This window comes from Cibotium barometz, chromosome 1 (assembly GCF_041138505.1).
Source record: "Cibotium barometz isolate CiBa-2024 chromosome 1, ASM4113850v1, whole genome shotgun sequence".
NCBI lineage: Eukaryota > Viridiplantae > Streptophyta > Polypodiopsida > Cyatheales > Cibotiaceae > Cibotium > Cibotium barometz.
Window position 1 is genome coordinate 58,537,817 of NC_141046.1, and position 133,178 is coordinate 58,670,994.

Genomic DNA, 133,178 nt, shown 5'->3' on the forward strand with positions numbered 1-133,178 from the left:
GAGAGTCATATTGCTGATTTTAAGGCTGATTTGAATGCCTCTTTTGAGATGTCAGATTTGGGGCATTTGCATCATTATTTGGGGATACAATTTAAGCAGTGTGATGGAGGTATTGCTTTGTGTCAGACAAAGTATATTGAAACATTGTTGCGGAGATTTGGCCTTGAAGACTGCAAGCCTATTGCTACTCCAATGGAGACAGGTTTGAAGTTGAGTCTTCATGATGCTGGAGATCACTTTGATGTCACACTCTATCAGACAGCTGTTGGTTGCCTCATTTATGTATGCATTACGAGGCCAGACATTCAGTTTGCAGTCTCACAGGTGAGCAGATTTATGCATAGCCCAGGCATTAAGCATTGGCAGGCAGTGAAGCGTATCTTTCGCTATTTGAGTGGTACTCGGCATCTTGGGTTGTTTTATCCCAAGGGGGGATCATTGCCGCCAGATTTACATGCTTTTTCAGATTCTGACTGGGCTGGTTGTTATGACACACGCGTGTCCACGAGTGGTTTTTGCTTCATGCTTGGAAGCTCATGCATATCATGGTTGAGCAAGAAGCAGCCTACTGTGGCCACTTCTAGTTGTGAAGCTGAGTACAGGGCAGCTTTCACAGCTACGGTTGAGTGTGTGTGGCTCAGACGCCTTATGGCTGATTTGGGTGTTGGGCAGCCATCTGCCACCACCATCTTCACTGACAGTCAGAGCGCATTGGCAGTTGCGCGGAACCCAGTGTTCCATGCTCGTACGAAGCACATTGAGGTGCACTACCATTATGTCAGGGAGAGACTCTCTGCAGGAGAGATCAGTTTGGCTTATGTGCCAACACAGGATAACCTTGCAGACCTTTTCACAAAGGCTCTGCCTCGTGAGAAGTTCGAAGCTTTTCGCAAAGCTTTGGGCTTACTCCCTTTTGTGGATTCGTCCACATAGCTAGACACCTCTATACATGAGTGCTAGCTCTTGTTCACCGCATCACTCCAGGGGGGATTTGTTACCATATTATAGTAGTGATGTGTGTGAACACACTTAGGACCGCCGGGGCACTTTTTCCCTCACTAGGAGGTTTTTTCCCCCGTGCATTGTATATACGCCCATTATCTTCTAGGGCTTGTTATCTTTTCATTTTTTGGCACTCATAATACACTACTGTGTTGTGCTCAAACTTCCTCATCTTCTTGAAGTTGTGTGTGCATTCCTGCAACCCTAATTCCAACAATGCATTGGCAACAATCAATGCCCCCATGCCTGATGATGATTTGGTAGACATTACCTTGCGTGGTCTTGGCAAGGAATATAAATCTTTTGATACATCCATCTCGGTTCGGAGTACAGGTTTACCAGACTTTGATGAGTTGGTTTCACTCTTGCTTGTTGAGGAAATCAAACTCAGTGATTCCTTTCAGGATGCATCCACTAGCCATGATGATAATGGCAAAAATCAGGCTTTCTATTCCCAAAGAGGATTTAGAGGCAGGGGGAGATTCGCATCACGTGGCCGTAGTAATGGTCGTGGATGGCAGGACAGGTCACCACAACAGAATTTTCAGCCTTCATATGGTGCTAGAGGTGGTCGTGGTGTGGATATACACCTCAGAGAGGCAGAGGTAATCCTCGTGGTAGAGGACGTTGGCAAGGCCAACAAACATCTATGCAAGATGTGGAGTGCCATTACTGTGAAAAATTTGGTCATATGGCAAGAGATTGTTTCCGCAAACAGAATGATTTGAGAGGGGGTAGAGCACAACATCGTGGACATTATGCACAACATGGTGGTGGAAATTATGCATCAAGCAGTAATGATGGCACCACAAATCACTTGTTTGCCATGAAACATGTTGTGGGATCTATGATGACAAATGCTGAAAATGATGACACTTGGTATATGGACTCTGGAGCATCAAACCATATGACTTGTCATGGTGAATGGTTTGAGCATATGAAGCCTATGGATGTGAAAGGCTATGTGGAAATAGGAGATGATACTCAGCATGCCATTACACATGTTGGAAGTGTACCATTGGTTATGCACAATGGTCAAACAAAGTCTATGTTAGATGTATTGTATGTGCCTTCTATCACAAAAAGCTTGGCCTCAATTGGTCAAATGGTGGAACAGGGATTACAGGTTCGTTTCAACGAGCATGGTTGCTTCGTTGAGGATTTCAAACATGGATGTAGAGTCATTGCTAAAGGCAAGAAAGAAGGCAGGTTGTTTAAGCTGGATGCTGGGATTCTTGAGTTAAAATCAGCCATGTTCTCTAAAAGCAGAAATGTGGTATAGGACATTGATATGTGGCATAAGAGGATTGGACATGTCAATATACAAAGGTTAAAGAACATGCATGCAAGAGGCATTGTTAGTGGGATGCCTAGATTCAAGTATGATGGGAATATGCATGTTTGTGAAGCCTGTCAGTTTGGAGGGCAGGCAAGGTTGCGGTTTCCTAGAGAAGGAAACATGAGTAGCAGGCCACTTGAGATAGTACATAGCGATGTATGGGGTCCTGTACAAAACCCATCTATTAAAGGCAGTTTATATTATGTGACATTCATTGATGATTTCAGCAGAATGACATGGATATACTTTCTTAGAGAGAAAAGTGAAGTGTTGGAAAAGTTTATGGATTTCAAAGCTTTTGCAGAGAAGCAATATGGTTCTTGGATAAAATGTTTGAGGACAGATGGAGGTGGTGAATACACCTCAAATGCTTTTGAGCATTTCTTGAGAAAGCATGGTATAAGAAGGCAATTGACTTGCAGGTATACACCTCAGCAAAATGGTGTGGCTGAGAGAAAGAATAGAGTCATTTGTGAAGTGGCCAGGGCAATGCTCAATGAAAAGAGCATGCCAGATTATTATTGGGTAGAAGCTTGTGCTACTGTGGTGTATATACTGAATAAAACACCTACAGCAGCCATACATGGAAGTACGCCAGAGATGCGGCTTACAGGTTTTCGACCAGACATTGGACACCTCAAAGTATTTGGATGCATAGCTTATGTACATGTGCCTGACGAGAGAAGGAGGAAGTTGGATCCTAAGGCAGAAAAGTGTGTGTTTGTTGGATATGCATAGGATCGTAAGGCATACAAATGTTATAATCCACAAACTAGGCAAGTGGTTATCTCACGAGATGTGGTGTTTGATGAGCTTGCTAGTTGGTACAAAGCAAAGGATGAGGGTGTCATTGAGTCACTTGAAGCTGATGTGCATGTGAACTTGCCACAAGCAAGTTCTAGTTCTACTTCTATGTCTGGGCCAGCAGAGGCTGAGAGTAGCACTGTACGTCCATGGTCAGGACGTTTGAGGCATGAGAGTGTGAGCACTGGGAGTAGTGCTGTGGATAAAGGAAAGAAGAAGGTTGAAGGAATTGGAATTACAGGTTATGAGTCATCAAGTTCAGAGAGTTTGGATGAGGAACTTAGCATACCTGTTTTACGCACACCTGGTGCAAGGCAGGATAGATATGTGCCACCACATGGTAGAGTGACAAGTGTACAAAGAGTGATCTGCATGCATTGCGGAGATCCCAAAGGGTCAGATATCCAGTTGACAGGTTGACATACCGTGATTTTGCTATGCATTATGCATATATGACGTCTTTGGTGAAGCATGTGGAACCTACATGCTATACAGAAGCTATTGGAAAGCATGTATGGGAGAAAGCAATGGATGTTGAGATGGATGCATTGGTCCATAATGACACATGGGATTTGGTTGCATTACCACAGGACAAAAATGTCATTGGTTGTAAATGGGTTTACAAAGTGAAGTGCAAGTCTGATGGTTCCATTGAGCGACATAAAGCAAGATTGGTAGCTAAGGGTTATGCACAAACCCAAGGTTTGGACTATGATGAAACATTTAGTCCAGTGGCAAAGATGGGAACAGTGAGAGCAGTCATTGCTATGGCTACAGCTAATGGTTGGGAAATGCATCAAATGGATGTCAAAAATGCATTTCTAAATGGTGATCTACAAGAGGAAGTGTATATGGCACAGCCAGAAGGTTATGTTCACCCAAAGTATCCCACTCATGTATGTAGATTGAAAAAGGTATTACATGGTTTGAAGCAAGCACCTCGTGCTTGGAGTGATAAGATGAGCAGATATCTTATCTCCCTTGGATTTCAGGTTTCTACCCGCAGATTCTTCACTCTATGTGAAGAAAACAGATCATGGGATTGTTTTACTTATCATCTATGTGGATGACTTGATTATCACAGGTGATCATGGTACAGATGTGATACATGTCAAGAAAGCATTGAGTGGGCAGTTTGACATGAAAGACATGGGTGAGTTGAGATACTTTCTTGGAATCGAGGTGATCAAAGACCATGCAGGTACATGGTTAGTGCAACGCCAATATGCATTGGATATGTTGGCAAAATATGGGATGACAAGGTGTAAGCCTATGAGTACACCTTTGGAGCAGAATGTGAAGTTGCGGGCTGATTTTGGTGAGGAGTTGGCTGATCTATCTATGTACAGGTTGATGGTGGGTAGTCTCATTTACATGACTATCACATGCCCAGATTTGAGTTATGCTGTGGGGCTAGTAAGCCAGTTTATGCAGAGCCCCAGAAAACCTCATTTGGATGCAGTGAGACGCATTATGAGATATGTAAAGGCCACTGCACACTATGGTCTTCTATATGAGAGTGGTAAAGGCTTGCATATACATGGCTACACAGATGCTGATTGGGCAGGTAGCTCATATGACAGGAGGTCTACTAGTGGTTATGCCTTTACACTTGGAAGTGCCGTGATGAGTTGGAGTAGCAAGACGTAACCTACAGTTGCTTTATCTAGTATAGAGGCTGAATACAGAGGTGCATCCATTGCTACTTGTGAAGGAATTTGGTTAAAAAGTCTCTTGGCAGATTTGGGTGAGCCTATTGATGGCAAAGTTGTCATTCATTGTGACAACATGAGCAGTATACAGTTGGCCAAGAATCCAGTGTTTCATGCACGGACTAAACACATAGAGGTCCATTATCACTTTGTCAGAGAGAAAGTGGATGGTATAGTTGATCTACAGTATATGAAGACTAACGAGCAGGTGGCAGGCATCTTTACAAAGCCACTTAGCAGGGAGAAGTTTGAGTACTTCCGTGTACTATGTTGGGAGTACGTGGGATGAGCTTGAGGGGGAGTGTTGAGAGCTTTGATAGCCCAAGCTCATCTACATCTTCATCTATGGCAGTACATCATGAGCTTGAGAGGGGTTGTTGAGATTCAAGCTCGATGTCAGTGTGTGCAAGCATGCTATGTGCTGGCATGTTAGGTAGGAACATGTGTGAGACATAAATGACCGCGTCTAGTTGGTCATAGAGTGTGGACATTAGCTAGGGATAGATGTGTGTGGACCAACTCATAGTGTGTTGTGTGTATTATGGATTATGGCTTTATGCATTGTGAGAGAAGGGAGATGGCTTCCCTCTTTGGTTAGGGTTTGCAATATACATTAGGGTTTGCTCCTGTGTGTGTGTCTCCTCTCCCTCTACCTATTTTTCAACAATGAGAAGATAGGAATAGTACCAATTCTGACAACTAGACTGAGTGAGAGTCACTTTTGCCCAAATTTGAGCGTTCCTTGTCATTTCAAGTTTTTGCCAAATTGAGTTAAAATATACTTGGTTGATTTTAGCCTGCAAAACGGTTGTGGTGGTAGAACTGGTGGTGGTAGAGGTGAAGTGTCTTGTACCCGGAATATCCCCCTAGGTCTGTAGGAAGAGTTGGGTTGTCCTACAGTAGCAGTGATCTATCCAGGTGGCGCAGGTAAAGCCAATGGAGCTCTAAGTGCTAGTAGCTATGTAACATTTTGGAATCTTGGATATCTGCACATTGAAGTGTGAGGATTCCCTAATTTTACATAGTGTGCACAATAGAGTAATGGCCTTGCTCTTAATTGTGGATATTCGGTGGTAGTGTGATTCAATCTGCACGTAGAGCACCACACCAATTCCCTACGGGGGTAATGATGCATGCCCAGATGTTTCTCTTCCCTCCTTTACTTTCAATTTCTCTAGTATAGAGTTACTGAGCTCATCCATAGTCATTTTTTGACTTACTTGCTCTGAGTTCCAATTTCTTGGTGACTCGAGACACGAGAAGTCATAGTTGCTAAAGATGTTCTGACATCTTCCGGTTGCGGCAATTCTAGCATATTATCTTCATATTCAATTGCCAGTTTGCAACATACATCAAGAGTAGCTGGTCGAGCTAGTACCAGATAATCATGCATCTTGTGGTCTTTAACCCCTCTCTGGAAGCAAGGCAATAACTGATCGTCAGTTAACCTCTCTCGTAGTTTGCATCTTGAATTTAAGTGCTTGAGTCGAGACACACAGTCTCTCATCGACTCAACTTCCTTTTGTTTGATATTATGCAATTGTGCCACAGGGCTCTATCTACCACCACTTCTGGAAAAGCTAGGCACAAACACATTTTTAAGTCATGTGAAGTTAACCTTATCCTCGGGCTTGAGGGTTCAGAACCACTGATGCGCTTTCCCTTTCAGGGTGAGTGAGAAAGCATGAATCAGTCACATCACTGATAGGCCCACATGTTTCATATGTGGATTCAAAAATCTCTATATGTTGGATAGGATCTCCGTCCCCAAAGAATTTTTGAACGAGTTTGGAAACGATATGTGGCTTCATCTGGGAGAGTCAGGATTCTAAAGTAGTGCCTAGTTCTCTGATCATTCCTTAGCCCATCTCTGCCCCGCCATATTTAGCAGATCTGTCCTTGTGGCTGCATTAAGGTCAATGGTTGGATCCATCCTTGGTCTTTGAGGAATTTCTCCCCCCCTTCCTAGACCTTGTCCTCTTCCTGTATTAGCTCTTCTAAGTATCTCCGGTCCATGGGATGGTCCTGCCATTGTACCTTGGAGTGGCTCATTATTAGTTGCCTCTGTACCCCTTTGGTTGACGGACCCATGCCCGTAGATTGTGCTTCTTCGTCTCATGACTGGTTTGGAGACCAAAAAATCCCTAGGCAATATCAATGATACCACTGGACCTTGTTAGGAAGGGTGGTTTCTCCTCTTCCCCAAACCCAGAGTACCTCAGTCCTTCTTCCAAGGATTCTTCACTGTACTAATTTCAACGATGGTCAAGTTCCTTAAGACACTCAGGTGTGTGCTTGCTGAATGACCTGAACCCACACGTTTTTTATAGGAAGATCCTAGGTGATTCGATGCACTATCGTTAGGTGTAAGATCGTCTCTGATGAGCTTTCCAGATCTTAAGTGAATGTATGTATGATTTGATAACCTGCTTTGTTGACCCAATTTAATTTTAATCCGATTATGTCACTCTGTTTCTGAGGCCGTGAGATTGTAGAGAATAGATCACGGTGTGAAGTGTCAAAAAACAATTCATGTCGTGAATGTTTTCTGCACTTTCACGTGTTCAAAAATTTTTGCTCTTAGGGTCAGAACCCCTTGTCCTTGTTGTAGGCGTCCCTCCTTTACCAACCTTCGTGTGGCCTTAACTTGACTATGCATTGGATTAGACTAAACCATGAGTTTGTAGGAAAATTTTACGTTGTGAACAAAAAAGGGTTCACGTCATGAATGTCTTATAATTGGCTCACATTGTGAACAATTTGGTTCACGTCGTGAAGAGTTCTGAAAAAGTTCACAGCGTGAACGAATTTCTGAACTTTCACGATTCTAAATCTTGTCAGACTTCGTGGCGTCAGAGGTGTCAGGATAAGGTTACCTATTTTTGATAAGGCAATCCCATGATTTGCGCCATTAATTTACGACGCTGATGTCGGGAGCAATTCCTGGCGTGAAGATGCAGAAAACGGTTCACGGCATGAACGTTTTTCTATAGTTTTACGTGGAAACTTTCCACGTCGAGTATTATGATTTTGGGTGCAAAATACTTATCCAACAGTTCCCAAAATGATTGTGCCACGTTTAAAGAGTGGAATACAAGTTCACGACACAGTCAATGGCTCCTTATGTTTTTTATTTTTGTGAATTTTTGGAAAAGAAGAAAACAGAACACCAACATATTCATTCATGTTGGTGCTTCCAATGATACAAATATCAAAATTTAACTAGAAAAAACAGTGAAGCTCTATTCTAAGACCACTCCACCACACACATACACAACAACTAGAACCAATTTCACACAATTTCTTATTTCCACAAATTTTATCCATTCAATTTCTACACAATGCACTACCAGAGTGCAAGAGCAATCATGAATCTTATGTAAGGGGAGCTAAAACTCCAAGAGAAAGGAAAAAACAAAGGTGTTTCCCCAGCAGTGGTGCCTAAAATGTTATGGGCTACCACACCTCCAAGAGGGAACTCAATGCATTCACCTAAAGGATGGGCAATAGATCACAACTGTCGTAGAGCACTTACCAATGCTTCGAACTTGAGTCCCTTGAGGCCTCCAAGCTCACTTGTTAAGCTCCAAACCTCCAAGCTCCACCTCCACGCTGTCACCGTAGAGTCACTCGCACCATCGCATAAGGCAATCACTCTCCCACACAAGCATGAATCATACAAGCCTAGAAGAGGAACAATGCTAGAATGCTCTCTTTCTCTCAATCTCTCTCACGACGTGAGGAAGAGCTCTCTATACACAAAAGGGGATTGTGTCTATATACACAATCCCTTATTCACACTTGGGCGCCCAAAACCTACTTAACTAGGCCTTGGGTGGCCAATATCTCATAATGTACAACATTTAGAGTGTCGTTTCATGACACTTATTAATGTCCTCAATTGGAGGATCATGTTTGTTAATCCAAAATGGGATTGACACACACCTATATTGTGAGAGTGCAATACTTACTGTGTTTTAGCCCATTGTGTGTGTGTGTGTGTGTGTGTGTGTGTGTGTGTGTGAGAACGATTGAGAGAGAGAGACAACGATGATAACTTTATATTTCAGAATAGAAAGAGAGGGACTCAAGAGTATGCTATGCATTAAGGGGTGGATGTATAATACAACGTGGTGGATTTTTTTTCTTTTTAATACCCTAAGCGCTCTCATCTTTTGTCCAAGTTTATTTTTTACCCTACAATCTCCTTTATATATACATAGATTATTACCACATGTATGCTTTGGTTAACCTTGCACTATTTGTATCAATTTTTAATGGAAGGCTTGTATAAAATTTAATGTAATTACTTATCATAAATTTTATTATTTCACATGAATGCTACAAGTAATTACTTAAACTATAGTTGGTTATGTTTATATAAAGGTAATGTTTCTATAAAGGCTACAAAAATCATTTGAATATGTAAATGCTACATTGAGTATTCCATAGATGCTACAAGTAGTTACATTCTATATATGCTACATAATGCAATTTGTATAATTTGTAGTCACTTTCTATAATCTCAATAATTCCCACATTGATGTCGAGGATCATATCACAATTAATTTTTGATGGTGGTTCACCCAGTTTTGGGACTTTTGCATGTATATGAAGTGCACAAATATGAATTAACCATCAAACTTTATGTTATTATTTGGCAGTTCTAGTATGAATATGGGGCTTACCAGGCAGGGGCACTTTTCTCCCATTGGGTCCCCCCCCTAATATCTGGTGTGAAAGGACACCTTATTTTTTGAGGGTTTTGTACTCTCATATAGATCACATGTTGGGACTATTGAGATATCTCAGTTCAATACAATTCTTCATGTTCAAGCTTCCATGTCTTCTTCTCTATCTCTTCTACTTTTTGTGTGTTGATGTGTTTACTTTCTTAGGTGTGAGTGTGCATCGATCCATTAGTGGTATCAGAGCGTGTCTCTTATGCATTTTTGCGAATCCGTGTGAACACACTTTTCAGGCAGTTTTTTGTGCCAGGAGCTATGAATACACGCTCGTCGATCGAGGAGATGTTTGAGTAGGTGTCATGCGGTTCTATTTGTCTTTTGAAGTTGATTCCTTATAATTTCGTTCTAAAAAGCAACATATTGGAAGCTAGTATTTGGTGGCTCTCGCGGATACATACAGTGTATAGCTTTCTACACAAGGCTAAGGTAAACAAGTTATTTTCTGAAGTAGCAGTTCTTGGCTTTGTGTTGAGAGTTTTACAGAGTTTTGTTACAAGAGATTACTATGAGAATTCCTCTCACTACAACCCATTATGTAGAGTGCAATGCACTAGGAAATGAAGGGGAACTTATAAGTAAGAGATGCAAAAAATTATTTTGGTTTTGACAAACCTTGCCATCAGAATCTACCGTAACAATTGCCTAAGCTCATCAAAATAATTGTAACTATGTCCACTTGAACACGTGTCCTTTCGTAACAAGCAAGTATACCTCACAATTCCATCAACAAAATAGCCTAGCAAAACGGGTACATCTTATAACCCTTGGCCCAAAAGGCCTTTATGTGAACCCCCCTAATTTGAGGGGGGGGAGTTTAAAAAAAGAAGAAGGAAAGGAGAGGTTGTCAACAGCCACTGACCACCCCTCCCTTCATGCACGTGGGGAGGCACCGGCCCAAGTGGAAGCCCCCCTTTATCCATCCACCTCCACCCCCTCTTCCCTCCTTGCGTTGACGAGCAACCCACAAGGCTTTTCTTTCACTTTCCCTCTCGATTGCAACCTATGGGCCTTCTTTCTCTCTCTCCTTGTATTTCTGAAGTTGCCCCACCTCCCTTGGCCGGTTGGCTGGCCCACACACACACACACACACACACACGAGCATGCACACACGCACACACATACCCATACACACTCTCTCTCTCTCTCTCTCTCTCTCTCTCTCTCTCTCTCTCTCTCTCGCCTGCAACCTATGGGCCTTCTTTCTCTCTCTCCTCATATTTCTGAAGTTGCCCCACCTCCCTTTGCCGGTTGGCTAGCCCACACACACACACACACACACACACACACGAGCATGCACACACGCACACACATACCCATACTCTCTCTTTGTCTCCCCTATTTAAACACCCCCCCTCCCCTCTGGTACACAATACCCTTCCCTACTCTCCCTCCCTCCGAGCTGCATAACACACACACACACCCTCCCTCACACCCTCCCCTACTCTCCCTCCTCCCTGCAATTTGCATAATACACACACATATACCCTCTTTCACTCCTTCTCCTATACCGTTCCTCCCTTCAGGCTACTTATATATACACACACACACTCTATCACTCTCCCTCTCCCTCTCTATCTCTCTCTCTATCCCTTCTCTATCTCTCTCTATCTCTAACTCCCGCTCAACCTCTCTATATCTCTATCTCTATCTTTATCCCTTCTCTATCTCTCTCAATTTCTAATTCTCTCTCAACCTCTCTCTCTCTCTCTCTCTCTCTCTTTCTCTCTCTCTCTTTCTCTCTCCTCTATCTCTCTCAATCTCTTTCTATCTCTCTCTCAATCTCTCTCTATCTCTACCTCTCTCTGTATATCTCTGTCACCTGTCTCTCTATCCTTCTAAATCTCTCTCCCTCTCTCATCGGATAGAGTAATGTGGTCTCTTGGGATTATTCCAAGAGCGTAGGAAGATCATTCTTGCTCCCGCAACTCAGAGAGAATTAAAATTGCTTTGCTTGTGTACTCGGTGAGAACTAGGCCCCCTTCACCATCTCATCACATAGCAAGGTTTGAGTCTGGGCAGTCTTGTGATGCCGAGAGCTGGAGCTCGCACAAGATGAGGTCGTCCATGCGTAGTGGAAATTGAGGAGGATGCTGCTCGAGAAGAGGCACCAACGGTCACCAATGCTCCTGCCTCAGCTACAAGCAATAAGACAACCATCCCTCTTCCTACTTCAAAAGGCCTTCCCATCCTGCTCCACAAATTTTGGAAGTCAATAGCGACAACCTTGAATTTTCTCCCACCAAAAATGCTTCTCTCTCTCTCTCTCTCTCTCTCTCTCTCTCTCTCTCTCTCTCTCTCTCTCTCTCTCTCTCTCTAGCCGCTTTCGCTTCTATGACTCCACCGCATCACATAAGTGTCAAAATAAAATTTAGTAAATTTCCCTCACATAATTTTTAATTAAGGCTCAAAAACTTTGATGTCTGTATGCATGTATGAAATAAGGATAAAAATGAATCGTTTTCAATTTATTTACAAACAGCTGTGTGATTGCATGTATGCATGGATGGTCAAACCCTTCAAGATGATAGTGGTAATGGTTTTTATTTTTCCTAATTAACCAACGTCACATTAGGGTACGCCTTGGGGTAACCAACACCGGGTAATGCACTGGGTAACTGGAGATAATCCTCATCCCTCAGGGTAACCAACTTTAGGTCCGAGGATAGGGTTGCTTAGGATTTTGGCCCAACTCTGAGCAAGGTGGGGTCATTTCTAGTAGAGTAAATGTAAGAGTTTAAGAACCTACTCGCGTCTGTGAGTGAGGTGAGAGGACACTGGCAACCGACTAGTAGGATTCTGAGGCTACAACTACATCATTGTCTAGATCGTAGAACTCGGTGCACTAAGGGTAACTAAGCTTGAGTAGTTGAGGGATGATTTTGTAATTTTTCAAGATGAATTCTAAGTACTTTTTTTTGTTGTTGTTATTTGATGTGCGATAAAAGTACGTTTTTTTAAAGCTATTGCACTATCATTAAGAGCCAAAGGAAAACTGTGCTAATCAAAAAGGTGTAAGAAGGAACATTGTTTTGTACCCTTGCATCCGTGCCACCTTGTGATAATCATTAGATAACAAGCATCGCATACCTTTCTCTAAGGAAAGCGGGTGGCCAGGTGGGCTTGATTAGTCAAGTGCTTTCGTTTGTCTATGCACGATACTCGGTTAGGTAGAATCCTACAATTGGGGGTAATTTTGTACATCCTCATGTACTAAGGAGCCAAAGATAAGACGAACCTCCCCTAAGGGAGATCGTAGGGTAAACTACCAAGTGGGATACTCCCTCGGTACTTGACAAGGGTACAGGGTGGTATCAGAGTGACGCATTGCCTACCTACTCACACAAAATCTTATGTGTTGTCTCTCTGCACAGACACATCTTGGTTAGTGCTTGGCATTAGCTTCGATCACCTGGCCACAAACCCCCTCGACTTTTGCAAAGCAGGGACTAACCACTTTGCGGCATTTTATTGCTCATGCGTGCTGCCAATCGATGGTATAGCAACATCCACTACCGCAAGTATATCTTTATCAACCATATTCACCACAACTTAGACTCAAACCTCTTCTTCCTCCAAATATTAGAGAAACTTAGGGTTGTGCGTCACTTTGTATTTTATGGTGCACTAGTATTTGATTAAAAGATGGTAGTAAAAGGGTAGGATTACCGTACTGGAGAATTTGGAAAAATTCCAAGACTTTGGGAATTTTCTTTTCAATCTACTTTTTAGCGTGTCTTAAGCATATGAACTTGAAAGTTGTCAGAGAATGTGCATTTAGAACCTACTCTTTAATTTTTTTCCAATGATATGTCACATGAGGGGGTTTTGACAAAAGCTTTAAAAGGTTCACCATGGTCCCTTTTTTAGAATCTTGCAAAATGGGAATTGGGATTTTTCCAAATTCTCTAATATGGTGTTCAAGAAGTGTATGTGTCTAAATACTACTATAATCGCAACTTAGAATTTATACCAAAGCATACGATTTACTGCCTAGGTCAATTTCACCTCGGGTTTTTGGGTGTCTCTAACCCCAGGAAGATCTACAACGTAAATGTGTATGAAACTCCCCCTCGCTTTGTCAAAGGATCATCTGCATTCCCGAAGCGGAAGTGATCAATCTTGTAAAAATCTTTCATTAATAAGATTTTTTTCACCTTTTTTGCTAGAATTGCAAGGAAGTCTTTCCGTGAAGTAGTTAATGTTTAAGTGCGTCCTTCCCATGATGGGGATGATGAGAGCAGGATCCTTCTTAAGTAGATGAAACCATCTTCTTTCTCTAGAGAAGGGAAAGAAGTTTTGAAGGATACTGAAGCCTAGATAGAAGCACTAGATGATTACTTCTTGCTTGTGAGGACCACCGCAAAAAAAACCAATTGATGTTAGCCCATTACAAGTTAATCGGTGAAGCAAAACTTTGGTGGAAGGAAATGATGCCGCGAGCAAGAAGTCGACGAAGCTTCAGTGACCTGTGAATTGTCAAAGAAGCAGTTAAAGAAAGGTACTTACCTCTAGATCATGAAACCCTAAAGATGAATGAGTTTTACAGGATCCTTGCTTAGCTCTGTCTCTACCAGGCGGTTGTATTCTTGCCATGCTATCTGCAACTCTTCTTCACAATTCTTTGACCATATGACGTAGTGGTTGGTGTAATCTTCTTTTCTTATTTCGCCCATTACTTATAACTGCTTGCATGTATAGTAGGTACAAGTCCTCCTCCGGAGTATAAGTGGTTTCCTCTTCCTTAGTGTGAGGACCCTCGCCACATCTTTCATTTTGGTTAGCGAGAACAATCTCACAGCTTGTAGGGCCATGTCACAATCCTCAGCTTTTTTAGTCGTACTACCAATGCCTTGATAGCTTGCAATTTTAGGGGCTCTTTGTATTCTTCTCGGAGATGATCTATGCCTTCCAAAATTTTCAGCCACCAAACAAAGTTGTCGAAGATCATGGGTTGGGGAAATCTTGTGGTCAATTCATATTCCTATAGATCCACCTACCCCACAAGGACACCTGCACTAATGTTGCTCGCTCTTCTTCTGAGCCCTTCATCTGAATGGTGTTCATTGCAGCGTAATCTAATAGATCGATCATGAACACATCATGTTGCAGCAACATTATCTTCACTTTGGTGGTGTTGTATAAACATTGTTGGATCAGACTTTGGGGCTCTAAGTCAAGATCTAAGAAACCAGCTCCTACCCTCATTACATAGTCCACGTGCTCTTGGTTTCTCTCTTCTTGGCCTAGTTTATCTTCAGACTTACTTGGAGCTCTTTATATGCTTTCTTTTGCTTCTCCAGCTGGTCTAGAGATTCCTTCAATAGTTTTTGGGCCTTGTCATCAGCATATTTTGTCAAGTCCTCCTTTGTGAGGCTCGTTTGTGCACTATTTTATAGCTCTTCCTTCTCTGCAATTAACTTATCAACTGTCTCTTGGAGGGCTGTAGTTGCCTTCTCAAATTGACTCTCTCTTTCTCCTGCTTTCCTATCGATTGCCGTAGGCCCTAGCTCCATCTACATTTTCTTTTGGAGGAGCTCTTCTTTTTCCTTTTTGTGTTGATGGATTTTCACATCAGTCTCTATCTTTTGGTTGCTCAGGGTCTCTGCCTCTTTCCTTCCCTTCACTTCCTCTGCCATAGTCTTAGTGAGATCTATCTCCTCCTTGGCACTCTTCAAGCTCTAAGAATCTTCTTCCGCCTAGGCCATAAATTTTTGGATTTTAACTTATAGATCTTCAATGCCCTTGACGTTGGCAGCCACTCAGCCTCTTTGCTCCTTAGCAAAATGACTCATTTTCTGTAGTTTGTTCTACATACCGCACCTTGAGGATGTGGTGCTCTTTTAGTAGATCTTCCTTGATTCGCTTTGTGGCTTCCGATTCTCCTTCCAAAACTCAAATTTGGCCCTTTAACTTAGCTAGCTCCTGCTCTTTGACACTCAACTCTATTAGAGCAAGGCCACAACTCCCAATTGCATGTTGTTGACTAGCTCCATCTACATTTTCTTTTGGAGGAGCTCTTCTTTTTCCTTTTTGTGTTGATGGATTTTCACATCTGTCTCTATCTTTTGGTTGTTCAGGGTCTCTGCCTCTTTCCTTGCCTTCACTTCCTCTGCCACAGTCTTAGTGGCATCTTCTATCTCCTCCTTGGCACTCTTCAAGCTCTAAGAATCTTCTTCCATCTAGGCCATAAATTTTTGGATTTTAACTTGTAGATCTTCAATGCCCTTGACGTTGACAGCCACTCAGCCTCTTTGCTCCTTAGCAATGACTCATTTTTTGTAGTTTGTTCTACATACCGCACCTTGAGGATGTGGTGCTCTTTTAGTAGATCTTCCTTGATTCGCTTTATGGCTTCCCAATTCTCCTTCCAAAACTCACATTTGGCCCTTTAACTTAGCTAGCTCCTGCTCTTTGACACTCAACTCCCTCATACTTTTGAAGAGCAAGGCCACAACTCCCAATTGCATCGATTAGACCTACCATCACAATGGAACATTCATAATTATTTTCACATGAGTTTATTAAAACCATTAGTATGTGTGGATGTGTGGGTTCACATGTGGGTGAGTGTGGGTGTAAGTATGTGTTGTGTACTCATAGGTACATGTGTGTTTTTAATTTTTGGTCGTTTTTAGTTTTGTTTTGGGTTTCAAGTTTTTTTAATCATTTTCGGGTATATGTGAATGTACAACTAATAGAAAGTGCTACATTACATATGTACAATGAGGTTTTAAGGTTTTGGCTTACCATGTGGCCTCACTGAAAGAAAACGGAGAGTCGCTTGCCTACTTGCCTATTCATGATGAAAACCTTGACGTCACTGCCACCCCACCAGCTTTGCTAGCATGCTTGATTGAGCTTTGTCTTTCCAACTCATGAGTCAGTGTTGTAGCGTAACACATGAATATTATGGGGTAGTGGTGCCTTGGGGTTGCTTGACAGTGAAGAAGTGTGTGCATTGCACTCTTTGGGGTTTGGCACCGTGGGTGGCCCTGCATATGCACAAGGTATTGCCTCTTTCTAGATCATATCTATGGACTCCTCCGACTTCTTTGAAGGTCGTGTCGACACATAAGGCGAGGTGGAACACCCACTATTCCTCATTCATGCTCAAGTTTTGGGATTAGCATCGGAGGCATGTCTTTTTATCTCTCCACTCCATCATTAGTCTAGTGTTTAATGGCATGGTTGCAGAGGCTTGTGGTGTGGGTTTCCCTAACTTTGGAACCTAAATATAGGGGTTCCCTTCCTAGAAGCCTTGTGCTTCTAAGTAGCTTGGTTGGGTTGGCTACTAGGCTCAAATTGGCATTCAAGGCTAATCCATCACCATGGTGCAATCCACAAACTCAAGCTCCAAACAAGTAGAGGCCGCACAAAGCAAACTGTGGTGGCTTTTGTGTAACTTCCAAAGGACTTGGGGTTTCGCAAAACACTTGACCATTAATGCAATTAAACACTAAAATTCGCCACAACCTTAAACATATGCCACTTAATCCACAAAACTGTAAAAGAGAGATGTTGAAACCGATCCCGTCAAGTGGGAATAGACTCCAATGGACACCCACACGCGTAATAGCACAACTTAATATCACAATTTGAAATGGACAACTTAATAACAACTGCAAATTGAAATGAAATAGATGGACACCAGCACTGGGGCCGGAACGGGCTGACCCCCCCTCAATATATGATATATTATTGGGAGTATTTGGTAGACTACTTCTTCCGATGCCTCCCCGTCGAGGGACCAGGCATCTTCGAGGAGACGGTGGCCCCCATTCGTGTCTGTGTGGTTTTGCACCACTAGTTCCACGATGGTATTGGGAGGGGGCCCATCATCAAGGGGTTGCTGAGATAACTGCTGGTGTCACGTGCACACCCATTAGGTGTACAAGTGACATGGCATCATCAAGCATTCATAAGCATTTAGCAGATAACATTCAGGAATATCAAGTATTATTTAGGGCATTTTCAGCATGTGTAGCATGTGAATGGGGCTTATCCAGCCAAATTTCATTTTTGTTCTATATCTCTATCCCACATCAAGTGGTGAGTGCAATGCAAACTCGCATGAAGGGTTCGTAGCAGCACATAAGCTTTCATAGTCTTCATCTCCAAGTACTTGTCGATTAAGCATAGAAGTTTTTGCCATCAAGGCCTCATGGAAATCATTCTAGGTAACACAAAGCAGAACACGCTTGGTGAGTCACCCCAACGAAACAACCATGAATTAGTTTAGTGTCCCGAGCAACTAAACACATACCTTGAAGACCACAACTGGGACATCATGCAAGCTGAGTTGTTATACTGATGCTTGATAGCAGGTGTACTTCTTGTCTCTAGAATCATTTCTCTTTCAATACTTGTTCGAGTCTCTAATGGGAGAGCTACCATTATACTCTCTTTGTTTGCTAATCCAAACTTTTGGAACATATAGATCTCACGCCCAAGAGTGGAAGGTGCATGAGTCCTCGTAATGCTGTATATATAAAATACTATGTGCTCATATATCCAAGAGTGAAAGAAACCTGCATCCTTAAAAATTGGTGTATAGACAAAACTCTACTATTTATTTACCCTATTATACTTGGTGAATAAGCCTTGCACTACAGGAAGAATCACATGTTGGTTGCTCCTACTCTTGGAATTCTACTTCACAAGTCATAGTAAGATAGCTCCAAACCACGATGAGTGCTTACACTTTTACTCCACTAAGTGCAAGTAATAACTCTTCCTCTTGACCATGGGCAACATCTAAAAACTTGTACCTAACTTTAAATCTCCCAAATTTCAAGGTTGTCCCCTCTCTTTAAAAGCTTTCAGACAAATCAAAAAAAGAAAATGGTTCCCTATTACCAACTTTCCCCTTATCACCCATGGATCCACATCAATCTCAAGCTCGATGAGAGAGAGAGAGAGAGAGCAAGAGGGCCTGGAGAGCAAGGGGCACCACCTCCCATGTATGCTACCAAACTCTCCCCCTCACCGTCTCCACCATGGGGTGAGGGAATTTGCTCAAAGAAATTCAATGTTATACAAAATTGAGGATATATAACACCAAGAAATTGTACTCTATAGTTTATAGAGTGAATACCTTAACCGTCACCCTCATTGATACGAGTCAACCAAGATTTTGAGGCAATTACCATCCCCCATACTAAAAAAAAATTGTATCTCAAATCTGACCACTCAATCAAGAAAGCTCTTCTTCAAACATAGTGTCGATATTTTTCCACATTGGACCTACTCCTACACATCATCTCACCGTTCACATGAAAAAACCCCTCCCTAGGCCTTTTCAAACTAGCAAACAGTGCAGTGTTCTCAATATAGTTAGCTCTATCAAATCTATCCACAAGATCCGTCACATCCACTTGTGCCATCCTAATAGCCTCATTCACAACCAAACGACACAATGGAATTAGAGGTGGATCTCTCTCCTTCATAACATAGGACTTTGACAAGGAAGAAGGCCCAATGCCATCTGTGTCCTGAGCCCATGAGGAATGAGAGCTGCTTGCTCTTGGTCTTCGTCTCTTTCATTGTTTGTTGCATTAGTAGCATTTTGTGTTAACTCTAGTGTATCACTTGGCTCACCACATCTTGTTGCACTTGAGAAGTGGTAGGGACTATTGATGACTATTAATGATTCCACTTGTGAAGTGGTAGGGATGATGACTATTGTTGATTCTTCAACCACTAAATGTTGCGTATTACTTACTTCCATCTCATAATCTCCTTATTTATGATGACTATAGGTTGTATCATGATATATACCTAGAAATATGCAATTTGCACACAATTAGTAATCACATATAACCCAATCTTGCATAGATAATTAGCAACAACCTATGCATAAGCAGCTTTGGTAAAACATAACACATAAAACTTTGGTAAGCAACTTTGAGAGATAAAGATATATGTATAGCAAAGAAAGACACAAGCAATCTCACACACCAATGTTAATTAGAAGCACTCACCTTGTCTTCCACCAATTAACTTGTCACGTAGGGAACTTTCCCAAAGAGCCGCAGGTGGTGGGGCAATAATCTGCAATTTCCTCTTGTGGCTAGCCGATCATCCGCATCCTCACTCCATTGTCATACCGCAGAGAGCTCCATAGACAATGCGATGTAAAGAGTGTGCTCAATCTTGCTATGATGGAAGCACTTTGGTAATCTCTCATACTCACTTGAAAAAGAAAAGATTGTACAAATAAAAACCACTAATCATACCCTAATCACAACTATAGTCCATCATACAATGCAATATTACAACAAATCACATGCGAGAGAGAGAGAGAGAGAGAGAGAGAGAGAGAGAGAGAGAGAGAGAGAGAGAGAGAGAGAGAGAGAGAGAGCTCACATACTATCTAAAGGGGAATGATTATGCTTTGCTTACTGAGAAATTGACTTATGTACATGTGACTAGTGTTGTGTCTTTTGAAATACAAAGACGTATTTTTAGTGCAAAAATAAAGTGACTATATCGTAAGTTGGTGGAATGCCCTACAAAAATAGGATGGTCAAGGCCATGTTAATTGGAGTGGTTAACATACCCCCTTCCTAATGGTGACCGCGTCCTCACATAACCTATGCGATCGTGCTAGTGTAGTTGTGAGGCCCAACTCATTGGGACATTGAAACAGAGCTTGTGGACGTATGTCGAAGTTGTTTATAATCTGCATTTTAACATTTTAACCACTAAAGCGTTCTCTAGATATTGAAAATTTTATAGAAGAGTGCAACACGTTAACATGTAATAATGATGATGATATAGTTTTATTTTTTTATTTTTGGCTTTAAAATGACTGGTAGAATTTCTCTAATTATTAGAAAGTGTAATATAAAAGGTGGTCGAAATCTTGCCTCCTTCAACAACATTTAAGTGTATGCCTCTGGTTATACTTTAGTCTTAACACCCTATATCACTTGGAGTTATCACCTAAGCTATGCCGAGATGGCATAGTGATAGCCACTAGTATATGAGTGTGCTAATCACGTAGTCTCCACATTGACTCAAAATGAGAAATGCCACATTGGAGGACTTAGTAGCACCATGGAGAGGCTTGGGAGCCTAGGGTGTTACAAAGATGGATATCCATTAAACTCCTCATCTCTAACTATCGATAACTTCTAAAAGATCGCTATGTGATATATATATATATATATATATATATATATATATAGTCTATTTTCACCTTTGCAAATTACCTAGAAGTCTTTACTTTAGCTAGAGAAGGCACACTAAAGACAAGGAAAGTTCTTATGTTTGTATTGTATAAGGACCTTTTTCTAGGAAGAAATATACTTTTATGTTCATGGAACTAATAACTAGAGGAATATTACCAGTCATAAGATGATATAATGTAGGCACTCAAAAAATGACTAAAACATGAACTTTTAAATTTTGAGGGTTTTAGTTTTGAATGCACTTAGTAGGTCCTGAAGTATTGAATTTTTGATGTAGTCCACTATTGTGGTCTATGCTGATCCTATAAAAAAAACATTGTCACTGCAACAATTTGGGTCTGTCGAGGAATGGTTTTCAGGTCAATGTTGGAGGTAGATTTTGAACCTAGACCCATTGACTAAAGGACGACACTCATTGGACAAGGTGCACAATTGCATTGCACCTTGTGGCCAGATGTCTTGAACCTTGTAGGGGCCTGCCCATGCAGGTACGAGCTTTTTGGCTCCTTAAGGTATCAAACTTGATAAAGGAGCACTAAGACACCTTGAGAAAAATGAGTGTGATGTAAGTGTTGGTCATGACATGCCTTGTGTCGGTGCTATAGCTTCCAAGGTAAGGTTGGCAAGGGTGCGGTTTCTCCCAAGATGGAGAGATAGTTGATGGAGGAGGAATGAGGGGAACCAAAGCATGATACATGGGGAGTGGCCACCTTATAAGAGCTATGGTTGAATTCAAAGGGGGAGATGGCTTCAAGCCAAAAGACCAACTAGAAGGGGTTGTGTTTAGTGGCTTTATAAGCGGTGTGATAGGCCCAGAGTGTGTTGAGAAGAGCATCTGGCCATTTCTTGGGATGCTAATGACAAACCTTCTGAGAAGAGCATCTGGCCATTGCTTGGGATGCTAATGACAAGCCTTCTGAGAAGAGCATCTGGCCATTTCTTGAGATGCTAATGACAAGCCTTCCGAGAAGAGCATATGGCCATTGCTTGGGATGCTAATGACAAGCCTTATGGAGAAGGTGGTGCTCTTGGCCTAGCCATTGGCTCAAGGGTAGCAGGCACAAGATTACGGTGAAATACTTGGTAATTGAAGAGGAGGTTGGTGATGATTTCATTGCCAAAATGGGAGCCCCCCAGAGACTGTAGAGGTAGTGGCATCTTTGGTGGCTGGGGCCTCTGCCCACTGTCCAATTACCTTTTTGCATTTTCACACTATGTCCAACCCATTACCCTTGTTTTAATAGGCCCATTCAGTCATCTACTACTACGACTATTGAGATTGAACACTCTACAAAGCTGCTAAAAAATCTAAGTGATGCGAAGGATGGGAGATTAAGACAAATTAATTGGACGGAAGATCACCGATTGGCGATTGAAATGTTGGGTTGGTGATTGGATAGCGTATTGCCGATTGGACGGTGGATCACCGATTGGTATCTCAGATTGCCAATGGGAGCCGACGATTGGTCGAAAAAGGATAATGTTCAATGATCGTTGGCTCCCATTGTCAGCTCCAATCATTGGCTCCCATTGTCAGCTCCAATCATTGGCTGGTCAGGATCAGTGCTCACACAGAATCTATCGTATACCAATTATTGGACATACTGTAGAGCATCTGAATTGAAAGAGTTGGGGGCCACCTACAACCATCTACTGACTATGAAGAGCTACATTGAATTGAGCCACCTGCTCCACACTGAGCCTATTCCCGGAGTCGATTGTTTGAGATGAGAACTATAATCTGTTTGCACACAGTACAGAACAACAATGTGAAGGCAGATCTCACCACAAAGAAAACGTTCTCGGAAGAAAGCTCCAAGCTTCAATGGGAGAACTTGGTGATGAAACCACAAGCTACAAGCTCCTACAAGCTCTAATATCTTCTCTGATACCATTAGTAGCTTTGATGGAAGAAAAGGTGGGAACACTCAATCACTCAATGTTCACAGATGAAAGGAACACAAGGGAGAGACAAAGAGTCGAATGCTACTTCACTAGGAGCAATAGCTCAAGGTACAATGAAGTACAAAATAAACACCATCCATAAACTCAAGATGAGGTCGCTTATACTAGTTAACCCTAAGGTGCCTATTCACACCTAGATGGCCATGGGAAAAAACCTCGTGGGACAAAAATACCCATGGCATAAGTGCATGACCTCACAGTGTGGTACTACCAAATACCTAACAAATAGCATATCTACATACGGTAATTTTCTTACCATGCTATACTATAGGGGGACAATATCTCTTTCTATCTAGCAGGCGCCTCTCACCAACCAATAGTATGTCACTTTCCCAACAAAAATAGAAGTTGAGAAAGAGCTTTTCTCTTTATCCTAGCATCTAAGGCTCAAAAAATGTGTGTCTAATCAAACATAGCAATCAAGGTCATCGATATAGCACTGCTTTTTCACACTATGGTGAAGTGAAGAACGACTCGGAGTGGGCCGGCGGACCTCTTCCAATGCCCCCTTCTTCCCTTCTCTTTGGTCAAGAAAGGTTTAACCCGAAACATTTTCTAAAAATGCGAAAATCTTATGAAAGTGCATAGCACTTTTGTAACCTTCTTAATGTTTTATGAATGGAACAAATTTTTGTATATAGATGTAAAGAAAAAATAATTCTCTTTTTAGGCCAAATTTGTGGATGAGCTTCTTAAGGCATCGTGGACCCTTAATGTGTAGAGCTTCTCAAGGCATCGTGGACCCTTAATGTGTAGAGCTTCTCAAGGCATCGTGGAACCTAAAGGAGGTAGCCTACCTTCGGAGATGGAAGTTTTCTCTCTATTGCACTCGCTACGCTTGAATGTTAGGGAAGGATAGGTTTGGACACTGCTGTAAGGCCATGTGCCAAGTTCTCCCTCAAAGCGGCACTAAAAGAGGCGCTCCACTGCTGTAAGGCCATGTGCCAAGTTCTCCCTCAAAGCGGCACTAAAAGAGGCGCTCCACTGCCTAACTTTGCTTATAGATCCTACTACTTATGTAGCGATTACTCATCTAGTAGGTAAAGATCTCTTCTAGTTACTTGTAGGTACAGATTGTTCTACTCATCTAGTAGGTAAAGATCTCTTCTGGTGGCTTGCAGGTACTTATAGATCATACTATTCATCTCTTTTAGTGGCTTGCAGGTACTTATAGATCATACTATTCATCTCTTTTAGTGGCTTGCAGGTTTTTTTCTTATAGATCGTACTTCTCATCTAGTAGTAAAGATCTCTTCTAGTGGCTTGCAAGTACTTTTCTTATAGATCGTACTGCTCATCTCTTCAAGTGGCTTGCAGGTACTTTCCTTACAAATTGTACTACTTATCTCTTCTAGTGGCTTGCAGAGCAGGTAGTGGCTATTCCAAACCATTAATCTTATCTATTGTTGACAAATGCATTTGTCAATAATATAAATTGTACTACTCATCTGTTCTAGTGGCTTCTAGGTAGGGGCTAGTCTAAATAATTCATCTTATCTATTGTTGACAAATGCATTTGTGTTAGGGGATAACTCTCCATCAGCGCGCAAGGTAACACATATAGGGATTCACACATGATTGTAGTAGAAAAAGTGGCTTCATAGACATTTATTAGAGACACTATAGTGATGGATATGTGGAATGTGAATTGTCCGGACAAAAGAGGATTCACATTTCAGCATAATGCTAAGTCAGAATATCAAGTGAGGCTTGATATATGCTATATGTTAAATGTGCAAAATGGGGATCAAAGCCCTACGATGGTATGTGTGGATTATGCATCACAATTATTTGGATCATTATCCATTATGGGTGGGGATGGACATAGCTATGGTGCATAGTTAATAGCTCCTACCTCTCACACATGATATATATCGAGAAAAGGTGTACAAAATCATTACATTACTTAGAGAAGATGCCTACTATGACCTAGACTTAGCATGGAGAAACTTTGCAAGAAGGATGCAATCAATCATTATAGAATATGGCAGATGGTATATGGGGCAACCAAGAGTGCAAATACACGGACACAAAGTGGATGTGTAGGCATTGCATGAGGTTGCACAAACAAGGCAATTGATAGTAGGAGGAGGAAGAAAAGCTATTAAATGCAGGATATATGATCGATTGCAATAATTAGAGGAAATTAAAAATTTTATTGGATAAAGGCTGCTTGTCAAAATAATTTTTCAAAAGCTTACATGTTAAGAGACAAAAGCAAAGCATACATTGTGGGCAGATGCTTGATGGTCAGTGGACCAATGATGTAAATGAACTCGAAAGGGAATGTGTGGCACATTTTCAATCAGTCTTTGCTACACTAGGGCACTCCTTGCAAGAAGATTTTAAAGCAAAACCTAGGATGCTTATAAATGTGACAGACACCACAAGAAGTTGCACAGATGGAATCCCCTTTCATGAACATGGAATTGCAAAGTGCTCCTCCTAGACTAGTTAAGTGGAAGTTATCAGGAAAGGATGAATTGGTTTTAGAATTCTTTCAACATTTTCAAGAGGAATTGGCTATTGGTAATGATAAATGTTGCATGGTTACAAGAAGGAGTGATGCCTACTTCCTAGCAAGAGGGCCTTGTGAAATTGGCTCTAAAAAAGGATGTATACCTAAATTTGGCTAATTGGAGACCTGTCACTTTAATGCTAGTGCTATACAAATTGGTGACAGGTGATTTCCTAGAATAGCCAATGTGCTTAACAAAGGGTTGTATCTTGCCCAATATGGGTTCATTCCTTTATGTGGGAATGGAGTATGCCAAATAGGTCAAGAGGTGTTGCTACTATAGGTAGACATTACCAAAGTATTTGATACAGAGTGCACTAGGACTTTAGCCACCATGAAATGTCTGGGGTCTGGTCTAAAAATGACAGAAGTTATCTACTGGCTATATGTAGGCAGCACAGCTAGATATATCATTGAGAAAGGATTACCATCAATAGTCGGTCATGAAAAATGACGACGAGTCATGAGTTGTCATTTGCAATAGGCTATCTTAATTTTTCACTAGTCCTAAATATTGATCAATTTTACAATCTTTTGGAGACATTGAGGAGAAGTGTTTTTAGAAATTTTACAAAATAAGCATAGTTTCAAACTTCTTTTAAAAAATGTACATATATTATTGCTAATTTGAAGGTGAAAAAAATTTCACTTTTCATGTCAAATAACAAAATGGAAAAAACAAGGTCAACTATAAGATCTAATATTCTTAAAACTACTAATGATTCATGCATGTCTATGTTATGTATAATATATTATTTACTTCGAATTACAAAAATGTGTTTTTTTTCTCAAGAAATTAACTATTAAAACAAAAGATAGTCACATTTCACCATGAAATATACACACAACCATCATTACTCATTTTATACTTTAAACTGTACTAAACATGATGATCATGAGACAACATCTTGTGAACAAGATAATAAGACTCAATAGTACAAATGTTTTTGAGAAATATCACCAATGAAAGAAAAAGGCAATAAAAGTCTATTCTATCATTGGATGTTCTCCTTCTTCTTGGTGTGGCTCCCCCTCTTCCTGTGTAGGACCAGCCTCTCAGGAGTACTGATTACCCTTTATTCCTCCTCATTATGAACATATATCTCATAATCAACCAGATCTACAATCTCCCCAAAATCTTGATCACCAATGGGAGGATGAGGCTCTCTAGAAGCATCTAGAAACCTCGGATCAAACTCTATAGATTTCATCCCCACCTCCTAGAACTCATTCGGCAACTCTCTTATTGCCATCACTCTCTGCTCAATGAACTGTACCTGCAAGAGGTCACACTAAACTATAACAACATTTCTCCCCCTCTTTAAAAAGCACTGACAATTGTGGTGTATGTCCCCGCAAAAACAAGTCCATTATCCACTCTCCCTTAATTGAAAGATGGTCGATTAAATCCATCATCAAAAGCTGAGGCTTTTAATAAGGATTAATCATGCTTGTTAATTCACCAATCGTATGCCTGAAATTCTTACAAACGCCTGGTCTCTTAAACACATTTGTACGATTTGGTTTCATGGAAAAATTACATGTTCCTTGAGATCTTAGTCTAAATGGAGAGTGAAAACCAATCGTTTTTCAAACTCACATGCCCAAGAAAAGCCGATCGAGTTTGTACCCATGGATGTTGGGTTTGGTCCTGCAAGTAAGACGTTCAGAAATACCATAAAAGAGTAACAGTGAAAAAAAAAGACAAAAGGAGAACAAAAAGTAGAAGTACTACTGTATAATCATATGATTCACCATGTTTAAATCTGTGAAAGCTTTTTGAGCGGCCGTGATTTGATCATCAGCATGAAAAAATAAGAATGCCCATGATCCACAAGTTATCAATTCATGAAAACTTTGTATGGCTTTTTTATAAGCACTTACTCCATACTTCACATCATCATTAACTGAGCTTAGAGCTTGTGAAACCATATGGAGCATCAGCTAATCTTAAAGTATAAGGACAAGCTGTCAAATGTGTCCATTTCCTGTACTCGTCTCCTTCATGAATTGTCCAAAACAAAGGAGGCTCATTCACATCATCAGAAATGTATTTGTTTAGACCAGGAACATTTTGAATTGTTTGTTCTTGCTCTCTTCTTTTCCTCTCTATCCGACAAAGAGACAAAAATTGTTCAAAGGGTTATGGAATTTCCTTAAACTTAACAGGAGGGTCTCGGTTCTGTATTCCAGAGATATTAAGTAAGACCCAAGATACTTAAAACGTAAAACAAAATCAAAGAGTTCACATTTCAAAATCTAAAGCATAACATATGACAAGAATTGAGAACGTAAAAACCAACATGGATTTTAGAATCTCACATATGACCTTAAGCTAGATTCTAGAAACTAAAGTCAATTTGATGAGACTACAAGGTGGATTCTAGAATCCAAAGAGGACCCATGAGACCTTAAGATGGAAACTAGAAAAAGCAACTTGAAGACTTGAATTAGGATTCTAGAATCCTAATTTTACTTAAAATAGGAAAGGGAGAAAAAACACAGACATTTTTCAGAAAGAAATAAGAATCTCTCAAGCTCCTTCGGGTTACTTGAATCAGGATGGTATTTCCTAACTTCATCCCAATCATTGCAGTTCAGCTTTTCTATCATAATTCTTTGCATGTGCAAATAAGATTTTTGCTTAAAAGACAAAGCTATTTTCATTAAAATTATACAAACAAGTTTTTGAGTGAAAATGAGAGAAAACTAAAGAAATATACCTTTCAAATTTTGGCTCCTATCTCCCTTCACACGTGTAAGAATTCTCATTATTAGAGATGTATCATAAGGCTTGATATTTGGCTTTTGGTCAGCACTACATGAGCTCTTTTTTTGTACTTGTAGACCACATCTCTCACAAAGTGTGACTTGAAAGTTCTCATCAATGTTTTGGCCTTCTTTTTGTTGCTTGCCCCACTCATTATGAAAGAACCCAATTTTTCATTTGTAAGTGATAATCTGAGTTAATGTTGTGATCCATGGATAAAAGTGTACACTCGTCATCACTCAAACCCGCATAAACCCAACAAAGAGCTATCTTGTAACTCTTAATATGGTCGTATTCATGGCAAAGTTCTTTTTTGGCAAGCAATATATGGGTTTCACCTAGAACATAATACTTGTAAGAATCTGCCCTAGATTTTCTCCATGAGTCCTTGGTAGGACATTGATCCTTGTCCACTAAAACAAGTAGCGGTAGCACCATGGTTGTAGGTTTTTCTATCACTTTTAGCTTGAGGTTAGAAACATGTGCTTCATTAAACACTTCGCAATTGAAGTGGTCTTTTTCTTGTTTGGGGATTAATGGGAGGTTGAGCAATACAACTAACAGGTAGCTCACAAGGTAAAGAATCAACCATATTTATCTTATTGCACATCTCTTGGATAGTATTATCTGAAGTCTTATCTCATGAAAGTGGTAAGGGTGCACCCGGACCTGAAGACAATCTTAGCTTCACTTAAGAACTATTTCTCCTTATTTTTCTTTGAGCCTTTCTAACCTTTCTTGCTTGTAGCTTCTACATGAGGTTCAAGCGGAGTAGTTTCTTCTTTAAGTGGCTCCTCTTCACTTTGCATTTCTGTGTCCACATCTTCTTCCATGTCATCTTCATTAAAGCTACTTGTAGAATCCGGATCACCAAAAATACTATCCATGTGCTTCAAAAATACTCGACCAAAACTCTAAAATCCACCAAAATAACAGAAACTTAGAAAAGGAACATGCAAATTACAATTTGAGTAACTAGGAGATGAAGAGGAATTTAGCTTACCAAGCCTCTTGTTCGTATCACATCTTCAAGAAGTTGTGTGCTAAGAGGATTGACCTCTTGTAGCTCAAAGTTCTTTTGAAGAAGGAGAATAACAACTTGGGATGGTACCGATTCACACTCAACAAGAAAATATATCTTCTCTGATCTCTATTCCATTACATTATGATACGTCCACCATGTTGAAATTCATAAGCCTCACTTGACAAAACTTTGTGTTTAGTCCACGATCAAAAAGGGAGCAGTAGGCTCAACTACTTGCTTATAAAGGCCAGACGTTCCTATGGTCAAGGTCCAACCATGCCCATATCTAGATTTTATAGTCTTTCCCTCAAAAGAACCCTTGCTGCCACTAGGTTCCAAAGCCTTGGGGGGTAGACGAGCCTACATCTCACTTGATAAGTGCTTACCTTTATGACCTTTCCATCTTGATGGTGTGGGCTGGCTTTCCTTTGGAAACTGTTTTGCTGCCAAGAAGAGGCTTTCCTTTAAACAACTTGTCCCTTGTTGGCATGATGTGGCGTTCTTCTGGAAACTGTTCAGCTGCAAGTAGCTCTCTCCTCAAAAAACCACTTGGTGAGTTGAGTCGTCTTGTCTCGGCAAATGCTAAACTCATGGATCGTGCTCGCAAGCAAGAAGGAGTCAAGGAACCTGAGTGCCCCAACCTTCCACTTTCATCACCAACTTGAGAAGGTGATGCATGTTTTGAGGTTTTAGACTTCTTCTTGGAGTGAACAAGCTGAGATTGTGATGTCATGGTCTGAAAAACAAATACTAAGGCTCCATAATCTAGACCGAACAAAACATGAAGATAAGAGTAGCTAGTCAAGTTGAAAATAGCATGAAAGTTGAATTCTAGATTCTCGGCTGAAAATTTTAAGATTCTAAATTCAAAAAAATGAATTCTAGAATCTAACTATGAAAGGCAGATAAACAAGAAACCACACTCTTCTCACAATTTAGCAAAAAATGTCTCAAAACTACAAATTTTAGAAAACTTGACAAGATCCCTCAAAATTCACATAAATTCTTAGAATTGGTAGATAATTGCTCTATTATTTTTCCTAAAAGAGCACTTTAATAATTTGAAAGATACAAAAAATGTTGATTCCATTTGTTAAAACAAAACAAAATGATGTAAAACAAAGTTAAATTTATATTGAAAAAACCCAAAAAAAATTTAAAACTTCCAACAATTTATAATCAGAACACTGATGATTCTTCTTGGAAATGCAAAACAAAGATGATTCTTGTTGAAAATTCCCACCTCTTTATAAAGAGCTTTGTTAGATTGAAGTTGACCTCACAAAAGTGCAAGAATTATGTTTGTGAATGAGATTTTTATAAGCTCCAGGTAGAGTCCTTGGATTCACATTGAAAGCCAGAAGTCCACTGATCGAGACTCATGCGAACTCATGCAATCCACTGATTGAGACTCATGCTGATTGAGACTCATGTAGAAGTCCACTCATGAGACTCATGAAGACTCAGTCCATTGATTGAGACTCACGTAGGCACAATGAAATGCAAGAAGCACACACTTGCTGAATTTGGTTGTAATACGGTGCATGCTTAGTTTTCTATTCTTACAAACCACTGCGTGATAGTGTGCATTGGCACGTCTTCTATTGCTCGCCTTTGCATGTAGCTTGCCTTGTCTCTACAACAAACAAAGCGGACCCTGTAGGCATTTTCTTTGGGAAGAGATCATTTGATCACAGCTATTGTCAAAACCACTTTCAATGGTCATCACATCATTGCCCTTTATTGAAACAACTAATCATGCATTACATTTTAGCGTGTTATTTAAGGTTTTGTTCTTTTGGACCTGTGGTTATGGTTCTTTAGCTTTTTCAAGCACTACTGTAGCCTTTGGGACTTCGCCTCTAACGCTCTTTGGTTGCTAGCTTTGAGGTTGAAGCTTGAGTTTTCTAATTCTTTGCTTCCTTGGATGTTTCCTTTTGGAAATTACCCTTGACTTGGTCTAGATCCCTTTGTGATAGCATTGAGGGGGATTGTATATGAATTAGCCCACCTTGTACACTTAACAAGTTAAGGCTCGTTAAAGTGGCTGATGCTCAAGCCACTAGGGTGATTGTCACTCCATTGGGACAATCCTTAAAAGCGTGATCGAATTCACGCTTGTAACATGACATTGGGGTTTGGCACTGGATTCAGGGATGGAGTTCGGTTACTTGGTGCAACGATCACTCTATGAGGACACTCAGCAACATGATGCACGCCATTATAATGGAAACATTGAAGAGGTGGCATATGCATGACATGTTATTGAAGTCTCTCGCCGTTTATTGCACATAGCTTCAAAAAAGGAGACATAGTCAATGGCTACGTGTTACTCTTAATATCCATATAAATTGTATTGCTCATATGATGCATAGCTCCTATTCTAGACTCTCAGAGTCCATTGGCAATGTCACCAACTACTCTTGTACTGGTGTGGTTCCAAGAGAAATCAATTAGGGTGGTAAACTAGAGGTTGGTATAACAATTGTGGCAGTCCATAACCCTATACCTCTCGATATAGGGTTTTGATAAATGGGAATTGGATTATGCACTATTTGAGGGGTATTTGGTATGGGCGGTAGGGCTAGTGGTAGCATAGATTGTGGTGCCAAGTTTGGTGCTGGGTAGCATAGGTTGTGGTGCCAAGTTTCCCTAGTACCAACAATGGCTTGTATCATAGTTCCCATGGAAGTGACAATAAGCACAATATTGTTGTCTAGGTCTTAGCATATCGGACACTCCATACTTATATGATTTTGATGTTAGATTGTGCGCCAAACCCATATCTCTTCATGGGAATAGGTGTGGGTGCCTTGCTTAAGGTGTATGGCTGGGGTTGATCTTGAGGTTATCCCTAGGGCTGATCCTCGCCCATTGTTGGCCTAAACGGTTTAGCAGATTTTCTACTGATGTCCTTGACTAGGATTCTAGTTAGTTTTGGTGGGACATGCTTAGTCATAGGCTTTGGATGATGCATCCCCTATCTCTTGGTTCGGGTGGTATCATTTTCTTGGATATTATCTACTAGGTCTATTGCCTCGCAAAGACAATAATGCTTATCAAAGATATATTGTCTAGAATTGTAGGGATGGTTATGAAGCCTCTTGCTCTTGAGACCAATCATAAATCGATCGATGAGTGATAAGTCATCTAGTCTCTCGTGGGGGCTACATCTCATGTGGAGATACTTGGTTCTAGTAATATAGTCCCAAATTGTTTCACCCTCCTCTTCCTTGAGGTTATAGATCTATGGAATGGGGCTCCATCTCGCTCCATTGGGCAAGAATCCCATAATAAAAGTGAGACTGATCATAAATCGATCCAACGAGTGATAAGTCATCTAGTCTCTCATGGGGGTTGCATCTCATGTGTGGCGATACTTGGTTCTAGAATATAGTCCCACATTGTTTCACCCTCCTCTTGCTTGATGTTATAGATCTGTGAAATGGGGCTCCATCTGGCTCCACTAGCCAAGAATCTGATAGTGAAAGTGAGTCTCAAGACCTTCTAGGCTAGCTTTTCTAGTGGGTTTAGAGATCTAAACTAATAAAAAATTTTCAATTGTTGAAAAGCCACTTGAAAATTAAACTCATTGCTACAACCAAGTAGTATGAACTCTCATGAATTATCTTCACTCTCAAAGCTATCATTTTCTATTTTATTCTCACCCTCACTACTTGAAGATGGAGTGGAGGATGCATCTTCATCTTAAACACACTATATTATTTTGGGGAAAAAAAAACATATATAAGTTAGTGCCACGATGGATGTTTTAACCTTATGAAGTCTAGATCATCATTGTACACCACCATTATCTTTTTTATCCTTTTGTTATGAAGTTTTTGATGTGAAATTGTTCCTCTCTCTCATATTTGAATATTGTCCTTATCCATTAACATGGTCTCCTTATCCCTAAGCTGGGATTTTTCAGGTAGCTAGCATAAAATACTCTAAATAAACCTATCAAATATAGGAGTCTTACCAAACACCAAGCACCCTTTTCCGAGCGAGGTAAAAATTAGAGCAAAACTTGGCAACAAAGCCTAAAAAATTAGAATTAACTTGACAAACTTTTGAAACAGATCATGTCAATTACTAGATTTACACATCATCAAAACACAATATTCACATTCACATGTTAACCATAGAAATTTGAAATACTACACCAACTACATTTTTGCAACTACAAAAAAGAACATGACCCACTCTTAATGGGCTCCAAAAAATGTAGAGTGCACCGGTGCGGCCTTCTCAAGCTGCCATATTTTTTTTTTTTTTGTATAAACACTATCTCTTGGAGTGCAGTAGGACCAAAAGATTAAAAAAATTTTATGGCCTTAGAAGGCCGCGCACCGATGCTGGCCTCCTCAAGCCATAATTTTTTTTTTTGTATAAACACTGTCTCTTGGAGTACACTAGGACCAGAAGTTCTCGAAGTCCAAGAAGAGAGATGTTGGCTGGTGGCTTTCTATAAGGAAAAAGCTCTCTTCTAACTACATCCGCCCACTGCACCATATTTGTAATAAAAGAGAACAGCATGCTGCAAGATCTACAAAAAGCTACAAGCTGAGCAGCACTAATCAGGAAAAGAGTTGCACACACTATATTGCAAAGCCATTACTAATCCAATTCAAGCATTTATAACAGTTTGAGCTATGTGTAGGAGGCTCTCTACAATAGCTATGTATTTGGCAGTCTTGCTCACCTGCAATTAATTCATTACCCATCTTTCCACATGCCCTTTGACTTTATCGAAGAAGTACATTTGATATTTTTCACGTGTGTTAAGTTCAATTTTCCTCCCCGTGGGTTTTGGGGCGAAGTTCAGTTTGCGAATACAATAAAATCTTGATATATTTTTTCACCTTATGTGGTAGGAAAAACAATTGGTTGGGTGGATCGGTACTTCCGTATATAAGATCTAGAGATATGGCAGCAGATTGTTGTCATACATCACTCTCCCTATGGTTACTATGAGAGTCGGGGCTTTCGAACAAATGTGGTGTTGCCATTGTTGATTGGTTCTCTATGTTGAATACAAACTTGTAACATTGTCTTAGATTTGACCATTTTTTGGGTTTATATACTAGCTAGGTAAGAAGGTAAGGAGTTGTATACATCAGTATAGTCTTCTTTGTCTGGACACAGAGAAAGCTAGAGAGCCATGGCCCTACCGGATGCCTTATTGTAGGTGACACCCTCTACAACTCACAACACTCTTCCCATGTCTTCAATTGTGTATTTCTCCTTCTTACGTATTGTGCCACAACTCTCTTTAGATCTAAAAGAGCTTCTCTCTTGCAAACTAAATGTATACCACCTTGTAGCATATCTTATCAATACACCCAATATTAATTTAGAGGCTCAAAATACTTGTAAGGCAAGCTCAAAATACTTGCACATTTTGGCATGGAGGGAGGGGGAGAGAATCAAAACTAGAGGAAAAAATACTTTTTAAGTTATTACCAATTCGGCCTTATGCTAAGTAGGCCATAGCATTCACTTTAATGACTAGGTAGGCCATGGTTTTCGCGAGCCATAATTGACGATTTTATTTTGATCTTATTTAATACAGATATTGTTGAGCTTTACATTTTTTGGAGCCCATTGAGTGTGGATCATGTGAATATTTCAAATTTCTATGGTTAACATGTGAATATTGTGTTTTGATGATGTGCAAATCTAGCGATTGACGTGATCTATTTCAAAAGTTTGTCAAGTTAATTCCAATTTTTTGAGCTTTGTTGCCAAGTTTTGAAATAGGTTGCTTGGTGTTTAGTAAAACTCAAATATAGACATGCTTGCCAATGAGGTGATAGCTCAAGTGGTGAAGGTGTTTCCCTAGACCAAGAGGTCCTAGGTTCAATAAATTTATATATATATATATACATATATATATGTATATATATATATATATATAGACATGCTTATTAGGTTTTATGTATTTTGTGATGTCCAACCTTAAATTTGTATTAAGATGATTAGCCATACCTTGCATCCACAGGTGCGAGCACACATACGCATGCATAGCTTTACTACAAAAACCACCAACAGTCACGTGTAACACTGAGATGCCTTTCAAAGTAATTTCAAATTGAGAGTAAGAATTGCGTTTTAAAAATTTATTAATGCAAATGGTGTAAATATAACACACGGAGCAGAGTTCCTATCCTACTGAAGCACAGGATCATGGATGGCCTTCCCACAGCATGACTACCTGCGCCCCTCAACATCAGGAACAGGAATAGACTTCATAAAAATGGCAATTGGCCAACTAATTAAGCCCAGTAAGACGCTTAGCATCCAATACTGGTAATCCAGCTTGACTGTTGAGATGAATTTAGTTAGAAGCTCCACCATGATTACATGGATTATAAAGGCACTGGCAAGAATTCCAAGAAATGGCCAGTCCTTGAAAAGCCCCTGAAATACATTCTTCTCTTGAACCTTCCTTGCATTGACCAAATTACACAATTGACATAGGAAAAATGTGTTGAACATAACTGTATTCTTGATGTGGCCTGCATCTGCACCCTTCAATCTCAATATGTCCATGCCTCGGAACTGCAGCAACAGCAGCACTCCTGCCTGATACAAAGCCTGCACGAGTATGTTCCTCCACATCGCCTTTGAAATCAAAGGCTCTGATCTTTTGATAGGCCCTTCTTGCACCAGCTCACCAAAGGGAGGCTCAATGGCAAGAGCAAGTGCTCCAAATGTATCAATAAAGAGGTTGACCCATAACACCTGTATTGCACTCAATGGTACTTCTGCAGATATAACAACAGTAAAAATATTAATGATAAGAGCTGCTGTGTTGGCTGTGAGGTGAAATTGAATGAACCTGTGGACGGTACCATGCACACAGCGGCCCCATTTCACCACCTCCATTACAGATGCAAAACTGTTATCCAATATGAGCACATCAGAGCTCTCCATGGCAGTTAGAGTGACCTGATTGTCCATAGCCAGGCCAACATCAGCCTCTGCAAATGCAAGGGCATCATGGCCTATCACAGCAACCGTCTCATCAAGACTTTTTAGGGTGCGTACCATCAGTAACATATCATCTGGTGTAGAGGATGCCAGGACCTCTATATTCCGGAGTTCCTGCTTTCTGATATCAGGAGCATAATTCCGGAATGTGGCTCCTTCAACAGCATTGCCTGCTTGGAGGATACCACAATCCGTAGCTATTGCTTTTGCTGCGGAAAGACTGTCCTCAGTTACCAAATAAACCTTTATGCCTGCCGCTTGATATTGTTGAACAGAGTCGCGAATTCCAGGTTTGCAAGGATCTTTGATTCCTACAATTGCAATCAAAGTTAGATGAGAATCAGGAAGCCTCCAATCTTTCAATTGCTCTCCTGTGGGCACCTCTGCAGCATCCACCTCCCGATAACCAAATGCTATGCACTGCAACATCTGTGAAGACATCCCCTCAATGACATTCATCATACGCTCTCTCTCAGCTGGAGTAATGGGATGAATAGAACCATCTGCGCACATCGTGTCACTCTGATGCAGTATTTGTTCTGCAGATCCTTTCCAATGGGCATGCACCTTTCCGCTTTCTGCAACTTTTACAGCCACCCCCATCCTTGATTCAACTGTTCGAACCTGTAGGATAGTGGATAAAGACCTTAGATTATCAAAGTTCATGCCAATATTTAATCCCCATAACAAAACCGCCTTTTCAATGGCAGAGCCCAATACCTTAATTGGCTCTTCGACACCTGATGATACATTACCATCAGTGTTTTGGGCGATCCCCTCAAGAAGCAAGTTGTGAAAATCTTTCTGCAATCTTCTCTCTAACTCTTGAAATTCAATGTACTCACCTGCAGCATAGACCTGAATTACAGTCATCTGGTTTAGTGTGAGTGTACCTGTTTTGTCACTGCAAATAACGGTGACACAGCCCATGGTTTCACAAGCAGATGGTCGTCTCAAACAAGCCTTCTCAGCCATTTTTTTCATTGCATAGGCAAGCTTCAAGCTAACAATCAGTGGAAGACCCACAGGCATCGCCCCGACTAAAGTTCCAACTGCATCATTTACTTTGGATTGACGAGCCTTAAACTGCTTCAAGCTGTTTGTACTCCCAATGAATGAGATTACAAAAACCAAAACTGCTACACACAGTCCGACTGTGCCTGCCGCAGCTGCCACACCCTCCAAGTGCACTTGCAATGGAGACATTTGGTTTGTTTCTTCTGCAGCCACTGGTGTTCCTCTACCGCATTGTGCCGTCATTCCGACTTTAGTTACAATCATTGAACCACGGCCACTTTTCACCTTTGAACCCGACAATAAAAAGGGCAATTGATCATCTACCCGTCGAACGATTGCATCTTCTCCCGTCACAGTCAAATCATGGCCATTGACAAACAAGCCATCTGCAGGCACTTCATCCCCAATCCTCAGGCACACAATGTCACCTACGACAAGCTGAGCAGCGCATACCTCCTCCCTCTTGCCTCCTCTGATCACCTGAACTTGAATGTTATTGTTCCTCTGATTCAAAGATGAAAACTGTAGAGCTTGTCGGTAGTTTGTGATAACAGTGACCAGAATAAGAATAGTCATATAAAAACCAAAGCCTACTTCATCATCCCCATCACTTTTAATACCCAAACCCATGGCAAGCAGTGCACAAAGCATCAAAATGAAAAGCATAAGATTCTTGCAGGCCTGAAAAGGAATGAAAAAGAAGCCTTTGTGAGCCTCCTGGTAAGTGTTCGTTCCAAAAAGGCATCGATGCCTTTCCAGTTGCTCAGCGTCTCCATCTAAACCTTTCTGCAGGTCGCTTTTGAGCAAGAGAGCAACTCCTTTCACACCACCAAGACAATACAAAGATTCCAAACTATGTTCTCGCACCAACTGCACCAGGTGCTTGGGATCCACTTGGAGATCATCAGGCTGCCTCGTTTGTAAAAGTTGAAATCTGAGAGTAGCATTTACAACACAAGAAGCATTCCGCCACCGTTGGATGGCATTAGTGGTATGGTGCACTGAATGTAACAGCTTCTCGGGTTCAACTTGCAAATCACCTGGGAGCCCTGCTCCTACGATTTGGAATCTATAAGTAGCATTGAGAACCTGAATAACATTCCGCAACCGTTGGATGTTACCAATGGTACTGATTTCTTCTTTTTCACCTTGGCGATCATCATAGAAGAGGGGTGACAGGAACTGGTTATTCATGCTCACCTGATGATGTCTGCACTTCTAAGTGGCTTGTTCACAGTAAATCTCTGTTGCAAGTACGTGGATTAAGGTAACTTGTTAACCACCTAAATATCTTCAAAAGACCATAATAAACTCAAGCTTGAAGATTCCACATTACTTAAAAGAAATCCAATGAAAACACGTTTGAGAAGAGTGTCACCAACTTGACCCCTTGCTTGGACATTACTTGGTATGAGCTTGGAAAGATGGGAGATTGTACTTGACCCTTTGTTTATGCATTCATAGTCTGTCTGCTCGATGAATGGGAAATGATTCACGCATGTGAAACCCAGCACTATATGGCATGGGATCTTTAAGAACCCAGCCAGATAAGATCAATGGCACTAAAACCACGTGCAATCCGCTGCCATTTTTGGCACGCCGGATCAAAAAATAAACTAGGGAGAAATAGTAAACTAGGGACGATGGCCAGCAGCTGCCATTTTTTGCCGTGTTGGATCGACAAAAGTAGTAAACTAGGGATGACGGTTGGCCACCATAATTTTCCGACATGTCGAGTAAACCAAGCCTTGCGCGTGCGAGTAAACTAGGGGGCGACAGTAAACTAGGGAGAGGGTAAACCCAGGAAGAAAACTAGGGAGGAGAGGGTAAACTTGGGAAAACTAGGGAAGAGAGGGTAAACTAGGGAAGTAAACTCCGGGCTTGGGATTTAAACTAGGATGTGTTAAAATAAAAAAAGAGGACTGACAATGTGGTGGTAATAGTGTATTGGTTAGAGCTTAGCTCTTCAAGCTAGTGGTCCCAGCGATCCCAAGCTTCGTCTACCAAAAGTAAACCTTTTGGTTTTTGAGACGTCGGACTCATAAAATTTTTGGGCCCAACTTCTAGGTAAACTAGGGAAAAGAAGTAAACTCAGGTAAAAAAGTAATCTAGAGACATTGAAAAATGGTCACATCCATTTCATATGTATTCCCATTCTCATCCAATCACATCATTTTCATCTCATCACATCTTTCCTAGCCATCCCTAGTTTACTCTTTTTTCCTAGTTTATTTTTTGATCCGAAACAAAAAATGGCAGCAGCCACAGGTGAATTTGCAGCTATTGATCCCATTTGACAGGAGTCTTCAAGACCCCATAACGTGCATGAGCTTGCAGACTCCATGCTAGGGTTCGTCAAAATTGTGAGAACAAGAGGAATGCAACACAATGACCAGCAATCAAATTGAACGAACAAGTTTGAAACTGAATCAGCACTGTTTATATTACTAATCAGATGAGATACAAGAATAATAAATTCTAACTCTAATTTGTGGATGGGCTAATCTCCAAAACCCTATCCTAGTACTAAAGAGCCCAATCAACTCAAATATTACAATCAATACACTCCTCTAAGTGTTAGGCTTAGGCGCCACACTTAGCAGGTAGCTTCTGCTCACTGTCTTGTTCACTTCAGTTCACTATCAGTAGCTGCATACAAGAAAGACTTTTGTAATGATCCAGGTAGCTCATCTCTGATGGTAGATAGACGAGTTGTGATTGCAGCATCATCTCTGTAATCTTGCCGCCGATGTAATCAGGTAGATGTGACCAAAAATTCTGCAACTTCTTGTTAGCTAAATCGTGGCGGTTAGGTCAACTTTGCAGAATTATCTCTTGAGACAACAGCGACCTGCAATTCCTCCTTTGATGGTAGGAATCGCTTTCCACCAAACAGGCAGCACATTTTCAAGGCTTTGGGAACCTTAGAAATGGTGTGAATCTTGTATCTTTTCACACCTTCCCTCAAGATCAGCAACATCTCTAAACCTTTGTTTAGACAATTGATTCCATAGTTCGGAAGCTGATGCAGATTCTGCAGATCTGAGTCTGCAGGCAAAAGTGGCTCATGCTGAATCTGCAACCCAAGTGCAGAATGCCGAATACCATAATGCAAAAGACTGACTTAGCAATTGTGCAATGCTGACGCGGAGCAGAATGGCTGTAGATCTGAGGTAGCATGTGACTGAAGCTGATGTAGATGCTGGTGTGCTTGATCTTAGAGGCTAGGTGGCATCTAGACAGACTCTATACAATGGCAGTAAACTAGGCTCTGATACCATTTCAAAATTGTGAGGGAAATGTGACACAACGACCAACAATTAGATTGAATAAACAAGTTTGCAATTGAATTAGCACTGTTTATATTACTGAATCAGATGAGATACAAGAATAATAAATTCTGACTCTAATCTATGCATAGGCTAGTCCCCAAAACCATATCTTAGTCCTAAGGAGCTCAATCAGCTCAGATATTACAATCAGACTTCAGTATAGTGTTGTGAGTGTCACGCTTAGGCTACACACTCAACAAGCAGTTTTTGCTCAATGTCTTGTTCACTTCAGTTCACTATCAACAACTGCATACAAGACAAACTTTTAAAATGATCCAGGTAGCTCGTCGCTGATGGTAGATAGACGAGTCATGATTGTAGCTTCATCTCCGTAATCTTGCCACCAATATAATCATGTAGATGTCACCAAAAATTTTGCAGCTTTCTATTAGCTAAATCGCTAAGTCATCTTTGTAGAATTCTCCTGAGAAAACGGCTACCTGCAATTCCTCCTTTGATGTAGGGATAGCTTTCCACCAAACAGACGGTGCATTTTCAAGGCTTTGGAAACCTTAGAAATGGTGTGAATCTTGTATTTTTTAACAGGGTTAGGGTTCGCTCTTGCATCACGGCCCTGATAGACACTGGGAAATTCCAAGGGTGACCTTATTTGTGACGAAGTGGTTTCACATGGGTTTTGCAAGTGGTGAGTGTAAACCTAAGTTCTTTTTAACTCAACTGAGTTATTATTATGGTTATTTCTAAGGTGTAGTGAGTAGGCACATTATAAAAAGGACGGACACCTTATACGTGGGCACCCCTCATGAGTGAAATGTGGACACGGCCAAGTGGGTGGGCAGCATGCCAAGTGTTTGGGGCTGCCCACCACTTTGCAAAGTTGCCATGCAAGTTGGTGGTAAGTGTTGAGTCGACCATCATTGGAGGAGCCATTCTTGCTACTGCTACTCTATCCTTCTATTAGTTACCAAGCAAAACAACCATAATGGTTAAGTACAAACTTAGCTCCTCCAACTGGCCGCTCTAGGAGGAGAAGGATATCTCATTGGGGGGAGAGAGAAACAACCACACGGCCTTAGTGGCCCAAGCAACTATGCCCCACATAACTGTACGAGAGGGGGCCCGGTCCATAGTAAGGATGCAGTGAATCTGTTGCCAAACCTGCTGAGCCTTCAGGCAATCCCAAAGACAATGACATTGGGACTCTTGGGGATGGCCACACCTCGAACATATGGTTGGCCTACCTCCTATGGCTAGTGAAGTGTCAACATTAGGCTCCGATGTGCCAATTGCCACACAAAGAGAGTGATCTTTTGCAGTCAAAAATTGTCCACAAAAAGCTCTTGCTTCCCAATCCAATCTTTTCACTAATACAGAAGGAGGTGGTGGTTCTTTAAATCGAAGCAACTTCCCTCCCAAAGAAGGTGGCTGAATGGAAGTGTAGCCAATAGTTGGTGGTGAAGGAGTAAACGGGCAACCAAAAGATGACAGAAAATCCAGCAAACAAGAGGTAAAAGCCTCGGCTTTGGAGCGGCGGAGGTGCCGGCGGCAAGTGGCGAAAAATGGGTTCTGGAGTGGCGGCGGTGGGCGGTTCTGTGTGGCAGCGATGCCGGCGGCGGAGGTGGCTCTGGGCAGTGGCGGGCGGTTCTGTGTGGTGGTGACACCGGCGGCAGGCGTGGCTCTGGGCGGTGGCGGCGCCAACGACGGAGGTGGCTCCAGGCGGTGTCGGCGTGGTGTCCTCAGCTTTTTGGTCAACAAAGTTTGACTTTTGCTTTTTCTTGCTTTTTGACCCAGACAAGTGCTTTTTCCCATTCCAACTTTAGGAACCTTGCTTCCATGTGTTCATCATCCTGTCCATGTGTCCGGGCATGAGTTTTATTATGTGAAAAGAGCATGGAGGACCAAATAGTTACATTCCCTCCCTCTTATATCACAGTTGTCCTATGGTACTAGCCCCATCTGGTGCTTTTGTGCATCTGGTCTCTCCTCATATATATGGTGCCTTCTGCTCTTCTGGCAACATCTTTATGTCTTTCTTTGATCGATGTCCTTGTTCTTGATGGTACATGATCTTCATAGCCTAAAGCAGGGGTTAGAAAATAAATGTATACTCACCTTCTGCAAAAACTTCTGCAAAAACTAGACACAAGCTAGTCAACAAACAAATATGCATCATTCATGTCTACTGGGTATTCCAGGTACTGGCCAGGTAGTCTGGAGCCCAGTGGACTATCACATGCCATAAATCCAAGCATTGTCCACGCATCAAAAACAGCACATAAAGTCAAAGAAATTCAGACATACATCAGTATGTAATGCACAAATATTGATCCTCCTGTTCATGGATTGTCCTATCTGGTTTCATCGAAACCGTGCTAAGCCATCTGGTCACTAGGACCGCTCAGACTTTTCCTCAAGGCCATCTGGTCACTGGGACCGCCCGAGAGTTCATCAATAGTCATCTAGGCCATCTGGTCGCATTGACTGCCCGACTTTGAAATCCAATACAGTCATCTGGGCCATCTGGTCGCAATGACCACCTGACTGCGAAATCCAATATATCTAGCATCGTTGCCTCCCATATACAAATCTTGCTCCTTGGGCTTTCTGGTATCGTTGCCACCCAAACTAGAGCATGTCCAAATAACCATTATAAGCAAAATAATGATCAATTCCAGTTCTATATATACAATGAAGAGGGCTTAGAGATACAATCCCTCCCTCTTAAATCTTTCTTGATAACACAAAGTCACAAAAATATGTTCCATTATAGTTCTAGAGATCCTCATCTAAAACTGTCATAATCTATTACATAGCCTTCATGATACAAAGCTGCTCCAAAAACTTCATGGCAGGATGTCAATCTGATGATCTTCTAGTCTCTTAAGCTTCTTGATCCGTCAAGTTGGGACAATTTGCAGCCAAGTGTCCCTTCTTTCCACATTGGAAACACTTCCCTTCTTTGGTATATTCTTTGAGTTGCTTAAGAGACAATCTTCTTCGAAAGGGTGGAGGTTTGTCCTCACTCCTATTGTTCTTTTCTTGTGACTCAGTTCTTGATGGGGATCGGTCTCTAAACTTCTTCCTTTGAGATGAGTCTCCATTTTGATTCTTTGACTTATACACCATCCAAGGCATATGTAGAGCTTCGGCTTGCAAAGCTTTATCTTGGGCTTCTTCCAAAGTTGTAGGTCCCAACATATAGACTGTTTGATAAAGCTTTGGTTGCAATCCATTGACAAACTTTCGCATTTCCATCAATGGTGGGATAGGAGTATATGAGGTAAACTTCAATGAGACGGCTGAAAAGTTATTAAGATATGTTGCCACACTTTCTACCGCTTTTTGCTTTACCTCGTCCCATTCCTTCTGTACATCTACTTCAAAGGTAGCGGGAGACACTCAGAAAGCTCTATCCTTCATCAAACAGTTTGATGCTGCCTTTTGAGGAGAGGACTTCTCCGAAAAGTCCAAACTACGTAGGATTCGTATGCACTTGAAAGATGCCGCCTTGAATTGGTGGCTAAAGGTGGTCCAAGAAGGGACCGAGCCTACCTCATGGGCTGATTTCAAAACCATGTTCAACAAAAAGTTCCTTAGAAGGTATCAAACTTCACGCTTTTCTCTCCTGGTTTGAAGTCCGCTTTATCGGTTGAAGGCTCCTTTGCCTTCTTCTCTTTTGCTTGATCGGAAGAAGCTATATCTGAGAGAACGGGTCTGGGGGAAGCTTCTCTCTGTCCTCCATAAGTTATAGATCGGGTGCCTCTGGATTCTTCTCTAAAGGAAACCCCTTTACCTCATAAGTATGCTTTAGCGGCTTCCACACCTTCGGCTTCGGTGGTATGGTCTTTGATGAAATCTTCGAACATCTGGGCCCTTCTGTAGTCCTGTTCCTTCTTGGCTCTCCAAGCTAGGAACTCTTCATCTTGAAGATACCTTTTGAACTTTTGAAAATCTCGATATTTAGCTGATGTCACGACTGCGGTCTCATGAGAGATAGACTGGCGGCCTTGGATCTCTTCTGGATGTCCTGGTTTGTCTTCAAAGTTATTCCCTTCTTGAGGCCCTTGGTCTCCCTCAACTCTCAACATGGTTGTGTCACCCCAGAAAAGATTTCTTCAAGAGAAATCCTGCTCTATTACCACTATAAGCCCAACGGAGCCTGCAGTGACAGATGCAACCACGTATACGAAAGATAGAGAAAGAGAAGGGAGAGAGAAAGAAAGACTCACCACGAGGATGACCCACAAGAGGCTTACACCGGGCTAGTACCGATATCCAAAGAATCCAACTGATGTTCTCAAGTATCCACAAAAAGCTCTTGCTTCCCAATCCAATCTTTTCACTTATAAAGAAGGAGGTGGCGGTTCTTCAAATGGAAGCAACTTCCCTCCCAAAGAAGGTGGCTGAATGGAAGTGCTAGCCAATAGTTGGTTGGTGAAGGAGTAAACGGGCAACCAAAAGATGACAAAAAATCCAGCAAACAGGAGGTAAAAACCCCGGCTCTGGAGCGGCAGAGGTGCTGGCGGCAAGTGGCAAAAAACTGGGTTTGGAGTGGTGGCAGGTGGCGGCAACGACGCCAGCGGTGGGCGGTTCTGTGTGACGGCGACGCCAGCGGTAGGCGCAGCAGCAACACCGGCGGCAGGCGGTTCTGTGTGGCGGCGACGCCGGCGGCAGGTGGCGGAGGTGGCTCTGGGCGGTGGCGGCGCCGGCGGCAAGCAGCAGCGGGCGATTCTGTGTGGCGGTGACAGAGGTGGCTCTGGGCGATGACAAAACGCCCCGGCTGAAGGGAGGGTTGTTGGGCTGAGCGCCGGTGGTAGTCTTCCAAGATGGCTATGGAAGTAACACACAAGAAGGTTGATGGTGTTCTTGTTTTTCCCAAGGAGTTCTCCAAGAATTCTTCAATGCTCCACCAAGAGAGTGCTTGGTTCTTTAAATACTTGAGGGGAGGCTTGCTTTTACCATGCTTTGCTTTTGTTTTTACCACTTGGCTTTTGCTTTTATTTTAATAATAAGCAAACTTCTTGGTTTTAACTTCAGGGCCTTGCTTTTTGGCCCTGGAGCTGCTTTTTATAGCTTTTTGACTCAGTTCAACGAGCTCTTTCCAAACGGTGTCCTTAGCTTTTTGGTCAACAAAGTTTGACTTTTTTCTTTTTCTTGCTTTTTGACCCAGACAAGTGCTTTTTCCCATTCCAGCTTTAGGAACCCTGCTTCCATGTGTTCATCATCTTGTCCATGTGTCCGAGCATGAGTTTTATTATGTGAAAAGAGCATGGATGACCAAATAGTTATAGCACTGCTCTCTCAATGGGATTCATTTGTATTCCATCCTTGGACACAATATGCCCAAGATAGTGTATACTACTCACTCTTCTTTTCTTTTCTTTTTTTCTCGAGAAAAAGATCCTTCTATTAGTAACTGAGAAAAACAACCAAAATGACCAAGTACAAACTCATCCTCAAATGGGAAACGAGAGTCAAGATGTACAAAAGGGGAGGATGCTCTTCTCCTCCGACTGGCCACTCTAGGAGGAGAAGGGTATCTCATACAATGGGGAGGGGGAAACAACCACACAAGTGGTCTATAATGCCAAGTGGGCTCGCCACCACTATATGTAAGAAAGAGACCGTGCTGCCAGGTCCTCAAGAAGGCCTCCCGGCGCTTCCACATGCGGTCTGAGCCACCCTAAAGCTGCCCCCACTGACCACGGAGAGTATGAATGATATCGAGCCAGATGCTCCATATAGACTCTGTTAGTTGGGTGAGGGTGCCCTCAATGGCTTCGCTGCATCAAGCTCTCCATATATGCCATGCAGCTATACTGTTGCAAATCTCCCATCTCTGGCTAGAACCTAGCATTGAGCGACCTATAGGAGGAGCTGGAACTGGCACTATAAAAATACTAAGGTGAGAGACCTGAAGGGCTAGTCCCCCACCTTCTTCCTCATATGGCATGATGATTGCGGCCTCAATGGCCCAAGCAACTGTGCCCCACGTAACAATACGGGCGGAGGGCCCGATCCATAGTGAAAATGCGTACAATCCACTGCCAAACCTGCTGCACCTTCGAGCAATCCCAAAGACAATGACGCTAAGACTCCTAGGGACGACCACACCTTTGACATAATGTTGTCTACCCCCACTAGCCAACCAAGTGCCAATTGCTAAGCTCCGATGTGCCAGTTGCCACATGAAGAGAGTGATTTTCCACAGCCGAAAACTATCCCATAGCTGCTTCCAGAAATCTGAGAGAAAATGCGATGGGAAAACCCATCCTGCACATCGTCACCTCCAGAAAGCCCCAATCTACTCTATCACCACCCTCCTTGGGAATCCAATGGATCAAACCTCAGACAACCTCTCCGGCATGGCTCTTATAACCATTATCTCATTGAAGGCAGTGTAAAGCTTTTATAGCTTGATTAAGACTTAATTAATGAACATAAGACAAATGCTGCAGGAAAAGACTGAGTGATTGCATTGAGATGGGGACCTTTCTTAAATAGAGGCCGAAAGGGTACAACTGAAGAGGCACATCCCTGGGAAGGGATGTGGCTCTTGAATCAATGGTTATGTCCTTTGGACTTAGGGGTGTCTTTCAATGAATAGACATGTCCTTTGATAGTGACCCATGTGCAAGGGTGCGACCCTTCACAGGTGTCTTTCCAGTTAATGAGAGATTAAGGAGTAATTAGAGAGAGATTAAGAGAGTTAGTCACAATCGTGACATTCCCTCCCACTTAAAATAAGACTCCGGCTAAGAAGAGATGGTTGTCTTTGAAAGAATTCCCGAAGAAGTTCTGGATATTCCTGTAAGTCTTCATCACTTTGCCAAGTAGAGTCAGAATCATCAAGATCTCTCCATTTAACCAAAAATTTTGTAGTGAGCTTATGTCATGTTTCTTTCTGTCTGACATCAAGAATTGTCTCTAGAATCAAGAGTATGTGTTCATCTTCGATTTTTGGAACATAATCCAAAACATCTAAAACTGGAAAACCACCGTCCACAAACTTCTTGAGCCAAGAAATATGGAAAGTTGGATGAATTGTACGACAAGAAGGCGGTAATTCCAACTTATAATTGAGAGATGAGTTCTTAATAATACGAAAGGGTCCATAATATCTTGGGCGAAGCTTTGGAAAGACTGATTTCACTGTCTTGTATCGATGAGGGGCAACATATAATAATACCAAGTCTCCTTATTGAAATTCAATGTGATGACAATGCTTATTAGCTGTGCGCTGATATTGCTCTTGTACGCTGACCATCTTATCCTTAATCTGTAATAACAGAATATCTTGCATCTCTTGAATGAGTTGGAACATAGTTGGTAGGAACAAGGAGAGTATGGCCAGAAGCTGCTTGAAAAGGAGTCATTCCAATAGCTAAATGATAAGAATTATTATAAGCAAATTCCACCAAAGGTAAATATTCTTCCCATGAAGCTAATTGAGACTGAACATAATGACGCAGCATTTCTTCCAGAATCTGATTAACTCGTTCCGTTTGTCCATCTGTCTGATAAGCAAAGCTAAAAAGTAAATTCGTACCAAGAGACTTGAATATCGAAGTCCAAAAATGTCCTGTAAACTTTGGATCTCGATCAGAAACTATAGATTTTGGCAACCCATGAAGTTTGAAGATATACTGTATGAACAGTATTGCAATATCCGAAGCCTGGGCTGCTTTCTTGCACGGAATGAAATGTGCCATCTTAGAAAATTTGTCAACCACCACAAGAATCTGTGTATTGCCTTTAGAAGAACGTAGCAATGAAGTGATAAAATCCAGACTAATACTTTCCCAGAGTTCATTAGGAACTGGAAGTGGTTGAAGAAGACCAGTTGGAACTTGTCTGCTAGCTTTCATACGTTGGCACGAAAGACATGCTGTGACAAACTTAATAACATCTTGCTTCATTTGAGAATAGTATGTAGCCGTCAAAAGACGATATGTCTTGTTGATGCTTGGGTGTGCAGCATAAGTGACCTCGTGATGTTCTTTCACCAAGACTCTTCGAACATCAGTATCATGAGGTACACAAATACGATCCTAATAATATAGTAAACCATCCACTAATGTATATGTTCCATAAATCTTCAATTCGGAAGGAGTTGCATTCTGAGAATTGAGAATTTGAAATGCATTTCTAAAATCACGATCCTTTGAATAACAATCCTCGAAACTGCCAACTTCTCTCTCTCTCTCTCTCGGCTAGATCTCCCGTTGGCTCGCTGAAGCTCTCGCCTCCCCCCCCCCCCCCCTGCTCGCACCTTCGTCCCGCCTGCTTGCGCCGTCGTCCCCCCCCCCCCCCCCCCGCCGTGCCCGCCCCCCTTTCGCACCCGTCTGTCCCCCCTTTCGCGCCCGCTTGCCCCCCCTTTCGCACCCGTCGGGCCCCCCGCCCCCTTCCGCACCCGTCTGCCCCCCCTTTTGCCCCCTACCCCCCCCCCCCTTGCGCTCGTCTACCCGCGTGCCCCCCTTTCACGCCCGCCTGCTCTACTGCCCCCCCTTCACGCCCGCCTGCCCTCGCCCTTTCCCCGCCCCCCCCCTTCGCGCCCTTCCGCTCCCGCTCCCCCTCGCCTCCCCCCCCTCTATCATCCGCCCCTCCCTCCCGCGCGCGCCTGCTCCTGCCCCCCCTTCGCACCCGCCTGCCCTTGCCCTTTCCCCGCCCCCCCCCCCCCCCCTTCGCGCCCTTCCGCTCCCGCTCCCCCTCGCCTCCCCCCCCTCTATCATCCGCCCCTCCCTCTCGCGCCCGCCTGCTCCTGCCCCCCTTCGCGCCCGCGTGCCCTCGCCCTTTCCCCGCCCCCCCCCCCCCCCCCCCCTCGCGCCCTTCCCGCCCCCCTCTTGCGCCCTTCCCGCCCTGCTCCCTACCCACTCCCCCTCGCCTCCCCCCCCCTCTGTCATCCGTCCCTCCCCCCCTCGCTTTCGGTCTTTCCCTCCCCACTCTGCGCTTCCCCCCGTTCCGCTTCGCCCTCGACTCAGCTCCAGACTCTGATGGAGGCCCCTCCCGCCCCACCTTAGAGGGACTCTTTCGTAGCCCCCTTGCCCGCCCCTGAGGATACCCCCATCAGGCTTTCTCTTTCGCCAGAAGAGGAAGCGAGCCTCGCCACAGAGGTGGAACGCCTCCAGGCACATTCCACCATCCGCCGTACAGTTGGCACCCGCCCCAGCAGAGGGGAGATCTGGGATCTTCTCCAGGCCCGCCTTCTTGCAGATGTGGGCAAGATCCTGGACGTTCAGTTTTACTGGGCCGCGGCCATTACTAGATTGAGTTTGAGATAGCCCAGAGCGTGGCCTAGGTCCTAGCCATGAGTCCCCTTGACATCAGGGGCGCTCGGGCCTTCTTCAGACATTGGCAGCATGGTTTCGACCCAGCAGCGGCCGAACAGGGAGAGCGCCTATTCCATGTCACAGCTCGCTTTCCTAGACTTCACTGCGAGTACCTTCCGCTCCTCTCCAGGATAGGATCATTGGTGGGTTCGGTGCTTGAGACTGGCCCCACAGCAGCTTCAGTGGTGGCTAGAGCAGCGGGCCTGCCTTCGGTCAGAGTTTCGGTTCTTGACATCTCCTCCCTTCCGAAGGTCATTCCGTTACGTAGGATAGGGGGGGGATGGATCGATCAGAGAGTGGAGTTTTCGGGGCTCCTGAACCAGTGTTTTATATGGGCAGGTCGGCCACCTGGCCAAAGCCTGCCCTCGCAGGAGACCCCGACCTTCACCGCAGCAGCAGACCTCCGATGGCCCGTCCACAGATGCGGCTCGGCAGGCAGCCTCCAGGACACCTGCTCACCTCAAAGAGACCTCTGATTGTTGGCAGCCTGGACAGGGGCGCCGTAGAGGGAGACAGCCACAGCAGCATGCCCCGAGACCGACGGAGCAGCAGACACGGCCTCAGCATCATTAGGTTCCAGTGAGGAACAGCTTTGCTCCCCTCCGAGAGGAGACCCCAGCGCAGACTGAGGATCAGGAGATGCCAGCGCCCCCCCCTTCACCTCCACCCCCCCCTCCCCCCTCCCCCGTCCCCCCCTCCTGCCTCGCTTCCACCCTCACCTCCTCCCGTTCCCGCTCCCGCATTTTCAGCGTCTCCTTCCCTATCCCCTTCTCCCCCCCCTCCTCCCCCTCCGCTCGCCTCAGCTCCCCGGGAGGCACTGGCAGTGCCCTGGCGCTCACCTGCAATCCGGCGGGCACTGAGCACCGTCCTTGCTGGTGTACTGCAGAGGAGACCTACCATGCCGATTCGTGCTTCACGGATATCCTCTATCCGGAGTCGGCTGAGTAGTCTCGACACTAGACAGCGCTCGGAGGCTTTCGACTACTCCTTTACATGCCTATTTGGAGCGGAGGGCCCCCATGAGCCAGCACCTATCAGAGTTCATGTGGTGATACTTCCGGCCCGAGGGGAGGAGGCACTTGATTCAGCGGTGGCCTTCTCCTTCCCTTTTTGTGGCACTAGCGACCGAGAGTGGACTCTCGATCTTGCTATTAGTATTTTGCAGACACAGGCAGTTGAGTTTTCTCACCATGTGAGCGATTTGGAGATTACAGACATGGTAGGCCGACTCTGGGAGTTGGCACATTTCTTTGATACCGGGAGTGCGGATGCCTCCAAGAATCGACACTTGGTGGTTCGCATAGTGGCAGACCTGGCGCGAGACCCTGGCTATGTATGCATACATGAGGATTCTCTCCAAGCGGGAGGCAGTCGCTATGGGACACAGCCACTGGCGCCTGGTCCGAGACTCTTGCAACACACCGGGTGGACAGATTCGTAGTCGCTTGGATGGGGATTACTCTCCATCCAAGCCGCTTGCGAAGGCCCGCCGTATGGCTGAGACAGCCTCCACCTCAGCAGGTCATCCATGAGGATCATCTCATGGAATGTACAGGGCCTTGGCGGCGCACAATATGCACGTTATCGTGGTTGCTTGAGGCAGGAGCTTCAGAGATGCCTGGTTGGGGGTAGTATTGATATTTTGATGATGCGGTTGCAGGAGCACCATTTGAGTGAGAGCAGGATTCGGAGATATGATTCGGTGATGCCTGGTAGATGGGACAATTTTTGGTCCGCAGGTTTTGGCCCCTTGGGAGGGCAGGGAGGAGTATGTATGGTAATTGCGGATGCATGGCGGCAGGCCATTGTGGATCGCGGGGTCATTGTGCCTGGTAGAGCACAGTATGTTATTCTGAGGATGCACGATGAGCACATTGGTGTGCTCAATGTCTATGCGCCCAATCATACTAGTGCCAGAGCAGAGTTGTGGACCCTTGTTACAGATGCATTGCCCGAGGCCGCACATTGGTGTGTTGGGGGAGACTTCAACATGCTTGAGGACCCGGCCGATAGGGTGGGAGGCAGTCATGTTACAGTGCACGGCACGGAGCTTGTAGCTTGGGAGCGATTTTGTATGACACTGCGGATCACTGATGCATGGCAGCATGAGACTTTCTCCCATTCTCAGGACAGTCTTAGTTTTTCTCGGTCAGATCGCCGGCAGGGAGGGACTAATTTATCACGGATTGATCGCTTCTATGTGGGCGACAAGGTCGGGGAGCGTGGTGGCTCCGTTGGCATTCTTGCTAGCACCTCTTTCTCAGACCATGCGCCAGTTATTTTGACTCTTGAGGAGAGGACACGGGAGACCAACTTGCAGTTGAGGATCCCAGAGAGGATACTTACAGACCCCAGTCTTTTTGAGGACATTGAGAGGATATGGCAGGATAGCCAGAGCTCTGACCTGGATGCAGCAGGCCAGTGTGCCCAGGGGCTCATTAAGCTCAGCTCTTTTTTGCACGCTACAGCCTTGACACGGCTAGGAGAGACACGAGAGCGGGAACGTCGCTTGAGACGTAGCCTTGCTTCGCTCCAGCGCCTTCAGGAGCAGCAGCCCACATGTGAGTGGGTGGCGTCCCAGCTGAGCCAGGCATGTCAGGAGGTTCAAGAGGCAAAAGAGCAGAGACACGAGTTTTACTATCATCGCCAGGCCTCTCAGTGGACTCAACTTGGTGATAGAGTGACTGGGGAGTTTTTTGAGATCACCGGACCCCGCCATGCTCGAGCAAGAGTACGCCAGCTTAGAAGGCAGGACGGATCGTTAGCCACTGAGCCCGAGGAGATTAGAGCTATTGCCACTAAGTTCTACAGAGACCTACTTTCAGCGGAGCCAGCCACGGAGGCACGTGATGCTTGCAGACAGACTGTGTGGACCCATGTGCAGACGGGGGTCACAGATCGTATGCGCACAGCTTTGGGTGCGCCCCTTTCAGAGGATGAGCTTGTTGAGGCTTTGAGGGCCCTCCCGCGTCATAGTTGCCCTAGGGAGGACGGTTTGACGCCTGCCTTTTTTATGCGCTATTGGGACCTTTTGGGGCCAGGCCTCCGCAGGGGTTTTCAGCATGTTTTGGACACTGGGGTGATGCCATAGAGTTTTTCAGAGGGCTTGATCTTTCTTATCCCCAAGGGGGAGGGAGTGTCAGATGATATTCGACAGTGGAGGCCTATTACGATCCTCAATGCTTAAAGGAAATATAAAAGCAAGAGTAAAACTAGAAATGAAACAAGAACAAAATGAAAGACAAAGAGTTACCTTGAGATGAGTGTAGACAAGACACAAGATTGATGCTTTCATTGATGTGACACCTACAATTTATAGGTGAGAAGTACAAGATTGAGTAGACTCACTTATGGGATAAATGTAGAGGTGCCACATGGCACTAGACTCAAGACACAAAGACTGAACTGAAACTAGACTAGAGAAATAGTACACCTAGTGTGCACTTATTTCCAACACCCTCCTTAAGTGGACACTAGGAGGAAGACAAAAGACAAGACTATGACATGACAAAGGATAAGACCAAGACAGAGAGACTAGACAAGGATTGAGAGACAAGCTAGAAGACAAGATGGACAAGACTAGAAGACAGACATAAAGACTGATAGACTGAGAGACAAAAGATCCTGAGACACCCCTCCTCAAGTGATATCCTCATATGGGTCCACAAGGGTAGGGACAAGATGGATCATAGACAAGACACAGTCAAATTGATAGATAAATAGACAGATAGACAAGACTTGATAGACAGAAGACTGACTATAGAACTGACTGTAGACAAACAGATGGACCTTGAAGACATCCCTCCTCAAGGGCAATCTCTGCCTCTCAAGTAGGGACAAGAGAGAGGTCCTAAAGCAGAATGAGTAAGACATAGAACCCCTTGACCTACATCATCGGTGGTCAAAGTGGTAGACAAGAAAGATGAAGTAATCAGAAAGCCCCCTCATCATAGGAATGAACAGCAAGATCTGCTGATGTAGATGCTGCAGCAACATGGGCTGAGGTAGATGCAGGGGCTGATGTAGAGGTTTTAGAATAGCAGTCCTTCTCCCGGTGATTATCATGGCCACAAATGGTGCATGGATGGGCCTTGAAGCAATCCTTCTCCATATGATTAGTTTTTCCACAATGGGTGCAAGGCTTTCTTACCTTAGAACCTCCTTTCTTTGCTAAAAATGCAGTGTCAGTTACCTTTTGTTGTTTTGTTCTTTCCTCTTCTTGGAGAGCATTGATGATACCTTCAAGAGTAGGATTATTGTGATACTTGAAGGTAGTGACAAGAGTAGCATAGGTGTCAGGTAAGCTTTTGAGAAGCACAGCAATAGCAATATCTTCGGAGATGGGGGACTTCACTGATGCAAGCTGAACCATAAGACTGCGAAAATAATTGACATGAGAGGCTATAGTAGCTCCCTCCTGCATATATAGATCAAAGAATGAGATCATAAGTGCAATCTTAGAGTTTTTAGAGCGGGGTCCAAAAAGGGTATCCAAAGTGATCCATGCTCGAGAAGCAGACTGTATGTCGGAAATGTGATGAATGTAATCATCTCCAAGACCGAGCAAAATAATAGCATAGGCTTTGTCATTCTTGGCAGTGGGAGCATAAGTGATAACTTGCTCAATGTCGGAATCTTCGGGAGCAGCAGGATGAACAACGTCCCAAAGACTTTCTTTCATAAGATGGCACTTGATTTTGATTTGCCAAGTATGAAAGTTGGACCCATTGAATTTGTCGATAGACATGAGAGAATGAGTAGAAGAGGCCATGTGGGAAGGTCTTACCTCTTGCTAAAATGCAAGGGCAGTGTCTATTCCCTTACAAGATTGCAGAAATGAATGAAAGAAGAGATCCAAACTGTTTTTAGAAGCCGGCTCTCTCACCACTTGTCAAGGCCATAGCATGTGACAGCCCATCGAGGTATGAGGAACCAGCAGTTTGCAGATATGAGCATGAACAAAAAAGAGACAATGCACAGTACCTTAGACTTTTCAAGAAGAAGCGATGGCAGAATTGAATAGTTAGGCGGCCTGAAGGGGGGAAATGCGAACTCAAGATCGTGAAGAGCTGTGTGATATACTCAGGATTGTTGTAGGGGGCGGCGGCGACAGCTGTAATCAGGGCGTGAGCAGACTGTTGTAGAGATAGACAGCTGTAGCAGTCGGCTGCAACGTCAAAAACAGGTCGGCCAGGAAGAAAGTGGCCGGACGGCAACTGAACAGCTGAGCGCAGCTTAGGGGGATGAGCGCAGCGTATCCTAACAACTGAGCGCAGCTTAGGGAGATGGTGGGCAACACAGGACAAGAGCAGTCTGCTCTGATACCATAAAGGAAATATAAAAGCAAGAGTAAAACTAGAAATGAAACAAGAACAAAATGAAAGACAAAGAGTTACCTTGAGATGAGTGTAGACAAGACACAAGATTGATGCTTTCATTGATGTGACACCTACAATTTATAGGTGAGAAGTACAAGATTGAGTAGACTCACTTATGGGATAAATGTAGAGGTGCCACATGGCACTAGACTCAAGACACAAAGACTGAACTGAAACTAGACTAGAGAAATAGTACACCTAGTGTGCACTTATTTCCAACAGTTTACAAGGTCCTAGCCAAGGCCTTGAGTTTGAGGATCCAGCCCTTCCTTGGGGATTTGATTCATGCTACCCAGACAGGCTTTGTCAAGAAGCGCAGTATCCTTGACAACAAATTCACCTTCTGGGAGGCGACGGCCCGAGCTAGGTTTCTCGGCGAGGACTTGGTCGTTATGCTTCTTGATTTTGAGAAGGCATACGATAGAGTTGATTGCGTGGGTTTTGAGCCAGACTGGATTCGAGGAGTGGCGGCTCTATATTCCACAGCTCGTAGCCAGGTGTTGATGGCAGGAGGACGGGGGCTGAGTTTTGAGCTAACCAGATCAATCCGTCAGGGATGCCCTCTCGCTCCGTTCCTTTTTCTTTTCTTTGCACAGGCTATGAGCATGTATCTGACAGCAGAGGAGGTTGGCTTGAGAGGACTCCAGCTTCCAGTCCGGGGTGAGGACTTGCTTGATTCTGAGTTTGCTGATGACACGGGATTGTTTTTGCATGGCAAGGAGGCCAATCTATAGAGGGCAGAGCAGTCTCTACAGGCTTTTGGTGTGGCTTCGGGAGCATTGATCAATTGGCGCAAGACAGTGGCTTTTTGGATCAGTAGCGCTCCCGCTCCGGCATGGAGCCCAGACCCGGGTTTTAGATGGATTCCTCCTGGCACAGTAGTGCGGTATCTGGGATGCCAGATTGGACTTGATTTGGCACCTGAGCAGCGATCGCCCCGCTTCTTCTGAGCATTCGGAAGAAGCTTCTATATTGGAGTACAGCTCGGCTTTCCTTGGCTGGGAGAGTGGTGGTGACAAATCAGGTGCTTTTAGGCGACTATGTGGTATATCACGTCTTGCTGGATTTTCTCGAGCTCTTGCATCAGCCAGGTACAGAGGCTGATCAGGAACTTTCTTTGGTCAGGCGGGATGGTCAGCCGGCCCGAGCAAAGGTTGCTTGGGCAGTTATTACTCTTCCGTTGGCCCAGGGGGGCTTGGGCATTATAGATCTTGCTGATCAGAGTAGAGCCTTGTTGGGGAAGCTTATTGTTCGGGGGCTGCTTTCAGGCGCTGAGCCTTGGAAGGAGCTTCTTTTTCAGCGGCTGCAGGCTAGAGCTCCCCTAGTAGGGGGCACTTGGGCACCAGAGATACGGTGGATCTTCATAGAGATAAGGAGGACAGGCCTTAGTAGAGGATGGGAGGACAGATTTGCCTTGAGCATCTTGCGAGCTTGGGAGTTGCTGAGACCGGGGCTTTCTCAGAGACCTCCCACTTGTGATGAGCAGCGGGCCGCTCATCTGGAGCCCCGCGGTACGCACAGAGCAGGGTCATATGCTGGGTTCTCGGCCTCGTCTAGCCTGGGGACCATTGGCGGCAGGCCCAGCACGCAATTTTGGAGATTGGCAGGCCTTTTGCAGTCTCCCAGAGGAGATCCAGGCGGAGAGGCTGAGTCACTTCAGAGGGGGGCTGATTATGAGGGATGACATTCAGGAGGCACTCACTGAGGAGTGGTTCACGCCTTTCCCCACGGTGGATGGGAGCCTTTACGCATCCAGGGCGACTCGGATCGAGCGATCTTGCGACGCCAGGCTTTCCACACCACTTGGCGCAGCGGCCCTTTCTATACTCTACACGCGGGTACCCCCCGCTGGCACTACAGGCCACCTGTTTGGATTTTCCCCCCTCCTATTGTATGATATAGCCTCTCAGTTTATTTGTACTTTTCTGCACCTAGGGAGAGTCTCCCTAGCTGCCTTGATTGGTCTCTGCTCTGCCTTCTTATGAGCAGGAGAGGGTTTGTAGTCCATTGGGCTTTTTTATAACTAATGAAAGGATCTTTTCATGGGAAAAAAAAAAAAGCAATCCTCGAAACTTTGAGATATATCCATTTCAACTGTAGAAATAGCCAAGACCGAAGCTGGCGGCATACGACTGAGGGAATCCGCAACCACATTGGTAAGACCAAGAACATACTCAATTGTCATATGAAAATTGGCAAAGAATTCGACCCAATGCGCTTGCCTAGCATTCATAACTGGTTGCGTGAAGATATATTTCAAAGAATGATGATACGTTTTCACCACTGAATCTGCACCAAGGAGATAATGTTTCCATGCACGATAGGCATGAACAATAGCCAAAAATTCCTTGTCATATACTGGGTATCTTACTTGAATCGCAGAGTGCTTATGACTATCAAATGCAATAGCACGTCCTTTGTCACCAATTGGCCGACCATTTGGTCCATCTCCAGTTTTTGTGTCTCGTTCACTTGAGGCCAGGCCGGTGTCTCATGCGAAGAGGCCAGTATTTTGCTGACATGGACGGGAGCCAGACTGGTGCCACCCGTGTGTTAGCAAGATGGTGTCGTATGGACGGGAGCCAGACTGGTGCCACCCGTGTATGACCTGGACTGTGTTCGACCCATGGGATTGTCACGCCATGGAAGAGCCAGTATTTGTGCCGCGTCTTGCCTATGGGAGTGTCACTCCATAGGGAGGCTCGTGCCTGGAACTGTGTCTTACCTATGGGATTGTCACTCCATAGGAAGACCAGGTTTTTATGTTTTACGTCGTGCCATTTTTGTGCCGACAGATATTTTGTACTTGTTCCATGAACGGGAGATATGTCCATGATACTATTTGCACATGCACTCATGTTTTGCATGTTTGAAACTGTTTTCGCATGATTTGTATTTTTGTGTTTGCCTGCTTGACGTGCCACTTACTGAGCAGGGACGCCTGCCAATGAGTCGTGAAGTCTGCTCTGTCTTCTGACGAGTTTTGGTGCATGTGAACAGGCGGTAAGTATATTGCACATGTTGGTTTAATATTTCATATTTTAACCCTTTGTTTTATAAGGTCATTTGTTCACACTCACTTAAAAGTGGGCACCCACTTAGGGGCCAAGGTGGGGAGCTCCACTTAAGTGTGTATGGGGGGGTGGGTGCATGGTCACCTACCCACACCCCCAAAAAACTGGCCGCCCACATGCAAGCGTGGGAAGCCAGCCAACACAATAGTGCAACTCCACTCTAATTTTTATAAAAAGAAGCCATCACCCTTCGTGGAAGGCATCATCAGCGATCGTTTCCTCCATCGTAGAGCAAGGGCGATCATTTTTACCATCCATCTCTTGCGTCCGTTTTCTGACAGGCGGCTGCCATATTCTATTGTACGGCTGCGCATACTCTCCCAGGCGGTTGCTGAATCATCTACGCTGCTCCTCTCTGCAAGCAACTGGCCGCCACTCCATAGGCTACGCATACCCACCCAGGCTGCAGCCAGGCATCTGTGTACAGCAGCCAGGCGCCCCTTTTCCTCTCACAGGCGGCTGAGCTCTCTATCTGGCGGCTGTTTACCCACAGGCTGCGCTGCCTTGTTCTTTTGCAGGCAGAAGTGGGCCATCTTCAGCAGCATACTACAGCAGCCAGCTGTGTGACCATCACCAGCAGACTGTGGGCGTACTTCTCCAACACGCTGCACTCTGCAGCCGGGCAGTTGTTCCACCACCAGCAGGCCACGCTCCAGCTACTCAGGTGGCTGTACCTTTCATGCGTAGCTGCTTCTGTTGGTAGCTATGTTCCTACAGCGAGGCATTATCACTCCTAAGGCGGCCGCTCCATTTCCTTCTTTGCAAGAGGTTGCACTTCTTTTCCATTGGTGGCTACAAGAGGACTTTACACCTCCTAAGTGGCTACACCTTCTACACGGACACATCCGGGTAATGGAATTCTATCTGTCATCCACAAGTAAGTGAATTTTCAGATTTAAGTAAAGTACTTTGTGATAAATCTGATAAGGAATTCTTTCCACGGCAACACCCGTTCGGTGCCGGGTAGTCCAAGCTATCAGAGAACCACGGTCCAAAGGTGCTGAGATCGGGAGAGCCATGCGTTAGTACGAGAGCGCCTGTTTGTGCGTGGTCTTGGAACACCAGCTGGGCGCTCTCCGCGGAGTCCAGTGAAAGCACAGGACCGTAGAGATTGGACCACGCAAGTGGTCGTTTTGCTTCGAATATCTACTTCGAGCCTATTTGTTTGGTACTGTATTCATATGTACATGGACATCATCTGGTTCCTGGAACCCATGGAGCATTGTATTTGTTAAATACTCCCAATAAATATATCATATATTGAGGGGGGGTCGGCCCGTTCCGGCCCCAATGCTGGTGTCCATTTATCTCATTTTATTTCATTTCAAGTTGAAGTTGTATTAAGTTGTCCATTTCAAATTGTGGTTTTAAAGTTGTGCTATTACGCGTGTGGGTGTCCAACGGAGTCTGTTCCCACTTGACGGATCGGTTTCATTGGTATCAGAGCATAGTTGTTTCCCTCTTCCTAGTGGGGAAACGAACCTGTGTACCGGACACTCCGCTTCTAGCACACTTAACACAATGGACAGCCAAGGCAACCCTTTGGAAGTGCCTAATTCGAGGGGTCCATCTAGTGCTTCTCGTGGTTCTGATGCTCTGCGAGGAAGGCACAAGCCCCTTGAAAGGGTTAATGATAGTGAATCAAAGGGTCAACTGTCTCCAGGAAAGACAGTTATGCTTGAACAAGAGCCTGATGCAATGAGGGCTAAAATGGAACATATGAGAAAAGTTTTGCAGGCACAAGAGCAAGAGTTAAAATTTCTGCATGCAGATCCCCATGTGCAAAGTGCCATTGAAGCTAGGAAAGCTGATGCAATGGTAGATGTAACTTTTGAGTCTATGGCACGGAAAGTGGGCAAGAAGCCAAGGGAGTTGGCACTTGCCTACCTCCTCCGCAAAAGTGACATCAAAGAGGGGGATGACGGAGAGCTGAAATTCAGAAATCCACCTCGCTTGAAGCATGGAGATCCCGCATCTCAAAGGCTGAAGTCTTATATGCAAAAGGAAGAGGTGACAGTCACCTCTCGTCATGCATCTTCTCCACAAGGCACGAAGCCTGACAGGTATATGCATGCTAGTGCTCATGGAGGGCATGAAAGTCACATGCATTCAAGACATGTATCCCATGGTAAGGGTGACAGGTCTGCTGCTAGAAAATTTTTGCCTTCTGAGTTGTCTCATGGAGAGACATTGCCATATGCAGAAAAGTCACTTGCATCTGAGTTTCAAGTTCGTGGAGCACATGCCACCGTGCCTCATGAAACTTCTATGACGGCCCATGGAGCCCATGCAGATAGGGCTGCCCCGTTGGATAAGGGGAAAAGAAAAGGAGAAGACCATGAGTCTCATGCCAGAAAGCTCAAGGAATTTAAAGCAGGTGACAAATCTGTTAAGTTTGATGTTTTTCATGGAGAACATGATGCTCCTAAAGTGTTAGCATTTGTGGCACAGTTTGACATTGCTTTTAGCGATGAGGACTTTACTGAAAAGTCTAAAGTACGCCATGCTAGCATGTTTTTGAAAGGAACCGCTGCTCATTGGTGGATCACTGAAAAGATCACCAAGGATCCCATTTGCACCTAGAAGGAATTTAAGGATAGATTCTATGCTCAGTTTTTGCCACCAAATGCGGAGCAAACTCTCACTCAAAAGTGGGACAGGCTTGAGCAAAGAGATAATGAAAGCGTGCAACAGTATGTTAACAAGTTCTGGAAAGTGTTGCTGGAAGTAACTCCCTTTATGCAAATCACTGAGGATGAAAGAAAGAGGAAGTTTCACTCTAGATTGCAACCAGCTTATCGTTCGGGCATTGAATTGCACCCGAAACATACTTTGCAACAGCTCACAGCTTCTGCTCTTGCTACGGAGCAATTGGTGCTCAAAATTAAGCAGGATCAAGGAGGTTCAAAGGGGAAAGATAAGGCTGTCCCAAATCTGCAAAAGGATGGACAGCCACCTAAGAAGAACTTCCGAGAGACCCACAAGGGTGGTAAAGCTGAAAATACCACATCTAAAGATCAGGGCCCAAGAAAGAACAAATTCGGCTTGAGATATTTGCAGCTGATGAATATGTTCGTGACTTGGATGTAGCCTTTGGTCAAGTGCGGAAAGCCATTGCAAGATCTCAGGATAAGCATAAAATGGCTGCTGACAAGCATAGAAGAGACATGCAAGTCAAAGAAGGTGATTGGGTTTTGCTGAAATTTGAGAAGGCTAGGCTTCGAAAGAGACCAAGACGAGAAGGATCATATCCTAAGCTTTCTCCTCACTATTATGGACCCTTCAAGGTGATTCAGAAGATCAATGAAGTGTCCTACACGCTTGCTTTACCTAGTCATTGGAAGATTCGCAATGCTTTTCATGTGAGTCTATTTCGGAAATATGTGGGGCCAGATCCTGATGAGCCTATCACAGAAGATCCACCAGAGATTGAAGAGCTTGAGGAGATCCTCCGACCAGAACAAATTGTTTTTCACAAGGAGAGGAAGCTACCTACAGGAAAGCTTTCCAGGAGATACCTTGTGAAGTTTAAGAATTATTTGCCTATTGATGCCAAGTGGGTAAATGAGGACTATTTTGTTGATTACCCACAGTTGTTGCAGGCATATCTTGAGGCTTTTCAGTTGAGGACAACTCTTTAGAAGCCCGGGGGGATATCACCAAATGGCCGACCATTTGGTCCATCTCCAGTTTTTGTGTCTCGTTCACTTGAGGCCAGGCCGGTGTCTCATGTGAAGAGGCCAGTATTTTACTGACATGGACGGGAGCCAGACTGGTGCCACCCGTGTGTTAGCAGGATGGTGTCGTATGGACGGGAGCCACACTGGTGCCACCCGTGTATGACCTGGACTGTGTTTAGGGAGGCTCATGCCTAGAACTGTGTCTTACCTATGGGATTGTCACTCCATAGGAAGACCAGGTTTTTATGTTTTACGTCGTGCCATTTTCGTGCCGACAGATATTTTGTACTTGTTCCATGAACGGGAGATATGTCCATGATACTATTTGCACATGCACTCATGTTTTGCATGTTTGAAACTGTTTTCGCATGATTTGTATTTTTGTGTTTGCCTGCTTGACATGCCACTTACTGAGCAGGGACGCCTGCCAGTGAGTCGTGAAGTCTGCTCTGTCTTCTGACGAGTATGGTGCATGTGAACAGGTGGTAAGTATATTGCACATGTTGGTTTAATATTTCATATTCTAACCATTTGTTTTATAAGGTCATTTGTTCACACTCACTTAAAAGTGGGCACCCACTTAGGGGCCAAGGTGGGGAGCCCCACTTAAGTGTGTGTGGGGGGGTGGGTGCATGGTCACCTACCCACACCCCCAAAGAACTGGCCGCCCACATGCAAGCGTGGGGAGCCAGCCAACACAATAGTGCAACTCCACTCTAATTTTTATAAAAAGAAGCCATCACCCTTCGTGGAAGGCATCATCAGCGATCGTTTCCTCCATCGTAGAGCAAGGGTGATCGTTTCCACCATCCATCTCTTGCGTCCGTTTTCTGACAGGCGGCTACCATATTCTACTGTACGGCTGCGCATACTCTCCCAGGCAGTTGCTGAATCATCTACGCTGCTCCTCTCTGCAGGCGACTGGCCGCCACTCCATAGGCTGCGCATACCCACCCAGGCTGCAGCCAGGTGTCTGTGTACAGCAGCCAGGCGCCCCTTTTCCTCTCACAGGCGGCTGAGCTCTCTATCTGGCGGCTGTTTATCCACGGGCTGCGTTGCCTTGTTCTTTTTGCAGGCAGACGTGGGCCGTCTTCAGCAGCATACTACAGCAGCCAGCTGTGTGACCATCACTAGCAGACCGTGGGCGTACTTCTCCAACATGCTGCACTCTGCCGGGCAGTTGTTCCACCACCAGCAGGCCACGCTCCAGCTACTCAGGTGGCTGTACCTTTCATGCGTAGCTACTTCTGTTGGTAGCTGTGTTCCTACAGCAAGGCATTATCACTCCTAAGGCGGCCGCTCCATTTCCTTCTTTGCAAGAGGTTGCACTTCTTTTCCATTGGCGGCTACAAGAGGACTTTACACCTCCTAAGTGGCTACACCTTCTACACAGACACATCCGGATAATGGACTTCCATCTATCATCCACAAGTAAGTGAATTTTCAGATTTAAGTAAAGTACTTTGTGATAAATCTGATAAGGAATCCTTTCCACGGTCACACCCGTTCGGTGCCGGGTAGTCCAAGCTATTGGAGAACCATGGTCCAAAGGTGCCGAGATCGGGAGAGCCAGGCGTTAGTACGAGAGCGCCTGTTTGTGCGTGGTCTTGGAACACCAGTTGGGCGCTCTCCGCGGAGTCCAGTGAAAGCACAGGACCGTAGAGATTGGACCACGCAAGTGGTCGTTCTGCTTCGAATATCTACTTCGAGCCTCTACTTCGAGCCTATTTGTTTAGTACTGTATTCATATGTACATGGACATCATCTGGTTCTTGGAACCCATGGAGCATTGTATTTGTTAAATACTCCCAATAAATATATCATATATTGAGGGGGGGGTCGGCCCGTTCCGACCCCAGTGCTGGTGTCCATTTATCTCATTTTATTTCATTTCAATTTCAAGTTGTATTAAGTTGTCCATTTCAAATTGTGGTTTTAAAGTTGTGCTATTACGCATGTGGGTGTCCAACGGAGTCTATTCCCACTTGACGGGATCGGTTTCATCCTTGTTGCATCAAGACAGCACCAGTGGCAATATTAGAAGCATCCGTATAAACATCAAAGAGGAGAGTAGGGTTAGGAATAGCCATGACAGGAGTTGTTGTCAAAGCTGTCTTTAAACTTTCAAAAGCTTGTGTTGCGGCTTCAGTCCACTTGAATGCAGGAGCAGACTTTAAAAGTTCTGTGAGAGGAGCAGCTATTTCTGAAAATCGATGAACCTTTGTGTGATAGAAGTTGGCAAGTCCTAAGAAAGAACAAACATCATGGATGTTTGTGGGAGTTGGCTAATTGACAATAACTTGTATTTTCTTCGGATCCACAGAAATACCGTCTGCTGAAAGAACATGTCCGAGGTACTCCAAGGATGTTTTGAAGAATTCACTTTTGCCTGGATTAATGTAAAGAGCATTGTCACGAAGCACCTGAAAGATGATCTTAAGATGTGCCTTGTGTTCTTCCATATTACGACTGAACACCAGGATGTCATCAAGATAGATAATAACGAACTTGTCCAGAAAAGGACGAAAAAGATCATTCATCAGGCTCATAAATGTTGCAGGGGCATCGGTTAACCCAAATGGCATGACCAGGTACTCGTAATGACCATATTTTGTGTGAAAAGCTGTCTTATGTTCATCACCTTCACGAATGCGAATCTGATGATATGCAGACTTAAGATCAATTTTAGAGAAGACCTTTGCATGGAGCAATTGATCAAACAATTCATCAATGCGCGGAAGATGATACTTATTCTTGAAAGTCAACTTATTAAGGGCACGATAGTCGATGCAAAGGCGCATAGACTTATAGTTCTTTTTCACTAAAATACTGGAGCTCCAAAAGGGCTTTTGCTTGGTCGAATATGTCCTTTCTCCAAAAGTTCAGTAAGTTGTCGCTGTATCTCCTGAGATTCAGTAAAAGAAACTCGATATGGAGCACGAGTAGGTGGAGCACTGCCAAGAAGGAGATCAATAGCATGGTCGACTGGTCGCCGAGATGGGAGAACCGCAGGAAGCTCCTGAGCAAAAAGATCCAAGTATGGAGCAAAGAAACGTTGCCTGAGGTACATCATCTTCGTATCCATGTCCTCGGGAGAATCATTGGCTGAATAAACCATTAAAAGTGCTGAGGAACAACCACTCTTGCGGACCCACCGTTTTGCTTGAAGAGCTGAAAGGGTTGGTGTAGAAGGTTGGTCTCTGATGCCTTCGAGTGCCACAAGCATATCATTTTGAGCAAATTGTATGGAATGGTTCCGAAAACTGATCAGGGGATCATATTGATACAACCATTCTTGACCAAGAATCATATCATAATGTGCCAAAGACATGACTTGGAAATCCAATTTGTCACGATAGTGTTGAATTCGAAAGGAGATGTGTTTGGCAACGGTGTTACACAAGGATATGGAACCATCGGCAAGCTCTACTTCATAAATAACAGCACTTTGAGAAGTCCGAATCTTCAATCTCTGGGTCAAGGTGGTTCTCACAAAGTTATGAGAACACCCACTGTCGATGAGCACATGAATAGGGTGATTGGAAATAGAACCTTGAAGAACCAAAACCTGAGTGGACTGCTGGGACAACGGTAAAGAGGCAACTTGAGCTGTGGCAGTAGCGGTGATCACCGAAGCATGTGCAATAGCACGGTGATTAACCGCACGCTTTCCTTTGTCAGCAACTCGGGGTTTCTCCTCGGAAGTGGAGGGTTCAGCATTAGAATTCTGTCGATGGGTTGGTCTTTTGGGGCACTCAAACCAACGATGATCCATTGCAAATTGTGCACAATCTTGTCTTTTGTTGATCCCGTCCAGGAGGAACAGTGGAAGAACAAGGATTGCGAGATTGGTCACATCCTTGGTCCCGTCCACGATCCGAACTGCGTGGTTGGAAGGACTAAGGACGTCGAGACTGAAAAGAGGACGATCCTTCTGATCGGCGAGGGTGTTGAGAATTATTCCATTGGGGATTAGGCCGGGAGGTAGAAAAGTGCTAGAAGATTCTCTTCGACTATCTCGGTTCATACGAGACCCATTGGCTTTCTGAAAGACATTAGCTCGACCGGATTTCGAGAATTAATGTCTGCAATGCACTCGGCGTAACGTATGGCATCGGTAAGATCGACAGGACTATATTTCTGAACATTGGCACGCAGTGTGGGGTTAAGACCTTCAACAAAGGCATGAAGTCCGTCCGCTGGGAACAAGGAGTCAATCTCCAATATCAAGTTGGTGAACTGGGAGATATAAGAGGCCAAGAAACTAGTTTGGTCCAAATGGTGTAAGCGAGTACGGGCTTGGAAATCCTCATTGGCAGGTATGAACTGCTTACGAAGGACCCGCTCGAATTTTTCCCAAGTTGTAACCGATTTTCCGGCGTGCTATCGTCGTTGCCACCACAATAAAGCAGTGTCTTTGAGGAGGGATACTGCAAAAATCACCTTTTTGGAACCAGAAAGGGTCATGGTTTCAAAGTATAACCGCAGTTTGTAGAGCCATTGGTCTAAGATGCGCTTATTGCGCTGACCACCATAAGATTCAAGGGGTTTAATTTCCAATTTCTTTGTTTTACTGGCTTGTAAAAGACATGGAATGGGTCTTAGACTAGGATTGTTTTGGTGATTTACACCTTTTCAAGAAGGCAGCCTTTGGCTGTAGATTGTAGGTACCTTTTTGTACAATAAGAATATATTGAAGTTCCAGCATATCTCTCTATCTCTACTCTCCCTTCTGTCTACGTTTTTGCATCAGCATGTTCTAAGTGGTGTTTAGGGCTGAAAGAAGACTCCCAGAGCTTCCGCGTGTTAAAGACAATACAGAGTTTTAAGGTCGTCACCTTCTACCTCGGAAGGAATGACGTCTTCGTCTGCTAGTACTGTTTTTGAAACATCTGCTGGTACGGAACTCGTGTGGGAGTGGCAATCCATGTAGAGCTGCTGAATCTGTGAAGCCAAGGATGCCATGGACTCCTGAAGTTGCTGTTGAATTTGCTGTTGAAGTTGCTGCAAAGCTTGCTGCCATTCTGGACGAGCCAGTGTGTCAACAGGTTCAGCCATGAGAGAAGATGCTGATATAGAGGTTGCAGGGTGACGAGGCTCTTGGGATTTTTGCTGTTGATGATGCCGCTAGGCTCTAGTAAGAACCATCAGCTGGAGGGTGCGGCATCTGTAAATCCCGTGAGGAGACGCTACGTGCTGGTGAAGCAGCTATGGACCATCCAATATAATGAGGACAATCCTCTAGGACTGGGCTCGCACGAGAGTCTGCTACTATTGGAGGAGGAGGTACAGGGGTAGGGGCAACTACTGGTGTCAACGATGTATAATCTAGTGTAGAAGGGCGCACCGTGAACGAAGCTGGATAAACGTTCTCAGAATAGGTGCAATATTCATGAAAAATGATGCTGCACTCGGGAAGAATAACGCCCAGATAAGGATGACGCCTGAGCATAAAACAGTGATGATCCAGATCCTGTGCAGAAGTACGAACACGGATCACCCACACATCGAACTCTCGGAGGTGAGAAGTCAGTGTGGCTATCTGAACACGGTAATGAGTGGGCTGCAAAGGACTCTCACTGGAACAGGGGCAAAGACCGGCGGAGAAACATGGGTAGGAGAGGGCACTATGGACTGTGAGGGTGTATCCTGTAAATAACTAAAATCATAGGTTTCCTCTGCAATAAGCCATCGGAGAAGAGGGTAATGTGTGTCCACGTGATCTGGGAGGTGCTCTTAAACCCGTAAAAAGTGATATTGGCCCCTGAGGAGTGGAGAGCCCGCAAAAGAATGAAGTGGCCGGTTTCTGATATTCTAACTCTCCACATTATGTGAGATTTTAATGTCCAAGAAAATGGAAAAATCACACCTAAAGAAGATTGCCATAATGAATGTTGTTGCTGTAGGAGAAGCACCAAGGAGATGGTGGCCGGCAATCCAACAAAAATCTGCAACTGCAAGCGGCTGGTCCAAGACAGCAGGCAGCAAACGATGAAGGGGGCTGGGGAGTACTGAATCCATGGAGAAGAGAGACGGCTGCAAGCTGGCGCTCGTTGAACCAACCGTGTGCAGGGTGGCTGGAAACTGCAAGAGAACAGCCGTTGGCGCCGATTTGTGAGGAAGGTGGCGACAATTCAATAGGGTTTTGTTTATTATGTTTTTTTTTTTTGTTTGTATACGTGGCAATTAAAGCCTTAGAGTCATATCCTTTGGGTGTGGGTATGATGTGTGTTTGCCTTTTTAAAAAAATAAATAAAAAATCAGCAAATCAACATGCGCTTCCGACTAGAGGAATATCCACGAAGGGATGCGACTACTCATGGGAGAGGTGCTTGTCCATGGAAGGGTGCCGGGGCTGAAGAGGTAAGCCTCTGCATTGAAGGGTTGCTTCTTGTCCCGCCTTTATTCAAGAGTTTCTTGCATATGGCTGGCCCAAAATTAATCAGCAAAAATTGGGAGTTTGGGGCTGAATTTGATGTGGCATTCTTTCCTGCTCTTCCATTCAACACCTGCTATACCCAATTTTAGCGTTTGGGCTGCCTGATTTTAGAGTTAGGGTTAGGGCTGATTTTAGGGTTAGGGTTAGGGTTTGGACATGTCACAGGGCAGAAAAAGTTTGCTCTGATACCACTGTAAAGCTTTTATAGCTTTTTTTTTTTCCATGAAAAGATCCTTTCATTAGTTATAAAAAAGCCCAATGGACTACAAACCCTCTCCTGCTCATAAGAAGGCAGAGCAGAGACCAATCAAGGCAGCTAGGGAGACTCTCGCTAGGTGCAGAAAAGTACAAATAAACTGAGAGGCTATATCATACAATAGGAGGGGGGAAAATCCAAACAGGTGGCCTGTAGTGCCAGCGGGGGGTACCCGCGTGTAGAGTAGAGAAAGGGCCGCTGCGCCAAGTGGTGTGGAAAGCCTGGCGTCGCAAGATCGCTCGATCCGAGTCGCCCCGGATGCAGTCATACTGTCCTCGCAGGGTATGAATCAGCTCTTGCCAGATAGCCCGAACAGTCTCTGCTGGTGGCTCTAGTCTCCCCTCAAAAGCCCTGAAACAACGGGCTCTCCAGGTGAACCATATGGTGAGGCTGCTGAGGAGCTCCCATCGTAAATCCCTCTCCTGTGTCCAGCCGACTGTCGAGAAATCCGGTGAAGGAACGAGGCTGGCCCCCAATGAATCTGATGGCCTGGGTGGCCTGCTCCGTCTCGTATCCCATAGCTAGCCCTGACGAAGTCGACCAAGCAATGGCTCCCCACGTATACATTCCCTCTGGAGAGAGGGGGGCCAAAATGCACAGAATCCTCAGCCAAATCTGTTGCGCCTGTGGACAGTCCCATAGGCAATGTCGCTGTGTCTCCAATGGGTGGCCGCATCGGACGCACGCCGACGGAAGGCCACTGTAGACAAGCCAGGTGCCAACTGCAAAGCCCCTGTGGGCAACCAGCCATTGGAAAGCCGAGATCCTGCGTGCCTGTCTGCTAGACCAGAGCCTGGTCCAAAAATCCTCCAGGAACTCCAGTGAGAGTCCCTGTACATGAATCAAATCCCCAAGGAAGGGCTGGATCCTCAAACTCAAGGCCTTGGCTAGGACCTTGTAAACAGTATTGAGGATCGTAATAGGCCTCCATTGCCGAATATCATCTGACACTCCCTCCCCCTTAGGGATAAGAAAGATCAAGCCCTCTGAAAAACTTTGTGGCATCACCCCAGTGTCCAAAACATGCTGAAAACCCTTGCGGAGGCCTGGCCCCAAAAGGTCCCAATAGCGCATAAAAAAGGCAGGCGTCGAACCGTCCTCCCCAGGGTAACTATGACGCGGGAGGGCCCTCACAGCCTCAACAAGCTCATCCTCTGAAAGGGGCGCACCCAAAGCTGTGCGCATACGATCTGTGACCCTTCTCTGCACATGGGTCCACACAGTCTGTCTGCAAGCATCACCTGCGTCTATGGCTGGCTCCGCTGAAAGTAGGTCTCTGTAGAACTCAGTGGCAATAGCTCTAATCTCCTCGGGCTCAGTGGCTAACGATCCGTCCTGCCTCCTAAGCTGGCGTACTCTTGCTCGAGCATGGCGGGGTCCGGTGATCTCAAAAAACTCCCCAGTCACTCTATCACCAAGCTGAGTCCACTGAGAGGCCTGGCGATGATAGTAAAACTCATGTCTCTGCTTCTCTGCCTCTCGAACCTCCTGACGTGCCTGGCTCAGCTGGGACGCCACCCACTCACATGTGGGCTGCTGCTCCTAAAGGCGTTGGAGCGAAGCAAGGCTACGTCTCAAGCGACGCTCCCGCTCTCGTGTCTCTCCTAGCCGTGTCAAGGCTATAGCGTGCAAAAAAGAGTTGAGCTCAATGAGCCCCTGGGCACACTGGCCTGCTGCATCCAGGTCAGAGCTCTGGCTATCCTGCCATATCCTCTCAATGTCCTCAAAAAGACTGGGGTCTGTAAGTATCCTCTCTGGGATCCTCAACTGCAAGCTGGTCTCCCGTGTCCTCTCCTCAAGAGTCAAAATAACTGGCGCATGGTCTAAGAAAGAGGTGGCAGCGAGAATGCCAACGGAGCCACCACGCTCCCCGACCCTGTCGCCCACATAGAAGCGATCAATCCGTGATAAATTAGTCCCTCCCTGCCGGCGATCCGACCGAGAAAAACTAAGACTGTCCTGAGAACGGGAGAAAGCCTCATGCTGCCATGCATCAGTGATCCGCAGTGTCATACAAAATCGCTCCCAAGCTGCAAGCTCCGTGCCGTGCACTGTAACATGACTGCCTCCCACCCTATCGGCCGGGTCCTCAAGCATGTTGAAGTCTCCCCCAACACACCAATGTGCGGCCTCAGGCAATGCATCTGTAACAAGGGTCCACAACTCTGCTCTGGCACTAGCATGATTGGGCGCATAGACATTGAGCACACCAATGTGCTCATCGTGCATCCTCAAAATAACATACTGCACTCTACCAGGCACAATGACCCTGCGATCCAGAATGGCCTGCCGCCATGCATCCGCAATGACCATACGTACTCCTCCCTGCCCTCCCAAGGGGCCAAAACCTGCAGACCAAAAATTGTCCCATCTACCAGGCATCACCGAACCATATCTCCGAATCCCCTGCTCACTCAAATGGTGCTCCTGCATCATCAAAATATCAATACTACCCCCAACCAGGCATCTCTGAAGCTCCTGCCTCAAGCAACCACGATAACGTACACAGTGTGCGCCGTCAAGGCCTTGTACATTCCATGAGATGATCCTCATGGATGACCTACTGAGGTGGAGGCTGTCTCAGCCATACGGTGGGCCTTCGGAAGCGGCTTGGATGGAGAGTAATCCCCATCCGAGCGACTACGAATCTGCCAGTGCCTCCCGGGGAGCTGAGGCGAGCGGAGGGGGAGGAGGGGGGGGAGAAGGGGGTGGGGAAGGAGACGCTGAAAATGCGGAAGCGGAAACGGGAGGAGGCGAGGGTGGAAGCGAGGCGGGAGGGGGGGAGGGGGGAGGGGGAGGGGGGGGTGGGGGTGGAGGTGAAGGGGGTTGCGCTGGCATCTCCTGATCCTCAGTCTGCGCTGGGGTCTCCTCCTGGAGGGGAGCAAAGCTGTTCCTCACTGGAACCCAATGATGCTGAGGCTATGTCTGTTGCTGCGTTGGTCTTGGGGCATGCTGTTGTGGCTGTCTCCCTCTACGGCGCCCCTGTCCAGGCTGCCAATCAAAGGTCTCTGTGAGCTGAGTAGGTGTCCCGGAGGCTGCCTGCCAAGCCGCATCTGTGGACGGGCCATCGGAGGTCTGCCGCCGCTGCGGTGAAGGTCGGGGTCTCCTGCGAGGGCAAGCTTTGGCCAAGTGGCCGACCTGCCTGCATATAAAACACTGGTTCGAGAGCCCTGAAAACTCCTCTCTCTGATCGATCCATCCCCCCACCCATCCTAGGTAACTGAATGACCTTCGGGAGGGAGGAGATGTCAGGAACCAAAACTCTGACCGAAGGCAGCAGGCCCATTGCTCTAGCCACCACTGAAGTTGCTGTGGGGCCAGTCTCAAGCACCGAACCCACCAATGATCTTATCCTAGAGAGGAGCGGAAGGTACTCGCGGCGAACTCCAGGAAAGCAAACTGTGACATGGAATAGGCGCTCTCCCTGTTCGGCCGCTGCTGGGTCGAAACCATGCTGCCAATGTCTGAAGAAGGCCCGAGCGCCCCTGATGTCAAGGGCACTCATGGCTAGGACTTGGGCCATGCTCTGGGCTGTCTCAAACTCAATCTGGTAATGGCCGCGGCCCAGTAAACTGAACGTCCAAGATCTTGCCCACATCTGCAAGAAGGCGGGCCTGGAGAAGATCCCGGATCTCCCCTCTGCTGGGGCGGGTGCCAACTATACGGCACATGGTAGAATGTGCCTGGAGGCGTTCCACCTCTACGGCGAGGTTCGCTTCCTCTTCTGGCGAAAGAGAAAGCCTGATGGGGGTATCCTCAGGGGCGGGCGAGGGGGCTGCGAAAGAGTCCCTCTGAGGTGGGGCGGGAGGAGCCTCCATCAGAGTCTGAAGCTAAGTCGAGGGCGAAGCGGGACGAGGGGAAGCGCGGAGCGGGGAGGGAAAGACCGAAAGCGAGGGGGGGGGGGGGGGGGGCGGATGACAGAGGGGAGGGAGGCGAGGGGGAGCGGGGAGGGAGCGGGAGCGGAAGGGCGCGAGAGGGGGGCGCGAAGGGCGGGGAAAGGGCGGGCAGGCGGGCAGGCGGGCGCGAAGGGGGGGGGAGGAGCAGGCGGGCAGGCGGGCGCGAAGGGGGGGGGGCAGGCAGGCACGAAAGGGGCAGGCGGATGCGAGAGGGGGGGCAGGCGGGCAGGGGGTGGGACGCGGACGGGGGCAAAAGGGGGGGCAGACGGATGCGGAAGGGGGCGGGGGGGCCGACGGGTGCGAAAGGGGGGGTAGGCGGGCGTGGAAGGGGGGGCAGACGGGCGCGAAAGGGGGGTGGGCACGGCAGGGGGGGGACGACGGCGCGAGCAGGTGGGACGAACGCACGAGCAGGGGGGGAGGCGACAGCTTCAGCGAGCGCGACCTCTTTGGAATGCTATCTCAAGAGAACAAGCTCGCTTTTATAGCTTTATTAACATGATTAAGACTTAATTAATGAACATAAGACAAATATTGCAGGAAAAGACTGAGTGATTGCATTGAGATGGGGACCTTTCTTAAATAGAGGCCGAAAGGGTACAACTGAAGAGGCACATCCCTGGGAAGGAGTGTGGCTCTTGAATCAATGGTTATGTCCTTTGGACTTAGGGGTGTGTCTTTTAATGAATAGACGTGTCCTTTGATAGTGACTCATGTGCAAGGGTGTGACCCTTCACAGGTGTCTTTACAATTGATGAGGGATTAAGGAGTAATTAGGGAGAGATTAAGAGAGTTAGTCACAATCGTGACAGGCAGCCTTGAGGCCGCCTTCCATGAGATCCCAGTGACAGAAATAAGGAGGCTAGAAGTTCGTCCTCTCCTGGGCATTTTCCCCTAGGTAATGCCGACACCTTAGATGTGAAGGGGGTCGGGAGAAAAGTCCTAAGAGCGTGGGACCACCTTTCTCGTATGCTGCCACACCTACTCACGCGCATCCAACACTTGTGGAGAAATGGGGGCACTTGTGAGAAGAGTGCTGAAGAAATCTGTGGGGCGATGGTTCTCACATGAGGGGGGTCTGTAACAATGGATCCATTCGGGCCTCGCCACCTGCGGATACCCTCTCTTTGTCTATGTGGGCCTGCAATCTCAAAGAAATTTCTAGTGACCAGTGACCCTATCTCCCGCCTGTGTCCAAAAAGAGGCTCTAGCATGGAATCTGTACTCCATCCGCCCCTCCTCTATCTCCCGCCTGTGTCCAAAAAGAGGCTCTAGCATGGAATCTATACTCCATCCGCCCCTCCTCTATGGATCTAAGCACTGTACGAGCCGTAGCCAACTGACTCTCAATCCACAGGCAATCTAGTGCACTCTCCTGAAGCCGCGACGCAAGACCCCTGCAAATACTCCTCTCCTGCTCTTGAAAGCCAACTAATCACCTCTTTGCTGCCTCCTCTAAAAGACTCCTAATCTCACCGAGGCTTGCATTCAGGGCGCCTGTGGCTACTCCCAAGTGAAAATCTAGCCTCTCTAAAATCCCATCTATCCTGCTACAGATGAAACCGATCCCCTCTTTGCTGCCTCCTCTAAAAGATTCCTAATCTCACCGAGGCTTGCATTCAGGGCGCCTGTGGCTACTCCCAAGTGAAAATCTAGCCTCTAAAATCCCCTCTATCCTGCTACAGATGAAACCGATCCCGTCAAGTGGGAATAAACTCCGTTGGACACCCACACGCGTAATAGCACAACTTAAATATCACAATTTAAATGGACAACTTAATAACAACTGAAAATTTAAAATGAAATGAAATGTTGATAGATGGACACCAGCACTGGGGCCGGAACGGGCCGACCCCCCCCCCCCTCAATATATGATATATTATTGGGAGTATTTAACAAATACAATGCTCCAAGGGTTCAATGAACCAGATGATGTCCATGTACAACTGAGATGAATAGAGTACCAAACAAGAGACTCGAAGTAGACGTTCGAAGGAGAGCGACCCCTTGAGTGGTCAAGTCTCTACGGTCCTGTGCCTTCACTGGAATCCGCGGAGAGCGCCCCACTAGTGTTCCAGGACCACGCACAAGCAGGCGCTCCCGTACTAACGCCTGGCTCTCCCGATCTCGGCACCCATGGACCGTGGTTCTCCAAAAGCTTGGACTACCCAGCACCGAACGGGTGTTAGCGTTAGAGAGAATCCTTTATCAGATTTACAACAAAATCCTTTACTTAAATCTGAATCCACTTACTTGTAGCTCGCTAATGGAAGACAAATACCCGAGGTGTTTGTGTGCAGCTACTTGAGAGGGACACCTGGGCGCAGCAAGCTGTCGAGGAGGATGAGGAGGAGCTGCCTGTGTAGAAGGTGTAGCCACCTAGGAGGTGCAGAGCCGCTTGTAGCCGCCTATGGAAGGGAGGTGCAACCCCACGCAGCCGCCTGTAGAGGGAATGCAGCCCCACGCAGCTGCCTATAGAAGAGGAGTAGCGGCCTGTTGTGGAGGAGATGCAACCGCCTGCAAAGGATGAAACAGCCGCCTGTTGAAGAGGAGACAGCCGCCTGTTGTAGAGAAGGGGCAGCCGCCTGCAAGGGAGGAGGCGGCGGCGCAGCTGCCCGCTAGGGCCGCCTGCAGAGGAGAGGGCACAGCCTGCTGGAGAGCATGCGTAGCCGCCTGCAAGGGTGGAGGCGCAGCCTGAGGAGAGCAGAAACCCCCTGGCTACAGCCACCTGGTGGTGCAATAGCGCAGCATCTTGGTGTGCAGCTGCCTGAGAAGAGCAGTAACCGCCTGGCTGCAGCCGCCTGGGGATGCAGCCACCTGAGAAGAGCAGAAGCGCAGCACCCTGGTGTGCAGCCGCCTGAGAGCAATCGTGCAGGGGATGATTGCCGGCTGTATCCTTCAACGGGTGGGGTGGTCGCTCTCTTTTGTAGAGGTTGGAGAGGAAGTACACGACCACAGCTGGCCGGCTCCCCAAGCTTGCATGGGGGTGGCCAGTTTCAAGGTGTGGTGTGGGTAGGTGGCCATGCACCCACCCCCCACACACATAAAGGGTTAAGTGTGGGGGTTTCCCTCCCCACCTTGGCCCATATGTGGGTGCCCATAATGGGTGCCCACTTTTAAATGAATGTGAACTTACAACCTTATAAAATTAAAGGTTAGAAATAAAACTATTAAACCAACAAGTGCAATACACTTACCACCTGTTCACACGCAACAAAACTCATCAGAAGACAGAGCAAACTTCACGACTCATTGGCAGGCGTCCCCGCTCAGTAAGTGGCACGTTAAACAGGCAAACACAAGAATGCAAGTCATGCGAAAACAGTTTCAAACATGCAAAACATGAGTGCATGTGCAAATAGTATCATGGACATATCTCCCGTTCATGGAACAAGTACAAAACATCTGTCGGTACAAAAATGGCACGACAAAAAACATAAATCCCGGACTTCCTATGGAGTGACAGTCCCATAGGTAAAACACAGTTCCAGGCACGAGCCTCCCTATGGAGTGACAGTCCCATAGGCAAGACACGGCACAAATACTGGCTCTTCCATGGCGTGACAATCCCATGGATAGAACACAATCCAGGTCATACACGGGTGGCACCAGTCTGGCTCCCGTCCATACGACACCATCCTGCTAACACACGGGTGGCACCAGTCTGGCTCTCGTCCATGTTAAGCAAAAATACTGGCCCCTTCACATGAGACACCGGCCTGGCCTCAAGTGAACGAGACACAAATCTGGAGATGGACCAAATGGTCGGCCAATTGGTGACATCCCCCCGGGTTTCTAAAGAGTTGTCCTCAACTGAAAAGCCTCAAGATATACCTGCAACAACTGTGGGTAGTCAATAAAATAATCCTCATTTACCCACTTTGCATCAATGTGCAAATAATTCTTGAACTTCACAAGGTAAGCTTTCCTGCAGGTAGCTTTCGCTCCTTGTGAAAGACAATATGTTCTGGCTGGAGGATCTCCTCAAGCTCATCAATCTCTGGCGGATCTTCTATGACAGGCTCGTCAGGATCTCTGGCCCCACATATTTCCGAAAAAGACTCATATGAAATGCGTTGTGAATCTTCCAATGACTAGGTAAAGCAAGCCTGTATGACACTTCATTGATCTTTTGAATCACCTTGAAGGGTCCATAATAGCGAGGAGAAAGCTTAGGATATGATCCTTCTCGTCCTGGCCTCTTCCGAAGCCTAGCCTTCTCAAATTTTAGCAAAACCCAATCACCTTCTTTGACTTGCATGTCCCTTCTATGCTTGTCAGCAGCCATTTTATGCTTATCTTGAGACCTTGCAATGGTTGTCCGTACCTGAGCAAAGGCTACATCCAAGTCATGAACATATTCATCAGCTGCAAAAATCTCATCCTTTGTACGAAGGATGGGTGGCAATAGCACTCTGCCACAAATAATCTCAAACGGGGCCTTTCCCGTGGAGGCATGGATCATATTGCTGTAGGCAAACTCAACAAGTGGAAGATACTTCTCCCATGCAGTCTTTTGATCTGCCACATAACACTTCAACAAATCCAACACGGCTGAATTTGCAGCTTCACTTTGGCCATCCGTTTGGGGATGATAAGCTGATGAAAACTCAAGTTTAGTACCCATGTTATCAAATAAAGCCCTCCAAAAGAGGCTCGTAGTCCTGGGATCTCTATCCCCAACAATGGATTTAGGCATACCATGATGCTTGAAGATATTAGCAAGAAAAAGCTTTACCATATGATCAACTTTGATGGTTTTCTTGACGGGCAAGAAATGAGCTTGCTTGCTAAACCTGTCCACAATGGTCCAAAAAGCATCATTCCCAAGCTGGGATCTAGGCAAGTCCATAATAAAATCCATAGTAATACTTTCCCAAGGTTGCGAGGGAATAGGCAATGGCTGAAGCAAACTTGGAGGTTTTTGCCTGTCAAATTTCACCTTTTGGCAAGTAATACATGCACGTACATAAGCCTCAATGTCTTTATGCATGCTTGGCCAAAAGAAATATCTCTCAATCATGTGTGTAGTGGGCATGATACCTCTATGACCAGCATAAGGTGGAGCGTGACATTCCTCCATAACCTTTGGACGCAAATCCTTCACCACACATAGGCAATTATCCTTCATAAGATAACCCTTGTTGATAACATAAGAGGCATGTGAATGACCAGCCATCAAATCAGTCCATATATGGCAAAAATCAGCATCCAAATGATACAAATCTCGCATAGCAGATAAGTCCCCCTGAGAGGCCACTGAGACTGCAGCCACATAAGGCCTCTTGGATAATGCATCTGCCACCACATTTTTCTTTCCCGGAGTATGCACAATCTGAAAATGAAACATGGAAAGAAAGTTTGCCATTCTCATCTGCTTCTCCGAAAGCTTTGTTTGAGATAGAAAGTATCTCAAGCTTTGATGATCTGTCTTGACTATAAATTCAGCCCCAAGAAGATAATGTTTCCATATCTTTAAGGCATGAATTACAGCCAAGAGCTCTTTCTCATAGATATCCATATGAAGCTTAGCATCATGCAAACGACGGCTCTCGTATGCAACTACATGCCCTTCTTGATTTAGGACAGCCCCTATACAATCGCCACAAGCATCACATTCTACTACGAATGACCTTTGCAAGTTAGGAACAATCAATACAAGTCCACATATGATAGCATGCTTGAGTTGCAAGAAAGCATCCTGTTCTTTTGAAGTCCATTTGAAAGTGGTTTTCTTCTTTGTGAGATGATGTAGAGGGGTGGCTATCATAGCAAAATGCCTTATAAAACGCCTATAATATGAATATAATCCCAGAAAACTACGTACTTGATGTACGTTTTGCAACTCTGGCCAATTCCGAATGGTCTCTATCTTTGCAGGATCTATTGTTACTCCATCCTTGGATACAATGTGACCCAGATAATGTATCTCTGAAAGAAAGAACTCACTTTTCTTGGCACTAATGAAAAGTTTATGCTTCCACAACTCTTCGAACACTATGACCAAATGAGTTCTATATTCCTGCTCATTCTTGGAGAAAACCAAGATATCATTTAACGATGGGGTCGAATATCCTATCCATCATACGATTAAACGTGGCAGGAGCATTGGTGAGACCAAAAGGCATTACCAAAAATTCATATAATCCAAAGGCTGTTCTGAATGCAGTTTTATGGACATCTTGTGGCACCATTTTGGTGATAATCACTCTTCAAATCAAGACGGCTGAAACAAGCCGAACCATCAAGCTTATCCAAAATGTCATCAATACGGGGAATTGGGAATCTATTCTTGATGGTAAGCTTATTTAAAGCTCTATAGTCCACACACATGCGGAATGACCCGTCTTTCTTTTGAACAAGAAGCACAGGAGAGCAATAAGGTGAGGAACTAGGCTGAACGAAACCTTTTTCTAAAAGCTCATTTACCTGCTTCATGATCTCTTCTTGTTGTGCGACACTCACTCGGTATGCGGGTTTGTTAGGTGGAGAACTACCTGGCACAAGATCTATGCGATGATCCTCGGGCCTTTGGGGAGGTAATTCACCTGGCAATGCATTAGCAAAACAGTCGTTGAATGCATGAAGAAAATTCAGCCTATCGTAAGTCATAGCATCCACATTTTGATGACTTGGTACAATGCTATCACGAACAAAAACCAAGTACGCAGAAAGACTCTTTTTCATTGCTTTATTAATTTGGATGTGAGATACAAGTGGGATAGAATCCCCTTCTTTGCCAGCATCAATGAAATGCATGCGGCCTCTGTGCATAAAAGAAATCATGTTGGTCTTGTACTCTTTGCGGGGCTCAAGCCTATGATGCCATGGCTTGCCCAACAATACATCACATCCATTTAGTGGTGCAACTAAAGAAATGTTCATTATCAAGGTAGCCTTGGATATGTATGCGCAACTTCCCTATCAATGGGGTAACCTGCGCCTCTTTACCAACAAAAGCAGCTTCGGCTTCAATCTGATGTTCCATGTTCTCAACCTCAATACCCAAGGCAGCTGCCGTTTGTATAGAAATGAAGTTATCGGTTGCACAGTTATCAAACATGAATAAGGCGGCCTGATCCTTGATTTGACCCCAAGCCTTGCATGCCATCCGCTCTTTTGCATCGTGTTTTGTGTTTCCCTGCACATCGGGAACTGCATGTACATTAGCCTTGGTCTGCTTATCCTCATGCTTTGGTTTACAGTTAGGGCATTGTCGAAACATGTGCTCTTTGCTGCCACAAGAAAAACATTTTCCCTCCTTGGCATATTGCTCTCTTTGCCTTGGGGTCAAGCCAAATTTGTTCTTCTTTGGGTCCTGATCTTTAGATGAGGTATTTTCAGCTCTACCTCCCTTCTTGGTCTCCTTGAAATTCTTTTTAGGTGGCTGTCCGCCTTTTTGCAGATTTGGGAAAGTCTTGTCTTTGCCCTTTGAACCGCCTTGATCTTGCTTAATTTTGAGCACCAATTGCTCCGTAGCAAGAGCAGAGGCTGTAAGCTTGCGAAGTATGTTTCGAGTGCAATTCAATGCCTGAACGATAAGCTGGTTGCAATCCCGAGTGAAACTTTCTCTTTCTTTCATCCTCAATGATTTGCATAAAAGGAGTTACCTCAAGCAACACTTCCAAACTTGTTGACATACTGTTGCACACTTTCATATCTCTTTGCTTAAGTCTATCCCACTTTTGGGTGAGAGTTTGCTCCGCATTCGATGGCAAGAACTGAGCATAAAATCTGTCCTTAAACTCTTTCCAGGTGCAAATGGGGTCTTTGGTGATCTTTTCAGTGATCCACCAATGAGCAGCGCTCCCCATCAAAAACATGCTAGCATGGCGTACTTTAGACTTCTCAGTGAAATCTTCATCGCTAAAAGCAATGTCAAATTGTGCCACAAATGCTAACACTTTGAAAGCATCATGCTCTCCATGAAAAACATCAAACTTAATGGACTTGTCACCTGCTTTACATTCCTTGAGCTTTCTGGCATGAGGCTCATGGTCCTCTCTTTTCCTTTTCCCTTTATTCAACGGGGCAGCCCTATCTGCATGGGCTCCATGGGCCATCATGGAAGTTTCATGAAGCACGGTGGCATGTGCTCCACGAACTTGAGAATCAGATTCATGTGACTTTCCTGCATGAGGCAATGTCTCCTCATGAGACAACTCAGTAGGCAAAGCTCTTCTAGTGGCAGACCTGTCACCCCTACCATGGGATACATGTCTTGAATGCATGTGACCATCATGCCCTCCATGAGCACTAGCATACATATACCTGTCAGGCTTTGTGCCTTGTGGAGAAGATGCACGACGAGAGGTGACTGTCACCTCTTCCCTTTGCATAAATGACCTCAACCTTTGAGATGCGGGATCTCCATGCTTCAAGCGAGGTGGATTTCTGAATTTCAGCTCTCCATCTTCCCCCTCTTTGATGTCACCTTTGCTCTCATATGCTCCATTTCAGCCCTCATTGCATCAGGCTCTTCTTCTTGCATGACTGTCTTTCCTCGAGACAGTTGTCCCTTTGAATCACTATCATTTACCCTTTCAAGGAGCTTGTGCCTTCCTCGTAGAGCATCAAAACCACGCGAGGCACTTGATGGGCCCCTCGAATTAGGCACTTCCAAAGGGTGGCCTTGGCTGTCCATTGCGTTTAGTGTGCTAGAAGCGGGGTGTCCAATACACAGGTTCGTTTCCCCACTAAGAAGAGGGAAATAACCGTACTCTAATACCAATGAAACCGATCCCGTCAAGTGGGAATAGACTCCGTTGGACACCCACACGCGTAATAGCACAACTTAAATATCACAATTTAAATGAACAACTTAATAACAACTAAAAATTTAAAATGAAATGAAATGTTGATAGATGGACACCAGCACTGGGGCCGGAACGGGCCAACCCCCCCCCCTCCCCTGCCCTCAATATATGATATATTATTGGGAGTATTTAACAAATACAATGCTCCAAGGGTTCAATGAACCAGATGATGTCCATGTACAACTGAGATGAATACAATACCAAACAAGAGACTCGAAGTAGACGTTCGAAGGAGAGCGACCCACTTGAGTGGTCAAGTCTCTACGGTCCTGTGCCTTCACTGGAATCCGCGGAGAGCGCCCCACTGGTGTTCCAGGACTACGCACAAGCAGGCGCTCCCTTACTAATGCCTGGCTCTCCCGATCTCGGCACCATGGACCGTGGCTCTCCAAAAGCTTGGACTACCCGCCAGCACCGAACGGGTGTTAGCAGAAGAGAGAATCCTTTATCAGATTTACAACAAGATCCTTTACTTAAATCTGAATCCACTTACTTGTAGCTCGCTAATGGAAGACAAATACTGGAGGTGTTTGTGTGCAGCTACTTGAGAGGGACACCTGGGCACAGCAACCTGTCGAGGAGGATGAGGAGGAGCTGCCTGTGTAGAAGGTGTAGCCACCTAGGAGGTGCAGAGCCGCCTGTAGCCGCCTATGGAAGGGAGGTGCAACCCCACGCAGCCACCTGTAGAGGGGAGTGCAGCCCCACGCAACTGTCTATAGAAGAGGAGTAGCGGCCTGTTGTGGAGGAGATGCAGCCGCCTGCAAAGGATGAAACAGCCGCCTGTTGAAGAGGAGACAGCCGCCTATTGTAGAGAAGGGGCAGCCGCCTGCAAGGGAGGAGGAGGAGGCCCAGCCGCTAGCTAAAGAGGAGAAAGTGTAGAGGCCGCCTGGCTGCAGCCGCCTGCTAGGGCCGCCTGCAGAGAGGAGAGGGCACAACCTGCTGGAGAGCATGCGTAGCCGCCTGCAAGGGTGGAGGCGCAGTCTGAGGAGAGCAGTAACCGCCTGAGGGTGAAGGCGCAGCCTGAGGACAGCAGTAACCGCTTGGCTGCAGCCGCCTGAGAAGAGCAGTAGCGCAGCACCCTGGTGTGCAGCCGCTTGAGAAGAGCAGTGACCGCCTGGCTGCAGCCGCTTGGTGATGTAGCCGCCTGAGAATAGCAGAAGCGCAGCACCCTGGTGTGCAGCCGCCTGAGAGCAATGGTGCAGGGGATGATTGCCGGCTGTATCCTTCAACGGGTGGGGTGGTCGCTCTCTTTTGTAGAGGTTGGAGATGAAGTACACGACCACAGCTGGCCGGCTCCCCAAGCTTGCATGGGGGCGGCCACTTTCAAGGTGTGGTGTGGGTAGGTGGCCATGCACCCACCCCCACACACATAAAGGGTTAAGTGTGGGGGTTTCCCTCCCCACCTTGGCCCATATGTGGGTGCCCATAATGGGTGCCCACTTTTAAATGAATGTGAACTTACAACCTTATAAAATTAAAGGTTAGAAATAAAACTATTAAACCAACAAGTGCAATACACTTACCACCTGTTCACATGCAACAAAACTCGTCAGAAGACAGAGCAAACTTCATGACTCACTGGCAGGCGTCCCCGCTCAATAAGTGGCACGTCAAACAGGCAAACACAAGAATACAAGTCATGCGAAAACAGTTTCAAACATGCAAAACATGAGTGCATGTGCAAATAGTATCATGGACATATCTCCCGTTCATGGAACACGTACAAAACATCTGTCGACACAAAAATGGCACGACAAAAAACATAAATCCTGGTCTTCCTATGGAGTGACAGTCCCATAGGTAAAACACAGTTCCAGGCACGAGCCTCCCTATGGAGTGACAGTCCCATAGGCAAGACACGGCAAAAATACTGGCTCTTCCATGGCGTGACAATCCCATGGATAGAACACAATCCAAGTCATACACGGGTGGCACCAGTCTAGCTCCCGTCCATACGACACCATCCTGCTAACACACGGGTGGCACCAGTCTAGCTCCCGTCCATACGACACCATCCTGCTAACACACGGGTGGCACCAGTCTAGTTCCCGTCCATGTTAAGCAAAAATACTGGCCCCTTCACATGAGACACCGGCCTGGCCTCAAGTGAACGAGACACAAATCTGGATATGGACCAAATGGTCAGCCAATTGGTGACAACAGATCTCTAGGTCTTGGATGAGGCTAACTGGAATTCGGGTACTCACACGTCTGTCTTGTCTTCAGGGGTCATCCAAGGAGAGAATAACTGGTGTGTGGTCGGAAAAAGTAGTACCCAAAACCAATCATGCCATCACGCCCACAATCCCACTCATCTACATAGAACCGATCTAGTCTGGATAGGTTAGGGTCCGTACTCCTATCACATCTAGAGAAACTCAACTCCCAAGACTGCGTCCAAACTCTAGAAGATGCCAAGGGTCCTCTCCCCTGAGAGCCAAAATCAACTCCTCCCATGCCGAGTACTCTGTACCTGATACTATAGCCATGTCACCTCTGATATCATCAGCCGACTCTAGCATGTTAAAATCCCCATCTAGACACCAGAAATCTGCCTGCGGCAAGGACTGCGATGGACTGTACTCCAAAAGGTGGCTCTACCTGCTGCAGCGTTCGGCACATATACATTCAAGAAGCGCAAATATAGCCGGCCAGATTCATTAAAAAGGGGCTGGCTCTCTCTCTTTTGAGCATGCGCTCACACCTTCAGCCAACAAACAAACTCTCTCTCTCTTCCGCTGAACTATCCATACAGCAGCCATCGTACAGTTGCCGCCTCCAGAAAAAAAAAACAGCCATACAAGTGTTAGCTTTCTCCCTCTTCTTCTATGCTGCAAGCAAGGGTTGTCGGGATTTGTTCCCTCTAGCCGTACAGCCTGGGCCGAGCAGTTATGCAGATTGTGCCGCGAGGAGGTGGAGACTGAGGATCACTTTGTATGTAGATGTAGAGCCCACCAAGGGGTTAGAGATAGTTATGCAGGATTGTTTGAGGAGCACTCTTCACTACATCAGTTGATGGAGGCCTCGGACCAGCGACGACAGCTTGGCAGACTACTACTAGAGCTTCATGGTTCTCGAGAGAGACTCCTCCAGACACCCGCTCCCACTAGGGGTGGGAGACAGTCCCAGCTCACAGATTTCTTCTAGAGAGCTATGCCAGTGCCAGCTGATGTACCACATGGGGTGACCGCACAGAGAGTAGAGGAATTGAGAGCCAGGAGGAGACCTAGACAAACTAAACACAGAGCACCCCGACTCCGTCACCGAGAGATAGCAGCTATCCGGATGAGACACCAGATGGAGACACAGGAGAGGCTAGCTCGCTTTCATTCAGACTCAGGGTACATGTTCACGCCACTCACAGCCTCGGCCCTCAACATCGGTGATGTATGATATCTTATATCCCTCTTATGGCATTGGATGGAGTTAGACAGATCTGCATAGCATGCTTGTACTACCCCTTCAGCATATAGAGATGCATCTTGCCTTAGCACTCCATCCACATCCCCACCCCCCTTTTTAAGTGGTACAGCTGCCGAGAGAGCCTGTCCGTATAGCCGAACTGGTACAAGTACTGTACTAGTTCACACGTGTGAAGCCCCACCGGGTCGGTTTTAAGGGCAATTTTTGAGGGTTGTTTCTGGACTGTCTTTGGACAGTTTTTGGAAACTCTTTGCCAGTCTTGGACTTGAATTGCCTTGCCAAAGTATTGTGGGAAAGATCCAGTGTTTTCACCCACAACTTGGTTATCTCTGTAAAAGAAAAGCTTCTATCTTAATAAAAGAAGTATCTACAAGGGGCCGGCCGTTCCGGCTCAGTGCATTGTCTATTTATGGTTCTTGTGCCATCTTTTGCTGGGTGTTTTCTGTTTGAAGGCTAGAGGTGTTATGTCTCTTGTTCCAAGTTTTTCGCTATTTATGTAATACTACTGATTAGCAGTGCATCTGCTATACTTGAAGGATATCTCAGTGGTATCAGGTTTATACAGTTGCGGACAACTGCTTTATAAGACGGAGGGGAAGTCACCATTTGGTCCCTTCACCAGTCTTGTCCAGTGTTTCACACACTGAGCGGAGCCAAGGTGTGAACGGGGATTTTCCACATAAGAAAGCTGAAGCATCTATCGGCAAAGTTTAGCCTAAAAGATGGCTACAAGCCAAGTAAAAGCATAAAGTTGATATTTTGGGCAAAAACGAAAAACTGCTACAAATATAGCTAGTCAACTTCATTTAAAAAAAGAGGTGGGGCTTCTCCTTTTCGGCATGCGCATCCCTCTGGAGCCTTCTCTCTCTCCTCTGCTGGCCGACTGCAATTTTTCTCTCTTCTCTACAGCAGTTTCTGGGCTGTTTTCAGCAAATCGACTCCTTCCATAGCTCCCATAGAGCTGGTCGGCTTCTTCCAGAACTCCCACATAGCTGGTCGACTTCTTCCAAGGCAGTCACATGGTTGGTCGCTTTCTTCCAGAGCTTGACAGGGCTGGTCGACTCAATTCTGGGCAGATATGGGACTGTTTTTGGGGCTGATTTGAGACTCAGTTTTTGGGGCTGTTTGGCACGGAATTCGGGACTGTTTTTGGCTCCATACCGGGCTGATTGATGGATTGTTTATGAGCTGATTATGGGACTGTTTTGAGACAGTTTTTTCGGTTGGCTTTTGGTGCTGTGTTTGTATCTGGCACTGGATAGTTATCTGGGCAAGATTTGTGCTGATACTTTGTGGAAAATCCGGTGCTATATGCACCCGCACCTTGGTATCTTGTAAAAGCTTCTCTGTGAATAAAGAAGTTCCTACGGGGGCCGGCCGTTTCAGCTCAGTGCGGTGTCATTGTATTATTTATGGTTCTTCTACTCTGTTTTCATGCTCTGTCTAGTATTTAAAGTGTTGGTCTATTATCGCTCGGGGTGGTCCCTACTTGTGACTGTTGGAAGATTGGCGATTTCGAGCGTGTGATCTATGGCTAGAAGGTGCCTTGGATTATCCCGTAAGTGGAAGCATGGGAAGTTGAAGTGCCATATATAGGCTAGAGTGGCACCTTGTCATAATCATCTCCTCCGGCTGGTGTTTTGGGAGGTAGCTCACCGGGAGATGGGAGCCCGGTGGAGGGATGCGCTACAGTGCCTGTTGGGGGTGTTCGTGGTGCTCGATGGTGATGCGTCTCCTACGTGCGTTAGTCTTCCACTACGCATTCTGACATGGTATCAGAGCCCGGGCGTGTGGTCCTGGGCGGCTCAGGCGTGTGTGGTCCTGGGCAACCCCCTCGTGCCTCGGTGGCTTGCGGAGCTCGAATGGAGGGAGGGTGTTGGAAGGTTGGCAATTTCAAGCGTGTGATCTATGGCTAGAAGGTGCCTTGGATTATCCCATAAGTGGAAGCATGGAAAGTTGAAGAGCCATATATAGGCTAGAGTGGCACCTTGTCATAATCATCTCCTCCGGCCGGTGTTTTGGGAGGTAGCTCACCGGGAGATGGGAGCCCGGGGGAGGGATGCTGCAGTGTCCGTTGGGGGTGTTCGTGGTGCTCAATGGTGATGCGTTTCCTACGTGCGTTAGTCTTCTGCTGCGCATTCTGACAGTGACAACCAATGAGCTTGTGTCATATATCAATATCTGCAATGACACCTGTTCCATGCACAAACATGATTACCTTTACCTCAGGCATGTTCACATCCAAAGTAAACATCCAACCATTTCTGTTACCCTCTGCAACCAAGCGACACTGATTTTTTAAGTCTTCCACAAAACATTCTTGAGGATTAAACCTCACTTGCAACCATGAGAAAGTTGGTTATTCTGAACTTCCAGACATGGAAGTTTTTCTTGTCCAGCTTCTTACTAACAATCTGATTAAGTCTGTCAGACATGTTTACCTGCAACAATCAGAAACCTACAAACAGACAATTTCTATATGTAACCTGTAACACAACAATATCTTCTATAACTACTGCAATGGTACTTCAACACAACCTGTATGTCACCAAATCTGACCAGAGTAACATGTACATACATTCAATATTAATAATACATGTGCAAATCCTATCCGCACTTCTACACTGCAATAACCAGATTTCGACCAGAGACGGTTCTCTACCAGAACTTCTCGAAACTGTCGGCCGCCAACTTTGTAGTACGAAGTACTTCGTACCACACAGGCACCTCTAAGCCTGCGAAGACATCTTCTCAATGGAGATCTGTAGCTACCCGACCTACCGAGAAGGTGTTGTACCTAAAACAAGAAGGAAAAGAGATGATGATACTCTTACCCGTGTACCACTTCCTTCCTTGCTTGTTCTTGCCTCTTACTTGCCTCCTTAGCTCTCATACGAACCAGAGCTCTGATACCATAAAGAGAATGCGGGGGAGAGAGAGAGCAAGACACAAGAGAGAGATGGATAATTGAATTTTCTTGTATCTTCTTCACTTCTCTACAACCATATAATAAAAGATAAGAGTACATACATAAAGAGAAAGTACTCTCCTACAACAACATACAATGATTGGTCTATAGTGTGAACCTCACTACATGAGCTGGCGCTATAACTATGCCATAACTCTAGTACTCCAAAGTGGCTATCACACAACCTGTCATCCACTGGCGGCATATCAACCATAATCTCACTAACCATGCCAGTGGCATAAGTGTGGAAGCTATCACCCAAGCGGGTCATCAATGTCCAAGGTAACACTAGTTGAGCTCGATATCTAAACATTTAGCACATAAGTGGTACACATAACTGCCTCCAACTAAAAAACATGAGGCAAATCCTGGCCTTTAACCATGCAACATGCCATCTTCATGAGAGATCTGTTCTTTCTCTCAGCCACACCATTTCGTTGAGGCCACGTCTTCACAACCACCATCTAGTGAACAACCCCAACCCACTTCTTCACAATCACCATCTAGTGCACAACCCCAATCCACTTCTTCACAAACCACCATCTACTGCACAACCCCAACCTTTTGTTTCATCTCCCGAGCAAGTTCTTGCTATGGCGGTGTGCAAGACCGCAATGTAATCATGAGCTTCAAATGTAGCAACTTTAGCTTCAATTGGAGAGAGAGCACGAGCACCCTCAAAGAAAATCCGACTTGAAGAGGAGACACATCCAAGGATCTTGACGGGTCAACTCTAGGCGGAAGAGAACTGGTGACAACTAATGACAAAGATGTGAAGAGCACGAGGCCTTCCTCATGGCTCTCAACCAAAGGGCCACTCCAAGCCCCGGTGAACCCTTTTCCAAAAAAGGTCACCTTCAATAGGCATGATGGTAAACTCAACCCTCCGCTTTACATTCATGGATTCATCAGTTTGAAGCTTACTTTGCTACAGTACATAGGTTGGATAGGAAAAAGGTTACACTAGCACGTCCAAAGATCTTGAAGGCTCAATTCCAAGCAGAAGAGAACTTGCGAAGACCAATAAAAAGACGATGAATGACAAGGACGTGAAGAGAATTAGACCCTCCTCATGGTCTTCAACCGAGGGGCCACTCCAAGCCCCGAGGAACCCTTTTCCGAAAAATGTCACCTTCAGTAGGTATGATGGTAAACTCAATCCCTCCGCTTTACATTCATGGATTCACCAATTTGAAGCTTACTTTGCTTCAGTACATAGGTCAGATAGGGAAAGGTTGCACTGGCTAACTCTCATCTCAATGCCATTGTGTGGTAGCAATCCTAATCCCAAGCCCACATTGAGGATGGTGTGGCCATTATGAGTGGGACCAGTTTGTAGCTGACTTGAAAAGGTGGTTTCTTCCACCACATTATATCACGCTAGACTTGATGACGCATTTTGAGGGCTAAAACAAAACTCACAACCTATCATATGGTTTGCTAATAAGCTCACTCACCTGGCCTTGTAGATACAGAAATCTGATGACGACAAGAAAGGGGGCTTTTTTGTATGGACTTCATCTGTTGGGATGTGATGTTTTAGCCCACTTCATTTGACCATGCAGTCTTGCTTGCGTAGAATGCATAACTGAAACACAACAATGGGAAACCCAAGACTCCCCAATCCTAGACTCCCAAAGCACACACTTCTGGGAATAAGGAGCAGACTACAACCACCCCGGGGGGGGGGGGGGGGGGGGGGGGCAGTCATCTGGAGCCTCTATCTCCATCTACACCCAAGCTTACTTCAGACCAGAAGGCCAAGGAGGGCACAGTTGTTGGCCACTTGAACCAAACTAAGAAGGCACAAAACCAACAAGAAAGACTTTGCATGTTGCCAAAAAGACCTTGTCGCCCAAACAAAAATGAAGAGGAGCTCTTGGAAGCAAGAAGCCTTTGTGCCTAGACTACAGTGCTTCTTGTTATGAATATTAACCAGGGTCTCGACTCTCTGTAGGTTTCAACAGTACATCCTAAGCTAGCTATGTCCATGATACATCAATCTCTAGAGCCCAATGTGTCAAATCATGACATGCGACTGTCTCTTTAGTGCCAGCTTGGATCAAACCATGTATGCCCTTGTGCATGTCCCTCTTGGCTTTGGGTTGGAGTAGATAAACCTGCTGCTGCCATGATCTGCTTATTTCTTCCACTCCAGGACTGCTGTGGTTGTCCGCTGTATCTATGCTTGCACCATGGATGTCCAAGGGTCCATGTAGCAAATCAAGGCCTTATTACAGAATCACTTGGGCGACTTGAATGTCTTGACCATTGTGAATTGGCACTAGTAGAGTCCTTGCGATATGCAAAATGGAAATAAATCTTTGACCATGCAACCCACCAGTCAGCCCTATTTTCACTGGAACAACTGCAATTGCATATCAAGGCTTCCTCATTGTACGACCAGGCCATGCTCCTCTCCTACGTATGTCCTTCCTCACTGCAGGCCTACCTCTGATTGTAAGGCACACAAACTATGCGCAACTTCCTCTTTTGTTGTACTGCAAATAAACTATACCTTTGATGGACACATGATCTTCTAGCTACTGCTCCACCCCGCTAGTCCACAAATCATTCATGCCTTCAGCACAGGAGAACATAATCCTGGTGCTACAATACTCTCATAATCCTTTATGAGAGTACAGATTTGCTTTTACATTCAAGAGTCTCCCTGAGCTTTCCCAATCAAGCTGACAAACCTCTTTTGGCCTCACATCAACCTCACCACACCAGTGCTAAAACTTAAACTTTCTCAAACAGGCTGTGAGGTTCATTCAAAGTCTTTGCTCCAAAACATGAAGCATCGAGGCATCCTCTCCTGAAGAGGTTTTTGTTCTCTATGCTGCTAATAATGAACCACCACATACATCCTCAACCTTTTTTCGAGAATTGACATTCTGAATATGGCAGCTACCCTTTCTCTTCTAAAAGCCCTAACCAAAGAAGAGCTCCTAAAACTAGAGTCTTCTTTCCAACAATAGAACCCCCCCAACTCAAATAACATCTCCTGAACTGTCTTTGCAAAGGGCTCATCATACGATGTCGTCTGTCTCTAATTAGGCCTTTCATTGACCCTACAACTCCTAATTTGGAAGTGCTCCTAACCAGTATGTAATGGCTGGAAACTACAATCAATCCTTTTTTCCTAACATGGCCAGGGTAAATCTTTGGTCCCAGCGGTTGGCAAAGCATGCTCTTACTCGATGGAACCATAGTTCCATCCACAACAATCTAAAAAGGACAGACTATGGAGGCCAGGTCTCCTTATGTCACATGCAATTCTCCAAATAAACCTTTCAAAATTGAAATGCCTAAGCTGCTAAGAGTGTAGAGAGATGTGTACCTCCTCTCACTGTGCAGGGCTTCGTTGTGGGCGTTTTGTATGGACTCCCCTTGTTGAAAGCCCTAAGATCAGGGAAGCTGGCCGTACATGCATCCGTACAATATTCTTTCTTGTGGTGCACAGCTTCTGCTCACACTCCGCCGTCTTGCAGTTGCAAGGAAGACGTACTTGCTCTGAGATGCGTGTCGTATAGACGCCAAAAACTTTGCATATCAGGAGCTTATCAGCAGAACGACATAGCTGGACCGTTCAGACAGCGGACAATTTCACAGAAGCTTCAGCACGTAAGGTGGGCCTTCACTTGCATGCCACATTAGTGTATACGTAAGGTGACTGTCAAGGAGGCGTACAAGTCAACCATGAAGGAACCACTCCAAAGAGACAAAATCCAGTCACCTGCCTGTTATTTTCAATTTTTTAATGTTTCTAGCTTGCAAATGTTGCATTTTTATCTATATCTCTATGTATTACCTCATGAAGAGTTTCACAAAGCTGCCACTTAGGACAAATTTGGAGGTTCCCCACTTGGTTCTCGAAGAGGAGGAGGAAGTTTGACGAGGTTGGGGTAGAGTTTGAATTTGGACATTGCAAACTTGGGAGCACGAGTCAGCCGACTAGTTTAATTTTTCTTTTTTAATCCTGAAAAAAGTATGTGGGATACCAATGGGCTTCTCTTGCTCTCCACTTTGGTGCGGCAACCTCTATTCGTTCTTTTATGAATTTACATTTTGCAAAAGATCGCACACTTCAATGATCTTCTCATAACTAACGCACCTAACCCCACAATCCTGTTTCATTATATTCAAGATGAAACTCCAAATGATACAATTTCATACTAGATATATCCAAAGGAATTCATTCAAATGGAAAGACCACTTTTAAAACTCAATCTACTAGACACTTCCATGGAAACTACCATTTCAAACTATCAAATACAACCATGGATCTAGAAAAACCATTTGATTGGGCACATAAGTAATATTGTCCCAAATATGGCCATGCTTCTTTTTGCGAATCAACCAACTTTGGTAACGCTATTTGAAATATTAAAAAATGGGTTTGAGAAGGAAAATGAGATTTATCAAACAACCATTTTCTTACGCTCTTATTTGACATTGAGACTTGTCCTCCTGGATGCCAATGGAAATGTCATCACATGTCATGCACACCCACAAAGGTATGCATATACACATTTAAATTAGCTAGAGAAATCAACCTAAATAATACGTATAAATGGTCCAATCTAATTGTTGAAACTTTGGGAGGTTTCATATTCGTCAAGTTTTAGGCTAGAACATTAGTGGCCCAAAGTGGGCATATAAGTATTAGTGTATTCACATCCCATTTCATAATCAAACATCTAGATAGGCACATATTACCTCCATGCTATACATAAAGCAATTTTTTGGCATAATACCATGGCGGTCTTTATTACCTCCACATTATGCGCGTGTAGCACAAGGTAACTTTTTTTTGGCATAATACCATGGCGGTCTTTATTACCTCCACATTATGCGCATGTAGCACAATGTAACTTTTTTCACAAAATTAATCAAACCGACACTTTTGACATCTTGTCTTTTTGAAAAACACCACTTCTATGGGCTAGCTTGTAATACCACCCTATTGTGACTGGGTCGTTTCAGTTGGGTCATAACTCCATATGATAAGGTCACCCTACCTTATCCTCTATAGTTGATTATATTGATCATATTCAACACACTATCATGCATGTTCTTGTCCCTTCGCAACTAGCCTTGCATTTAAGTTGGATTTACTACCCAAAAATGGTGTGTGGGCCTTTTGCATTACATTTATATAGCTCTTGTTTTCTTAAACAACTCTTTTGGTAGTGTCTAATATAAGCATATAATTTGTGATGCTTGTTATGCCTAGTATACTACTTTGCTACTCATGGCTTGAATTTCTTTATATGCCAACTTAGCAATCTATAGTATGAAGTTTCGCGGGTTCTACAAGCCATGGTTATGGAACCTAGTGACTTGGTTTTCTTCACAAAGCTCCAATAATACTATAATAGAAGACTTTCTCTAACTCACTTGTTGAAGTTCATGTGGCTACACTCTGTAAGATATGGTAACTACTGCTTCAACTTCCCCCATCAAACAGTATTAAATGGTTATACTTAGATTTTTATTGGGTTTAAGTATTTCCCTTACTTTAATGCATAAATTTATCGTGTCATTGATGGCTACTACTTCAACTTCCCCCATCATGTGGTATTAAATGGATGTACTTTTAGCTTTTGATTGGGTATAAGTATTTCCCTTACTTCAATGCATACATTTGTCTCCTCATTTGCCAAGTAGGGTATGACTATATTAAGTATAACATTCAAACCTTGCATATGCCTAGTGACTAGTTCAGTTAAGTACACGCTTCAAACCTTGCATATGTAGTGACTAGTTCATTTAAATTTTAATCTATGGATGCTTAGTTGAGCTCTTAAACCTTTGTTTGAATTATTTTTATAGCTTTAATCCCTTGATTTAAGCAAATAAGTACACTCATATGAAGTTATTTATGCCAATTATGTATGATTAGTTTTTTAAAGTGTAAAGTTTTTTTATTTTGATGTGACCACTATTATAGCATGTAGGAAGGTATGTTGACACACTTGATATCCTCACTAAAATGTTCAACATTATCTAACTTTATGTATTGGGGGACGGTGGAAGGTATTGGTATCTTCTCTTCATCAATCTTGAAATTTTGGGTTGCTTAAATGAAGCTGATCACAACAATTGGTGGTTATGGATAACATCAAATATCATGTACATTTCCTTTTTTATACATGTTAAGGAGATCTCACTGTTCTATGTGAAAATCTATTTGCTTGGACCTATTAACCTACCATATGGTTGTGCGAGAGCCCTTTTTATTGGTGGTTAACTCAACCTTCTAAGCTATAGAATTTGAAAGTCTTTATAGAAGCCCTTGTAGTCAAGGCACACTTGCCTTTCAAGGGTTTGTAATCTTGTAGATAGCTCTCAAATTCTTTCATGTTGTCTTTAAGTAAATGTAAGATAAATGTATTTAAGCGTAGAGAGAGAGAGAGAGAGAGAGAGAGGGGGGGGGGGGGCTTCAAAAAGGTGAATTTAATGTTGTGCATTGGATTTTGTTGAGTTTATAACATTGGATTTAATCTTTTTAAACATAAATTTAATGTTCCACGTTGGATTAAGGTTTTGAAACTCCTTTTTTAACCTAGGTCCAATGCATAACATAAAATCTACATTAGAAAAATCTCATCATTATATACAATTTTGGTTCCTCTCTTACTTGGGTCTAAGTCAAAACCTTTTAATTGGGTCTAAGTCTTACTTGGGTCTAAGTCAAAACCTTTTAATTGCTCTTCCAAAGCTTTCCATTAAAATTAAGATATTTTAAAAGCTTAATTAATAGCAAATCAATAGTGACTTATTGAAAGGTACGCGTTTTTCAAGACTAAAAAGATAATTGATGTGTCAAGATATTATATGTGAGATCCTTGTCCCCACCGCGCAACGAATTCCGGGGTGCTAGCAACGGAAGTAGCACTTCTTGCGCGGGGCAGGGCCCCTCACTCGAGGCCTCGCCCACAGATATCCGGACAAGAGACTAATCCATCGGTTCTTCCAAAACCGAACCGGGAAAAACTTCCCTTGCCCGAAAAGTATGGGCGAGTCCTCCAAGATAATTTTTCTCTAACATAGTCAAAAGCCTTAACTAACTGAACTGATCTGACCGAGCCCGTAAGTCCCATAGTCAGATCAGGGAAAAGATTGCACTTGGATCATAGAGACCAATGCTTTTTTCCTCATTGAGAGGCACAGCCGTTGATTCTTTTCTATAGAACAATTTTTATCCGGGATTTACTTCATCTATCGTACCATAACAGAATTGAGTCTCAATTTAGGGATCCATCAGTCTAACCCCATCCAGTCCCGTGGGTTAGCCAACTGCCCAACCACTGTAGTGATGGGATCCAATTAAGAATTTGGTTAGGTTTTGTACCGGGTACCAGGGAAAAGAGTTCCGAGGCCCCCTAGTCGGGTATTCATGCAAACTTAAAATTAGTCACACCACTTACACACCTAATATGAAATTGCCTTTTTCAATAAAATCATAGAGTCACTGATCAATAATCCTCAAAATCTCCGGTTGAATCCTTAATTCCAATCATTCCTTCGTTAGTGTATCTATGGCATCATTGGCCAACCACAACGCTCACCACCTGTCCACTCAAGGGCCTTTTCAATAGTTCCTAGCTCATAGTAACCGGCAATATATTCACATATCAAAATGGAATCTCTGTTGAAGATGTGATAGATCAACCAATGGATCCATATAAAAGAGCCATGGACTCATCCCCGTTGAGGAGACGAGCAAGGTCAATCAACCAGATCCATGCTCGAATTCAGAAAACAACTCTTACTCCTTGTTCCAATATCTTCCTCGACGCACGCGTGGGTATCGTCGACGACCCAGAGCCCGAGCACCGTATGGTCAGTACCCTCTAGGATCCTTCGCAGGTAACCTAACGCTTCACTCATAGGCCGTTTCCTTGGTCCCTCATCCACCGTACCGGAAGCTCACCATTTTAATCGAACCGAGGCTGGTCAAGACCTCGGCTGACCTTGCTACGCGAGACGTCCTCCATTGACTCTCCGTTAGCTGTTACAACTTTATCAGGAATAGGTCTCCATCACGGCCTCATTCACAAGACGGTCAAAATGCTTCTCCAGCATTCTTGACATAAAACAATCATTTAAAAACAGTTCAAAAATACAGTTTCTATAAAAACGAACTCTCGTCTTTCCACATTGCTCCACATCAACCCACATTATTTAATTCCACAACCATTTCATAAGTATTCCTATTCTCATCCAATCATATCATTTTCATCTCATCACATCTTTCCTCAATTTATCCTCATCAGATCTCATCCACTTGTATCTATCCATATCCACATCTCATCACATCACATTCATTCACATCTCATCCATTCAGACCACATCTCATTCATTTTACCTCACATCTCATCTCATTCATTTTACCTCACATCTCATTCATTCACATCTATTCCGATTCACATCCCATCACATCACATTCATTCATATCCATCATATTCACATTCATTCATTCACATCTATTCCGATTCACATCCCATCACATCACATTCATTCATATCCATCGTATTCACATTCATTCATATCCATCATACTCACATCTCATTCATTCACATCAATTCCGATTCACATCCCATCACATCACATTCATTCATATCCATCATATTCACATTCATTCATATCCATCACATTCACAATCATTCATATTCATCACATTCACATTCATTCATATCCATCACGTTCACATCCACATATATTTATGACACATCACATCTCTTTCCATCACATCACATTCTTTCACATACACATCTATATCCATGCTTTCACATACTCATTCACATCAATTCTTTCACATATACATTCACATCCATTCTTCACTTATACATTTACATCCATTTTTATCACATATCATCCACTCATATCCCATATCATTCATTTACATCCTGATTCACATGACATCACATCTCATCCACTCATTTACATTTATCTGATTCACATCACATCTCATCACATCTATTCACCTCACATCTCATCACCTCTATTCAGATCGCATCCATCCATCTATTCACCTCACATCTCATCACCTCTATTCAGATTGCATCCATCGCATCCATCCATTCATTTCCATCTATCTGATTCACACCTTATCTCATCACATCTATTCGCCTCACATCTCATCACCTCTATTCACATCACATTCATCCATCCATTCACATCTATCTGATTCACATCACATCTATTCACCTCACATCTCATCACTTCTATTCACATCACATCCATCCATCCATTCACATCTATCTGATTCACATCACATCTCATCATATCTATTCACCTCACATCTCATCACCTCTATTCATATCACATTCATCCGTCCATTCATTCCCATTTATCTGATTCACACCTTATCTCATCACATCTCATCACCTCTATTCACATCACATCCATCCATCCATTCACATCTATCTGATTCACATCACATCTCATCACATCTATTCACCTCACATCTCATCACCTCTATTAAGATCGCATCCATCCATCCATTCATCCCCATCTGTCTGATTCACACCTTATCTCATCACATCTATTCACCTCACATCTTATCACCTCCATTCACATCACATCCATCCATCCATCCATTCACATCTATCTGATTCACATCACATCTCATCACATCTATTCATAGAATTTAAACATAGAATTTAAGAGAAATCTAATTTTTGATATAAAGATTCTTTACGCATCTATTTATGCATAAAAATCAACTTCAGTGTGGGAATAACTTAAATAAAAATAAACTTCAGTGTGGGAATAACTTAAATAAAAATAAATCTTTTATGCATCTTTCTATGCATAAATTCAATTTTAATGAGAATAACACGTTTGAAATAAAAACAACTCTTTTATGTATCTTTCTATGCATAAATTTAATTTTAATGAGAATAACACGTTTGAAATAAAAACAACTCTTTTATGCATTTTTCTATTCATAAATTCAATTTCAATGAGAATAACACTTTTGAAATAAAAACAATTCTTTCTATGCATAAATTCAATTTCAATGAGAATAACACTTTTGAAATAAAAATAATTCGTTTATGCATCTTTCTATGCATAAATTCAATTTCAATGAGAATAACACTTTTGAAATAAAAACAATCCTTTATGCATCTTTCTATGCATAGAATCAATTTTAATGAGAATAACACTTTTGGAATAAAAATAAATCCTTTATGCATCTTTCTATGCATAGAATCAATTTTAATGAAAATAACACTTTTGCAATAAAAATAAATCCTCTATGCATCTTTCTATGCATAGAATCAATTTTAATGAAAATAACACTTTTGGAATAAAAATAAATCCTTTATGCATCTTTCTATGCATAGAATCAATTTTAATGAAAATAACACTTTTGAAATAAAAATAAATCTTTTATGCATCTTTGTATGTATAGAAATTAAATTCAAGGAAAACAACACTTTTATAATAAAAATTTCCATTATGCATCTTTCTATGCATAGAAATTAAATTTAATGAAAACAACACTTTTATAATAAAAATTTCCATTATGCATCTTTCTATGCATAGAAATTAAATTTAATGAAAACAACACTTTTATAATAAAAATTTTCATTATGCATCTTTCTATGCATAGAAATTAAATTTAATAAAAACAACACTTTTATAATAAAAATTTCCATTATGCATCTTTCTATGCATAGAAATTAAATTCAATGAAAACAACACTTTTATGATAAAAAGATTTCCAATATGCATAGAAATTAATTTCAATTATTAGTACAATAATATCCATGCATATTCATAAGTGAATATGTACATGGAGTAAATAAGAATATTTCTTTTAGAATGCACAAATGGTGGGAATTACTCTTTTAGAATAACATAAAAATAAACTTTATTTTCCACAAAATTCAAGAAAATTTTGCCATAACCTCCTTTATATGGCTGATCATTTCTCAATTTTTACATTCTAATATCACTTTTAAATTGATCCCAAGTTGAAGTAAAGAACTCTAATCTACTTAATTTTCACTTTCTAAAGAGTAAACAATAAGAAAAGTTTAAATCAATTTTCACTTTCTAAAGAGTAAACAATAAGAAAAGTTCAAATCAATTTATTTCTTACTCATTTTAGGATAAAGAAAGGCTGAATTCTTAATGAAGAGAAGGGGGTGGCCTTTTCATCAAGGCATAACATCCATATTCACATTAAAAAAGCAAGAATCATAAAACCATAGATTATAATTTAAAAAAAGTAGAATTTTTTACTTACATGGAGTTTTATGAGCTTTCCTTTGGCTTGAGGGATTGAGGGTTCTACTCTTGTTTGGATCAAGAGTGGCCACCAATTCTTTGTAGAGGATTTAGTCAAAAACAATTGAATTATCAAGTGAATTCAATGTTTTTGGCTCTGGGGAGGAGTAGAGTAATAGTGCATAAACACTATTAACCTTTTACAAAGGGGGAGGCTTCTATTTATAGGAAAAAATGAGCCTCTAACCAAGCAAACTGATTCTAGAATTTTTCAAATCAATTTGGATAATTTTTGACCATTTTTAGGTCAGTGTAGGTTACTTTTTGGATCTAATTGAAACAGGAGAGAGGAAAGATGAAAATATTGCATTATTTATGAGTTTAAAACTCCTCCACACATGTGAAATAGGTGCCTCCTTCATGAGGGGAGATCCCCACACTGAGGTGTCAAAAATGCATCATTTTCTCTAAATATCTCTTCTTTTTTAACTAATAAACCTTGTCCTTAGTCAACCCTTCATCTTATGTGAGCATTTACTCATTTTTGGGAGATTTTCTTTTATTCTACAATTTATCTCCTCCCTACAATTGGATCTTGTTGGTCCATAGGAACTTTAATTGGAGCATAATTCAAAAATTTCTGAAAATTTGGATCCTTAGGCTTAGGTCCTTTATACCTATTTTTAATTAATTCCAATTGCACATTGGAAAGTTCTTTTTGAATTTCTGTTTCAGGGGAAACCATTTTAGACACTAGGAGGATTTTTATATCCAAAAATATCTCAATTTTGAATTACTTCTCTCTAGATATTTTCTTTCTCTAGGCCAAAACAGGGTAAAACAGGATCTTTCTTTTATTTCAGAGAGGGGAATAATTATACGATCAGAAGGGGAGATTCTTACACCTGCACACCTCAAAAGCCGGAGGAAGGAATCTTACATTATATTTTAAAAATTAGATACATTCTATTGACTTATAGAAAGGTAAATGTTTTTCAAAAATAAAAAGATAATTGGTGTCAAGATATTATATGTTAAAAATTAAAAACATAAATATCTATTGGATTTATAAAAGAGAGTGGATCCAATTTAACTTTTAAGAAATCAATTCCCTCCAAATTAACTCCATTTACTAGCACTCTAAAATTAAAGCTATTTTGAATCACCTTTGACTCCATACCTAAACCACCACTACTACAAGGAAATGATGGGTTACCAGCGGCGGCAGGACAGTTACCAGCGGTAGTTACGCCCACTAGTATAAGCAGTGATACGCCATGGGAAAAGGCATATCATGTAACATCCGTATAGGGACCGGCATATGTGCTGATATACACACCGGTAACCAGGTAAAAAAATAAAAAAATCTTACTTTTTTATAGACCTAAAAAAATATTAAAGTATGGTCATATTTATAGTCAGAATTATCATATTTGGCCTTTTTGAGCTCATCTATAATATCAAAAATATTTAATTCAATGTAATTCTATTTTTTCTTGTACTTTGGAGGATCGAATTATTGTAAAACAAAAGATGCTGTGAAAAACTATCAATGATGGGATAGTGGTGAAACCGTGTATATGTATGCTAAATAGTAAATTTTTTCACTTTTACAAAGTTTCAAAGCTAATGGATGTGTTTATAATATATGGCCACTTAATTATGACTCTAGCAGCCGCCACTTAATACTTCTCTCTACATATATTGTAGTAATTCTTAGATCTATTAATCAAGAAAATTATTAAAAATTAATACTTACAAACTCATATATTTTATCATCCTTGGCTAGATCCTCTTCAATGTCACCTAAAGAGGTTTGAACCAACTGGTCAATGGCTTTCTCTTATGTAGGATCAAGGTCATTTATGTGCTCCCCTTTGTTGGATGTACTTGGCTCTCCATCAGAACTTCATGACCTTTCCCTCACGCCTAGGTTTGTCATAGTTAGCTCTTGGATTTCAACATTAACTCTATCATATGGCTCTTAAGTTTCAACATCAACTCTATCATTATGCTCTCTCGTTCTTCTTCTAGTTGATCACCTTTGAAAGAGTGGTTAGTTTAGGCATTACTAGGAAAGAGTGGGTAGTTTAGGCATGTGCTTGAAAAGAGGAGGCAGTTCCAGATGTGTCCATCTTGCACAAAGTTCCATAACTTGCTATGAACGGCACAACTTCCTAGAACAATGCCCCTCCATCACCGCATGGAGTTGATGTGCTGGACAATAACATTGTACGTGTGATTGATAAATTAATTAAAGTGTGTGTGTGTGTGTGACAGAGAGAGAGAGAGAGAGAGAGAGAGAGAGAGAGAGAGGTATTAAAGTGTATTGTGTACCATGACCCCCCACCTCACTAAGGGCGACAGTCACCCTTAGGGTGGGTGGCACACCCCCCTAAGGGTAATCATCGCCCTTAGTTGGTGGGGGGTGTCCCACTCCCCCACTAAGGGCAACCATCATGGGGGGAGCACGTGCCCTCCCCCCCCTTCCATTGACTGCTTGACCTGCAAACGCGGTAGCCACTCCCTCCTCCCCCTACACTTGAATGCGGCAGCCCCCCCCCCCCTAAAGCAAAACACACTCTGTAGCACTCCCTCTCCTGAAAGAAAAACGTCCCTCCTCTCCCTAAAAGCAAAACACTCCCCTCTTCTCCATAAAACTACAGCCCTCTCTCCCTCTCTCTCGTAGATTCTCTCCTTCCCTAAATGCTAAAAAGGGTAGCCCTCTCCCTCTCTCTTTCTCTCCTTCCCTAAACCCTAAAAGGATAGCCCTCTCCCTCCCTCTCTCGCTCTCTCTCTCTCTCTCTCAGAGTCTTTTTCTCTCTTTCACAGAACTCCTCCTCTCTCTCTCTCTCTCTCTCTCTCTCTCTTCCTTTTCCTCTCCTCTCCTTTCTCTTTTCTTCATTGTTTCTTCCCTCTCCTCTCTTCTTCTTTGTTCCTTTTTTCTCTTCTTTCAAAACCCTAATCTTTTTTTAAATTTTAATCTTTTTTCTCTCTATTTATATCCATCCCTCTATTTATATCTATTGCTATTTTGCTTTATTTTTATCTTTTGCTTTCTTATATCTTTTAGGACTCTTTCTTCCTTGTTCAATCTCTTTCCTCTCGTGCTACTTGTTCATACTCATGGTGTCTCCCCAATTCCAAAGAGGGACACAAGTTTCCTTGATGTTCAATGATACCAAGGTAGCTATTGGGACTGTTTTGCATGTAGACCCTACCGTGGATACTATCCATGGAATTGGTTTGCCGCTTGGTCATGTTGTGGGGTGTCAATAGAAGATATTGAAGTGGGAGAAGTTCCTCTTCCTTTTTCCCTCAAAGATGGTGATATTGACAAGTTAAATCAAATTAAGGGATACATCATTGTGTGGCCAGCCAAAGATTGTGTAAGCCTTATTTTATCTCTGTCTACCTTTCTAATTATGCTCTTTTATAGTGGTTTTTTTTAGAGCAATTTGTCTTGTATATGTGGGTGTGTTTAGATTGTTGCAAATACATCAAAGGAAACCCCACATCCAAAGCATGCAAAACGCATAAAGAGCACACCTCCCAAACAAGCAAGACAAGAAGTGACAATAAGTACCAAGAAGAGGAAGATGATGATTGGAGTCCTCCTCGAAGGAATCCAAGTCGAGTTGCTAAATCTTCGAAGAAAGGTGCTTCTTCTTAAAGAAACCAAGGAAATAGGAGAGGTGAACGAGGGAATTGAAAAAGAAGGTAAGAATGAAGACGGTTTCATGGTGACTCATGTAACTCGCTTTTGCGATTAGAACTTCTACAAGACAGTCTTAACAGAGTGAAGGTAATTGTTAACCACTTTTTATCAAATCTTACATAAGGTGTCTTTTGGATTACCAAGCATAACGTGTGTGTGTGTGTGTGTGCATTGCACGTGGTAAAATCCACTTCTTTGTCACCTATCTCCTTGTGCAGACTTGTGCCTAACCCCTCTATATGAAGAGTGCAGTTTAGGTACAAGAAGTTGGTAAGGAAATTTTATACGAATGGCTATGTTGCCGATAGATGTAGGTTCATTTGCTCTATCTCCTCATCCCATAATCCTGTTAGAGAAGTGACTCAAGATGAGGTTATTGCATGGGATGACATCTTGGGTGGCGATTGAAAAACGAGGAGTTAGAGAATATGATTAAAGGCACGGAGTGAGAATTCATGAGCAACAAGCTGTTGTATGTGTGGGACAGCAATCATTGAGTTGTGGCATGGATGGAAGAGATTAATAAATGTGAGTCTACTTAAATTGCCTACTGTTTTTAATGTGGTCTTTTGTTTTATAAAATAGTTTTGGGACTAGCTAGATTTGCACTATCTAACTGTAGCATTAAAGAATGTCCCATCAAGACATCCTAATGTTGATGTTATCCTTATTGAATCGAGAGGGAGGTTCTCACAGTGATAGCTCGCTTAAATAGGTAAGAGAATATATGTCTTAAGTCTTCTTAAATTAAGAATATTCGACGTACTATGTTTTAATCTTTCATCATAACCATAAATTTTGTTGCCATAGGATGAATGCAGTGGGCTATGTTTCTTTTTCCCTTGTTGTGGACAAAGTGTGTCTCATTATTAAGACGCTTGGCTGGCAAACAAAGAAACAATCATGAAGCACACTAGGGAGATGAATAAGGCATGGATGCATGCCTCCGCACCACACAAAAAAAAAAAGGAACCGCCCATCCTAGTATAACTGCGAGCTTTCGAAACTTTTCTAAATAGTATTCCAAGTAAACCTTCAATCTTTAGACACTTGCAATGTATGATTAACATTTGCATATTTTCCACTAATGTTCCTTGAAAATACAAAAACATGTAATATCCTTTGTAAGAATTTGAGAGACAAAAATTCACTTATAATCAAAATGGCAACAGCATCTCTTGCAAATCCTAATAAGTAAATCAAATCTTTACTTAAACCGTCTCTAAATAACAATTGCATTGTCAATTGCATGCTATTTAGAAAAGCCTTGGCAATAGTATTGCTTGTTTCTAGTATGTAGGAGCTATTTAGAAAAGCCTTGGTAGAAGTATTCATTGTTTCATTTACTTAGGAGACAATGGGAGCATGCACATAGCTAGCTAGCCACCACACTCTAGACAAAAGAACCTAAGTCAAATCTAATAAAAATGCCCATTTCCTTTCCATTGTGCTCATGACATTATAAAATCTTATACCTTGTAGTCACTAAATTTCAAAATCATCAAGTGGGACAAGTGACTTACCTAAGACCTAGAGTTGCACATGTGCAAGTGCAATTGCGTGTGCAGTCACAACACAAATGCTTCACTAGAATGAAGAAACAGAAAAAAACTAATAAAGTCCTACAAATCTTAGCCCTCCAAGTCTAGCAATAGCGAAAAAAAGGAGGAAAAATGATCTGAAAAAATAAAATGATTATGAAGCATGCTCTCAAGAAAATCAAGCATGTACATGTGCATATTTGTGTGTTTCATGTGAGCTTGAACATGAACATGTAAAAGCAATTGGACCATTTCACAAAAAGCATTTTTCTCAACACAACATGTGCATATTTGTTTGTTTCATGTGAGCTTGAACATGAACATGTAAAAGCAACTGGACCATTTCACAAACAAAAAGCATTTTTCTCAACCGATCATGAAGCTTATGACTAAGGGTAATCTTGAGAATTAAAATTATAAGTAAAATGTACCGAAATTATAACTAAAATGTCTTCTGAACTTTTGGATATTTATCAAAACTTTCAAAAAAAATAATTGTTGCATCAAAAAATGAGGATCTTCCAGGTCCCTGTATATATATAGTAGTGCAAGTTTTTTTTTTTGGGAAAATAACCTTTTTTTTTAATTTGTTTGTTTTGTAGTGGGTTATGGGGCATGAAAAAAAAATGATGGTAGGAAAATGATCAAACTCGACTGCTTGTTTCTCCTTGTTGTTGAACCTCCCTTCTTCGGTGGCGCCGTCTCCTAAGCCGCCGCATCTTTGTATACAATATTGGCTTCTTCGGCACAGGAATGAACTTTACAAAGAAAGCAATGGGCCAGCTTAGCGAGCCAATCACTATACTTATCACCCAATACTGCCAATCCAGCTTCACTGTTGAGGCAAACTTGTTTAAAAACTCAACTATAATAACCTGCAGTACTACAGTGGTGCCCACAATCCCAAGGAACAGCCAGTTCGTAAACAGCCCTCGGAACACATTCCTCTCCTCAAGCTTGCGTGCATTCACTTCATTGAAAAGCTGGCAAAAAACAAATGCATTGAATATGACTGTACTATTTATCCTTCCTGCATTCGAACCTGACAACCTCATCACATCCTTGCCTCTGAATTGCAACACAAGCAGCACTGCTACTTGATAAAAAGCCTGTGAGAAAATGTTCCTCCACATCACATTGGATATTAAAGGCTCTTTGCGCCCAATGGGGGGTATGTCCAGCAGCTTATCTGTTGGGGGCTCCGTCGCAAGTGCAAGTGCACCCAGTGTATCCATGATTAGATTAACCCATAGTAACTGTACGGCAGTCAAAGGCACATCACCCGATGACACTGCAGCAACAAAGTTGATTGTAAGAGCTGCCACATTCACCGTCAATTGGAACTGGATAAATTTCTGTATGTTGAGGTACACAGATCGGCCCCACCGTACCACTTTTACCACTGACGCGAAATTGTCATCCATGATGATGATATCAGAACTCTCCTTGGCAACTTCCGTGCCCTGAATGCCCATAGCTAGACCTATGTCGGCTTCACGAATCGCAGGCACATCATTGGTCCCATCACCTGTCACAGCAACCACCTCACCCAACTCTCTCAGTGTGCTCACCATAAGTAGTTTATCCGATGGCGAAGACCGTGCCATCACCACAATCTTAGGTAGCTCCTGTGCTCTAATTTCAGGAGTGTAGTTGCGGAATTCAGCCCCTTCAACTGCAAGATCCCCTTCCTTAAGAATCCCACACTCAGCAGCTATTGCTCTGGCTGTCATGATGTTATCCCCCGTGACCATCCGTACCTTTATACCGGCTGCCTGACACCGCTGCACAGCTTCGAGAACCTCAGGTCTGCAAGGATCTTTGATTCCAACTATTGCGAGAAGGGTTAAAGGACCTTCCGGAATCTTCCACTCTACTAACTGCTCACCAGTTGGGACCTCTCCAGCATCCACCTCCATATATCCAAATGCTATACAGCGCAAGCTTTCAGCACCCATACCCTCAATCACATTTAACAAATGGTTTCTCTCATCCGTAGTGATGGGCATTGTGGCATTATCTGGGCAGCACAAGAGCTTGTCACTCTCGCCCAGTATTATTTCTGCAGCTCCTTTCCAATGCACGTGCACATTGCCACTTTCAGCAGCCCTCACAGCCACACCCGCTCGCTTCTTTATGGAGTTAAATGACTCAACTTGCAAGATAGTAGACTGAGATCTCACAAAAGAATAGTCCATGCCCATTTTCAAACCCCATAGCAATGCTGCCTTCTCTGTTGCTGACCCCATCACTTCTGGGTCTCCGCCTTCTGCAGGAACAAAGACACTGCCGTTGCTATTCTGTGCAATGCCCTCAATGAGCAGATTGTAGTAGTTCTTGTGAAGGCTTTGAAGCTCTGAAACAGGATTTATCATACTGCCCGCCACCCACGCTTTCACTACGGTCATCTGGTTCAATGTCAGTGTGCCCGTTTTATCACTACAGATAGTAGTAGCACTGCCCATGGTCTCACAAGCCGACAACCTTCTTACAAGGGCCTTATCTGCAATCATTTTCTTCATTGCATAGGCTAGAGAGAGGGTAACAGCTAGTGGGAGACCCTCTGGCACTGCCACAACTACTATCGTCACAGCAATAGCGAAAATTTTCACCACACTATCAAAAGCGTCAGTTCCAGACGTTCGCCCTTTCTTGAACTTCCCTGAATCGTTTGACCCTTCAGTGTGACCCACAAAGTAGAAAATTAACAGTATCCCAAATACACAAACTGCCACAGTCAGCCCAATTTTACCGACAAGAGTTGCTACGCCATTCAGACGTACCTGCAAAGGGGTCTCTTCTCCAGTATCTTCACCAATTGCAGCCATTAGTTGGCCCCACTCAGTCAACATTCCAACACCAGTTACCACCATCACACCATGCCCATCGTCCACCTTGCCACCAGATAGAAGAAATGGTATCCTATGGTGCACATGGATTGGCTCACTCTCTCCAGTCAGACTCGATTGGTTTATGTATAGAGAATGCCCATCAACAAACAGGCCATCTGCAGGCACTTGATCTCCGATGTTAAGAACCACAATGTCACCCACCACTACCTGAAAGATTGATATCTCTTTCCTCCTCCCACCTCTGATGACCTCAACCTGAATATTCCTTTTTTCTTCATTCAAAGCTGAAAACTGAAGAGACTGCCTGTAGTCACTGACAGATGTGACAAGAATGACAAGGATTACCGCAAAACCAATGCTGACGCCATCATACCAGCCCTCTTGGATGCCTTCAGTCTTGATACCCAAGACCAAAGACAGCACAGCGCAAAGCATCAGGATAATGAGCGTAAGGTCTTTGCATGCATCAAAAGCAAAAACCCAGAAGCTTTTAGGAGGTTGTCTTGGGTACGTGTTGGATCCAAAAACCTTCCTCCGGGCCTCTAGTTCTTGGAGGTCATCAGTTACACCCTTGTCAGGACTGGTTCTGAGCAGGCGGGTGACCCCTTCGACGCCACCAAGCTCCTGTATAGACTCTGTCTGATGCTCTTGCACCAGATGCACGAGTTTGTCAGGCTCCACTTTGAAGTCATCCGAAGCATGCAGTGCTGCTGCCCCGGCTTTAAGGAAGAGGTTGATAGCTCTCAATGCCTGTGCACTTGCTCGGAGCCGCCTCAGCCGTTCAAATTTGAGCTCTTCTTCAGTGAAATCGGCCGTATAACGGAACCTACGGGCGGCATTGAGCACGAGGGTGGCCCTCTTCCAGCGCTGAAGGCTCTCTGTAGTAGGGCGCTTGGACGGAATATCAAAGACATCATCTTCTGCACTCTCGTAGTCATCTCGCCATGTGCTCCTGGCAGATGCTTCCTGGAAAAAGCTTCGTGATGACAAAAAGTCCTTGTGTGCTGATGAGAAATGATCATCCGAGAGGGAGCTCTTTGAAGTGGACATTACCAAGGACCTTCGCACAATCGGCTCCACGGGAACCTGCGATATAAGAAGCGCAGAGGCCTTGTACACATGCAGAAGGCCGAGACCAGAGGGTTGGCCAACCTAAACCTTTGCTACTGCAGCCAGTTCTGGACGAAAAGAAACTTCTGTACATACAACACAATGAGCTTTTGGCACCTAGATATACTAAAAAACGAGCTTTTAGCACCTAGATATACATACACACATGCACGCATACATAAATGTGCACATCCACACATAAAATTTTTACAGACTTGACAATTTCCTTGATAGGGAAAAACATGATTAACTTGATCCACATTGTACCCAAATGCCTTGCATGCAAAATCACATGTAAATATACCTTTTTTAATGATTTAGAGATTAAAAACATAACCGCTCGGCCTACCCTTGTGGATCCCCCTCTCCTTTCCTACCTCGATCCAGTTATCACTCTTGCATCTTCTTTTCTTTCCTCTCATTCTTGAGGTTCTGGCATAGCTATTTCTGATCCCCCCATGATCCAAGTCTATTCATTCTGTGGGTGCCAAGAACACGCAGCACACACCACCACCCCACCCTCCTCCACTCACATGTCGATGGTACCCATCCGGAATGTCGGGACTCAGAAAGTCCCGGGTTCTCGTTCATTGGTATCTACCAGAATGTTGTCTTCCTCCGCTCAAGTGGGCGATGAAATTGACTGGGGTCATCGATGTTCTAACATGTCCAAGGTGCTTCCGTCCCTCGGTTGTCTTCTTCCTTCGTCTGGCTCTGCGTCTCTTACATGGTACTGCCTGTGCATGGTCTTCTCAATCACAAGGTTAGACCCAACAAAAACCTCAATGTCTGAACTAACATGTACCTAGAGACAATATGCTTCGCCTCAGATGACTACAACCTTTGGAAGCATCTTTGTGCTCCACAAGTAATCATCATCCCATTCGAATCTTCAATATGGGGTTTGTACTATCGAAACCACCTTACTCCCAAAATCACGTTTGCACCAACCAAGGGTGTGACTTTGAGATCGCATGTAAACTCCACCTATGGGAATACTAGTGTTGCGCTCGAAGCAACATTCTTGACTTGACTCATTCCATCATTGAATCTGGTGACTTCCCTATCTACTGGTGTCAATCCAAGTAAGCATGCTCCGCAAGCCTCTCAAAAATGGCATCCTTAGTACTACCACAGTCAAACAAGACCACAATTGGGAGGCCGCCCAAAGTGCCATGACACTTCATGAGCTGACCTTCCATACCTAGAGCCCCCTCGATCTGATCTTCTTCATGCTTCTCGAAGGTTTCCACCTACAGAGGTTCTAACACTTGAGGGGTTCCCTCGTACGGGTTTGACCGAATCTTCCCAACCATAATGATACTAACCACTGGGTTGGGTGGGGACGACTCGACTGGTTCACGTTCGAGCTCTACAGCTACTGCTTGGGTCGCGGCCAGGAATCTCCTAGCGCAAGTCCATGAAGTATGCCCCACTGGGTGGTACCAAAAAGAACGACTCGCGCTGATAATGAGCCTTTTCGGTCTCCACCTGTCGTGTCCGCTTGGGCTTTCTGGTCAGGTGTGAGCTTTAGTGTGTTTGTGGATGGCTTAGAGCCCGAAGCTCCGGAAGGTTCATATATCACTTTGCAATGCTTACCTCGCCATTGCATGAACTAATCAAGAAACTGAAAGAAAGTGAAGCAAATAGAAAACACAGGTGTAGGCCCAGGTACAAGACCTGTAAATGCTGGAAATTGATGTTTATTGCTGAAAACTGAGCACGAGGGAAGCCCATAGGTGCTGTACAATGATAAGAAGCAGAAGCACCTACTAATGACCTCAAGAGGATGCAAAAAAATGAGATAGAATGAGGGGAAAGGGGGACAACCCTTATATACCCCTCATGAGAGTTGGTCAGCCAGCTGTAGTAGGCCGACAGCTCCATATTAGCATAAAAATGCTATAAAAGGTATAAAAAATGGGAAAAATTGCTTGAATAAATATGCATATGCAGGGCCTCATAAATAGCCAGTACAAGCATGGAGGATTGTCCATGGATTCCTTACTACTTGATCATTCCAAGAGAATTTAGCCATTGCAAAGAAAACATACAAAACAATGGCACAAATATCTCCATCAGAAAGAAGCACATAGAGATTGCTGTCAACATATACCCTCTCAAAGCCAAGAGATAACAAGAAGGCATCAATCTTCTAATACCAGGCATGGGGTGCCTGTTTGAGACCATAAAGAGCCTTCTGCTGAAGATACACATAGGTGTCCTGTCCCTGAATCACAAAACCAGGAGGCTGCTCAACATAAACTTTCTCCTCTAAATCTCCATTCAAAAAAGTAGATTTGACATCCATCTGGAATACGGGCCATGGCTGTAGGAGAAAATGTCTCATCAAAGTCTTCACCTGCCTTTTGAGCATATGCTCAAGCAACAAGGCGGGCTTTGTACTTGTCCAAAGTACCATCTGCATGAAACTTGACTTTGAAAATCCATTTCACACCAATAACATGATGATGTAAAAGCCGTGGCACCAAAGACCAAGTGTTATGCCTCGCAATAGAGGCCATCTCTACTTCCATGGCTTGCCACCGCTGCGGCTATGGAAGAGCCTCCTCTAGACTCTTAGGCTCATCAATCTCCTGGAGAGAACTCATGAGAGCATAAGTCACTGTGTCATGATATGTGGAAGCCCGAGATGGACGGCGAGGTCCAGGGGTGGTGGTAGAGATGTGTGCATCAGTCAGACCAGAACCTCTAAAGAGTTGTTGAACCCAAAGAGGTAGGCCAGCCTTCCTCTTAAAGCATGAAGAAGAAGATCCAGCTGTAGTAGAGGACTCGTTCGGTGCTGCTAGAAGTGGTGATGAAGTAAGCACTAGTGAGGGTAATCCCGAAGTCAGAGCAGGACTCGTAGAGGGACTGGGAGCAGCAGAAGCTGGTGCAACAGGAACAAGTGGTGGTAAAGTAGCAACTGGCACCGGGATTGCAACAGGGGGGGGGGGAGGAGGAGCTGGACGTGGAAGAGGTATAAGATCACTAGCATCTGCCGAGAATGGATCATCCAGAAAATCGGAAGATACATCGGGTGGAGAGGAATCAACGCCAAACAAGCTCTCATCAAACCGAGCATCACGAGAAATGGGATCCCAAAAGCAATACCTTTTGGATCTCAAACTGAAGCCTATGAAGATCATCCTCTTTGACTTCGGAGAGAGTGTGGTCCTTTTCTTATCTCGAACATGACATAAGCAACACAACCGAAAACACGAGGATGAGAAACAGAAGGCTTGTGTCTTGTAAAAACCTCCTCCAAAGTCATCTCCTCAACCACTTTTGTGAGAGAGCGGTTAACGAGATAAATTGAGGTAACCACAGCTTCAGCCCAGAAAGCAGGAGGGAGACCTACATGATGCAACAAAGCACGAGCCATTTCTTTGATGGTCCGATTTTTCCGTTCCACAACTCCATTCTACTGAGGAGTGTAAGGAATGGTAGTCTGTCGGTGAATGCCCTTCAAAGCAAGGAAGTCATCAAATGGTACAAACTCGCCACCATGATCAGTTTGGAGGAATGAAACTCTACCCTCAGACTGATTTTCTACCATTGTGATCCAAGTCCTAAAACTGGCAAAAGCATTTGACTTGCGAGCCAAAAAACATACCCAGACTTTGCGAGTGAAATCATCCACAAGAAGAAGTGTCACAAATGAAGGGGACTCCCGAAACAACAATAGAATAGACCAAACACTTCAGATACTAGACACAGAGCATGAAGACACCGCGGAAGAAACCATATACAATACAATAACACCACACTGAGCCGGAACGGCCGGCCCCCTGTAGGAACTTCTTTATTGACAGAGAAGCTTTTATAATAAACCAGGGTGCATACAGCACCGGATTTTCCACAAAGCATCAACAGAAATCTCTTGCCCAGATATCTATCCAGAGCCAAGACAAAACAAAGCTCCAAAAAGCCATCCGATAACCTGCCTCAAAACAGTCCCATAATCAGCTCATAATCAGCCCATAAACTGTCCGCAAAACAGCCCTTAAACTGTCCATAAAACAGCCCGGTACGGAACCCAAAACAACCCCGAGTTCCATGCCAAATCAGCTCCAAAACATAACCATAAATCAGCCCATAAACAAGTCGACCAGCCCTGTCAGGCTCTGGGAGAAAGCAACCAGCCATGAGGCTGCCCTAGCAGAAGTCGACCAGCTCTATGGCTGTCCTGGAGGGAGTGGACCAGCTCTATAGAAGGTAAGGAGCAAGTTGGCCAACAGAGGAGAGAGAGAGAAGGCTCTAGAGTGATACGCATGATCAAAAAACAGCCCCCTGGCTTTGCTTAAATAGAGTCGATTGGCTATATTTGAAGTGCTTTTCCTTTTTGCCCACAATAGGTGAACTTGCCCAAAAATATCAATTTTACGCTTTTCTTGGTTTGATGCCCAAGTTTCATCTAGGCGCCTCCTTCTGTCCACCTTTCCATGCCCAAAATAATAATATGTCCAATACGTTTTTAATGATATGTGAACACACCGACTTATAAACATTATAAGTCACTTTGATGAATAAAATCCCATGCTGCTCATGCTGTGTGGCCATCTTTTAGGCCAAACCATGCCAGTAAAATGCTCTAGCTTTCTTCTGTGGAAAATCCCCATTCACACCTTGGTTCTGCTCAGTGTGTGAAACACTAATCAAGACCGGTGAAGGGACCAAATGGTGACAAGAAGAAAATATTAAGCCCCTCCAAGAGACTCAATCTCCATAGGTCCTGCAAGATCTGCATGTATAAGCTCCAGTCTTCAGGTTGATCGATGAGTGGCCTCCTCTGGAAATGCATCTCAATAATGCTTGCCCATTATGCAGGATGAGCAGATGTGTGAGGACCTAAGCTGAGGGAATCTGCTGACAACCTGCTTAGAATGGAACTTCTGCAAGGTAGCAACGGGTACATGACCGAAGCGAGAATGCCACAGGGAAGTATCTACCTCAGAAACCAAAGCCATCAAGGGGGAGAAAAGCTGATGAATATGGGAATCAGTGTGAGGGATTTGGGAAGAAAAATTGGTGATCTTGTAGAGACCCCCATCATGGACTCCATTGGCAACAACCGAGAGTCTTCCTATCGATTAGTTCGATGACCTCATCATGAAAGTACACAACAAGTCCCTCTGAGAAGCTTTGTATACTGAAAACAGATTTTTGAAAATCCGTGGTACATGTAGAACATCATGTAAGGTGGTAGAGGAACCCAAAGAAACATTACCAACACCGATGACGGGACGTGAAGAGTTGTCGCCAATGTGAACTGAAGAAGAGAGAGTCTGGTAGTCCTCCAAGATATGGGCCAGATTGGTCATATAGGCAGAAGCACCACTATCACCAACCCATTCCACCACTTCAAGTGTGTCACTAACCTCTTCAGGAGAAGTCATATCTGTGATCATCACGAGGAGTGAATCCTGTGAAGAAGTGGATGAATCTATGACTACCATGTATGCAACTTTGGTAGATCTCTCCTCTGAAACTTTGCCTTTATCTTTGGTGTTGTCCTTGTCAGATGCTTTAGAAGCATCCTAGGCTTTATACTTGGCTTTGGCTACTAGAGAATCATCACGACGACGAGCAAAGCAACGAGCCTCAATATGACCTGACCTGCCACAGTAATCACGTTCATTGCTTTTGTTCTTGGATTCCTTAGAATCCTGTTTACCCTTGCCTTTGTCTTTATTTTTGTTGTTGTTGAAGTTCCCTTTTCCGCCTTTGCCTTTGTCTTTGCCCTTGTCAGAGGCAACAAAAGCAAACTCCGACTTGCCTTTTTCGCTAAGCATGCACTTGTCGTGGAGATAACTCACGACTTCCTCAAAAGGGGGGAGAGAATCACGGAAATAAATATTATCCCTAAAAGAATCAAAGGAAGCATGCAATTTACCAAGAAGTTTATGGATGGGATTGTTGATGGTGCTCCCGTACTCCTCAAGCTGCAGCTTGATACGGGTGAACTCTCCAATCTTCTCAATCAAGTTATCTGACTCATTGATTGTAAGCTTCTCTAGATCTGACTCCAATTTGGCAATCTTCACTGTCGAAACTCTCCCATACCTCCTCTAGATCTCTGTCCACATCTGAAGAGCATTACTCTAGGTAGAGACAAATTGTGCCTGTATAGATGGAGTCATTCAATGGATGATGATAAGACGAGCCCGGGCATCCAATATGCTTCTCAAACCAGGGTCCACCAAGTGAGGTGTGGAGATAGCCATCCACACACTGGCTCCTTTCAGCAACAACTAAGTGTAGAAAGACCAAGTATGATAGTTGGTTGTTGTAAGCTTCAAGGAGTCGCTGACTTGGGAAGGATTGTAGGATGGTATATGGGTAGGGGTGGGAGCAAGACCTGGATGAGAGAAACTCAGAGAGGAGAGATTGGGAATAGAAACCACCTATGGAGCGGGAGCAAGGGATCCATACTATGATCGTGCTAGAGTATCAACAGGAGAAGGAGCAGCAATAGAGAGACCTCGTGAAGCCATGTGCTCTGACAAGAAACCTTCTCTTAAGAAAAGGGCTGAAAAAAATCAGCAAATCCTCCTCTCAGGCTGTGCACAAAAAGAAGTAAGGAAGGGTGGGTGGGAAACTGAAAGGAGAGGAAGAAGGAAGATCTCTCCAAGCTGTATATCCCTGTCCTCAGCACCAAGAAGAGCGCTTCAGCAATCCAATCGACAGAAAAATCAGCAATCTTTGCTGAAAATTCAGAAATACAACAGTCCCAAGCATCAAATGAAGAAAACGCAACAATCTTGAGGAAGCCTCTGCTCCTGAGAGAAAATGCAACACCTTCCACGCTGAAATCTGCAGAAAATGCAGGAAACTGTCAAAGCCTCTGCTCCAAGACAGAAAATGTAGCTCTCTTTTGTTCACACATCAGCGTTTTTCTCTAATACCATGAAAGAAAGTGAAGCAAATAGAAAACACAGGTGTAGGCATGTCATCAAAGGGTGTCTCTCTAGCCTACCTGAGGTGTTCCAATTAATACAACCCAGTAGTTTAGGGCTATTTTGCGTACTGTGTGTTTGAGTTTCGCTGCTCTCTCTTCTCTTTATATCTCTGAAAACCCTAGCAAATAGGCACAACAGCTCTACACCAACTGAGAAGTTCTTTATGCCCTGAGGTGTTCTAGTTGCGGCTACCTTCCTCCCACTCCTAAAACCTTCAGTATTTCCTCCTGCACCTTCTCCACCAGGTTGCAGCAGGTTGCAGCAGCAAGGCAAGACCGCCTTGTGCACAGCGAGCATGCCCACACAAGCTAAATACTATGCATGCATACACATGTGCACACATGTAAATACATAATGTGGAAATCTCTACAAATGTGATCCATATTATGTGGATACGCCTCCTTGTCACATCCAGTTTTGACAATTTGTAAATTTTTCAAAAGGTTTGTCTGGTGCCTTCACACACTCACTGCAAAGCTGCTGGAATCCCAAGATCTCCCCTGCCCAGCCTTGTGGACAGGTCCCTCACCGACCCTGAAAAAGTACTGACAGACCCTGATTTTGTGGAGCACTGTGTAAGGCCCTAATTATGCTAAAGAAATTCATAAACTTCATGCACATGCCTACTCTAGATTGCAAGACTTGTCTCCAACCTTCCACTTAATTAGCCTCTAACTAGGTGGAAAATCCTTAATAACTAGGTAATTTTGTGGTGTTAAGGGAAGGGTCCAGTTAACTAAGAGTATGAGTCAGGGCTTAAGAAACTGATAAAAGTAGGGTTGGAGTCATGTTGAAAAATCATGTTAGGAACTTTATAGCGGATTAACTCTTAAGCCTAAAGACAAAAGATGAATTGGGTGGATTAATTCTTAAAGGGACTTGTTAAGCGGGGCTACAAAATGCAAATTTGTGATACTCCACTAAAAAAGATTGCTTTAAGAAATCAGATGTGTTTGGATGATTTTTGAGTTGAATTAAATACCGCTTTTTTTCCGAAGGGCTGACGATGAGCTTGTCTGTATTATAAGCTGGGCATGCATTCCGTACGCTCCGTACATATGCGGCGGCAAATGTAGGACACGAGCGGATAACGACGTCGCGATACACACACACACACACACACACACTCAGAAATCACTCTTGAGCAGGCAACGCAGAGCAGGACAGAACCCAAAAGGGGAGAGTCCAGAGGAGACTAAACAAGAGGCTCGGGTCCTACATTGGCTAACAAGTCCACGCTCGTACGCGCCAACTCCCACTCGTGAGACGGAAGCATCGCGGCAGCTTCGCGTATCAAACCGACAGCAACTTTGGCCAGGAGGAGCCTTCCTGGAAGATTCCTCGGATCCGGAAAGTAGTACGATTCTACGTGCGTTACGCGAATCCGTGTGAAGCCCCACCCACCGTCTATCTTGCCTCCTTTTGCTCAAAAGTTTACGCCCCCCTTTTTTTAACACACCACATTCCATTGTTCGTTCCCTTTTCCATGTGCTTGTCTCGGTGTATCTTTCACGGCTCTCATGATTCTATGGGTTGGACTTTCTTCCAAAACCTTTTTCATTGTTGGCTTCTTAATGTCAAACCCCCATAGGATCTCCTCATACAACGCTCTTGGTACAAGACTCGAAACCTGCAAACAAACCAAACAAACGTGAAGGGGATGCAGGCCTGACTCACCTCCCAACCTTGACAGTCGTGGGCAAGCCCAGAAGTCTTGGCTGTCCCCATCGAGCCACAAGATAAACTTGACACTTGAGAATATAATCTTCTACATACCCTCTAATCTTTGGCCAATAAAAAGTGTATTTCACTAAAGCTAATGTCCTGTGTTACGCCAGGGTGTCCAGGGGCGTCGTGACACTCCTTAAGAATCTTGGACCCAATGTCCGGGATCTGTGGTACACAAATTTTGTCATTACGGAATAGTAAACCATTCCGAATCATCCACACTGGCCTCCTAGAGCCTTAATGGTAGGCTACTCAGTCATTGAGTCTTGGTCAATCAATGAGCTCCCGTCCTGGATCTTCTGCCAAAATGGACCAAAATAACTATCAGTCCTACAAAGCCCTCTCAATGACTGAAATAAGTGAGTAGAAATCTCAGTGAACGACAAAGTATTCACCTCTCTAATTTGACTAAGCGCATCTGCGACACTATTCATGGACCCCTTTTGATAACGAATTTTAAAATCAAAATCTTGCATTAACTCAGCCCAACGAGCTTTCCTTCCTCTCAAATCATCGGCATCACACACATACTTAATTGACTGATGATCAGTCATACATTTTCTTTGACCTCTTTTTCTCTACCTATCGACTTGCTCGTTCTCAAGGCTTGCTTTGATACCACTGTCAAATCCCCATAGGATCTCCTTGTAGAACGCCCTTGGTACAAGACTCGAAACCTACAGACAAACCAAACAAACATGAAGGGGGTGCAGGCCTGACTCACCTCCCAACCTTGACAGTTGTGGGCAAGCCCACAAGTCTTCACTGTCCGCACCGAGCCACAAGCTAAGCTAACTAGATGGACGTATCGACCAATCTCTACCTCGTGACATCCCATACCGCCATGAAGCTACCCTCGCGAGCCTCGAGACTACTGTCGGTCTCTGCGCATAAAGCAGGTGCACGTCTGCATTAGATCTAGGCTCCTGACCATAGAGCTCTCACAAAGACACGCGAGACTCTATGAACTAATGACTAACCTTGGCCACCCTTTTATAGGCTCTTGGTCGGTCATTGGACGTCCACACTTGGATGCCCGCCCGTCCATACTTGGGTGTCCGCCCGTCCATACTTGGGTGCTCGCCCGTTAGTCTATCCCTAACTCAGCTCGCCAATCAGCCTGCCTAGCTCCAAGCTTCCCCAAACCTCGAAGCTAGTCTTGTGTGCATGTAGCACACGGTAGATACACATTGTGCACATGACACTTAAAGTGGTGTATGCTTGTGATGTGTGAAGAGAGAGAGAGAGGGGCATGTGAGAGAGATTAATGTACCTAAAGTGGTTTATGCTTGCCATCTCTAGTGTATGTGTGAAGAGAGAGAGAGAGAGAGAGAGAGAGAGAGAGAGAGAGAGACATTCATGTGTGTGTGTGTGTGTGAGAGAGAGAGAGAGAGAGAGAGAGAGGCATGTGAAAGACAGAGATTGCCAACTCCGTGCACGCTTGTGAAGTGTGCAAAGTGCATGCACAAGTTGCTATTTCATTATCAGAACGATCGCTTGTACTTGGGCTTTTGATGAGATGGATATGGGGCAATGATATGTTGGATTCACTTAGATAGCAAGCTAATCACCAATAGATGTAGTGATAGCTTGTGACAACACTAAGTTATACATCAACAAATGATTAAGCTAAAGAACACTCGTTAAGTAGCAATAATAGAGACTTAACACATGTCATGTAGCTACTTAACACATGGAAATGAAAGAGTATTCAATAGGAAGCCAAAACGGTGACAAGAGCCAAGGTTCACAAAGTAACACTAAGATTGGATTAAACACAAAGTGCATACAAAAATGCTAGAGCTCTCACACACTAGAGAAGGTGTAGAGACCATGCTTTTATAGGCCCAGTGAAGGGAGGCGCCTAAATCACACCCACTTGCCCACTTGCCTGTCTCATGCCACCTAGAGGAGGTGCCTTGAATGTTGGTCAATAACCATGGGTTACAAGCTAACCCATGGTTTACACCTTAGCCCATACCCTAAGCATAAACATATTAAACCCATTGATATACACTAAGTAATGGATGTAGATCAATCTATGCTCAACACCCTCTCTTGATCTAAATATATCACGTAGGGTGTGTAGATCAAGGAATCACATAGGCACTTAGTACCACAAGAGAATTCTTCACAAAGAAACTAAAAGGACCAATCTAAATCAACAATATTAGCTTCCACCTTAGATTTGCCTTTGTTTTTGCCATTGTCTTTGTCTTTGTCTTTGTCGGTGGAGTTTCTTTTTTCTTCATCTTCCTTCTTTTTCCTACAATCTTTGATCATATGGCCCTTTTTTCTGCAGTAATAGCAAATTCTTGGAGCCTTCTTTTTATCTTGGTCTGTAAATCAAAGCCTGGTCGCCCAATAGATGAGGTGCAATTGAAGATGATGAACTTACCTCCATTCTTGTTTCTTCTAATATTAAAGAAGATGCGTCTGAGACAAGTGTGAGGTTAGGTTGATTTGAAATGACAGAAACACACTGTTCAAAAGTTGGAGGCATACTGCATAGAAGCGCAAAAACAGTTGTTTCTTCTAAGATTGTAACACCTACTCCAGAGAGCTGGTTGATGAGACACCTAAGATCATTCATATGAGTGCAAATGGATGTCTTTTCAGCTTTCTCTAACCTATAGAGCCGCTTCCTGAGAAACAGTCGTGCTGCTACATTGGATTGACCAAAAATAGCTTTCAGTCGAAGCCAACCTTCATGAGCACTAGATGTTGAGCTGACCTGATGTATTTGATGATTACTAAGACCACTTATGATGAATGATAAGGCCTTTGCATCACTTTCTTCTATTTTTGAACTGCCTCCGGATTTCTTGTTGTGGGTTTCCTTTCAGTCCCACTTGCAAGACCGCATAGATCTTTATCTATTAATGTCATTTGCATTTTGATGGCCGAGGGTGATATTTTGTACCATCAAAACGGTCATTTCTATCAAAGAACCAACCCTAGTGACTTGACATTTTACGACAAAGTCCCTCTCTGGTTAAAACACCCTTTATAGTTGGAGGGTTATTACAAATATGTTGCTTTCACCCAGCTTCACCAAGCACCTTCCCCATACAACTGCAAACTTCCACATAGAAGAGTTAAAAATCCCATGCTTTTTGCTAAGTGGTAGTAGTGAGATTTGTTTGATTTTTTATTTTTATCTTTTGCTCTTTGCGGTTACTTGACTCACAAGAATTAGGCATGGAATGAGTCCTTTATAGTGATAGGACTACTACAATGGGGATTTTCTCACAAAAACGTTTTTTTCACACCACTAAGTTAAAAATGCCTCATGTGAACATTTGCTAGATCACTTAGCATAGATTTTGTTTACTTTAAACGAATGTGTTCACAACATCATGTGCATCCCCTCTTGTTAGATTTAAAGATTATTAATGTTGTGGTGCCCAAAATAGAAGATTTTCTACTTGGCGCCGAACTGATCAGCAACGTAGCGGCAAGTTGATGTTGTAGCCATGAACTAGCTATTGTTGAGTCAATGTGCCTATGAGGTGCATCTCGCGCAAGATGCAAATGTTGACAAACACCATCAAAACGGTTCGTTGGGCTGCAGCTGTTGTAGATGGCTCAGGAGAGCTACGGCCCTAGCCAGGCATCGCAAAAGGAGGTGGAGTCGCACCTGTCGCCTAGGGGTTAGCAGAACCTCAGAGTTGACCCTTCTCTGTAGTCACTTCAGAGATACGCACTATAAGGCTAATGATGAGGGATGCTGCGCAGAAGGCTGATGTTGCACAAGGAGCTGAAGCCTCATGCTCTGCACCACTCAGCTCTTGGAAGCTCTAATCAACGGCTAAAGAAGGCTTCTTGCAGGTACAAAAGCTCACACAGTAGAAGAGGAGCAGCCCGTAGCTTCACACAGTGGAAGGAGAGGCCTGTTGTTAACCACAAAAAGGGCTTGATGCTGCACGTAGTCTCTGATGCTTGTTCTTCCACATAGTTGTAAGCAACAGTAGGGGCGCTGACAATGGAGGAGGTGTAAGAGGCCAAAAACAATGAAAGAGGAGGCAGATGAGCTCACCCTCTTTAGCCACGCACGCTCCTTCTTGCTTCTTCCTTTGCTGGTGATGATAGAAACTGCTTTACACCGAATGTTACCCTTCAGAAAGTTACCTCCTCACTAAGTAGAGGTGGTGAGTGTTATTTGAAGCAGTAAACCATATAGTAATCAAGAAGCTATCCCACTCTTTCTCTTACATAGATGACTCTCTATCTTCTTTATCTCATAAAGAGTTTCTCTCAAAATTTCTCTCCTCTCACTCACATAGATAAGATAATAGAAAAGAAAAATGCTCACAAAGAAACCATCCCTCTCTCTACTTCTTGTTCCACTCAAGATACAATGAGGTTATGGTTAAGCTGTCACAAAGTATTTAAAACAACCACCTACTCCTCACAAAGAAGAATCGCCGAAAATGCTCAAGGCTACACACACAGAGTATGCTCTAAACCCTAACTTGTGCCACACAATCTAGGATTTTAGACTCACCAATTTTCAAACTCACAAGTGCAACTCAAGTGAAATAAAAAATGAGGGATATAGTTAATCAAAGATTAACACACACTTAGAAATTAAAAGGACAATACTAAATCAAATACTCACGAAACAACTCATGCCCTCAAGCTAATCACCAATAGATATAGTGATAGCTTGTGACAACACTAAGTTATACATCAACAAATGATTAATCTAAAGAACACTCATTAAGTAGCAATAATAGAGACTTAACACATGTCATGTAGCTACTTAACACATGGAAATGAAAGAGAACTCAATAGGACACCAAAATGGTGACAAGAGCCAAGGTTCACAAAGTAACACTAAGATTGGATTAAACACAAAGTGCATACACGAATGCTAGAGCTCTCACACGCTAGAGAAGGTGTAGAGACCATGCTTTTATAGGCCCAATGAAGGAAGGTGCCTTGAATGCTGGTCAATAACCATAGGTTACAAGCTAACCCATGGTTTACACCTTAGCCCATACCCTAAGCATAAATCTATTAAACCCATTGATACACTCTAAGTAATTGATATAGATCAACCTATGCTCAATATGATAGGATTGTCTTGATTTTACCTCGCTAAAAAAATGTTTTTTTCGAGCTTTGGGAGCTCTTTGGATTGTAGATAGTGAGATTGAGAGTCTTCGTAAAGGACCTCAAAATGTTGCTTCAAACTCAATTGTTGGTTCTTGAATGTGGAGGTGTGGAAAGTGTTGCTTCTAAGTTCTCAAAAGTCAAGGTGAAGAAATCTCATTTTGTTGACAAATAAATCATGTAAAGCAAAAGCTCTACTTGACAAGTGTCTATTTAGGCCTTTAACACTTATGACTCATAGATGATGGGGGGGGGGGAGGTGGGCGCTTAAACAAGCAAGAACGAGCATTCATGGGGACCTTGCACTACATTACTTCAACTTTCAAAAATTCTCCACATAAATCTAACTTGTCACTATTTGCATGTATTGTCCACCATCATGCTAAGATACGTGACGTTTTATTATAACTATGCATTATAGTGCATTACTAAATTGCACCTCTCAAGCACCAACTTGGCAAGTGTCCATAGAAATGGGACAAGGGAAACAATCACAGTCAAGGAAACTATAGTGTTCTTTCATATTTCACATCTTAATTCCCAGTGTCTCCCCTGCCACTTTTAGGCGAACTTCCCACGTGGAGAACCCGCGACACAAATATAATAAGAACTAGCAGGCCCAATCATAATCTTCGTCCTTATTAAGAGAAAGAATCCATTGCTATGAATGCCTTGCCTTTTGGTTCATGATCTTTATCTTTTTCTTTTTCCTCCTGTTAATATACAAGGTTTGCATACTCTTTTTCGTGTTCCTTTGCCATCTTCTTGAAGGATTTTGCTTCTATGTGACCAAGCTTCTTGCAGTAATTGCATTTGATTCTCATGCCCCCTTTCTTTTCTTTCCATTTGGTTACCATAGCTTTGTCTACATCTTCACCTTGATCCTTAAGATGACGGTCTTCTTCTATTAACACAGGATCCTTAAGATGATTGACTTCATCTATTAACACTGAAAGCATGTCATCAAAGGGTGTGTCTCTGGCCTACGTGAGGTGTTCCAATCCAGAAGTTTAGGGCTATTTTGTGTGCTGTGTGTTTGAGTTTCGCTGCTATCTCTGTCTGAAAACCTTAGCAAATAGGCACGACAGCTCTACACCAAATGAGAAGTTCTTTATGCCCTGAGGTGATCTAGTTGCGGCTACCTTGTCACATCCAGTGTTGACAATAGATTTTTCAAAAGGTTTGTCTAGTGCCTTCACACGCTCGCTGCACAGCTGCTGGAATCCAGACAGGAAGTCTCCCCTTACAGACCCTAATTTTGTGGAGCGCTGTGGAAGGCCCTAATTATGCTAAGGAAATTCATAAACTTCCCTACTCTAGATTGGAAGACTTGTGTCTCCAACCCTCCACTTAATTAGCCTGGAAAATCCTTAATAACTAAGGTAATTTTGTGGTGTTAAGGGAATGGTCCCGTTAACTAAGAGCATGAGTTAGCGCTTAAGAAACCGATGGTTGGATTGACTATGTTGAAAAATCATTTTAGGAACTTAATAGCGGATTAACTCTTAATACTAGTAGAGACAAAAGATGAATTGGGTGGACTAATTCTTAAAAAGTAGGATTAAGGGACTTGTTAAGCATGATTGCGGGGGCTACAAAATCCAAATTTATGATGCGACACTAAAAAAATCAGATGATTGTTTTTAAGTTGAATTAAGTAAGGATCAAAACGCACCGCTTTTTTTCAGAAGGGCTGACGATGAGCTTGTATGTATTATCAGCTGGGCATGCATTCCGTACCTCCGTACATAGAATCGAGCGGATAGCGACGTCGCACGTGGGCAAGATGTATAATACACACACACACAGAGTGCACACACACTCAGAAAGCACTCTTTAGCAGCAGGCAACGCAGAGCAGTGGAGAACCCAAAAGGGGAGTTATTAGTCCACAGTCCAGAGGCCGAGTCCTACCTGTCGGCGCTCCCACTGGCTAACAATTCCACGCTGGCATACGTGCCGTACGCGCCAAGTCACATCTTCATGAGACGGAAGCGTCGCGGCAGCTTCGCTGACAGCGACAGGTGTAGCCTTCCCGGATCCGACGATTCTACGTGCGTTACGCGAATCCGTGTGGAGCCCTATTTTGCCTCCTTTTGCATCTATCTTGCCTTCTTTTGCGGACAAACTTCAAAAGTTTACACCCCCTTTTTTTACATTGCATTGTTTATTTGGCGCCCTTTTTCATGTGCTTGGCTCGTGTCACATTGAAAATAAAAGGGTTGGACTTTCTTCCAAACCCTTCTACATCGTTGGCTTAAAGTGGTTTATGCTTGCCATGTGTGAGAGGGCCATGTGAGAGAGATTAATGTACCTAAAGTGCTTTATGCTTGCCATGTGTGAGAGGGCCATGTGAGAGAGATTAATGTACCTAAAGTGCTTTATGCTTGCCGTCTCTAGTGTATGTGTGAAGAGAGAGAGAGAGAGTGTGTGTGTGGCATTCACACGTGTGTGTGTGTGTGAGAGAGAGAGAGAGAGAGAGAGAGAGAGCGTGTCGCTCTTGTACCTGGGCTTTTGATGAGATGGATATGGTACAATAATTCTCAATAGGAAAGCACTATTTCTTGATGTGGTCCTTGGTCATGCTAGAAAAACTCAACTGTTAGTGTAGCTTTTCTTGATTGAAATCAAGAAATCCTAGTTCGAATCTTTCGGGTATCTCTTTTCCAAGGATATCTTTTACATAATTTAGTTATAATCCCATCATATAGTAGCTTTTCAATAGTTAAAAAACCAGCAGCCTTTGAGGATTGTCTTGATTCTCCCTCGCTCAAAAAAATGTTTTTTTCAAGCTTTGGGGACGAGAGAGAGAGAGAGAGAGAGAGAGAGAGAGGCATGTGAGGGAGATAGAGATTGGCAACTCCATGCACACTTGTGAAGTGTGCAAAGTGCATGCATAAGTTGCTATTTCATCGTACTTGAGCTTTTGATGAGATGGATATGGGTCTCTTGGCCATTTTTATATGAGTCACTCAAGTTCATGCTCAAGAGAAGAACTTTAATAATGTATAATGAACACAAAATGTGACCTTCCTGAGCATAAAAGCTTTCCATGCTACAAAATAATTTAAATATGAAAGAACACTATAGTTTCCTTGACTGTGATTGTTTCCCTTGTCCCATTTCCATGGACACTTTCCAGGAAGGTGCTTGAGAGGTGAAATTTAGTAATGCACTATAATGCATAGTTATAATAAAATGTCACATACCTTAGCATGATGGTGGACAATACATGCAAAGACTGACATGTTAGATTTATGTGGAGAATTTTTGAAAGTTGAAGTACTGTAGTGTAAGGTCCCCATGAATGGTCATTCTTGCTTGTTTAAGCACCCCTCCCCCCCCCCATCCATGAGTCATAAGTGTAAAGGGCCTACATAGGCACTTGTCCAACTAGAGCTTTTGCTTTATATGATTTATTTGTCAAAACAGAATGAGATTTCTTCACCTTGACTTTTAAGAACTTAGAAGTAACACTTTCGGCACCTCCACTTTTAAGAACCAACACTTGAGTTTGAAGCAACATTTTGAGGTCCTTTACGAAGACTCTCAATCTCACTATCTACAATCCAAAGAGTCCCCAAAGCTTGAAAAAAAACATTTTTTTGAGTGAGGTAAAATCAACACAATCCTCAAAGGTAACTGGTTTTAACTATTTGAAAAGCTACTATATGATGGGATTATAGCTAAATTATGTAAAAATATCCTTGGAAAAGAGAGAGCCAGAAGATTTAAGCTAGGATTTCTCGATTTCAATCAAGAAAAACTACACTAACAGTTGAGTTTTTCTAGCATGGCCAAGGACCACATCAAGAAATAGTGCTTGCCTTCCCTTTATTCTCTCTTTAAAGTATGTTAAAGAGCTCAATAACCGGTACTCTCTCTATATTCTTTCAAATGGCATGATATAATAATGGGACACAAGATCATGATGAACTCTCACTAAAATGCTAGGATATCATAGTAACACATAGCAAGATCTCTTTGGTAACTATTCTCACATCATTCTATGCCACTACCATGTCGAAGTTCATATTTAGGTAGCCTAAAACCTAAACCAAGGTAGACCTATGCGACATTAGTAGATGAGATATCAATAAGAACATGAAGCAAAAGGACCATAATTTTCTTGTTTTTTTTCAAGAAATGGGGGGGTTCAAACTCACGATCTCTTGGGTAGGGTGGGCTATGAGCTAACCATTCAAGCACAATAGCTTCCTAACAAAAATTATAACCTCATCCTTATATATTAGGGTATTTTTAGCTTTAATTTTAATGTTCCAAAGAATGCAAGTTATAGATTATTTTAAAACTTCTAATGGAATGAAACTAAGTGTCTCTAAACTTTAAATGAGTGGCATCTCCTTAAAGCAAAAATTCTAATAGAATGAAACTAAGTGTCTCCAAACTTTAAATGAGCTGCATCTGCTCAGAGAAATTGTTCAAAAATTCTAGTGGAATGAAACCAGGTGTCTTCAAACTTTAAATGAAACCAGGTGTCTTCAAACTTTAAATGAGTGGTATCTCCTCAAAGCAGTTGTTCAAAAAAAGCATTCCACCTTTATGCAATCATTTAGTCCCTTCTTCCTTATCCATTGAGTCTCCTCATGCTCGATGAGACATTAGTTTACAATCTTAGTGTCAATTTACAAGAAATAAATGTCATGACATGGATCCTCTTGAGCATGAATTTAAAACACATGTAAATTCATGTAAGTACATTGTGTATGTCCCTGTTATAGATGCATAATTGATATACTCTCTTACCCCTTAGTTTATGCTCGATTGAGGGATTCTCGATTATTGTTAGACTCCTCAACGAACATCATTAAAGTTATAGAGTATAACCAATCTATATAATGTTAAGGATCGTATTGATATTGGATATCAAAGTCTCTTCAATCTCTGTGTGCGATAGTGCCACCAGCTGACTTTGACAGAGTCGAAGCTAGGCAGCAAGTCTTCCTTGCACGAAGAGAGAGAGAAGAGAGAGAGAGAGAGAGAGAGAGAGAGAGAGAGAGAGAGAGAGAGAGAGAGAGAGAGAGAGAGAGAGAGAGAGAGAGATGGAAGTTCTATGGGACAAGCAGGCGAGATGCATAGCTAATCGAGGGCAAAGAGGGAGCAAAAACGTAGCGAGAATCTGTCGTGAGCCTCAACGAAGGTGACGAAGTAGCCGCTTCAGATGAGTTCCTTCTCTTACAAGCATAGCTTAGTGGTCAAAGGATTATTTTTTACTCTACAACCTCATGATGGATTAAGCGGTGATCCTATGGTTGGCATGTGTGAACTACCCTTATGACTACTTTATTTAAAACCCTCCCTTTAAAAAAAGAAAAAACATCAGTTGGCCCTAATTGTGCTCTTTAAAAAGCCATCAATAGCCAACAAGTTTTTGAACCTCATGCATGGGACTTCAACACATTACCACTAGGCTGTGTCTCCATTGGCATGAGCATAAAGATCCCAAAAAAACCCTCCCTTTAAAAAAAAAAGGACCAAAGCCTGAAATTTTCAACCCTTCCTAATTTGCAAAATTGATGGCCTTAAAGGTACCTTATGAAACCTATTACTCATAAAAATTCACTTGGGGTGGCCTTATTTAGAAACTAATTGTAAAGGTAGTCTTCTTATAAAGCTTTGAAGGGCAATGATGCTCATTGAAGGCTACAAATTTCAGCATTGATTGTCCTCCCCCCCTAAAAAAAAACCCCATCTTTTGTGGCTTCCTAAAAGGGGATTTTTCCTTTAATTGCCATTGTTTTGAGAAATTTTAAGGGGCCTTTTTGTGACCCGTTAACTATTGTGTTACTTTAATAAAAAGGGGAGTCTTTTTATAACCCATATTTTAACTTGAGTCTTTTATGGTCTTTACTTGTAGATTTTATAGCCTCCTTGAATTCAAAAAAAAAAAGGGGGATAAAATTTTAGCTTCACTTCTCTCAAGCCAATTAGAAAAATAGAGCTTCTCAACTGGTATTGAATTGACCATCAAGACATTATTTATATTTATTAGTCTAACTTTATCTTTATCATGAGAAATATTAAGTTATTAGAGTTGGACACAACCCATGCATGCGAAAACTCCCCTTGTTTGGACTTTCTTTAGGACAACTTTAATGGTCCCCTTAAAAAAGTTTTGACCCTTCGCATAAGGACGTATGCATGGCTGTTAAAGATGTACATGTCTAGTATTTTAACAGTGGTGCTAGTAAGCACATTACTTCTCATCGCAGTTAGTTCTCATCACTTGAATTTGCTCCACATGGAAACACTATTACATTGGCAAACAACTCCTCATATCATGTAAAAGGAATTGGTAAAATTATTCTCACTATTGCAAATGGTGGAATAATCATACTCTCAGATGTATTATATGTACCACGGATCAAGAAGAACCGGTTATCTATCTCTACCATTACTAAGACTGGCTTAGTGGTTCAGTTTGTGTGGATGACAGATGTATTGTTTATAATCATAGTGATGGTAATACAATTGTTGCTTCTAGTACTTTGTCTAATGGCCTTTATAGGGTAGATGCATACAAAAGACAAAAGCATTCTATATGTAGTCTTTGCACAAAGACAATGGGTGATGCTAAGATATAGCATGCATGCTTTGGTCACTTGAACTTTGGCAGTTTGTTGCATTTGCATAAGCATGACATGGTGTCTGAGCTGCCACATCTTGAAGCCCCTATCAACATGTTTGTAAGGGTTGTATTCTTGGAAAAAAGCATTGGACATCAGAACTACCTTTTTGAATGGAGATTTGCATGAGGAGGTCTATGTATCTTAGCCTCATGGTTTTGTTCAGAAAGGTCATGAATCAAAAGTATACAAATTAAAAAAATATTTGTATGGTCTTAAGCAGGCTCCCATAGCATGTTATGAGAAGATACATGCATACTTGGTTGCACAAGGTTTTTGCAAAAATCCTACTGATAGTACCCATATCCCCAAAGGTTGGTAAGATTTGCTATTTCTGATCTTCAGATAATTGTAACAATCCCGTGTCTCATAGAGCCCATATGTGGCCATCCAAGTTATGCTATTAGCTATATAATCCCTTGGGACAAGGAGAATCAAATGATAAATTTTTTGGCAACCCTAAGGGTATTATCTCTTCATCTTCTGTGAATTTTTTAAAATGCATCAAGACTCTCACCCATGCATTGAAGTTAAGCACTATAGGATGAATGGGAACTAAAAGATATCTTTAGCATTTTCTAGCTCTGGGTCATTGTGAAAAATGGTCATTATTAATGTAGGTGCATTGTGTTTAGACGTTCTTTGAACCATCCACTATATCTTGATGTATAATGGTAGAATCAAAATAAATTTCTTTTTTAGTGAGAGGGATAGAATAAGAGTTGATGTGAAAAAGGATTGGGTTTGTGCATGGTTTCTAGGTGCGACTACTAGTGTAGCCAATTGACTTGCATGAATAGTATCTAGCAATGTACCTTGGTCTTGTTCTCCTAGGAGGACTCTCCTGCATTAAGTTCTACTAGTTGTAGGTGAGAGGAATCCAATTGACTTGCATGATTTGCAATAGTATCTAGCAATGTACCTTGGTCTTTTTTTCCTAGGAAGGACTCTCCTGCATTAAGTTCTGGTAGTTGTAGGTGAGAGGAATATAAGACCTTGCTCTTTTCTTCTACTTCTTCTTTGAGTCTAAGGCATTCCTTTTGTGCTCTCTCTGGTTGGGAAGAGAGTTCCTTTTGCTTCTCAATACTTATTAGCACTATCTTCTTTTCCTCTTCTTGATGTCTTTTAAGTTGTGTGATGAATTTTTCTTTGGCTTCACAAAGCTATATTTCCATTTCATCAAAATGAGCAGTCATCCTCTGTGTGTTAAGTGCTTCCTCTTCTAACTTGACTTCTGTCTCTCTGAGTTTCTGTTGAGAGATGCTTGCTACCTCCCTCGCAGAAGCTGACTTCTTTTTCAGTTCTCACAGCTGCTAATTCCTTACTTTTTGCCTATTTCTCCCTTGTCAGGTTTGTATTCCTCTTTTCGAGTCTCTCCTTATCTCCATTAAGCTTATTGCAATTTGCAGCCCTCAAGGTAGATGTTTTGTTTTCTTCTTCAAGCTATGCCAGGAGGTCAAATATGAGTTGATCTTGTTGTTCAATCCCTCTTACCCTTGAATCCAACTTGGTAATCCATTTCTCTTGCTGTGCTGCTGCATAGTTTTATCTTTGTTTTTTACTTTCTGCTTGTAAAAGATTTTTGCAGTTTCTACTAAGGATTTCGTTAACCTCAATAGCTTTTTACTCGGATCCTCCTATGAATCCCCTAGTAGAGTTACAACATATTCTTAAACCCTATCAACCTCACGATATTCAATGTTTTCACTTGTTTTTAGCTTCTTTCTAAGGTCTTGTAGAGGTTTCTATTTCTTTAACTTGTTGGGTGTCCGGCCTTCTTATGTCCTCTGCTCCCTTACTTGGCAAAGTTTCTATGATTGTTGTATTTTCTTCCACCTGTTTGCCTTTTTCTCTATCTATTACAGCTTCTATTCCTCTATCCTCCTCAGAAAGTTTTGCAACTCGGCTTTCTTCATGTGTTGAAAATTCTATTGTGGGAGTTGGTATAATCTACAGGCCCCTTTCAACAAGTGCCTTTGCTGCTCTAAAAATAAAAAATCTTATGCAATAAGAACGTATTTAGCTATTGTATTCTTGTGTTCTCTGCAAAATAAGCTTGTATATCCTTGTGAACTTGAAAACCTAGTCATTTTCTTTTCTAGCTGCTAACATGTAGAATGGTCTTGGGTTAATTTTGTTATGTTTGTCTGTGTGTGTACTTAACCTATAAGAGCATGCATAGAACTTGGCTTGCTTTTATAAACACTGGATTTGTGATGACGTTAAAAGGTACTCCTACATTATTTGACCTTTGCCAATTTCTTATGTACTTGCTCAAATCCAAGCTTTCCATGTGTATCGGGGTGGGTTGTAATTGGAGGGCTTCCAAGATAAGTTCTCTATCGATGGGCTACCTCCATTTTGTGACCTCCCACCTCCACTATTCCCAAATTTAAATCTACACCATAGGTGCTGAGGAATTTCAGAATTCATAATCTTCAAACCGAGTTTGCTAAATGACCAAGCCTTGTTGCTTACAGCTTCTCTTGTACTCCGGGCTCTTGTAGAATTGAGTAGCATACAGGTGAATGATACACAAATATCCATTTTTGCTGGTCAAGACTGTATTTCATCAGTCACACCTAGACTCTCTCTCCATTTTCACCCACATCTCCTACTCAAGGTTTTGAACAGTTGTGTCTGATAGCCCCATCCTTTAGCATCCAAGATAGATGGATTAACTCCTCTTCTTCATAATTTCTCTTGAGATTACTGTAGAGCTTTCATGAGTCCTAATAGACATGATTTCTGCACTTACTATGGTAACAATTTGCTTCTTTCAATCTTAGTAAGAAAGTACAAATAATGAGATGCAACTCATAAAAAAGCCTTCTACCCAAAACCCATGGAACTTAGACAGGGATTCGATATAAAGTTTTCCACTTTCTTGGGGAGTTCTTATTGCCCTTTTTCCTTCTGATATTGAAGGTAGTCAAAAATCTTGGGAGCTGGAGACTCACAAGATACCCCTCCCCCACAGTCTTCCTCCACAAGTGTGGAAGCAGAATTATAAATAAAGAGTTGAGGGTTGGAACTAAAGAGAAATTTTTATATGGAAACTAGAACAGCCTTTCAGAGCAAGAAGTGGTCAAAAAGGTACTTTTTCGGCCAGTTTCAAAGGTAATTTTGGTGCAAAATACCACTATCCAAAAATAGACAGTTAAAATTTTTGTTGCGAAAATATGAGCACATTGGTTTTTGATAGGACAATACAAATTATGCAAGAGTTTCCCATGAGTAGGAGCAAAAACTAAATGTTTTGAAAGAAAATACTCAAATTTTCCAATATTTGCAAAAAAAAAATGCTTTGTGGGGTCCTGGCTACCTAGTGTAGGGTATAGCAGATGACCTTCAATGGGTATGATATTTTTAGTTCTGTTGTGTGGTGGGTACCTAGACTTACATAAAAGTGATTTCACATTGTGACCAACCCTCACCAATTTTGTTTAGCAGCTAATTTTGTATTTTACAAAATAGCCTCATTTAGCATTAAATGCTAAAAATAATTAGTGAATGATCTCAGATGGGGAGGAGGAGGTTTTGAATGCTTATGTAGAACATGACTATGGACCTTCAATCCAGTTCTTAAGTCATTCTGGTCATGCACCACTAAGAATTTTAAATTCTAATGATTTTACAGTATGTGTGAAAATTAAAAAACCTCTACATATTTGCTATACATCGTAATTTTCATTGAAATATTTAAAATAAGGATATATGAATTGCATAGAATGAATCTTTAATTACCAATCATGAATTTGAAATCAAAAAGTAGTCATTAATGCAATTAAACTTAATTTTAGGCTGAAAATTTATTTTTTAATAGAAATTTATAAAAAATAGCAAATCAAAGCCAACGAAAAGCACAAGTAGGAGAATTGATAATTAAACTTTGTGTAGGTGCAGCCCAAAATCTTTAATTGAAATCAAGATAAAATTTTAATTTTATGAGAAACAAATGCAAAAGAGAGTTGAAATTCAGTTCACTGGCTTACCGGGCCTACAATTTTATGCTAATTAGCAATGAGTTTTGCAATTCGAGACTGAGGATAGTGTAGAAGCAAATAGATTTTTCTTTATGGAAGCTTGAGGTTGAAAATCTTCAAAATCATAGCATACATGCATGCATAGTGTGTCGGCAGGCTACGAGCAGCCCAGGCACAGTAGAGTGTAGAATTCCAGTGTTTGAGGGTAGAAATTATGCAAGGATGAATAGGTAGGGTGAAGGAAAGCAGTCAATTTGTTTATGGTTGTCTACTTGTGAATTTTTTTATAATAAATCAAACTCACATGCAAAAATAGATTTTTATGGCCAAAAGATCAAGTGAAATAGCTAAAATTATTTAAAAATAGTCTAAAAATCACCAAAATCAATTGAAAAGTGGGAATTGAAATAATGCCTTAAATTAAGCTTTGAAATCATTAATTACCATCATTAATCCCAAAAAATAGGCAATTAAATACCGAATTAAGCTTACAGCCTTATAAAGCGGGTCTTGCCTCTAGTGGTCAGAATTTGAAGAGATTCGATAGGATGAGTTATCTTCTTTAATTGTTGCGTGGAACGAAATCTTATATCCATCCGACTCCATTAGCAGCTCTATTTTTCTAGTTCTA

The 133,178-nt window shown here is 43.6% G+C and overlaps 1 protein-coding gene and 1 pseudogene across 5 annotated transcripts; both read right to left on the minus strand.

Annotated features, from left to right (window-relative positions):
* Positions 1–35,181: 35,181 nt before the first annotated feature.
* LOC147642233 (calcium-transporting ATPase 8, plasma membrane-type-like) lies at positions 35,182–91,369 on the minus strand. 2 transcript variants are annotated; one of them, XM_086804248.1, is made up of 3 exons: positions 90,980–91,369; positions 36,791–38,331; positions 35,182–36,694 (listed from the first exon to the last, which is right to left on the minus strand). In XM_086804248.1, the coding sequence occupies exons 2-3, from the start codon at positions 38,279–38,281 to the stop codon at positions 35,288–35,290; spliced, it is 2,898 nt and encodes a 965-aa protein (XP_086660374.1). In that variant the 5' UTR covers positions 38,282–38,331; positions 90,980–91,369; the 3' UTR covers positions 35,182–35,287. The 2 variants fall into 2 exon arrangements, with proteins under 2 accessions (XP_086660374.1, XP_086660365.1); XM_086804239.1 differs by having other exon boundaries at positions 35,182–38,331.
* A 13,236-nt stretch (positions 91,370–104,605) lies between these two features.
* Positions 104,606–123,828, minus strand: LOC147642234 (calcium-transporting ATPase 8, plasma membrane-type pseudogene; annotated as a pseudogene). Of its 3 annotated transcripts, XR_015266822.1 has the most exons (3): positions 116,052–116,323; positions 114,004–114,923; positions 104,606–108,193 (listed from the first exon to the last, which is right to left on the minus strand). The product of XR_015266822.1 is annotated as a calcium-transporting ATPase 8, plasma membrane-type pseudogene, transcript variant X3 (transcript). The 3 variants fall into 3 exon arrangements; XR_015266821.1 differs by lacking the exons at positions 114,004–114,923; positions 116,052–116,323 and adding an exon at positions 123,591–123,828; XR_015266819.1 differs by lacking the exon at positions 114,004–114,923 and having other exon boundaries at positions 116,052–116,356.
* Between the last annotated feature and the right edge of the window lie 9,350 nt (positions 123,829–133,178).

What these genes read in the sequence shown, in the direction of transcription:
- LOC147642233 (XM_086804239.1), bottom strand. Translation starts at nt 38,281, where the DNA reads ATGAATAACCAGTTCCTGTCACCCCTCTTCTATGATGATCGCCAAGGT.